Consider the following 117,708-nt stretch of genomic DNA (forward strand, 5'->3'; position numbering starts at 1 on the left):
GGAATACATTTTGCTATGGAAAAGGTTTTTTGGAAAACAGATTCCACTTTTTCTTCTGACAAGTTGCACACCAGTTTAAATGCCTATCCTAGAATTATATAAAGGTACTCATATTTCATATTTGTGCAGTAGATGCACTGGTTAGAAGAATACACATATTTATTTAATTATTTATTTCATTTTGTCATGATAACCACAAGCTTCAGTTTATTTTACTGTTTTTTGTGTGATAAATCAGCACAATGCATCACACAGTTTGTAAAATGGAAGGGAATGATGCATGGTTTTCAATGATAAATGATAATCTGAAAAGTGCGGCATGAATATATGTTCAGGTCCCTCAGTCGCATCTCGCTCAGAATTCAGGAAGAGCATCTCTTGTGGTGAACTGCTAAGAGCACTCACATGGATTTATTTCAACAGCAGCTCACATCTGGCCCACCACATCTGGAGCTCGGTGATCAACATGACTTGGTAGAGTCTGAATTGTGTCTCCGGGTGTTATTTTATTAAGCCAGTCTTGCTCAAAATGTCCCCTCATTTCTATTCCTGAGGTCTGCTGTGTGTTTCTTCTTTGTGATGCTGTTTGTTTCAGGTCTCTAATAAACTTCTGAGGTCTTCACAAAACAGCTTATTTATGCTGAAAACACACAGCACAATGGAATCTAAATTTACTACTTCTAAAACATCTAGTTGGACAGGAATATTTTAGGGGTGTTAGATTAGAGCAGTGCTTCTCAATTCCTGAATTGAGTGAAGCAAAGCACAGTTTCCAATTTTTATCTAGAAAGATGATGTAAGACCGTGTGTCACTTTCCTTTGACTTCAGAATTATACTTGACCTTTGTCCAAGTGATATTGAATGCTTTTGAGAGGTACTCTATTTGCTTCACATCTAACCAAAATATGAGTTTTATTAGAAAAGCTTCAAACATAAAACACAATCTGTTTTCAGACCTGCAGACTCAAGCATACAACTATAATAAATGTTAATCATAAAAAAATATCAGAGACAAATGAGGGAATGAGAGAGACAAGACACAATCCTTGATTTCTTTATAAGAAGTTTCATGTAAGAGTAATTTACAGAGACCAGGTAGTCTAACAATGATGATTTTTTTTAACTTTGGGAGGAAGCTGGAGTACCTGGAGAGAACCCACGCTTCCAGAGGGAGAACAAGGACATTCTAACTTGTCTCTTATCCAGCTGGTGTGTGCATGTGTTTTGAGAGGGGGCTCGGTGCAGAAGGTAAGTGGATAAATGAGACAGCTACATCAGTTCAGCATGCTCTCTGTTTGTGTTAAAGATAAACTCATGTGGAAATTCTGCTTAAACATTAACGCTGCGCTCAAGGCTGCACAGAACCTCATTTTTGCAGAGTCTGCATCTGATTCACTTTCATGTTCCATCTTCAGTTCTTTGTTTTCAAATATAAACCAAAGACATTTATCATATATGCTTGGATATATTATCTTTTTTTTTTTTTTTTTTGCCCGGTCCTCCCAAAAGAAAATTTTATTTGTTCATTAGGGTTTATTTCTTCTGATCCCTCCACCTCCAATATGACAAAAAAAGTATTTTGTTTATATTTTTGTTCAATGCAGTTAAATCAAAGCCAATGATCAAACTCATATATTTAGATGTTTCATATACAAATGTATGCTATCATTTATCACTATAAAAAGTAAATATACTGAAAACTGGCTCTAAGATTTCTCTCTCGATAAACAGAAGTTTGAAAAAAAATCTTTTAAAAAAGTTAAATCAAACTACGTACTGATTGAACATTACCAGTATGTAGTTTTTCAAATTTATCACAAAGAAAAAAATTTGAAATGTGTGGTGTGTGTTAGTTTTCTTCTTCCACTCCATTCTAAATGCTTTGTAGAACTTCATTTTGTGTAAATTGCAGTTGATTTTTTTTCTGAGATAACAATGATGTTTTTTGAACTTTTCTGATTTTCATATTTCCAGAATCTAAACTTTGGCCAATGTTCTCTATAAGACGCCCCAAAGCTTGGTGAGATTAGATAAAGTTTCTACAAGCATCAATTTTCAAGCCTTGCCACCAATTCTCAGCTGAATTTATAGATCTGGGCTTTGACTGCGTGAGTTCCTGATCCTCGTGATCCACTGTCATGCATGTTTTATGAGTTTTTCTACTGCTGAACACTTGCCTTAAATGAAAGAGTGAACAGCCTTTTCAGTGCTTGGTGCCATTGCCCTTTATTTGACTCCCTCTGCCGCCTTGTCACCTCTAAATAGGTTCAAAATCATTGCTGAAGAAAAGCCCCCCACAGCATGATGCTGTCACCTCCATGTTTAGCTCTGGGGATGATGTGTTCTAGGTAATGTTCAGCTTTAGTCGTCTTTTTTTCTTTTTGTCTGTGATGATGCCTGTTCAAATTTGGCTTTGTTTAAAGAAAAGCGCCTACTGCAGGACTTCATCTTCTAATAGTGGCTTTCTGTGCTATACTTTGTGTTGATCTGGCTCATGACTTCCCAATAAAATAAACTGAAGTTTGTGCTTTTAATTTTCCCTATAAAGGTGAAAAACTTAAAGAAAAACACACATTCACTTAACGAAGGATTATTAAGTCAAGCACAACTCAATAAAAATGATCCACTATTTCATAATATTTCAGGTCTTGGCAGTGATAAACAAATTTTGATGAAAACGATATAGAAGGGGTTTTGGTAAGCATTTAGGATTTTGCCTCAAAGAATGGACCGGAAACCCATCTCACCATTCTGATAGTTGCAACAGATGACCAGTCAGGACTCCTGCTCAGACGTGGATCATCAGCCCTATTGCGCAACAGAACAGTCGCGAGCAGCTGGTGATTGATGCTGAGCTAAAATTAAAATGGCCCTTATATATTGTGGAGGTGAAAATGACCCAGGCACAAGCTGACGTGGATAAATCATTTCCCCCCCTCAGCTCCTCAAGGAAAGAATAGAACATCCATCCAAACGGGACGAGGGACAAGCTCTTATTTCTCGCTCGGTGCCGTGGCCTCTGCCTGACACTGGACCGCGTAAAAAACCGCATTTCGAGCCAACAATAGTGGACTAGTGGGGGTTCTTCTGCGCCTCGCATTGATTCGTCTCTTCGAGCCGCCGCGGCGTTGAAGATTATAATGGAGAGGGTAATTAATGTCATCTATCACTTGTTTGATTCTGTCGCTGCTTCCACCTGACAGGCCTCACGTGCGCGAGCCGTCAGCCAATGGGAGTGCGAGGGGCTTTGCCACTGAACGCAGGGCGCGTGTCTCACACCTGCAGGCTGTTGCGTTTGAAGAACCAGAAGAAGAACCAGAGGAAAGTTTTTGTTGTTGTTTTGTTTTGTTTTAGTTTATAAAAAGTTTTCCCTCAAGAAGAGGGGAAAGGTGGAAAGAGGGCTTTTCTGCCCCTTGAAATAAAAATACAACTGGACATGACGTCAAAAGTAATAAACAGACACGTCACTATGATTGATTTTCTCAGGTTATGTTTTTGAAAAACAAATCCATAATTATTTTAGATTTCAAACTCACAAGACTCAAGGAAATACATTTGACATTCAATGTTATAATGTTATAATGATCAAAGTTACGTTTAAAATTTGAACATGTGATTTTGATTTTGAAATGAGTCAGTATGAGTTGAAGTGAGAATTTTTAAAGTAAAGGTCATAATTTGACTTCAAAAATTGCATATATAAGACTGGAACTTGGAATTGGGAGATGTCAAGTCACAAATATGAGATTCTGAGTCAAATTTCTGATGAAGTCACAATACGGGATTCTAATGAACTATTTGGCTCAGTTACAACATTCAACTCATCATTTCCATTCCAAACTCATGTGTAAACTTTTGGAAACTTTTTACATTTAATGTAACACTTTTGACTGCCACAATCATATTATGACGTGCAAATTCCTAATTGTAATTCCAGTCATATTTTGTCATTGCAAGCTGATCAGCTGTCATAACAAAGACATTTTGAATAATGTCAACTTTGTATATGATTTACCGAATGACACTTTATGACAACAGTCATAAATACTTATGAAGACTTACTCGTGTTCATGACAGGTGTTACGTCATGTGTATGACGGTGTCATGACAGTCTTATTCACAACCCGTCAAATAAAGTGTTGCCGTGTTTTTCATAATCATTAGATTCATTTTAACACTGAAAGTCATTCCACCAGTTCCACTGTAATTTCACTTTGAGACTAAGATATTCAGTCATAATTATAAGAAGTCACAAATATTACACTATCACAATTATGAGAAATTCAAATTTATCTCACTTATCACTTTCAAAGATAGTTGTCCCTATCCTTTTCCATACTATTTCTGCCGCCCTGAATTGAGCTTCGGGTGTTTGTTTACCACAGAAGATCTTCCATAATTCGCATAATGAGGCGCAAAAGCTACGCACAATGGCGCTCACAATGGGGCGTTGTGCTCCCCATTTTGGTAGGAGACGGGCTTCTTGATTGGCTTGTGTGCTCCGTGAAAAACACAGTCGGGGATACAAGCAGCCTTACAACCCCAGGTTTTATTTAGATTGATCTCAATCGTGCAATAAGAATTTTGACCCGCCTCATTGTCCCGCTGACTTTCCCCGAGCCATATTTCAAAGTGTCTATATGCCCTTTGAGTGAAATGAATTGCAGCCCCCACCTTCGCCTCTCCATCCTCTCCCTACGCCCCCGGGCACTCTGAGCTATTATTGGTGTATGCAAAAGAAAACAATGCGATGCATGAAACGTAATATTAATCTCCCCGCCTTGAATGCGGACAAAGCGCCGTGGAAGGTGCGCGTCAATAATGGTTATTGAGTGCTCACCCAGCTGCGCAATTTTCCCCCGTATGCACAACCAAGTCGGGAAAAGGTCACGCATGGGGCTTTGAATAGAGGAGAAGCTCCCTATAGTTTGCTCAATTACCGTCCAGCACACTTGTCTCCCCCTGTTTCTCTCTCTCTCCTTCACACACACACACACACCCACGCACACACACGCATACACACACCCAAAACTAAGTGAATAACCAGCACGCCGCAAAGACATAATATAAATAGGTTTAACTTTATTTATAAAAACAAAAACTTGTTTTACACAAAATATATCTGTTAAAATCGAATATTTACATTTTCGACTACGAGAAACAAGTGCATACATCAATAAAGGTTCTCTATCAAAAAGAAGAAGAAAAAAAAAAACACTACAATCGGTCACAGGTAGTCATACGCGTCACACATGCCGTACCTGACAGCTGCTTTCTCAGGGTAACAAGGCTGTCAGGGGAAAAAAGTGGCAGTAATAACATTTTTTGTTTGGCTCATTGTACAAAAATAACGTCTCCGAGTTAAAACATGTTTTTTTGTCCTATGTTACAGTGTTACGAAATGTAAGCTACTACGTCATAACTGATAAAAGTCCGTTGACGCGTCATCTTCCAGGAGGAAAAGAAAAAAAAAAGTGCAGCAGGTGAGGAAGGCAGTCCGTGTTTTCCTGCATGAATTTCAGCACCGTCTCTGCACTTGTCCTGCTCCGCCGCAGCTTAATTGCACTTAATCAAACAGAGCGTCAACATTTTTCACGCGTCGGTGTGAGTCCAGCTCCTCTCTTTCTTTCTTTCGGGGGAGGGAGGGAAAAGGAAGGTGGCCGCTATTTATCTGCGGCAGGATGCTCCCTCTCTCACTTTCTCACTATTGCTTTGCTCCCTCGGAAGCTTCCAGGGACACAAATCACCTGCAAGCGCAGCGCGCAGGACGAAGAAAGCTGTGTCAGCACTTCTTGCGAGAAGTCCGATTCATGCCAAAAGAGTTTGATTTGCGGCGCCGGCGGCGTCAGTATCTGTCAAACCAGGTTGTAAAGTCCAACAGTTCCTGCTCCTCTGAGCTCAGAGGCTCGTAGCCGCCTTCGTCGGATGAGTAGGTGGAGTGAGGCGACTCCGGGTCGGCGGAGTAGCTGTTGGAGAGCGTCGGGGACGGCAGCCCGCACTGGAACGCGGCTGAGACCGCGTCGTGCTCGTCGAGGAGCTGCTGCAGAGCCCTGATGTACTCCACCGCGGACCTGAGCGTCTCCACTTTGCTCATCTTCTTGTTCGCGGCGCCGTTCGGCACGTGCTGACGCAGCGTCTGGAAGCCCATGTTGACCTGCTTGACCCGGTTCCGCTCCCTCTCGTTCCGCCGGGCCACGGCCACGGGTTGCTGTTGTGGAATGGAGTAGCCGAGGCCGTTGAAGCTCAGGCGCCGCTTGCAGCGCAGCAGCTCCGGGGAGCTGGAGCGCTGTCTCTTCAGCACCTTGGTTTTGCTCTGGAAGGCGACTGCCGCGCTCGCGTTCGGGTGCGCCGCGGCTCCCGCTGCGTCCTGGGCCGGCGCGTGCAGACTGATGGTGGCACGTCCGAAGGTGAACGCCGTCTGCGTGGTGGTGATGGTCGCAGCTTCCATCTCGCTGACAGAGCTTCTAGCGTGATCAATTCAGAGAGTAAGTGAGTGGGTTTGGCAGTGTTCAGCTCTCGTGTCCTTCGCGTGGGGACCGTGTGGCCAACTCTCGTCCAACTCTCTCTTGACTGCTTACACTCCACGAGCCGATCTGACCCAAACTTTGGCAGCACTCCTCTTTTTCAACACGCGCCCCAGCACGCACCCCACCCACACCCCTCTTTTTGGGGAGACGCACGCTTTTCGTGGCGATGCCCCGCCCCCGCTGTGTGATTCTCCAGCAAGCCCGACTCCCCCTCGGGCCAGGCGCGTGGCTCAGGGAGCTCAATAAACAATCCCGAGCTTTCACTGCGCCGGGAGCACGCGCTGGGCTCATTTACATTCCAATGTCTCCAACTTGAAGGCCCATTGGTCGATTCAAACGGCCTGCAACCGTGCGAAAAGAAAGAAAGGCAGCAAAAAAAAAAAAAAAAAAAAAAAAAAAATACAGACAGAAAGAAGAAAAAGAGTGAGGAATAAAGGGAAAAAGTGCATAGTTCGGTTCTTTGAAATGCCTTTTGAATTCAACATTGTAACTCTGGCACGTCTTCAAATTATCAGAGCCTCCACCCCCAGCCTCGACCATCTTTCTCCTGAAGCTATTTACAATCGTAAATACCAAGGACGCTCACTGTCGTATCTAGGCGACAAAATGTGCAAAGAGAAAATGAGTTGCAAGCGTGTCTCAAAAACGCAAAAATAGATATAGCCTACAAATAATAGTAAGTTGACGAAGCTTGCATTGGAGAAGTTCATCAAAACATCAAATTGACTGTAGATCAAATAAAGCGGTGATCTCTCTACTCAGAGCAAGTCCAGAAATTCAAAAAAGCTGTGCAAACGTTTTCGAAAAAACCCAGTTCTAAGGTCCGGTTTCACGGATGTGGAATTTCAGCACCACATTTCACTGGACAGCCGAAGGGCAAAAAAATAATCTGCAAGTTTCCCTCGCTTGGCTTCAAAATGTGTCCATTTACTAATTATTTATTTTATTTATTGATTGATTTATTTTACTCTTCATGTGTTGTCATACAACATCCAAGAAACCTGTTGTTTATGCTTAAAAGTCTCTGGCGCAAAAAAAAAAAAAAAAAAACAGTGTAGGAAGTCAGCATGGAAGCGCATCATCTCCACACTCAAAAAATTAAAATGTCTCTGACACCCTCTGGTGGATTGAAAGAGACATTACACATTATAATCCAATTCCAAGTGAAATGAATTCGAGACCAATGAATTCAATTTACTAAAAGAACCAAATGGATAAAGTCGGACCAACATCTCAATATGATCATCAGAACCCAAACCAAAAAAGAAGAAATTATCTTAGAAAAATGCAAAAGACGCGTCTACAGAGAGCGCCGTGGTGGACAAGAACAGCAGCCACACACCGGCGATATGACGCGCTGCTTTATCTCAATTATTTTTATATCAAAGAACGTCAAGGTGGGTTTTTCACTGTCAGAGGCATTCTAGCATACTGTGGTCTCTGCCTGCGTGCAAACAGCCCGTAATGACGTGCTGCTGTTTGCACGCTAGAGACCATGCAGGCTTGGGTCCCCACAAGGAGCAGTGGGTCCCCACAACATGTCAGGAAAATGGTCCCCATGAGGTATTACAAACAAAGGCACATGTACACAGAGGTATTAAAAAGCATTTTCAATGTTTCTTATGAAAACATTAATAAATCTCTGTTCTTTCAACTCTTCCAAAGCCAATGTCATAAAATGCTTGTTTGCCATATCTGTGGTGCCTTGTATGTATCACGTGTTGAAGTAGTTTTCCCTCTCCTTGTCACCAGTAGGGGGCACTTAAGGAACTCTCTTGGTGTTGTTCTCTAAAGAACCTTGTTCTAACCTTGTTAGTGTTGTTCTCTAAAGAGAACCTGGTTAGAACAAGGTGAGATCTCTTCTGACATTTATTTGAATATTCTGATCACAAGAGAGCCAAATGAAACTGAATACTGTTATGCCTATGTAAGTTAAAATTTAAATATGACTATGACAAACCTTACAAATCTTATTAAGCTACCAGAAGGTGTGAATTTCTTAGTTAAAATGTGAGTTTTACTTGTAATTGAATGTTTGCTTTTCACACCTGTGATCTCCGCTGTGTCTTCTTGGAGCAACATTCAGGAAACGGTTGATCCTATCTGTTTAAACAGTAATATGACACTATGTGATGCATTTGTCATCACAATAAGTACAGCTTAGTTTCACTTCTGTACAAAAATAGACTCATTAAACCTGCCAGGCTTGTAGGTACAGGTAAAGATGTCTGTTTACAGGAATTAAGCAGGTTGTAAGAGGCAGCTATTGTTTCAGACTCAGGTCTTTCCAACAGTTTGTGAAGATTGTGTTCATGCAGTTTCATAGAATCACATGATCTGACTGAGACAGTCTGGCTGAGTGGGAAATATGCACATGATATATGAAGATAGAGCCAATATTAGAAGAGGAATGAATGAAGAAGAATGAGTGTTTTAAGAATTTTCTGCAAAAATCCCCTTAAACAGTTGCAAGTGAAACACTTACAACTGACTGCAGCTGCACAATGAAAGTTTGTCCTCCAAGGACTAACTTCCGTGTTTGGTTTTGGCATCATGTAAACCAGCTTAAATCAACATATCATTTAAAGGATTAGTTTATTTACATGGCTCTTTTTCACATCAAAGGTTATCTAAGGCTACAAGCAGTTTCAGTTCATATTCAGATACAAAATCAAATCCTGTCAATAAAATTCAAAATCATCAGCCCAACCCAAACATGGGCAGATTAAAATTGTGTTGCACAGATTACATTACAACCAAATTATAAATGTGATTCAATTGGATTCAGTTGATCATTTAACACCAGCTCACATAAATTGTCTAATGAAGCTCTGCTAACTGTTGTGGATGAACCCATCATCCTGCTCAAGGATGTGGCCAGAGTGAAACTGCTCTCACTGACTCGGATGAGACGTCCACAAAAACAAGGCTCAACATGAGGGACCGTCTACCATGACTGGGATTACAGAAAGGGAGACAGAAAACCCCTCACTAAAGAACTGCTCCAATTGTACTTTCTATAGCAAAAGACAAAACATATGGTGCAGAGTACATTGCAAAAAATAGCCTCAACCATCAAATGCACTCTAAACTCCCTAGTTTTAGAGCAAATTTGAAAATAAATGGCATCATAACGACCAAGGAACACAACAGGGTGATTGGGAATAAAGTTGTGGAGATGTTTGATGGTAATCTGGATTACGGCAGTAAAACTTGTAAAAGAATGTGCTCTGGTCAGATGAGCATAAAGTTAAACTTTTTGACCTCCATCCAAAGGCAATGATGGTGTGATTGTACACACCAAAAGATCTTTGTTTCTTAGGGACCTAAAGAAATAGCTGAATATATCCTTTTCTTACTGTCTTGTCAATGGAAGAAGAAAGAAGAGAAAGAAACCCTTGTTTTGATGAATTTATAGAGGGATAAAAAGCCTAACAGTGTTTATGAATTTGTATGCTTTTGTCAATTTTTATTTTTATTATTTTTATTGATGTGTGTACACCAATGATTGTGTACACACCAATGATTGTACACATCATTGGTGTGTACAATCACACCAATGATGGTGTGATTGCACATACCATCATTGCCACAGTAAAACATAGTGATGGCACCATTATACTCTGGGATTCCTTTAATTCACCAGCACAAGAGAAACTAGTCAAGCAATGGATGACGTCAAAGAAAGAAAATCTGTGAGAGTCGACAAAAGACTTGAGACTGGACAGACCTTAGACTTGAACATTAAAGTTTATAGTTTTCCAAATGGAGCCAGAGTTCCCTTTCAATAAAGTGAAACAAATATAATTTTCACCATTATGCTCAATCTGGCATTGGCATTTTTGGTTATAATGTGACAAAATGCAGAAAAATTGAATACATTTGTATTTCACTGCGTTAACATTGTGTATACATGATAAATTAGCATTATGTGGAAACTGGATCATATAACAATGCTCCACAACTCCATCTGGGGCTTTTCTCCGCTAAGAGGGGCTGTTTGAATAGCGTGCATATTATTTCCAGTGACCAGAAAAATGGAAGTGTTCCTTTATAGAGTCTGTATCGTTTCCCTATTCCTGACACATTTCTAGGCTATTTGTACGTCTGAGAGCTCTAGCGCTTACACAGTGAGGTGGAAGTATCTTCTCTAACTCGGCTTGTGGTCAGGACACTGTGATACAGAGAGGAAGGTGTTTCCCCTCGGATGCAAAATAATTAGATGAAGTGGAGTCGCACTGGCGACTTTCAAGACATAGGAACCTGACTTTTGACCTTTTCCTCATTTTTTGTGCTTGAGTTGTGGAATATAGAGCAAAAAAAGAATGCTGAGATGAAATTTTATTCTAGAAAGAGGAAGTGGTGTCCAATTTGGGATCAAGGAGCAAAACCAGTTGGTTTTTCATGCCGTTTGTCTAAAAACAACTCCCTCTCTCTGATTCAGTCTCACGACAAGTTCACACCTGCATGATTCAGACACTGAAAGTATCAGCACCACATGAATGTCTAAATGAGGCGTCTGGATTCTGTGGAACTGGGTGGTTTTGTGGCACACCATTTTAGCCAGGATCTAAAGGTCCACCTGGTCTACAAAAGTAAAGGTTCTTCTTAAAGCTTTCACCTAACTTTTTTTTTTTTTTTTTTTTTTTTTTTTGAGGTGTCACAATCCTGCATCAAGTGTGCCTTTAAATATTGTAACTTGGATTTTCACATGATTTTTATTTAAGAAATCCAGTCTTATAGTTGAAACTCAAAACAAACGCAACACTCGGACCTCCGATCTTACAAATGAAAACCCTGTAAATCAGTGGAACTCAAGATAAAGTCACTTCCAGCGGCGCGTTGATGGTTGGAAAAGATAAGACAAAGAGCATGTGGTGTGGTGTGTGGTGATGAAAAAACAGTCGATGACGTAAGGCAATCCCTCAACGTGATGAAACGACCAGCGAGAAGACTTTCAGTTTCCAGTGAAGCAGGGAGCTCAGGTCGCTCCACTTCCGTGTGGATGCCGCTCCCTTAAAAGGCGGAGGGTATGGCAGGCTGTTTTCACATAAAATCGATTTCACCGCACTCACGGTTCAAGATGTGTGAAATCGGTGACCATACATATTAGTAAATTACGATATCTCTAACTATATATTATAAATTGACGACAGTGTTGATTCAATTTAGTTTTAGCTTTTCAAATTCTTTTTTTTTAGTTCATTAGTTCATTGTGTTTTTGCCGCAAGTGACTAAACAAGAAAATCTTTGCACATTTCTGAAGCATGAAGGCGATTTATGACAAGTTCATATGTAAGGCACCCACAATTCTGCAGTGTATTTTGGAAGAAAAAAAAAAAAATATATATATATATATATATATATATATATATATATATATATATATATATATATATATATATATATTGTGTGTTGGAAATAAAATTGTAAATAAAGATGCGTGACCAAATGAGTGATGTCATTTGAGATATCTTGAAAGGAATTTTGACATGTTGAAATGCAGAGGAAAATATCGTTAATCATTATACTCACTAGTCATAATATTAATGTAAATATCTTATCTTACTATTTAGGATAATGCAGGGAAATGCAGTTTTAGACGTCTGGATTCTAGAATGTGATCATAGGCATACGAAGCCGATTTTATTTCAAAATGGCCTGCCATAGACAAACCCCTCCGGCCCCACGTCACGCACAGATGTGGGTGTATAAAACTTGCAAATTGACCGAGAGAAACTAGTGCAGCTGGTAGTACTGTACAGTAATATTAACATCTCTGCGGCACAATGCAAAGGTATGGTGAAACATCTGCTTCTGTGCTGCGGGCATTTGCTGCTTTATCTGTTTTTGCGCAGGTTTATTCACGGGGTTTATTGATGCTGTCGGTGGATCCGATTATTTCTTTCATGCAACGCCTTTTCCTGAGAAATGCACCTGCACACTGCTTTCACTGCCATGTGTTGGCCCCTCATTGTTAAGTTGCTCCTCTGAACAGTACGGATCTGTCGTGTTTCCTCACAGTCCGATCAAGCCTCAGTTTGCCAGTTGGCTCATCGAGCAAGTGGAGACGGGCCAGTACGTGGGGCTGTGCTACGTGGACCAAAACAAATTCAGAGTGCCGTGGAAGCACAACTCCAGGAAAGACTGCAACGATGAGGATAGTAAAATATTCCGGGTATGTTTCAACAGCTTAAGACGAATAGATAGATATAAGTAGTCCAAACTTAAAAAGCTGTTTTTATCTACAATGTCAAGAGAATTCCTTCTCCGTGTCTGATGCTTTGGATGTGTGTGTGTTGGTGTGTGTGTGTGTGGGTGTGGGTGTGTGTGTGTGTGTGTGTGTCCACAGGCGTGGGCAGTGGCGAGTGGGAAAATTAACGAGTTCCCCAACGACAAGGCCAGATGGAAAACCAACTTCCGCTGCGCTCTTAACAACCTGTCTCAGCGCTTCAAGATGGTCACAGATAATTCCAAGAATCAAGACGACCCTCATAAGATCTATGAGATTATGAACACTGACAGTGAGTAGCTATTGGACCTTACCTTTAGGATGCGGAGAACCTTTACAGACAAAATTCAGCAGGATTGTCTTTTTTTTTCCTTTAACTGCAGGCAACTATGAAGGTTTGCCAATACAAGAGTCCCAGGAGGAATCTGACATGACTCCAGACATATTCAGCCCAACCACTGACTATTTTCCCACAGGAAATGAGGTGCAGGATTACCTGAAGTTCACTTTCACTTCTGTTAACAAGTTCAATATTCACAGACAGACTGGTACTTAAATGGGAACATATTATTTTGTTCTAGCACAATCTGCATCAGGACTTCATGGCCCTGGCTCTTGGCAACCAATCAGCAGGTAAAACTTGTATGTAAAAGACAACATTACATTTGTCAGAGGTGCTTTATGTTGAAGATTAAGTAAACAATCTTAAATGATCTTTCATTCTAAACAGAAGAGCAGATGTGGACACGGCATAATAATCCTGATTTCAGTTATCCTACTGCAACTGAGAACCTTCCGCACTATTTGCCAGCCGATCAGATGGCCTACAATCAAGGTATGCTTGATAAAAGAGACTAAAAAATGCTTATAATAGCATAAAGATTTGCAGAGTGAACCCTTATTAATTTTCTCTCTTCATATTCCAAGCAGTAAATGCTTCTCAGGTCCTCAGTTCACCTCAGCCGCCGTCTCTGTACGACCTGGAGATCTCCATCCATTACAGGAAGAAGGAAATGCTGAAGACGACGCTACACACCAACCGTCTTCAGCTCCACTATCACAGTGAGGACCCCAAGTTCAACGCCTCTTATCTCTGCTTTCCTTCCACCGAGGGCCTGCTGGACCACAAACAGGTACCTCTTTACATTCACTGATATTGGATGGGCTCTGAGTCAATTTGCCATGGTTTTGCATCCACACATTACTACTCTTTTATACCTACAAGCAAATAAGATTAGTCCAATGTTCTTCAAACCATTGTATAAGAGTTTTGATCTAGTTCTGCTGAGCATTGGTTTGAAATGAAGGCAGACTTTTCTTTCAAACAATCAAAACAAACTGAAAAGGAAATCTGTTCATTTGTGATTGGATGCCTCATTTGATGAGATCAGTTAAACATTTTCCTTGGACAGCATCTGTAAATACTTTGTGTTGGAACTCATGTGTTTTAAAATGATAAAGGACAAAGAAATCAAGGAAATTTCAAATGCAAAAAAAGATTCCTGGATTTGAAGGAACTCACTGAAAGCTAAAACTGCTGAAAAACCACAAGAGCCAGGGTTTCGTTTGTATCTGTGTTATGTGCATGGTAAGCCAGGAGGGAAGGCTAGAACATGCAGTGAGGACAAACATAAGAATGTGTTGTTGTCTCTCCGTGCCCCAGATTGAATACACCAACCGCATACTGAGCAGCATCCAGCGTGGCCTGCTCTTGGAGGTACAGGAGTCCGGTATCTACGCCAGCCGGCATGACAACTGCCACGTGTATGCCAGCACCAGCGACCCCAATGTAGCTCATCCAAACCCCCAAAAATTGCCCAAAAACACAATGGTGGAGCTCCTCAGTTTTAACAAATATGTTAATGGTTGGTTTGAACTTTCCATCCTTTTTGAACTTTGTGACATTTCTCATTTCTCTTGGACTTCATTAAGTGAACACTGACTTAAACCCCATCTTCTTCCCGTGTGTTTTCAGAGCTGAAACATTTCAAGGAGAACAATGGCCGCTCTCCTGAATACACCATCAACATGTGCTTTGGAGAGAAGTTCCCAGAGGGGAAACCGCTGGAAAAGAAGCTCGTCGTTGTGAAAGTAAGACTCTACTGCTTATTCTGTTTGGTCCTTCTCTGGCCGGAAAAGTGATTTCACATCCATCCTCTATGCCTACAGGTGGTGCCTCTAATTTGTCGATATTTTCATGACGTGGCCCAGATGGAGGGGGCTTCATCTCTTCACAGCGCCAACATCAGCCTGCAGATTTCTCACAACAGCCTTTTTGACCTCATCAGCTCTGTGTTTTCTCTACCAGGAGCCGAAGAGCAACTCACCATTGGTGTGCCGTTCATCGATCAGACTGGGAACTTGATTTCTCACTGATCTCTAATCAAGGTGATAACTGCCGAATAAGTTAAAGTGCATAATGTTAACTAGCCATTTACAATCAATGGCAAGATTAAGCAAAGCTCATCTCCTTTTCATTTTTGTTTGCACTATTGACACTATTGACACCACTGACACTTAAATCACTACAAAAGCAGAAAGTCTCCTTATCTAGTGAACTGTTACAAAATAAACTTATGCACAATTATATCTAAGATTTTCTTTTTACATATATGCCAATTTGTTTTTCAGTGTCCAATTTCAGAAAAATGTTTTATTGGTTTTTAGATAAGCTATACTTGTCTTTTTTATTACCTATGTAATAAATGTTTGTATCTTGAGTGCTTGTAAATAGCTAATCATAAGCTTAACTCAATTCCAGTACAGTTCTTCTCCAAAGAGGTTATAAACTATGTAAATAGATAGTTGTTTTCTGCATTTCACTGAGAACATATTCAATTTTCAAATGGTAAAATAAAAAAACTGCCAAGAATCTGTGGTTTTATTTGCTCCTGTGCATAAAATTCAGTCAAACTTGACAATAACAAATTTCAACTCTAAATGTTAGTCTTGTCAATGCAACAAATTTTGAATCAAACATAATTGTTTGCATGTTTGAAATGATCAAATGTTGAAATGGGTGATCTTAAGAATTAACTTTCATGTCCAGAAAAAAACACTAGACAATGAAATGTGTACTTCACAAGCTTCCTTCAACACAACTTAAAAAAAAAGCACAAATTAAAATAAAAGAAATAAAAGAACCAGTTGCATGCATTAAAAACTATATAAAAAAAACCCTTAAAGCACAACGAGTTGACCAGCCTGACAGCTGAGGTAAAAGTTGATTTTCATTTCGTTACTTGTTGCTTTCACAGTTCTGTAATGCCTGCCAGAAGGCAGAAGTGAGAGCAAGGAGTAGTGAGTGTGAGTTCTGGTTCTGACAATGTTTTTAGCTCTCTGTGACCCAGGTGATATAGTGAGGGGAGAGAACTCCCAGAGATGAATTGTTCATTTATGACTAAATAGACAGAGGATATTTTTGGAACTTCAGAGGAGTCTCTCTAATGTCTTAAAAGGAGTGTATAAAACTAATCAAGAATCATTTGGGTGTCAAACATAATATCCCAGAATGACTCTTTTACAAGGAGCTGAGATTGTGGATATAAAAGAAAAAGTTTATAAAAACTAAAAAAACCATTGTGGCCATCATAGGCCCAAAAATGATGTTCACACTTTCAAAACTCAGTTCTGTGTTTTTTGTTTGCATCTACAATCTAATGTTAATCTATTGCAGTGTAAGGTTCCTGTAGGATTTTGTGCCTCTGCTGCTTTTGGCAGGCTGACAAACTTTTGTTTTAACCATCTGTGAAGTTGAGAGAGACTGAGGTGAGGAAAGCAGCAGAGGAACAAGAAGACCTGTATCTGACCTAGTGAGGTCACTTCATTTTGTTCAGTTGTGGTTCTGAATCTGATAAGATTAAAGGTGGCTCTGCATACCTGGTTCATATGCAATTTTTGATATTTTCCTTCATAGTTTAAAGTGATTTTTAAGCTATCAAACTATATATATCACAGTATATGAATCTACACTTTGCAAAGGTAGTTGTGCCAGTGAAAATGTGCAAACTGGATGAATACTAACCTTTATGAATTCATTTGCAAATGTAATTGTTTTTTAAGGGGCAGAAAGCCACTCTGCACCACAGAAGCATTTAGGATGCTCTTCCTGTCGCTCTAAGAACTAGGAGCAAAGTATGAAATGGGACAAAGTGTTAGCATCTTCCGACAGAACTGCTTCAGACCACAATAATATGACCTGCAGTATTAACATAGAATGCACTGTGAGCAAATCCTGGAACTTAAAATGACAAAAAAATTGGCAATTTTTAAAATTATAGTTTTATTTGTGTCCCGTTTGAAAATCACGCAGCCTTTTCAATCAAGTTAACTGAACATAAGTCAAAAACATTCAGATAAGGAGTAGCACCTTTGCTTTTAGCATCTTCTATATCCCAGGTCCCTGACTTTATGAAGCCTATATACACAGGTTGTAAAAACAAAGTCCAACAACCAAACCAGTAAATCTTTGCAGTAAGCAACTAATGAACAGTAGATGCAACAATTCAACATGTGTTTTGCTGTGAATATTTAAAAAAGAAAAAGCAAAGTTAAGACTGAGACAAACTAAGTTTAGAACAAATACACTAAGCCTTTCTCTGCTGCAGAAGGGTTAAAACGTCAATGTTGCTTGCAAAAGGCATGTTTATTTCAATTGCACCTCTAGTGACAAATATTTACAACATGTGCGAAGGTGTACAAGCTGACCTCACCAACAAATACATCAATCCCAATAAACGTAGTCAATAATTAGTGAACACAGAGCACGAACAGCTTCAACTGAAACAAAGATATTAAAGAAAATACAAGACATGAAAGCAGTAGGCTTAGATAAAAAGTGGACAAACATTTAGAAAGAAATGGAAGGTTGAAATAGTTAGTCATTCTAACTATTACATCCATTTTATGCCCTGTGAAAATGCTGCCAACTAGTTAAAAACTAAAATAGACAAATTAAGTATTGTTTATTCAAAGAAATTGTTCTTTTTATTACAACTGATGACAAAAAAAAAATAACACTGACTCTAAAAACTGATTTCCTATATTTCTGTTACGGACTGAAACAAACCGTAGACCTGGTGTAAGCCCTTATGGCCTCCAAACCCAGCAAAATAAAAATTGAACAAATGTTACAAACCTCGTATACAATTTTCCTTCATTCAACTACATTTAGTAGAGTTAGACATGGAAGACATGACACAGGCTGCCAACTACAAAACTTAAATATCCTGTTTTGTTGTTTTTTTTAAAAAAGAGCAAATATTCAAAGATGGCAATTATTCACAACAGGTAAAACGGATGAAAGAATCCCTTGGGTATTATATCAAAACTCAATTATTTACAACTGAATCTCAAATTCTTTTGAGATTCGGGTACTTTTTCTCTACAAAATTGCATATCAGTGTCTTTCCGTAATGTGACAAACGCCATGAATATGCATTCGCAGCATAATTTCACCAGGATAGACATTTAGTTTTGCCACTTATAAATAACTCATTTTCTGTATAGAAAAAAAATGAACATCCATAGACAACATGAAGCCAAAAAAGCTCTGTATCCTCAGAGTGAAATGGGAGATAAAGGAGAAGGCTACCTGATTTATATTTCCATGGGATGGTCTTGAAGTTTTGCCTCTAAGGCAAAACTGAAACATTTTACTGTTTCTCAGCTGGACAACACAAAACAATCACTTTCAGTCAGAGACGACCCAAGATGAAGACACAAATGGGTAATTCAAGTCACTTTTAAAGAACGTAATAAGCAAACATTTCTGAAACTACTCCATAACTGATCATTCATTTCAGTTTACTCTTTTGGGGTTGCTTAAGATATTGAACACAAAACTGGGGATGTGAGTGTCCATGAGTGTTTATGGTTCCTTATGGACTGTCAGATAGTTTTATTGGCTCACTCTGATCTTCAGGGACCTTTGCTGAATCGTCTCCTTTTTTATATTTCCTTGCATGTTTGTATTTTTCCACATACGCCTTGATCAGATTTCCCACTTTCACTGGGTTGATTTCCCCACTTTTGCTGTGGCACACCTTGTGACCAGAAATAAAAGATAATCGTATAAGAATCCCTTAAAAAAACTAGTTAATTTTATTGAATTACAAAGTATTTTTGCAAAAGGAGTTTTACATTTATTTTTGACTCACCTTTTGAACAGCTTTACGCAGAATCTCTTTGTACTCGTCCTTGTTGATGTCTCTCTTTTGGTAGAAAGGCTTGATGGCTAACTTCACTTCTTCAACTGCTCTCTCCTGCATGTGCAGCTTTTTCAGATACTGTTGGTAGGAATAAAACGTTGCTCATGTTACAACCTAATCCTCAGATGCTTTTATATTTATTTCAATTTACTATGCAGGTAATATCAACTCCTTAAACTACTGATCACAATCTAGATGATATCATTCAATACTTTTACTCATTGATGTGCCTGTTGCGCCAATTGGACACATCCAGGTCAGTAGTGATTCGCATCAGAAATAAGAAATGTCTTAACTTCTTTGTACAGTAAATTTTTTTTTAATTTGCACTGTGATTTCTCAATTTTGCTAGCTGAGTCAGGTGGGTTTTTGCATTTTTTCAATAGAAAACAAAACTTAATAAAATTATGTTGGAAAAAAAAAGTTACAAAGTAAACGTGCTTAACACGAACAAAAAATCAAAGTGAATAAAAAAATATGTCTTTCATAACTTAGTTTGATAGCTAAAATTAATACATGTCATTTTCACCTTGTCTTTCCGTGACAAATCCCCTTCTTCTGCTTCTCTCTGCTCAGTGGCTGATAACTCCACAGGGTTGAGGCCTCCCAAGCTGGAGTTAGCAGTCAGTAAACCAGCAACACTTTTCTTTGAGGAGTCACACACAGTGCTCTGTAAAAGTATGAATTATTAATTTAACTTAATATGCAAAATACAAAGGGAAAGAAGTCCTGCACAGTACCATTCAAAGTTATTCCCCCCTTATTCATTCCTTCTGGGTTGTTCTTTTTGAGGGTTTTTTTTTTAGCATATCTAAATGTCTCAGATCAAATTTGCGTCAATCAATAATAATAGGTAGAAAATACAAAATGTAATTTTATTTATACAGACAAACTTCTATCTAAACCCTCCTGCTTTAGAGTGAAAAAGGATTCCTGCCAAACTCAACACAGGAATTCCTTGAGTGTCTCAATTGCTTGGTGGAAATGAGTGCCATACAGGGTTTCTTGTAGTATTGCTTTGCCCCATTGTTCTTTACACAGCTGCTTGAATTCATCCAAAGAGGAGGATTTGATCATGAATGGCCTGTTTACAGTCATCCCACAGGATGGGAGTTTAATCACAAGAAGCACAAGGAAGACATGAATGAACTTTTGAAGGGGAATGACCGTGATGTCATATCTCTCTAAGATGCTCGTCTGTCTTGGGAACAGGCAGGAATGAGGAAGAGAGAAACGATTCAGCTCTAACTCAGTCAGAGTTGAAGCTTAGCGCTGGTTGGTTTACATCAGAGCTCCATAATATCAGTCTGGTGTGACATGCATTGTATTCTGTGATTATAATTTTCTTTTAAACAAAGTTCATAAGTGGACATTGGTTTACATCTGCAGTACTGAAATCAAAAGAGTTTCATGTTGAAAAAAATAAACTAATAAATAGACATATTTGTGTGAAATAATATTTGGGTTTATTTGAGATAATCAAAATCATAACTTGGAGATTTTCCATTGCTGTAGCCACAAACAACATCTTTGGAGCAACGACAGCAGTCCTGTCAATATTCACGCCTATAATAACAAGGAAACAGACAGTAATGGAGACATTATGGTCATAATTTGGCCCATTGCATTACTGCAATGGGCCAATTTACTTCCACAGCGCAGTAAAAGACTCACTGCAAGCTATTGCAAAGTCTGTTGTCACCACTAATGGTGGCTCAGCAAATTATTAGGTGTTGGTTGAAATCTCTCTCACACCGGACTATGTAGGTTTAGATTTTTTTTTCCACTTAAAAACTGCATCTGATCTTTACTTGTGTTGTCTTTGCCTTCTATTTAAATTGGTCTGATGGTCTGAAATACTGAAGTGTGACAAATGTGCAAATAATGGCAATTAGAAAAGAGGCAAACGCTTTTCACACCACTGTAGAAGTTCTATTATCCATTATGATATGATTGACACCCAAAGCTATTGAAATGGTTTTATGATCTTTTATAGACTGACAGATATTACTGACTTTGTTTCTTAAAGTTGCTTGAATCTATTTACACTGGTGACTTGACCTGTCAAGTCAGACAGGTTCTATTTAAGTGGTTTTTGATTCTAAAGTTCTGGCAGTAATTATGTCTGAGTTTGGCTTAAGAGCAAGAGTCAAACATGTAATTATTTACAGTTAATTCATGATTTAAGAAGGTTAATCATTTTATTATAATGGCCAGGAGTTTTGTAAGCAATTTCCACTTAATTGAACTTTACATTGACATTTGTTGTAAGGTATACAAATGTAAACAAATTTGTCTTAAGATTTGCAATGCAAATTACCTTTGCATTGCAGGATAATTTTTTGAACAGATGGTCTGAATTTGCCCTTTCTATTGTATTTTCATAGTGCAAAAACTTCACGTATTTATACAAATTAGTTATGCATGAAAACATAGTCTGACATACATTAACACACATCAAAACAAGATCATAACAGCAGTGATTTAAACGAGTGGTAAAAAGGTTTTGTGGAGACAAAGATCTAGTTTCGTTTCATCTGAAATTGCTTCAGTGTCAGTTTCGGTTTCAACCATGTGACTTTTTCCAGAGACAGCCTTGAGGTACACACTGCCACCTGCATCTCAGAACTAAAATTACGTTGGGCACACTTTAAGAAAACGCATGCTGAAAAGCAAGCAAACACTATGAAACAGCTTGTTCTCACCTGAGTGGAAGCCTGGACAGGCAAAGCGGGTTTGCGAGATCCTTCCTGCTTCAGCTTCAACTTATACAGCGCTAGCTCTGTGGAAGCAAAACGAACACAAGGCCAGAGATTGAAATAGAGAGCAAATCTCTAAACTGTCACTCACATTATGAGTGCAAGTTTCCATTCATATAAAAATATGAATGGAAATGAAGTGAAACAACCTGATGAGAGCACTTACTGCTTGGAGATTTCTCTGGCTGAGGCCCCTCTGGCTCCTGTATGTTCCAGGTGACACGCTTCACTTGAGTCTTGGACTTTGATCCTGCTGCAGCTGATGTCGGCTCCCCCTCTTCCTTCTCCTCCACAACTTCTTTCTCCTCTTCAGCGCGCGCACCGCTACCCTCTTCAGGCTCCGATTTGACGTGATCGAGATTGTCCAGCATTACATCCACATTAAAATCATCATCAGACTCTGAAGGTTCCGGTTTTGTAGGGTCCGCCTCCCCAGCTATGTTTTGTTGTTTGTCAGACTCTAATGAACTTAGCTGAAACTGACAAACTGAGTCATGGAGGGGGTCTTCAGTGGACAGGGTAGGAGGTGAGGAGACAGGCGGAGAAGGGTAGTCCAGTGTGGGGCTTGCCTCAGATTTGATTATGGTTGTTTCATACAACACCATCTTGTTCTGATCCTCCATCATCTCATCAAAGCTCTGGGACACTGACAAGGAAGGTTTATCTTTTTCTTCACTTTTAATTTCTTTACCAATGGGACAATCTTCAAACATATCCACAGATTGCAGTTTTTCTTTTTTGATTTCCTTTCTATTTTTTAATTCTACTGGGATTTCTTTTGCCTGAATATCTCTTCTTTCAAAGTTTTTGTCTTCATCTTTTATCTGAGAAACAAAAGAACAGGAAGGCAACTCTTGTTTTTTCACTCCAACACATTTGTTCTTCTCTACTCTTCTTTGTGTAATTTCTTTTTCCTCTTTTCTTTCCTGTTGGAGATTTGTTCCTTTTGTGGATGAAACATGTGACGCTGAAGTTTTGTCTGTACTTCTGGTGGATCCTTCCTCTTTCCTTCGCTGTCTTGAGCCGGTATTAGTCCTTTGTCTCCCATCTTTAGCTCTTGAATCCACTTTTTCTCTGGATGAGACTGTTGCATGTTGCCTGGCACAATCTTTCCTTCTCTCCCTAGATCTAGATCGAGATCTTGAACGAGAAAAGCGGCGCTTACGATCCTTAGACCTCGATCTGGATCTAGACCGTGACTTGGACCTTGACTTGGAACGTGATCGACCACGTCTTCTGTCCTTGGACGCTCTTCTTCTCTCTGTGCCTTCATTTCGCTCCTTAGCTTTATTCTTCTTCATCCTTGAGCGCTCTCTGCTGCTCGAGCTCGAACATGATCTACAGAACAAAATGACAAAATGTCTATGTGATCCATAACAGATTTAAAACAGAAAAAGTGATCAAACAAACTGTCACTAGTGGCTTTCAAATATGTACCTGTGCCCTGGTAAAATGCCAGATTTTTGTGATGTTAAAAATGAGAGCAAGATAAAGCATACCATCAAATAATTGAGCACATTTGTGTTTCTTATTTCAATAAGTGGTAATTATTTTTTGCAATCTCGATTTGATAATAATTAAAATCAACATGTCTTATTGCCGATGCAATATAATCAATAATAATCAGATGCTGATTATTTTTTGTATTCTTAGCTGAATATATATTTTTTCTCCTTCAAACAAATGTATTTTTACATTTATTTATAATAGCTGTCATATATTACATGTGGAAAGTTTTCAAATGATTTATCATGGTGTCCAATTTTTTGGACACACACTTTTGTTTGGACACCAAACAAAAGTTTGACATTTCAACAGCAATATCTTCACTTTTGACAGCCACTGTGCTCTACAGCTTGAACACCTTTCCACTCACCTGGATTGCCTCTTTGTCTTGTCTTTGGACCGTGATCGGGACCGCCGCCTCTGCCTGTAAACTCTGTCTGGTGAGTTGGGCTGGGAGCTGTCAGAGGTTGAGTGTGCCCTTCTTCTTTCTCTTGACCTTGATCGCCTTGAGCTCCTGTCTTTCTCCCTACATTTTTCCCTTTCCTTTGTTTTGCCTTCCTTATCCGAGGCGTGAAGGTCTTCTCTTCTGCCTCTGTTGGTCTCTGAGCTACTGGGATGTTGATCCTTTGACGATTTGGAGGTTTGTTTCCTATGGCCCAAATCTCCCGTCAGTGTACTGGAACAGGTTGGTGTATCATCTGATTTAGTCTCTTCCGTCTGTTTCTTTGAGATGGAACCAGAGCAGGAAGGTGATGAATCATTCCTGTAGTTGAGAAGAGATCTACTGGAAGTTTCAGCAGAAAGTCCACTGTTCTGTTGAGGATTTTCCTCTGCTTTTATGTGTTTAACATGCTGATCAGAAAGTGATATGGTGTCTGCACTCTCACTTTTTATCTCACTCTCACTTAGAACCCTGTCATCAGAACTTTCATATTCATCTGAACTTGGTTCTTTTTTAATTACAGTATCAAAGATTAACTTTTGCTTCTCCTGCTTAACTTCGGCTGAGTCGGATTTCTTTTCAACTTTGATACAATCTGCTGGAGAAATTATTTCTGGTGTTACAGTAAGCTGCGAACTCCTGGGTATTTCCTGCGAAAACTCTATCTCCTCTGATTCAGTTTTCACATGAACTGCATCCCAACGTCTCGGCAGTGAACCTTTGTTGCTTCCTAAAGTAGTGCGTTTCCCTCTGTTAGTGTCAAATTGAGAGCTGAAGTTCAGGCTTGTGGCCTCGGTTTCGTCACTCGAGCTACTTGAATCAGATAATGTAGGATTAAAAGGATCGTAAATATTGTCTTCTTCCTTGGTGGCTGTACAAGATGCCAGAAGTGTTTTCTTGTCTTTGTGCATTTGCTTCTTTTTTGCTTCCTCTTCTTTTTCCCTCCACTGTTCTTTTACATTGCTTCCAGGTGAAGAGGATGACGTTATGCTGAGCCGCCTGGCATGCCAGGAGTTCCCACTGGAATTAATGCGAAAACTTACAGCCGAAGATGAAGAAAATGACGTATGCCGAGTCTGGCTTGCAGGCGGGGCGGAGGAAGAGGAAGCAAAGGAATTTGAGAATGCTGATGATGAGCTGGCTCTTTCCATCCTGTTCTTGTGACCATCAGAGTGGCCTTTCTGCTTATCAACACTCTGCTGCCTTCCTTTATCCCCAGAAAGGCTGTTCATGCCACTTTTAGGTAACCCAGAACCATCGCCAGAATTAGTACTTCCTCTACTACTGTCAGAAATGCCCCCATGACCTGTACTTTCATTTGTGACACTACTATTCTCTCTTCTTATCTTCGGTATGCGAGGAAGCACGGACACATCTACCCAAGTGGGTTTAACGGGAGCTTTCTTAGGTTGGGACAGTGACAGAGTTGTCCCTTTGTCCCTGAAGTTGGAAACCTGGTTGGGGTGAGCAGATGAAGAAGGCATTTCTGTTAGGGCTCTCATGCCATTGGCTGCTACTGGTCTGTTCAGATGAGGAGGCAAACTTGGATTCACTCCAGAGGTTAAGTCAGATTGTGGTCTCGGTTGGAAGTGGTTGGCAGAGGAGGGCATGAAGGAGGGTAAATGAGATGAGCTTGGTGTCAACAGTCCATTCACAGAGGTAGGTGAGGATCCATTGTGGTGCAGAGATGCAGAGTTGTCTCCTAAATTGTACGAACACCCTGGACTGTTGAGGGCGCTGGTATCACTTGAACTACTGGTGTTCCTGCTGCTTGGAAGTGGTGTAGGTTGCATCACTGCAATAGAAAGTATGTAAAAAAAATCAAAACACATGGTTTATTTTAAGTCAAGACGGGGCTTCTTTGTGATGGTTAAAGACAAAAATCAAAATATTTTAGGCACATAATTAAACATTGTCATGTTTTAATAAAAGTGACTAACTCCTCACCAATTTTGTGCAACAGGTAATCACAAAGGCTGTGAAATCATTCATTTTTTGAATAATCTAAATAACAAATTTTTTCTCTTTCCTCTAACAACAAGAAATCAAAAGGTCAACAAAGAGTTAAAACACAACACAAAAAAAGCTGATTTTTATGTTTTGACTGTTTTAGATTGTCAAAAATAATAAAAGCGACCTGGAAATATAGGTAATTCCTCTAATTTTAGTCAAAAGTGACTTTCCACAGGAAAAAAAATCTGTTTCTGCTTTATGAACTAATCCAAGCAGCTCTCGTAAATACAGAACTGATGCCAGAAATCAATCAACTTTTATTGTCCACAGATCAATGATCTACTAAGTTCAGATAAAAAGTAACAAAATCTGTCAAATAGATAAATGCACACCTACAATCCAAAGATCTGAACAAGATGATGACACCCAAGAACATAATAAACCACTTGCAGAATTCAGGCTTCATCAACATGAACAAAAAAGTAGCAAGTAAAGCATAACATTTTAAAAATGACATGTCCAGTTCTTTGTCAATTTTAGATCCAGCATTGATATCTAATAGGATAATAATAGGATTGCTGCCGATGTTGAAGAATGCTGAGTGGCAAATTTATAACGGGGGTTTTATGAACTATTTTCAATGGTCAATGAAGAACACATAGCCTGGCAGCTGGTTAGGGAAATGGAGGCAAGTGTTTCAGGACGTTTTCAATCACTGTTTGTTTGATTCTGGTGGTACTTGGCTTTATGAAGACAGAGGATTCCATATAGAGCAGAAAAGGTTTAAAATTATGCCACTTTATTCTTCAATGATTTATGAAAACCTAATCTGCACTCTGAAAACAACACATTAGTACTAAAATGTTAGCTTGTGTGTAGGCCTGTCACAATAATCAATAAATCAATCAATTGCATGATTAAAACAAACTTAATAATTTCCATTATGTTGCCATTACCATTATATTACTTATAAATGGTCTCAAAACAACGATACTATCATTTATTGCAATAACTTCTAGAGCAATTTATCGTCCGGCAAAATTTGATATCATAACTGGCCAACTTGTGTAGACAACAAAAGCTGTGAAAACCATTTTCAAATATGTTTTGATGAACATAGTTTACAAATTAAACAGAGAGAGTGTATTTATATTTTGTTGTTTTTAGAAATTTGCAAGCCACACTTACCTGGCTTTGAAGCTTTAAGAGAACCATCTCGACTAATGACGACATCAGAACTGTCCATCAGGAGGATGCTCTGTCCAGACAGGATGCTTCCCAGTAGATCAGGGACAGGAGCAGCCTCCACTACACCGGCCGAATGAGGGACTTCCACACCTCTCCTAGTAGAGCGCCACACATAAGATTCAATTAGAAACTGAATCTTATGTGTGAATTTCAATATGGAAAAATCCATATTGAAATCACCAACAGCCAAAAAATGTTCATAGTCACACATATTTTTTTAAAACCTTATTTTGTGTATCTGGGGTCAACCTCCTCCCACTTTACAGTGTTTCTATCAATTTTCCCATTCAAAATTTTTACCAGAAATGTTCTTACAGAAGTTTGATTTTATCATCTGCATACTCAACAGTCATGAAATAACAAAACATTGAAGCTGGATTCTGATTTGATATCGTCTTATCAGCACAACGTACCTGAACCTAAATCAGTTCAAGACCAGGAAGCTTAGATTAGAAGAAGATGAATCATTCTAAAACTCTGGTTTAAACTTAGGTCATGGATTAAAGATTAAAGTTAACAAAATTTTTTTTAAATGTTTTTATTTTTAAATCAGTGCATATTCATTTGTGAATTTTGTCTTGTTAAGTTTGGTGTCCTACTGCCACCTACTGACGGGTTAAGCCAAAGGAGTAAACAAGCAAAAGAAAACACATCTCAAAAGGCATAGAAATGTGTTTTCTGAAGCTGGAACTGCAGATGCAGAGTTACTTCTAAAATTCAAAGTTGCTACAGACAAAAACTGTGTGCTACCTGGAGAGGCCTGCAGTGACGGGACGAGCCACAGGCTGATGAGACCGAAGAGCAGACCGAGAGATCCCTCGCCTTTTTGCCTCCAACAGCGAAGTAACCTGGGCTTGCTCCTCAATCTCTTCACTGGTCAAACAAAGATCATACATCAAAATTATTATGGTGTATGTATTAAACCAAAATGCCTCATCACATGTGTGCTGTGTAACAACAAATCCTAGCTCAAGCTAATATGCTGCTGTCTGCCAAGTAAAGTAAACAGAAAGCAGTTTACATGATCAAATATTACAATGTTTTCTTACTGGTCCACAAATGGATCCAGGTCAAATGGATCTCCATAGATGGAGAGTGATGCGGCTCCAATGTCGGCACGCATGCTACTCAAAGTGTTCTCTGACGGTCGGTATACTGTTGGAAGTGAGGAGCTCTTCTTATCCTTTACAATTCCCAGATTATTGGCGATACGGCTTCGTGGAGTGACTACCTTTCTTTCAATCTAATGAGGAAAACAAAAACATACATGACTTCAGAGAAAGACCTCAAACATTGGCAATTTGGCAAATAATTTTACTTATACGTTATAAATGTAAAGAAACAAACCAATACGGCTGTTGAAATACTTACAGCTTTTTTCCTAGATTTGCTCTTCCTTGCTCTTCGTTTTCTCTTTTTGACTCCTGATTTTTCTGCTTGACAATTTTTCCCCTTAGAAGATGTCTTCTTTCTTATCATCTTTCTACGTTTTCCTATAAAATCAAACAAGGTTCATCATTGCCTACGACCACTAACAACAACAAACTGTCCAGCACCTTTTCTTCTTCAAAGTTAGACATTTGGACTTAGACATTTAAAACTGACTTACTTACCAGTTTTGCGTCTCCGATTCGATGACCCCCGAGGAGTGATGTCCCGTACATACACAGCAGTGTTGAGTCCAGCAACCACAGCATTAATGGTTTCATCTAGCCAAGTCGACTGAATCAGATATGTTGGAGCCAACTGCAAAAGATATGTTTGCATTACTCTGATGCGATGCTTTCACAGCCTGATGTTGTGCAAAAATCAATTTCAGTACATGCACTAAACTTTAAATGCTTTAACTGAATCTTATCCAAACACAAAACTTAATAAACTGGAGTTACCAGTTAGTTTCAACCAGATGAGAGCAGAGGAAGTGCATTAAAGTTTAACACCACACAAATGCTTTGCCTGGGTTAGGATATTTGCCAAGACAAAAAGCGTCATGCCAAACCTGCGACGTGCGTGCCTGGGTTATGCGATGTCGGTTGACGTTGGCTCGAACTCTCTCACTCTGTTGCGTTCGGGCGATAGCCCTGGTGGGACCAGCGGTGTGAGTTCGAGATCTACTGGTGGCCGGACGGGGAGTGGAGAACAGGCTGTCTGTGTCACTGATCTCCTCAGCTGAACCTCCTAAAACACATTTTACAGACACTGGTTCACTCTCTTCACATTATTGTTTCTCCTTTTATTCCAAACGCTTTGTTATACTGTTAAACATACCAATGGAAAAACTACATGATGAAAAATTTGTTTCATTATAAATTATAATTATAATCAAATGTGGAAATTCTCTATATTTAGATATCTGCCTTAAAGTTATATAAATGTCCTCTCCCCCAAATTTACAGCATCTTTCACAATCAGGGAAGGAATAGTAAGTCTATTCCTACTTTGAATTGAAGTGTAAAATCAGAGAACATTAAAGAGGATCCAGATTTTAAGCCCAGACAAGAACAAGGCTCATGAAATCACATATTTTCTACCAATTTCCACATGTTGATCATTTGGCCCACTCATCTTTACGAAATTGTTCTAATTCAACCACATTGGTGGATTTTTTAGTATGAACATCCTTGTTAAGATTTTGCCACAGCATGACTTGACTAGGTCCGGATGTAGGTCAAAGTCCAGATCAGGCCTTATCTGTCAAAGTCAGGTAATTACCCCAATTGTCATTACTCCAATATCAATTGAGGAAATAACAGTTGGCTGTCTACTGCTGGGAAGGTTCACCACTGTTCTATGTTTCCACCGCTGGTGGATAATGACTCTCACTGTGGTTCTCTGAAGCACCAAAAGCCTTAGAAATGACCTTCTAACTATTCCCAGACTAATTGATAGGTATCACTTAGTTTATTCCTGATAAAGTAAAGAATTATGGAAGGTGTATGCATTTTCACAAACTGCTATAATTGCTTTTTGCAAAATAAGTGCCCTAGAAAGGTAACTTAAAGGCTTACTTGACTGGCGATTGTTGGCCTCACACTCAGGACAAAACCATTCCTCAACAGGAACAGCATCAAGAGGAGGCGTGAGGCACTCCATGTGATACCTGGGACACAAGTAAGGTTCAACTCTCGTAACAATTCATTTTTAAAAAGGGCAGATGAAAACCTGCTGAGAACACTCTATGCTTTAGTAAAACCTCATCTCACCCCGCATCACAGCCATCGCAGAGCAAGAGTCGGTCCTCGCGGTCACTGCCCCCACACACCTCACAGTTGGTCTGCTCCAGGTCCAAGTCTACCACTTCCTCCTGACCTGCCTTCACAGGCTTCTGAACCGTGACCTGATCACAGAATTATCCCACGTGATACTAAAGGAAAATCTCAGTCATTTAACTTTTCAAAGTTTGTGTACAAGGAACCATACTTACAATTTTCTTTACTTTTCCTCCATAAGATTTCCTCAGATATATGTTGTCAAAGACAATGCGGTCCACAGGACATGAGTTTGCATTCTGAAAGGGGGAGTAAATAAAATGTCATGTTTCCTAACATGTTTTATTTTTTTATATATATACGAGTTGAAACCAATTCAGACTCACCTTAGTCCATTCTAGGATGCAGTCAAAACAGAAGTAGTGCTCACAGTTCTCTGGTGTTGCAACAGGTTGGCTACTGAATGAGTTCAGGCAGATGGGACACTTTTCTCTGTCCTCATCTGAGCTCATCTCTGCAAAGTCAGCAAAACTTCCTCCAAGGGTTCCTTTCCCTGACTTAGCATCTTCCTCCTCTTCATTATCTACGAAAAAAACAACAACACCATTTTTTTTTTTATAGCATAGCAAAAACTATATTCACAGAGGATACAACAAAATAACTTCAGCAGAAAGAGAAATTCTCAAACTACACCATGGGTGTGTATCCCATCCATATCCACAGAGAAAATCAAGGACTGTGTCCATTACCATCTTCTTCCTCACTATCTTCCTCCTCATCGTCTTCTCCATTTGCAGTGTGTTCTTCTTCATCGTCACCACTATCAGAGTCTTCCTCTTCAGATTCCTCGTCGAGATTATCTGAATCATCTATAAAACATATAGCGATAATTCAATTAAAGAAGTAACAATAGATATAAAAGCTAAAAGAATCTGAAATAAATTGAAGGTAAACTAATTTAAAGAAATCACCTGAGATAGCCCATAATGCAGCTCTTTTTCCTTTGCTGTGAGATGAACTGCGGTTAATCAGCTCATCTTGGCTGTCGTCTTCATCCATGGCTGATCATCAAAACAACAGCACAGAAACTTCTCTAATGTCTAAAATTAAAGAAATTATGTAAATGAATGAATTTTTTCATTACTATGTTAATGCTAATTTGAGAAACTGACCCAATGCTACTTTGAAATTGGACAGTCAAGTGGTTTGAAGTGAGGTAGGTGGAGTTTCACTCCATTTCCAAAAGCACATACACTTGATAACTCGGTCACATTCAGCTCAGGAAGCGAATGTGAGCAGAGCCACATGGCTGAATTCATTAGCCATGTGGCTGATGAATTCATAGTGGGCTCATGTGGATGTTCAGATTAAAATGTTGTCTGTAGTTATTAAATTCATTCATGTAATGAATGAATTTAATAATTCATTCATTACATGAATGAATAGCGAAGTCTTGTACATTTCAAATATTGAACAGAACATGAGCTCTAGCAGTTTAAATAACAATTTTACACATCTTTCATACTTAAAGGGACCCCTACCAAGGCCTGTCACAATAAACAATAAATCAATTAATCTCACAGCAAGCTCAATTTCTATTTGAATGCTTTATCATTATCTCTTTCTACCAAAAACCGGAAAACAAATTTCTTCTGTCTGGTGTTGAGTTTAGTTGAGTTTTGGTCTCAACTATACCATGTGTATATTTTACATGTTCTGTTTTATTTTTATGATTATACTGGTAAAAATCTAAGAATACTCCTACTAAGGGTTAAATAAAAAATATCAATTCTTCTGTATTTACACAGGAAAGGTAACTAAAAGGAAAACAAAACGTAAAAAACGAAAGTTAAATTTTAATCTCAAATCGCCCTGCAAAAAAATCATGCCATTTTCTGTCTTTACTCTTTCATTTGAAGTCTTTCCACCTATTTATGACAGCTAAAAACAAAACTTCCATAATCTGATTCCTCAGCAGTATTTCCTCTCCATCAACTAGTCAAAGATTGGAACCATTTTCATTCTAAATATTATTACTGAAGGTCACTACTTCACGTTTAAGAGCTAACCAACAGTAGCATTATGCAAATGCTACATTTGTAAACAAAGAACAAAATTCATGACAAAATAGTATTTTTCAGCAGTTTTCAGATTAAGTAAATATACAACGGAAATGTGGATATTGCCGTTTCGTGTTTATCTCGTGACAAAAAATATGCCCAAATTTTATATGAGTCTTTTTTCAAGAAATGACGCTAGCTAGTAAAATTAGCTTCAGTGTAGCTTGTCAGCTAGCCTCGGAGAAGCTAAAATTAGCGAACATTAACCACTAGCCCGCTTACACTCTGAGCGAAAACCAGTCATTGTGTGGAGTTTTTTGCGTAACATTAAACCTGCTTTCATGCACCTATCATTGCACGCAGAATCATTTATTTATATTCTTAAACCTACCCTATTCAGTAGAGAAAGATATGTTCATATAGGTTTGAAGTCTCCACTGTTGGTGAGTGACACCACCGGCTGGCGAAAGACGGAAATTACCGAGTGAACTTCGACATATGGGATTCTTAAAGAGACCGCGCACGTTAAAAAAGCTCCTCAGTTTATGAATCAACACAAGAGATGCTGCATTCACGGTTATAAAACTGTTTGTTTAGTGTAACAGAGTTCAAAACAAATTATGTGTGATTTAGTGAAGCTAAACAAATCAAAGTACTGTAAAGGATACCCAGGGGAAAAAAAACAATATGGACGTTTACTATTCCCTGATCTACAAAAAGACTCAAAATGACATAAATATGAAATGCATGTGTGCTTTTAGTCATTTTTGTTAATGCAAGTGCACATATCTGCTAATAAAGTTCTAATAAGTTTTAAGGAAATCCAATTAAGGAAGGTCAGTACTACAGGGCAAACTTTTCTCTGAAAATAGACTTGTAACTGCACATTGTGATTGGTATTCACTGAAGTTCATTAAACAAGGGAGCAAAGAAAGCACAAATTCGGCAGCAGAAAACCCTACTCTTATCTTTCATAAGTAGTTTCTGAAAACGTTCAGAAGTTTGTTTTACCGTTATCTGGTAAAATAATTGCTGAATAGGCTCTTAAAAACCTGAGATTGCTGACAGCAAAATATCAATCCCAAAGTCAATATTTTGCTCCCAACCTAAACTTTTGTTAGTCAATGAGTCTTTGAACATACTTTTTTAAGAGAGCGGGATAAATCGCCCTCTAGTGGCTCGAAAAAAAAAGAGACAAAAATCAACTGTTACATAACAAAATGTCTATTCTTGGTTTGACCTTAGGTCAATATATCCTAACAGAGATGATTCTTCTTCTTGTTGTTATTATTATTATTATTATTATTATTATTACTCATTGATGATGATAATAATAATAATAATAATAATAATAATAATAATAATAATAATAATAATAATAATAATATGTTAAAGAAAGTTATTTAGAATAATTGCTTGAAGCTTGACTCAGTTTCAGACATCTTAACGTTGATCTTGTGACGTTCAGGTGTAAATGTCTGGAACGTTATTTCATTTGTACCTATCAAAACTATTATGATGTTGCACAATGTGTTAATAATGTCAGCTCTCGTTCCTTAAATAATTGAGCGCTCCCTGTCCTCCCTTCCTCTCCGTCATCATCATCATCATCAGATCAGACTGTCATGCAGCATCCTTGGTACGTGCACAGCCACACTCCGCTCATGGCAACACAGTACACAAAGTAAGCCGAGTTCAACCACTCCACACCGGAGGGGTCGGACCGCTCTCAATCTAAACGGGCTTTAAACCCACACTGACCGTCTCGAATGGCCGCTGCCTCCTAACGGGGTGTTTACTTAAGGCTAAAGGAACCTTTAGAGTAAAGAGCTGCTTCACTAATATGAAGCGAGGCACGGAACTGTTAACAGAATAATGGTTTATTCCTGAAGTACGACGTGCAGAACTGAACGCGCCGCACCCCAACTACAACTCGGACAATCGAGCGAACGTGCTGCTCTTGAACATCCCGCCCATCGAGCTCCAGATATGTCAATGATTAACAAGAGGCGGTGCGCGCGACTGCAGCGCGGCCTCCGATTGGCCGAGCGGGATGCCAGTTCGCTGTACATTTGCATAACCAGGTCGGGTTGCAGATGCATGGGAGTGGGCAGAGCGGGGGTAATGCAAGTGAACTGAACTTCTGCGGCGGTGTAGGCTTTAGAATGTGCCTAAATGCGGCCAACTTTAATCTCGCGCTGAGATTCCTTTAATAATGAAAGAAAAAAAAAATCATTTTGAAAATACGGATATTAAATATCACAACGATGGAGCAGGAATTCAACTTTTTTTTTTTAAATTTTTCCTAAAAATATCTTAAAAGAAAACTTGGGATTGGTGAGTACCGCTACATTTTTAATGAACATGCAGTCATAGATGTGATACATTAATCACCGTGTAATTTTGTTGGAAATGTCTTTATTTTGTGTTTTCTATAACAATGTGTGAGAATGAAACTTTCTTTTCACCGTTTAGAAACAGTGTGATGTGAACTATATGGTAATGTGCTGACTGATCCACAGATCATGAACAGGAAGTTGAATCTCATGTCACTCTGATGATATCACTATTACCTGGATAGAATATACATATATATATTTATAACAAATATAGACTTCTCTTGTTTTATTCAGTTGTATGACATTGCATGCTGAAATGATTGCTTTTGACCACCTGATTCATCAGTGAATGATGATACAGTATCTCTTTATGCTCTGCAGAGTGTGTGAGGCGAAACACTGTCACCATAACCTCTGAGATCTGAAAGCAGGTAAGCCACTGACTAACGCACATTGTGCCAGTTGCCAGTTCCACTGTGCGTGTGACAGCGGCTAACCTGGTTTTGGGAATGCCGCTCACTCCGCCTCGCCTTCAGCCAGACCAGCTTCAGCCAGAGGAGGCAGACACCTCTATGTACATGCTGTTCTTGATCATGTCCTGTGCGCTGCTGGGAAAGGCCCGAGCCACTCGAATGCCCTCCCAGTGGTTTCCACTTGCACTGAAGCCAACTTCCTCCTGTGTGGACATACCTTATTTAGGACCCAGGTGGTTATTGCTTTGCCTTCCCAGATTACCTTTTGCCACCACCACTGTTGGTGAGTTTCGTTTCAGTTTTTTTTTTTTTTCTCCATAATTGTGGGATTGATCAGTTTTCTTCTCAGCAGTGACAAGTTTGGGGTCTCTGGGTCTCCAGAAGGCGAGGTTATCGTTATGCCGAAGGTTTTGATACGAGCGATCTGGGTTTTTGTCCAGGGCAGGGACAATGTGAAGAGGGACAATGCTCAAAAATTAGATTGATGTCCAATTCTTGTTATGCGATTCTGTGGTAATGAAGGGGTTATGTCAATGTTTTCTTCTTTTGATGAATCAGGAATTTCTGGTATCATTTTTAGTACCAGAAATACAAAATATTTCTGGCGCAAAAGACAGTTTAGTCCAAAAATTTTTTCTTGCTCTGAACATTGATTCTGTCAGGCCCAATTTGAAATTTGTCAAAACCTCTTTTTTTTTTTTTTGGAAACATTTTAAAACATTGTTTTTAATACTTCCATGACATGACAAATTGCCTAATTTGAGACACAGTCTAAACTTTAGACTGTGTCTCAAATTAGGCGATTTAGACTCTAAAGGCACGAATCTGGACTGAATCTACGTACAGTTTCTTTAAAGCAGACTTTGTGGGGGCAACACGAGGTGCAGCGGTATGGCGGGCCCGTGTGAAGAAGCCGTCAGGCTTCGGCACAGCCGTGCGGGGTTCAACTCCTGACCTCAGGAGCTTCGCTGGAAGTTTTCCTCTTCTTTCGCTTCCCCATCTTGTCTGAATTCTCCAAATGAAGACCACTGATGACATTTATATTGATTTTTGTAAAAGAGTAGCGTTTTCACAAAATATATCTAAATCTCTTTAAAATGTATCAGTCGGGACCATCTGAGATCCAATCAATGTTCTTTGACTCTTGATGCTCTAAAGTATAATAGTATACATTTTTTGCGTGTGTTGGGGAAGTAGGAGCTTGCCCAAGGTGGCGTCCATGTTTGTTCCACAAAACTGCTGAAGTTGACTTCAGAATGTAGTGTTTTCTTTTCTTACTTTTGAATTTATGTAAGTAATAATCACCTAATTAAAGAGCAACGTGCATAAAATGTATTTGTATGTGTATGAAGCGAGAAGTAAAGTTGTGACTTAAATCCTTTGTTTGCCTAATCGCTGCTCGATTTGTCTTGTTATGTGGAGCATATCTTCACATGATTTTTAAAAAATAATTTTTTATTTCCACCTCATCTGTACATGATGAGTCATTGTGACACAGAGGAAAAAGACAAGAAGAGCGTGTCTCGCAGGCTCTTTAACTTGAGCTGCCTGTCAACGTCATCATTGATACGGGACGTGCAGACGCTCACCCTCGTCTTCATCGAGAAGATTGCTCTTCCAGATGCTCAGTTTGATCAGTTTTCAGTGAGAAAAAGATCACGCAAAATGCTACGTTAAACTCCCAACACACAGAACTCTGAAAAATCTTTAGAGTCCGGTTTTGGATCATCGTGGGAGTTTTAGCTGTCTGGGTTCAATTTAAATGAGAAATATTGAAAAGTTCCTCTTATTAATAAAGTAAAATTCTAATCTAAGCTTAAGGTCAAATAATGCATTTTGCTCTAGTATCCCTCAATATCAGTGGGGAATGATGAATTTAAGTTTTGTAGTGTAATATACTTGTGTAATATTCTCCATGTCCACTAGAGGGCGGTAGTGTACCACACGGCTTTGGGCTTGTCCAGACAGCGGGAACAAAACAAGGATTTGAAGCTTATCTAACCCTTACAAAGCCAGACAGTTCTAAATCTGCTCATTATAATCCAATTCTGCATAGTGGATCATTGTATCAAAATTTTTGGTGTCATGGTGTCAAGCTATAAACATTGAAATGCGCAGGGGTGTGGGGTGATTTTAAGACAAAGATGAGAAGAAAGAAAGCTTGAAAAATGATGTACCTGCCCCGGGATGGCAGAGGGTATTTTTAGAAGCCTACAGGGTATCAATCCGGGGTCAGCCAGAGCACATGGGGAGGCCTACGTCACTCAGACTGTGACAGACAGCAAATTTGGTCTCCAAGGTAAACAAACAGCAACTGGATGGAGGACTAAAGTGGAGAGCAGGACCTTAGTGGATGTGTGTTTACCATGAAGATTTATCTTCACTGGAGATAAGCTGTGTAGCGGGACGGATTTATTTCATTGTTGGTTTACTTAGGATTATTATACAAATACAAAAACTGAATAGCATATAGTTAGATAGGTTTTTTTTTAGGGTATTTCTTCAACTCTGCTGAAACTTGTGTCCATTTGTCCTTGCAAAACAACTCAAGCTGAGACAGATTCTCAACTCAATTCAGCTGTACTGCAGACATATTCTCACATATAACTAAATTGTTGTAGCTCTGGCTTTATATTGAGGGTCAATGTCCTCACGGACGGTGAAGCTCTGCCACAATGTCAAATCTTCTGCAGCTTCTAGCAGTTTTCCTTCCTGGATCGTCCTTAATATGCCTTAATCATATCTTGTGGGGGGAAAAAAAAGTTACCTGACCAGAGCTCCTCCTTTTTCCCTCATGTTTACTGTGAAGTCTTTGTGGCAAACCTTCAGTCAGACTTCCTATGGCTTTCATTCAACATGATTTCCACTGTACAATGCTTCTAGACAGGACAGATTTCTGCATCATTAACAGCAATCCTGTCTCCTACCTAAATCTCCACAGTTCCTCCAGCTACCGAGGCCTAGTGGCCTCATCTCATAGTAAGAGTAACTTGTTCAGGGTTTTCTTTGTTAAAAAAAAGAAAGAAAAAAAGAAAAAGAAATTACAAACTTGTGAGTCAACTGCTTACTGCAAGGATTTCAAATGCACAGTTTTCAAATAGAGCTTCCTATAATTTCATATAGAAGATTGTGTCTAAAAAAAATAAGCCGACAAAAAGATATCTAAAACATTATTCACATTTTATTATTTAAATAGTCATAGTAATAATCTCTATTGGTCAAAGGTTCCTAAATTACTTTACATTTCATACAGATACTTTGAAATGTTTACAGTAGCAAAATGTTGTAAATATATCTTTCTTATTTATATAAAGTACTTGTAAGGTAAATTAATAATGAATGGAAATGTTAGGAAGCAAAAGGGGTTAAACAGGAGGTGATGGAGACAGAAAAGTGAACAACTTTCCCTTGGCCCTGCTGTCCGTGTTTTATCTCCATGTCGACTCTCGGGATGTCAGGACTGCAAGACACAAAAACAGGTGGGGGATGATGATACCTTTATTTTTTTCTTCTTCTTTTTAAGGGGATGGAGGAGGGTTGGTGAAACATTTTCAGCTAGAAAACATCCTTCCCTGCAGGTACACACACACACACACCTCCAGGGAATACAGTCTGACACAGGATCGGTTTCTATTTCATTTGCCCACAGATCTTGGGTATTACTTGAGGTTCGTGGTCAAAAAAATGAATTTGAACACAAGTGAATATAAAAAAATGTCTAATAAAAAGGATATAGGCATGTATCTCTTCTCAAAGAAAAATAACACTGCATATGTGAAGGAAATGCACACAAGACACACAACAGTTTGACCAATCAGGATATTAGGAGGATTTGTCCTAAAGTCCTAAATGCTTTGAAACAGTTTATAAATCTGAATTATAGTGTATGAATTTCAATAGTATTGACTGAAACATTTTTATAATTGTTATTAGGGCACACGGTGCCTTGGAGAAGTATTCATACTCTTGGAACTTTTCCACTTTTTGTCAGAGTACAACCACAAACTCCACACTCAATGCAAAGTAGCACATAACTGCAGAGAGGAAGGAAAATGATTGTTATAAATACATAGCTGAAGATGTGGAGTGGATAGCATTCAGTCCTCTGTGTAAAATCATGTGCAGTTTGATAAGGTTTGGTCTTTCATTAGGCTTGTCAAACATGTGACTACGTGTATTCTATGTGCGTATGATTAAGACCGTTCCTGTGATGGACTGTTGACCTGTCCAGGGTGTACCCCGCCTCTCGCCCGTTGACAGCTGGAGATAAGCACCAGGACCCGTCCCCCCCCTAATGGGATACCTCATCTCATCAACTCAAACGCCTTGTTTCCACACAGCGGTGCATCCATGCCCTATTGTCTGTTTCCAAAATAAAGGTGTCCCACAACACACCATTCGTTGACCATCGGCAGTTGTTGGACCATCGGCATATTTAGGACAGAGACACAGGCTCCTAAATATGTTGGACTATAAAAAAGTGTTCAGAACTCAGTGGAAATGATCCATAAGTAATTTCCCTTTTCTTAATGAAAAAAAAGCCTCATCATTGAAGTTTGTGGTTGAAACCTTACAAAATATGAAAAATTCAGTGAGTACAAATCCATTTACAATGCACTGCACATTAATTAGCTTTATTCTACAGCACCATGCGGCACATTGCAAGTTCTGGAAGGTCAAACTGTGGGTGTGAAGACAGCACAAGAACCAGGCACATCGGGCCCAGAGCAAGGAACAGAAGAAGCATCTCAACAAACCCAGGCCTGTGGCTCTACATCGGAAATGTATTTTTTTTTTTAAACAAGGATCTTGGTAAAAATAGACAATCCTTAAAAAAGTCTTCAGTAAGGGGTCCAAAAAGATATCAATACATTTCTCTGTAAGCACACAAGGCCCAAAGCTTTACACAGGAGGGGAACTGTGAAAGGCTCTTGCTCTTTGAAAATCAAGCATCATCAAAGTACAAGGCATTGTGCAAATACATGCTCCCACATGTAAATGAATGGTACTCATAAATAAAAAGGTAAACTGAAACTGTTTTGGCCCAGATTTTTTTTCCACATCAAAGTTAAAAACAAATCCACAATCAGAACGTCTGGCACAGTAAAATGCAGTGTGATCTATAAGTTACATGGAGATACAGGGAAGAGCAGCTGCTGGGAGTTGATTTTTGATTTGAGAGGGGGGAAGGCCACTTGGAATTACAAAAGGAGAGGATTAGCAGCAAATCCCAAAATGCATTAAAGAAAAACTGAAGCGGTTATGGTTAGTCCAGAAGCAAATAGTGTGAGGCAAGGAGGACATGGAAGTGCAGAGAAGATAAACCCTGGAGAATCTAAGCATAAAAGGACGAGAGAAACATATAAAAAAGGAAGGTGGAGGACTGCAAAGAATGCAAAAGGCGAGGGACAGGACTAAGAGAAAGCTGTTAAACAGAAGCCTCTTATCCTGCAATGGTTGAGCAAAGGGAAGGTAAGAAGTGGAAGAGACCACCAGTGCACAGATGGTTTAAGAATCAAACACCATTATTGAAAGCAGCCGCTTTAAGCCCAAGAAAGCTGGAGTAGATATGAGGGTGAGGGGCTCTGGGACCAGGGGATGGAGACGTGGGAAGCAGCAGGGTCTCACACATACACACCCTCAGGGTTGAGACTGGACACTAGAGGGTTTTGCAGGTTCCGCGGATGTCCTAGAAACTGCTTGGCCGTCGGACGAGATGGAAATTCCACGGGAGTCGCACTGCGACCTGAAGGGAAAAAAAGAAAAGTCTTCAGTAAATGGCCAACTTGTCTTATATACAGAATGTGTGGCATCCATACTACCTGCTGCCAATTCCAGCTGTTCAAGCTGTTCCTGCAGCTCGGTGCGCGAGTGGCTATGAGCCGGCACGGTGCCTGTCTGCTGGATAAACTGCTGCAGATTACACTGCCTCAGCTCCTTATTCAGATCCTCCAGCTCATTCTGCTTAGCCTGATTGGTAAAGGTGGAGAAAAATCAAATGTGACTGGCCTGTCGTTGTGTTAAGCATGAAGATATATATATATATTTTTTTTTTTTTTCTGGGTCATTTTGATTTCTTAACCAGTATTAAAAAAGTAATGCTTCCAGCATTTACCACAAGAGGGCGGCAGACTCTACACATCTAAACGAGTCACCGATGCAGATTACTGCTTATCAGGTAATTATTAGTCCATTAAACGGAGCCATATAGCTGCCTGATTTCATCAGATCAACACAACATGACGCATATTTACACATCAATGCGATGTTTATCAACCAACATTACTGAAAATGTAAAGTTCTGAGCTTATTGTTGAATAACAGACAACTTCCTGCTTACAAAATGAACTTTAATGCACACAAGCAGAGTCTGCTTTAATTGAGTAAAACAAAGCATGCATCTGCAGGACATTCCTCCCTCTCACTTCGCTGGCCTATATGAGTGTGTGTATGTGTTTGGATAATTGATGTTGGACTGAGAGATCCTGCTGAGGCAGTTCACACCTGCAGGTCTGCCTCCATTAGCCCGATGATAGGAACGCTGTGCTCATCACCGGCAACATTTTAACGCTCTGCTGGCTGCCTCGGCCCATTCCGCTGACTGATGAGTGACACAAGATCTTTTTCATCAAAATGGACTCAGCCTTCTCCTACTAACATTTTAAGGAAGTGAAGGCTTCCTATTTTCTCTAGCAATTACTGTAGACATGGCAATATGTTGTTGTTGTTTTTGTCCTATACATGCAGTGCTGTTTGCTAGTACAATATCTGATGTTTTAACAACCTATATGAAATAAAAACTAATCTTTGTTAGTACCTGATTTACAGGTACCTTTGTAAATCAGGCGTAGAATACTGTGAAAGTCTATGACACACAGTTCCTCCTGGTCCTTTTAATTAAGCAGTAAATATGTCAGATTTTGCCTTGAAAGGCTCTCAGACTAAAAGTCAAATGAGTTTCCCATAACATAGTGGAAAAACTTCTGCTTCAAATTTCTGACAAAGACTCAATCTAACCATTCTCATTTCTGCTAAGCTATCATGAAGATGGAATTAATTTTTCCTTAATCCTTTGACCATCATACATTTTGGGAAAGCACATACAGTCAGGATAAAAAAAAAATAGGAATGAAATATCTCAAGAAGGGATGGCCAGTTATTGTATAGCTTATTGTTACCTAAAAAATTGTATTGAAGCAAGAAGAATGACTTATTGTAAAAACAATTAACTGTAATTGATGATGTTTAAGACTAAAAACTAACAGTAAGTTTGGGGTTGTTGTTTTTTCGGTGTTGGTTTCATGACAGCATCAACTGATGTCTTTATATTTTCAATTCAATTGAAAATATAAATAAGTAGCTTATTTGATAATATTTCTTGTAAGAGCAGTTTTTGTGAGGTTCTGATAAAATGAAAGCTATAATTAATCTATTTTTTAAACTATTACTTCACTATTACTATTACTTTTTAAATATCTTTTCACCATACCACACAAGGTTCATATTGTTTTTCCCAATGACTTTTTTCAGTAAATGTATTTCTGAGGTGGCCAATAATCTAAATAATATGAACATACAGTTAAATCTTAAAAAAGCAATAAATTAAACTATGTGTTAAAGGCAGGAATGTCACAGGGAGTAACTATAAAATGCACAAAAAAGGGAAGATGCAAAAAGACACAGAAAGCCAAGAATAACTGAGATCTGTCAATATTTACTAAGCAATTCTGCTCCATACCAGTGCAAATTGATGGCCTATTAAAAGGTTCGTCAATATTGAGGTGTTGCACAAAAAGTTTGTCATGAGAGGTTACAACAAAGAGCTCTCTCAAAGTATACAGAATTATCCAGTAAGAACCATTAAAGTCGCTATCTAATAGGGGAAGGAATATCATCCAAGCCTATACTAACCATGTTCCAATCTAGTTGACTTTGGCTCACTGCAAAGTTTCAAACAGGAGTAAAATAAAAAATAAAAACAATTAGATACGGACCACTGGCAGAAAAACCTGGAATTAACAGGTACAGTTTTTTAAATGATAACAAGAAATAATTCAGTCACTGCAGCGACTACACATAGAGAATGTATGCACATTGTGTAAGACTCCACTGGAGAAGCAAAATCACCTCAAAAATCGATGCAGAAAATTGAGACAGGCTGACAAACTCCTCAGAGAATTTAGGAATTTTTTTTTCCTGTGTGATTCCTCTTCGTTATTCATTAGTTCATTTAGAAACCCAAAAGATGTGTTGTTTCTGCTCTGAGGATTACATGGTTTATAAACAACATCTGGTGGTAATTTCATGAAAAGAGGCTCAAATATTGACATGTTCAATACATATTTTCTATGCTGCATGAGTACTGGGTTGGTTCTGGGTCTTGAGAAAGCTCAGTTTTGCCTTTAAGCCGGGTTAGGCTTTTATTAGGACACCTGTGCCAATGACTCAAAGTCAACAACTAAGACATTACTCAACAACATGTCAAGGTTAAGTAAATCCAATGAAAGGGGTTTTTCTAATCCAAATAAATTCTTTTTAATCCCATTTTCTATAGCCAGTACAACCTAAGGCACACACATGAAAATGTAGTGTAAACGACTTGAGTAATCATGAATTTGGAACCTGAATTTCATTCAATGTGATACCTGCCAAACCAGTTTAGCTTGAGTATAAATAAAACACGTCCATGAACAGGAAGATATGAGTATCTCATATTCGTGTCTGATATAACAATCAGCTTTTGTTCAGAATTCATATTTCTCTTTTTTGTCTATTCACTGCTATATGTCTGGAGCATTATGCAGGCAGGAGAGGGATACAGATTGATGTGAGGCAAAATGGGGAATATCTCAACCCCTTTGAATTTATAGTCCTTTTTCCAAAACCATGACCTCTCTCCTTACCTGCAGCACAGACTCTGCCTTCTCCAGGGCCTTGTCAGCTTCTGACACCTGCTCCTCAAAGTCAACCCCTTTCCTCTCCTGGATCCGTAGCTCTGCCTTCACAGCATCAAGTGACTCCTTGGCCCCGCTGGCTTTGCTTGCTGCCTGGCTCTCCCTCTGGATCTCCTGCTCCAGCTGGGCAGAGCGTACAGAGAAGTCATGCAGCCGTCGCCCACAGTCGTCCAGCTTGGCGTGCAGGTCCGTCAGCTTCCTTCTCATTTCTCGCTCTTTGTCCACCTCCACCTGAAGTTCCTCCTCCCAGTACTGCTCGTGGGTGAGCTCAGCATGGTTCCTTCGCATTGTTTGCTCCAAAGCATCAATCTCTTCTTGCAAGTGAGAGTCTGATACTGGTGAGGGGCTTGGAGAAGGACGTGGACGATACGGTGACTCCTTCTCTAGGACCTCAAGCTGGCCCTCTATGGCTCTCAGTCTCTCTTGTTGCTGAAGGATCTTTTTAAACACTTCCTCCTTAGATGATCCAATAGGAGTTGAGGGAGAATGTGGGGATACAGGGCTAGATGAGGGGGATGGTGAGACTCTTTGCTCTGATGAGTCCTTTGGAGACCTCTGAAATTGTTTGGGTTTGGTCTTTGGGGAAGTGGATGGCCCCAAGTTAAACGTTAGTGCTTTTTTAGGTTGGTTACGTTTCAGGGGCTCTGGCTCAGGATGTTTGGGCAGTTGAAGAGGAGACTGTCTTTCGTGTTTTGAACTAGGCCCATCACTGCTGCTAGGACCAGTACGCCGCAGGAAAAACTGAACCTCGTTGCCATGTTGGCCCAACTTGGCCAAAGACTCCAGGGGTCTCTCTGTAGCCAAAAGCTGCCTTTCAGTGTCCCTCAAACGTTGAATAAGAACATATCGACCAGTCTGACCTGGAAAAAAGACAAAAAGACAAGAGAGTTAAGCACAGCAGCATTATTATTTTACTAAACCCCTTCTGTATTAGAGGAAGATATACGATAACTTTTTATCTTGTAACAATTTTTGAGAAAGCCAAAAATTGCAAAGTTGAAGATCAGTCAGATTGGATGGAGTCTGTGAATGTGCAGTTCCAAAATGTTTTAAAATGTTTTCAGTTAGATTACATTTGGACTTTGAAAAGGCAATTTTATTGCGTTGATATGCTTTGATCAACATCCAACGTGACAAAGTATGTCCTCTGGTGTCAGTGTCTTGCATGTTTTAGATGTGTCTCAGATCCAACACAGATAGATCAAATGGTTGATTTACTTCTTCAATAAGCCATCAAGATCTACAGAAACCAGTTCAGTTAATGAATTACTTATTTGATTATGTTGTGTAAAGCGATGGAGATGCCTTAAGCATGCTGGACACAAGCACTTGAGAGTTGAAGTTGGTCACCTCTGATCTAATCCACTTTGTCGAAGTCCTGGTTGCACGTTTGGGTTGTTGTTCAGTAAGGTGAGTCTCTGCCCACAGTCACAAGTCTTTTGCAGTCCCTGAAAGATTTTCTTCCAGGATTTCTCTTGTATTTTTCTCCATCCACCAACTCTTACTAACCTGTCCCTAGTAGTCCATGGTAGTCATCTTACATGTTTTATCACAAGTAAGATGAGCTTAAGATAGTGAGTTGTACTAGTTTTCTGCAACACGTTGAGCATTATCTGATTCATACTGCATATAGTACACTGATAACAGTGCAGTTATATTTCTTTCAATGTGATTTGGAAAAACGAGTGTATACAACTTGCACAACAAGTGAAAAAAAAAATCAGATAAAGTAAAGTTTCCACAAGGATCTGGAAATTAGGGCAAACACTCCCCAATGACTTGGCAACAAGCTCACTCACAGAAGGAGGAGAGTCTAAATGCAGAGTGATGCTGTTTAATGCTGCTGCAGCGTGTGGCTAGCATTAAGCCGGAGGACACAGGGATGGACACCCTGCTGAAATCCAAGATCCAGTTAAGGACTTGATTCAGGTCAGTGAAGAGAGATAAAAAGCAAGAAAAACAGGATGTCTTCTCCCAGCATTATGAAATCACGATTTCATAATGCAGAAAAGGATTGTCTGATTGCAAAGGTTTTTAGATAAACTGTGAAAAAGGAGAAAAAAAATACACAAATGCAATATGCAACAAATTCTAGGAGGACAACAACTGTAGTGGCTGAAGTACTCACCAATGGCCTGTGCCAAAGCAATGACGACATCTTGGCAGGAAGTTTCTTGAGACAGCCCGCACACCACGCGCACCACTCCATCCACCCACACTTTGAGCTCCATCTTGGACCAAGCAGGACACGCTGAGCGGTTAGATGGTCCTCAAAGCAGATCAGCTCAGTTAGGCTTGTCACACTCTACCGAAGCATGACCCTCTGCAAAATAACACACAGCAGAGAGAGAGGTAAGTTAGCGTGACTGAATCAGTATCTTATGTCCTAAATGTAAGTGGCCAAAACAAACTAATATCACACTGTAATCTTGGTCCATCGTGTTACATAACTTGTTGACACCCTAAACAAACTGCACCAAAGGTCATCTATCACATACCGAACTACATCACAAATAGAATTTTATAGCAAGTTTATACACCAAACAGTACTGACGTCAAAATCCGACACGATGAATGAGATGAACAGACAGCGGCTTGCAAAATTCATCCCCCTTAAACAACTAAGTCATCCATAACTTGGAAACTATATATGGTAAAAATTTTTACAAACACAAAGTTGAAAGTGTGGTATGTATTTGTCCCATCAAGATTAAAAGTTTTCCAAACCACTTCACTGAAACTTTTGCTTCTTTTTGGAGCATAGCACAGGATGTGCCACTGTAGACACCAATTTTCTAATCCTGTTAATTTAGTTTAGGTCTGAACCACCCACACATAACTATGCTTTCATTTGCTTTATTGTTTTGGCTTTGGATACACATTGCCCTAGTCTCAAGCCTCCTCCAATCTGTAGCAGGTTTTCTATCAGAATTCCCCTCTATGTAGCTTCATTCACCAACTCTCACCACCACCATGTTTCACCTTGGGGCTGATGGGAATGTTCAAGATGATGCTTGTTTTCTGGCACACCGTGTTTAGTGCTGCTTCTTTAATTAATGCTTTCCTAGCTCTGTGTGTCACTTAACATTGAAGTTTATGTCTTCTATTTACTACATGACAGATTCAGCTGTGTTTTGTGGAAAGCTAAAAGCTTAGAATGTGGTTTTACACATCTAGACACCTCAGTGAACGTCCAAACAATCTGATCCCGTACATGTATACTGTGTTTACATGTATGGGAAGCTATCACAAGAGAGCTGTATGTATGCTGAGATTAAGTTACGCACAGGAGGACACTGTTTACTAAATAGGTGGCTTGGGAAAGCAGCTGGTTGGACAAAACTATGCAGGCAGACTGGTGTCGAAGTAAAGGGGGAATGCTTATCTTTTCATATTTTTCTTTCAAAACTCTCGAAAATTACAATTACTTTGTGTTGGTTCATGACATAAAATCACCACAACAGTCAAGGGAGATAAGTACTTTTGTGAGTTACTGTAGTTATAGGGTTGAAGACTATTGGCAAAGTAAACGTAGAGTGAGGCCAGATTGTGTTATATCTGAGTGCTTTGTTAATAGCCCTGACAGGAACTTGTAGACCTGTGAGCATAAATGCTGACCTGTAGCCACTTTAAATGCTTTGTTGCCTGCCTTCAAAGCTTTTATAATAGCTTGCTGCCAAGAGGAACTGACAGGAAGGGCACAGTCAGTCATGGCTGTTTTGGATGTGTGTGTTGAGAGTAGAAAACCACAGAAAGACAAGAATGTGTATGTGCACGCTGGATTCAACTAGCCTCAGCAGGACCAGAGCTGGATTCAAACTAACTTTCCAGACCTGAGCAGAAAAAAATATCATTATACCGCCTATATCCTGTCTGTGGGTACTTTAATAGCAATACTTCAAAACAAAACAATAAATCCTGTGAGCGCATTTAAAAAGTGAAGTGCTGCAGGCATTTTTCTCCTGAACTTGGCCTGGCATAGGATTTTTTTCTGTTCAGGTGGCTCAAAGAGAGCTCCTCAGCCAGTCAGACAGATGGTGTTCTCTTTCTGTCTCCCTGGTTCTCAATGGGAGGTGTTTTACTTTGAACGCCACCATTATCTTGCCCTTCATTCAAAGCGTGGCTCTGCTCCACTCGCTGCTCATTGGGAGCAGCTCCGGAGGAATGCACTGACTTCATCTTCCAGCCGGAAGAATTCCTGATTTCTTTAACAAAAGCCCTTAACCCCACCCCTGCTCCACTGCTGACCTGGTTACCCTGCACCACCATTGCTCTCCACTGTTTAGATGCCAAACAAAAAGTCTCCTGGGTAGCAATAAAGTACCTGATGTGGAAACTTTGCACGACACATCTCAATACGACGCCACGAACAGAACAAATAACAGTGTGACTCAAGAATTGAACCAGCAGAACGAGATCCTTGGGAAACAAGAAGGCGACATTAGTGGGTGATCACACACCAAAGGAATTTATTTGAGGGATGCAGGGGAAGGCACACTGTAAAAAAGGAACCTCAGGGGTTATCACATTAACAAAATATCATACTGTTAACTAAATAATTCCATGTTTGAGCCAAAAACATGATACAATCATGTTGCATAAACAAGATATTCCACAACTTCAACGTTTATAAAATTGAATCATGTTGAGAGAACATGATTCATTATAGTCAGACCGATCCTATGCTGAAGACCACGAGTGAGATCACGGGATATCACGCAAGTTCACGCAAGATTACGGGAAATCAGGGGATATCACGCGAGAATACGCGAGACAATTGGTTTCCTCTCGCAAATGGAATAAATGTATCAAGGTGAGATAACGTGATTGAATTACGTCAGCTAGATCTTCCGCCAAAAAAAAGAACGTCGGGGCGTATTACATTAACAAAAGAATATCATGTACCTTTCACTCAATAATGTTGGGTTTGAAGCGAAAACGTGATAAAATCATGTTGGATAAACAAGATATTCCACGACTTCACATTTATAAAATTGAATCATGTTGAGCTAACACGATTCATTATAGTCAGACTGATATTGTGCTGACGACAACGAGTGAGATCACGGGATATCACGCGAGAACACGCGAGACAATCGGTTTTTTTCTCTCAACTGGACTAATGTGATTGAATGACGTTATCTCAACTTGAATACATCTAATTAACATATATATACCCACCGCGGGTGTGTTCTTATCCTCTGAGCTCGGGTCCTCTACCAGAGGACCCGAGCTCTTGGTTGTGCCAAGATATATATATATAAGATATATATATATATATATATATATATATATATATATATATATATATATATATATATATATATATATATATATATATATATATATATATATATATATATATATATATATATATGTTTTTTTATTTTTTTATTCAATATTAATATTTGTCAAAGTTAATCTAATAAAAAAAACACAGTGACGTCAGTTCCAAAGCGCTATTGTGTCAGACTCATCTCCCGCTGAAGAGGATCCAGCGACATCAAGAGATTACGGAAAATCACGCGAGATAACTGGCTTGCACCTTGTTGGGTTTTTTCAAAGGCAGAGGGGAGATTCCTGGCGTGCATCTGCTTAATTTGAAGAAGGTAAGAGTCAAACTATTTTCATCTAAATCCATATAAAAATATGTAACTTAAAATTTCTCTACATTTGCACCATTTTCTACTTGTTCCATACTTGTGTCACATTATTTCATGTTCTGTAGATTAAGTCGGTTAGGTTAAGGCAGTTAGCTATATGTGATATCATTGGTAAGTTTACATTTATCGCCGCACCATGTTAGGTACATTCTGTGCGAAAAAACTCTGCAGAGCCATATGTAGTGTAAGGGTCACAAAGCTGCTGCCAGAGACACAAATGGACCCCAGAAATGTCACAGTTTTGCTCCTCCTGAGCTCCCTGGAGGTTTAGTGGATTTTTAACACACGGATCTAACATCAGTCTATTTCTAACTATTTTAATTCTATTTCAGTAATGTTACTATGGAGGTAAACGTAGATACACACTTTGGTACCTTTCTATCATCATCGAGATTCTTAATTAATTATGGTAATAAAAAGTCCTACATTTCAGTCGGTGAAACCTGCAGAAAGCATTGCTTTCTGAGCTTTGTTAAATGTTCCTAAAATACCTGTTAGTTATGGATTTCTAGTATATTTTGTCAGGCTAAAACTCTCAATGGATTATCCATTATTACAGACTTGAGCTTTCTATTTTTTTTCTTTAAAATACATATTCCTCTGCTGTAAAGATGTTGGTTTTTTTTTGGACTCTTCTTTGTTGTCCCCAAATAATTGTAGCTCAGAAACAATATTGAAGTTCATTGGTTTAATTTGAAATGTTGATGTTTTTTGTGTTGATTGTGCTCATTTTGACCTTTGTTACTATTGCTTTCTACCATGTTCAATTCACCATTGTTCTGCACATATGTGCTTGCATGTGTCCAGTGGTTATATTCATGAGGCATTCAAGGGTCTTGTACTAAAAGATACAACTCAGTTCAGTATGAATTGCATATTTTAATGGCTGAAAATATATCTGATCTCTTTCAGAACATCACCTGATCACCTATCTGTAATCCACCTGCTTAAGTTCTGGTCAAGGGGCTCATCGGCTATCAAGTTATAGATTTCAGTGGCTAATAGTAAGTTTTGCCAGATCTAAAGTGACTGAATGTAGTGTTAGAGAGCTTATAAAGCTAGGGTTCAGCTAAACATTTATTTGGCCAGTCTGTTTTATTTGTCTTTATTTGCGTGGGGATGTGGAAATGTAAGGAGTGTAGTCTCTCTCTGTCTCGTAGATATGACCTGTTAAAACATTTTACACTTAAACACCGGCATATGCGATGTTACCCATGCCCACACATAGACTGTCCATGTACTTGTAAGACATGGAATGCTTTGCATATTCATTTAAGTAGAAGGATATAGACTGTGTTGACCATTCTGTACTTTTCACATATTTCTTTGGTGATATATTCATGTCTTTATTTAAACCTCTAACAGCTTCAGTTAGATGTTTAAATAAAATGTTAAACTCCATTTTAGTCATGGCATAATGAAGGGATACTAACAATTTTAAATATCTTTCAAACAGACTGCAAGTCACTGATCACTTTTGTTGTGACTTCCTTTGAATGCAGCTATGTTTTCAAGTGTGTGAACCTATACTGCTGGAGTTTTGAGATTGTTCTCATTGTTTTTTAATCTGCATATTTAGGAAGACACTGCTGAGGTCAGATGAGAGTGCATCCTCAAAGGTCTGTGTGTACCTAAATGAAGATCCAGAGAAGCTGGTGAGGGAGTACATGGTATGTTAAATTCTCTTTGTGTTTATAATAGAAGTCCTAAGAGTTGTTAAAATACTTTCACCAACTAAGGTCCATGAGTGACTCAATCAATGTCAGTCTAATTTATTTATTTAATTACATGTGAATTGTCTCCCCCCCAATACCCTTCCCTAACTCCCTTAGGACGTTGATGAATGTGCAGAAATGGCCAAAGCCGAGGCTGTCCTCGGAATCGTCATTTGAGCAGAGGGTGCAGAGGCTGCCGATGCACATCTGGATGTTGGGATTGTCCTGGAGGAGGTGGAAGTTATGAACAGCTTGGGCAGTGTATCTTCTGCAATAGTGATGCTGCTGGGACTAATCTACGCACTAAACTTGAGCTACCCTCAAGTTTAGTGCGTTCAGCACTCAACTTGCTCAGTAACTCAAGCATACCTTTGAAGTAATACAGGAAATAATGAAATTGGATGGAAAGAACTTATCAAAGAAAGCACAAGTTCTCAATATGAAACTTGCCGCTAAGTTGAGTAAAGTTTCATATGGAAAATGAGTGTTTAAAGTCTGCAGTAAAAAGATTTATATTGTTACAGTTCTCTAAGTTGAGCAACTATAATGACATGTTTTATGTTGTAAAGAATTGGCTGGGAAATGAAACTGTAACCTTTTTGTAGTTGTTTTTTTTATTCAATGTCCAACTCAGCTGTTTTGTGCTGTGTAAAAAAACGATGTATAACAATTTTGAAAATACAATTGTGTTGTACCTTTTCTAATTGTTGAGTGTTCTTCCTACACTTTCACCTAGTGCTATCTTAAAATGCTTGATTAACGCTTGAAAAAATGTCTTTGAACTAACATCATGAAATAATGGAAAGGATTTCCACACGATTAACTAGCTGTCTTTTAGCATGAAGCATATTTGTTGAGCTAACTTACTTTTAGTGAGTTGTACCTACTGAATCAGGTAGTGTGAAGGTACCACTGTAAAATAAGGTGGTTTCAACTAGATTTACATTCATCTTAATGAAGTTACATCAATGATTTGGTCCTAAACATTGCAGATTAGTTGGACTGGCTGTATTGCATTACACTGGGTCACGCTATAGTAACTGAGTTAAAGGAACCTTTAAAACATATGTTGAGTCAACACATTTCATTTGAATTTGAATAACCTTAATGAATGGAATAGAGCCAACTCATTTGATTTACAATCATCCATTGCATTACCATAATTCTGGTTAAGCCAACACATTTGGTTTAAATTAGAAGAACCATAATGAATTATGTTTTGCCAACTCATTTAATTTATATAAGAATAACCACAATATATTACGTTGAGCCAACATGTTTGATTTAGAATCACCCATGAATCACCATTGTAACAAGTTGAGCCAACACATTTGCTTTACCTTGGAATAATCTTAATAAATTAGGTTGACCTAACACATTTGCTTTAAATAAGAGTAACACAAGTACATGGTGCTGAAATAAAGCAAAGTAATCAGGTGGAAATCCTTTCCATAATTTTTTTATGTTCATCCAATGACTTATTTTTTTCAGTGCAATTTTATCTGACAAGATATGTGCTTTGAAAGAGGAGCGCTTATCAGACATCAAAACGTTAAAATTTCAACAGCACACGTCCACCATTTTCTTTGAGAGAACAGAGTGCAAACTGCTGTAATATATAATTAACCCTATCTGGATGCCATAAAGTGGGTGTCGACAATCATTCACCTCAGTGATGAGGCTTCTTGTAAGTTCAAGAAAACAAAACAGCAGGAGGGAAACATTTTGTTTTTTTAAGCCATCTGCACTAGAATCCTCAAGTCAAACCACCGAGCTCATTTGTCATCAATTCATTTGTATCGCTTCCTTATATTTTTGCATGTTACAAAATAAACACACTTCAATGTAAATATCAGATCTGAATTTCATGTGACAGACCATCAAAGATTAATTCATAACATCAATTTTAAATCAATTTTCGAGCAATGTACTCTCACTTAGGTTAAGGTCTGGACTAGGTTAAGATCAAAACCATCTACTGTAGCAAAGATGTACCTGTACCCAGGTAAGTATTTTGCAGCCGGGATGCGGTACCAGGATTACCAGGCACTGATTATCGGTAAAGAAAGAAGTTTCAAATGTTCCTTGATTTGTTGCAATTTTAAGCAACAGTAATTAAGTAATTATAAATTGCAAAATAACCAACATTTCTGGACAATTAAATCATATTTGAAACAAGGGTATTATTTAAATATTTTGATACTATCGACCTAAGAAGCAGGTACTATCACTTTACAACAGATCTCCAAGCTCAAATTGTTATTTTCCCACAATCCTTAGCTCTTGTACCTCTGGCTACTGAAATGTAATAATCTGCACTAACAGGAAACAAACAGGTCTGTGGGTCTCAGGTTGCTGTCTGTTCCTTTGTCACAAGTAGAGCGATACTGAGAACAACACGTCTGCCTGGCTGACACAGCTAAGGAGTCTTGTGTCAGTTCCCAATGAGATATAGGCAGAAGGGGAAGCTCTTCTATGCAAAATCTGAAGAACAAATGTCCTACATTAACTACAATAGTGACAGTGGCAGGAGTAAAGTCTGGAATAATGCAGAATCCAACGTTCAATCAAAACCTCTTCTGGTATTCAATTGTGTTGTGTAATACTTGATGTCAAAGTTGACAAGAAGCTAAAAACGAACACATGCTGTAGGTAGTTTGCACATGGTGTGAGTCATAGCACACATGCTCACTCTTATCCAAACCATGAAAAGTTATTCAAAACTCACACTGTGGAGTGACTCACATAGCAACAGTCCACACCTCCCACAACCATGCCCTAACCACAAGTTGCCCTGACCCTACAATTTCCAACAACCCCCCTTAAGCACCCACCCTGACTTTCACCCATGCCCCACCCATCCACACAACTGCAGACAGTTTCAGCTGAAACTCTCAATGCTGACCTCCCATAAATCTTCTAAAAGGGGGCGAGAGGTGGGACTGGTAACCCACAACCATGAAACAATTTACAAGTCACACTCTCTTCAGGATCAGACAAAGCGAAGAGAGAAGAAAAATGACGTACTTGAGGAACTTGCCTGTTGAACCAACGAAGGAAAGCTGACAAGTTATGCTACTTGTGTGATGAAACGGAGAGGAAGACAAACTACGAACCTGCATAAAAATGCTGACAGATAAAAATAATTGGAATTTTTTTTTTAAAGGGAAAGAAAGCATGATTGGAGCCATACGCCTTTCTCTCTCATTATCACTCATCTATCTATCAAGCTCGCTTTGAGTCTTTCATCAACCTGACTGCGTTCAGTAAGAACTCCAGCAGCTGCTCTGTGATTCAGCTCAAAGCAGAGCTTTTTGTGGCCTTGCAGACACTTGAAGCATGACTCTGCTTGTCTCTGTGTCCCTCCAGGCACACCGAGGTGTTGAGCTATAAATTGGTGGCCCTCAAAATATCTAGTCCCTTTCTACTGGATAGGTGAGTTTTTAAAGCACACAGTTGTATTGGAATTCGGACAGAGTGAAGATGAATTAACATGATTTTATTTTATTTTTACCATTTTACTCACACATTTTATTGTCCACTTTGTGCTTGTTGATCACATAAAATATCCATAAACTTTGACGTGAGACAATCAATAGGAAAGGGATAAGAATCAATCAATGTGACAAAACATAACAAGAAAACATGAAGAAAATCAAATCGTATGAAAACATTTTCACACGACTATATAGGCCTATATAATTTGAAAAAAGTACTCCACATCTTCACTGATTCGATTATTACCATAGTTCATGTAAATATATCATAGCCTGAAAGTACAATACTGTTCATACTTAGCTGTCAGATTTATAGTAAGTGAATAGTTACCAGTTTCTTTAATCAGAGTTAATGTGGATTAAGATCATGATTATATCATCTAGCAAATATCTTCTGTCTTGATATGTAATTTTTTATCAAAGACTAACATCTAGCACAAACAAGAAGCCGTTAGAAAACAACAAATAAATCATTCTCACCAACAGCTGCACAGTCGAATACACGTCAGCGAATGTGTGTTAATCCTGCCTCTGGACATATCTTTATCTTCAACTTCCATTTCTAAGACAAACACTAAGAAAAATATGCCACATTTATATGTTGTGGCCAGTCAGTGCCCTGCGGCGACAATGAGAGTCTGCTTGCTGGGTGTGGAAAGTGGAAAAAAAAAAACACCCAGCACTGCGTCCTGCTTGTCCTAGTGAAATGGTCAAAGGTTGCTTGCATGTATTTAGGTTTGTATGTGCAAGTGCACATGTCCTTTAGACCTATCTTTACGAGAGGCTGTTCCAGCGCAGAGTGATTGTGGCGCTATCTCCGCAGCAACACAAGTGTGAGTAGAAATTGCAGGGAGTAAAGGGCAGAGTGTGCAACACACACACCCACAGAAGGACACAAAAACACAACAAATCAAGTGCAGGCAAACAGCTATCCTTATCAGGATCTGCAGAGAAAATAAAGCCCTGGCCCAGTCTGATTTCAATTTCTATAATAAGATAGATACTGATGTTAAGGAACAATGGGCAGTGCTTAGAGAAGCTGTTGCCTCTGTGCCACTCTGTTCCATATTGGCAAAGACAATCACTCAAAGAGCCAGTAGCACACTGGCACCAAGCAGCATGGGCTCATTTGTACTGCACAGACATTGTTGCTCTGGTTCTACACCAGGGAGTGAGCACTGCGTCTTTTGTGACTTCTGATATTGCTGAGTCGTCAGTCATGCCAACATTTACATCTATTCTAGTGAACTCTACCACTGATAAAACTGGTAAAAGGAAGAGCAGATATGTTTTTTATCCTGTCTGGCCTCCTGTTTTGCATTCTTTACAGCGCCTCTTTCTTTGGTCCACAAGCAAGCATATTTTCATGTTTCATGATTAGACCTCAGAAGAGCAAAAGTAAAATCACTCATATTATTTATCGGCAGTTTATGTAAAAAGGTGTTGTGCAGACTTTTGCAGGAACAGTAACTACATTTTTTTCAGAAACTGTGGTAGGCGTGGGTAAGCTAACTAGAACAAAAAGAAAAGTCCCAATTTGTAAATATTTCCTGTTGCAAAAAAAGCTAATAAAAGCATAGTCATGGTGTGCTACCCACCTTCCTTAATAAGGTATTTTACACTGTCCGATAAATAGATCAATACTTCAATATTTCAGCTTAGTATAAAATTCAAAATATCAATAAATAAATGGTAAAGATATCAAAACTGCAAAAATGAATATGCTATTTAATTTTAGAAGCAATAGGATGACTTACTGTTTTTAAGTCAGCAATGAAATCATGTTTCAGACTTTACTTTTAAACTCTACTTTTATGCCACGACACATTAATATTTTTAATCAAGGTTATCATAGCATAAGAATCTTAAACCGACCAAGGCCTCTACATCATATCTACAAGCTTAAGTGATTAAAAAAATTACAAATATTCAATTTAAAAACATCAGGTGTCCTCAGAAAAGTAAAACTTGCCTGCAGCTCTAAGCCGTACTAATCCCTGTACAAAACATACCGTTGTCCTTGGAACAGTCTGAAGGCGTCTGGGTTAAAACTCACTTTATATAACACTCTCAAACTTCACCTAACATTGTGTATTTACCTCTGATGATTTTGTCTTATTCCCAACATGTCAAATGAAACGTTTTCTATTCTCCAGGAGCCTCCTTTTCCTCTCAGCCACCTTAACTGCCAGACAGGAGGCCTCCACTGCAGTGATCTGGCACCTTCAGGTGGGGAGCAGGGAGCGGCCCATTGGGCATGTGAGGAAAGTAGACACAAGATCTGTGGACTTCTACTGGGTGGCATTAAAACTTAATAACTTTCCATGGTAGGGCCAGGCTGCGGCACGCTCTTCAGACATGCTGCTTGTTAATTCGACAGCACGGACGCTCTAATTACGTAACCTTCACTGAGCTTTCAATGCACCTGATGATTAAGGTGTTTTTCTTATTAGCACCTTTGTTTGGCAGTTACTTTTCAGAAGTAACTCCAATTGCTTGTTACTGGGAAGCTCTTTGAAAGTGTCCCCAGTGACCTTATGTCTCTCCTCTATTGACATGCTAATGACTCAGCATGAATGAATCTGAAATGGCTCTTGTCATCTAACATGCATACAGGGATCTTTTTCCATGTACTCAGGCTTTTACATTATAATAAATCCCTCTTCCAAGTGTGCAATCTCAATATAAGGATCAGAAGGGGTAAATGAATGCAGAGGGCACCTTCGCTGTTACACTAATATGAATGGGGCAGCTGGCAGTACCAGAGTCATATAGATCCAAATGTGCATTAAAATGATTTACCTTACATTAATAATCTGAGCAACTGCTGAGCAAATACCGGATGATTAGACTGATGACGAGAGCTTAAGGGTTAAAGGAAAATATTTCCACTGAGGTAGAGCATTAGAGCGTCTGCTAATCAAATCTAGCTGTCAGTGCCACTGCAGTCAGAAAGTGTACATATGCACTCTGTGTGAATTTCCACTCATTATGAATGAGTAGCATTACTTTCATGGCTGGTAAGACTTGCTAAGTCTTATTACCTTATCCTGAACCACAAGAAAAAAGGAAAGCAAGATTACCAATCTGACAACACTCTTCAGTTTAGAAGTAGCTACAGAGGGAAGAAGAAATGTAACTAGCTCATTCCAGAGGATATTTAAAAATTAAGTTAGAGAAAGCAAAAATAAAGTACAATAAACTATTTAAGATAAATTGCATTTCCTACAGAGGTAAGTCGATATTTATTTCAGGGTGAGAGCAAAATCTACATCATATAACAGGAAGGATAACAGTATGACAATAAGTTTGTTGGTTTCATTGTTTTAAATATTTAACTACTCTCTGTTACATAACATGTCTGTGCTAAACTGTAAAAACAAGTGTGACATTGCTCAAGCTTCTAATTCAATGTATTAGTTACTTCTTACTACAGGAAAGCAGAAAAAAAATTGACTCTTGTTTATTCAGTTACTCAAAAGAAATCAAAATCAGTCGGTCAAACTTAAAAAAAAAAATACAACAAAGTTTAAAAATCATCCACAGCGCTGTGATCACTACATCACGAGTGAAAATATCATACAGTTTTGCTTATTTATGAATGCTTTAAGTGGGGTGTGTTGCTACTGCTAATAGCAACTATTTTTAATTATAGATAAACTACTGTGAGCACGTAGCCACAAAAGTTTACACAGTCCTGTGAACAATGAAGTACTACTTTATTATTCATCCTGTCAGGTAAAAGACTTCTATCTGGTTTGGCAGTCAGCATTCATTTCACCCAGGAAACTAAGAGAAGGCGAGCACATTACAGATGAGGAATTTGTTTGCACTGACTCATGGATCCGCCCCCGGAGCCAGCGGCTAATGGTGAAAATGATAATAAAGGACTGCAAGTAGCCCAGAGAGATCCCGGCTCAGGAAAAGAGGTTTGCTTGTCCTGCAGGGTGAGCCGTGCTTGTGCAGGAGTTTACATTGATGGGTGCGCTGAGGAAGATGACTTTCAGACTGCTGATAGGCGCACATGCGTAATTATACACCCCTGGATCTGACTCAGCACTGCTTGCAAGGGAAGGAGGGTACCGCTAGTTTCCCAGCCAATCTGACACTCAGTAAAGTGCACACTTGTACATGCTGCACAGAGGCTATATACACACACGTTTGCACTGTGCAAACAAAGAGAGGAAGATATTCTATTAGTCATAGCCGAAATCATATGTTACAAGGGTTTAAGCATAGACCGCCAATGGTCTGACTCAAACTAAATAATGATGAATAGTTCTGGACTAGATCTGCTTGTAACTGATGAAGAAATCCCTCACGTTTTCAAAAGGGAGCAATTTACACAGCGCATCAGTCCAACATAGGAGTCTGAAATTCAACAGTGCATATTATACATAGGTCTGATTGCAAAGTGATAACGATTCACCTTGACCTCTTCACCCATGTGTTACTGAGCAGTCACGATTACCTCGGGCTCCAATGTCACATCTCTGAAGCGGAACTCATTAGCAATTTAGAAGCATTTTCCACATCTGCTTATTTCAATTATTCAATTTAGTTTTCTGTTTTCCTCTTTTTTTCATTTTTTTTCCTTTGGGAAGGAAACACATCCATAAATTATTAACAAGGCAAAAACTAGACTTGCCTCAAGGTTGACTTGCTAATGTACAATTAATGTTTTACTAACAACTAGTTCCCTCCATGTTATGCAGGTAGGGATTATTTTCTGTTATTCGTTCTGCCAACACGACTTCCCTTTTAAACTGTTTGCCAAAAAATGTTGTGCACTCTGTGAACTAAAAATATTGAGATCTGTGATAGATTCCTCAGTAATTCCTGACATGAACATCACATCTAATCCATTTGACTCAAACAATATAAAGTCATTTTTCAGCAATTAACTAACATATAAGAAGAACAAATCTTTCAAATAAATCCTCCCAAAAATCTACAAGCCAACAAATCCTAATGGAGCGTATTATTTTGAAATGTCAACATGTCATAGGTACAGATAACAAAATTAATTCCATGACTTGTCCAAAGCTTTTAAACCTTACTTAATCCTGTGTAATTGTTTTTCTTTTTTTATTATTATTATAAAAAAGCAATACAAGTGGTTGGTGGATATTTACATTTCTAGAACTTATTCCTGATAATTAAATCTATTTCATTCGTCACTTGTTTAGTATTAGTCTGAAACTCCATTCAACCAATAATATGATACAAAATTAAATGTCTAGATGATCACAGTAGAATGGTTCAGATCGAAATCATGTTAAAATACATAAAAGTTTGTCATTATAATTGAGAAAAAATATGAAAAAGTTTAAGGGCAGACGAAAGACCTTTTTCAACTTAAGGTCAGTTGGTTATAAATCCAGAGGGGAAAAACAGGTGCACATTCTTCTGTGAGCTTACAAAGGTAATATTACAACAAAAACAACCATGAAAAAGGAAAAACAGGACTCTTGACAGAATTTATGTTTTCATGGCTGAAAGTGTGGAATCCTGCTCAGTTTCCTCCCAAGACATCAATCTGCCATCAAAAACATTTCACGAGTTCTTCACAAACCACCACTATGACTAATCTAATCCATGCGCTGCTAGTTTTTGATGCCAGTCGATCTTTGAAATGGAAAATAAGGATCCACAAACAAGACAATCTTTGAGCAAGTGTCCAAAAGTTTGAGAGGCAGACATCAGCTGCACAGTTTGGTGCCTCTGGTATGCAAAACATCCCTTCTTGCACCTTCCTAGTGTTTACCAAGGGAGTTCCAACACACCTGGCCCTTGGAGAGTGGGATATGAGCAAACACAGCCATGTAGTTGAAGAGTTGGAATGTAGACCTTTCAGTAACTTGTCACAGCTGAGCCTTGTAAAAACAAATCTTGTCAAAAATTGATAAGATCTTCCATTTTGTTACCAAAATGAGCCTCATCCCATAAAAATGCTACTTGTGAATGCTTAGATAAGAGCTGGGGGAGGTTTGAACAGATAACCTCAATGGTATTTATAACACATCATAAAATAAGACCATACAGTCACATTCCAAATAAAAAGCTCACTGTGCTAAGCACTATTATGAGACGATAGTCACTCAGGAGATAAAATATTTTTGTGAAGCCCACATAAATATTTTGGAAGGTAGATGGATGTTATGGTAACAATGTCAAATGTAACTAGGATTTTAAATTTTTCCATAATGACGCACATACAGAGAAATCACAAAAAACACTACGTACCGTACATGGTTGACTAGTCGATATGGCCAAAAAACATATCACGACATAAGCCTCTCATATCTGTCGATATTGATAATTGTTGATTTGTTGTTTTGTTTTTTTTGTTTTAAATATCTGAAAAAGAACCAAACTATTTTTGTTAACTGTGTGTTAGCAGTGGATAAAACTGTGGGCAAAAACTTAAACTGCTGATGCGCAGCAACCAGCAACCAGCAACTTACCTACCAGCAAGTTGCTGGTAGGTAACCAACAAGTGAGTTAGTTAGTCGATGCCACCAATCGTTATTAGCTGGCAGTGAAAGGTCGAGGTGGCTAAAGCCTTTCCTCTGCCTAAATCTCCCAGAATGCTGTGTGGTTCTATCGAGTTTCCATAAGATGCATTGATTTATTGATATTGATCATGTGTCTATTACGATATATATTTTTATCATTGTTGATTTGTTGTCCAGCCTTAGGTTGACATAATTTTTAACTTCCTTTGTTCATTGTACATATTCTATTTAATTACTTTACTTCACCACTATTAGTTGTATTATTTTAAAACTAATACAAAACTGTCTTAAACATCCTTAGCTTCTTATATTAGCAGTTAGCATGATTGGCATTGGTAATAATGAACATCACATGGACACTTATTATAACTAGGGAGATTTCCAAATGGCGACCAACATTTACAAATTCAGTATGTTTGAGGGGAGTTTAAAGAGTTTAAAAGCAAAATAATGGAGAGAAGAACTTTGGTGAAGTCAGCTTCAGATCGGCTGATTAGACTACTTTGCTGATTCAACAAAGTGCCTAAATATCAAGCATGAACTGCCCAGTAAACTCCCATGATGAAAGAAATAAAAAATGAAATAGTGAAGAAGCAAAATCACCAGCACTCAACCACATCTGAACAGGCTGAAATGTTCCTCAGCTGACATACCTTCAGACAGTATACTGTTTCTTTTTAATTGTTTTAATAATTACTTTGTTATTAAACCCCACATTGATATTGAAATCGTTAACTTTGAGTCTTCATACAGTAACATTTTACACACAAAGGAGCATTGTGGCTAGCAATTGTTTTAAAGAATCTCTACAAACAATGTCTGGCCTAATATAAAATTTAAAACAATTAAAAAGAATCAGATTCAGAATCAGCTTTGTTGGCCAAGAATTTAGAGGGAACAAAATAAAGGAAAAAAAAAACAGTATGTATATGCATGTATAGCCACTGTAGGCAAAAAATGAAAACGATCATATACACAGTTGTAACTAAAAGAAATGAGGAAGCAGAACCAATATTTAATTAATACAACCTTCTCAACCAGTTTTAACTATACTCTCTTAAAACACAAAGTAAAGGGTGGGGTGTTTGTGTCTCATGCGGTTCACCAGGCTTGGGTGGGCCTCTCAATAGGGTCTGATTTATGGCTTGATGGGTGGGTGTCATGCACGTCTCTGTCTCCCTGTCATTACTCCAAAGAGTAACGATCACGGCTGTCAAAGCTGCAGGTTGGAGGATGTCCGGAGAGTTGAGTAAGGAGTAGGTGGGAGGGCACGGTGCAGATTTATGGCACCCTCTGAGCATCTTAGAAACTAAGATAGTATATCTGTGTGAGATGTGCCCTCAGCTCTATAAAGCTGCCTTCCGTAACCCTCACGTATAATCACCGAGGCAACTTGGGCAGGATACCAAGCGTCTACGTGCCGATGAGAATGCTGTTGCTGAGTTAACATGAGAGAGATAAGTTGGCTGCCCCCTGGGAATGACAATGAGGGATGAGGCAGGAGATGGGGGGAGGCTGGACGAGGCAGCATAAAGACAAGTGTTTGCTGAAGAGAGACTATTTAGCCAGCTACCAGACTGACTCTAAATGAGATATATCAAAAATAAACTGACCACTTTCCCCAGGGAACTCAGAAAACCTGCGTCCTGGGAAAGAGCCCAAGTGTGAATTACCACCCATTTAAAACCACAAAGATGAGGGTAATTTGACGCTGAGAAGAAGTCTTATCTGTGTTTTTACCTTTCTGGATGAAAAACTGTGTCTGATGTGCTCTATGTGTCTCAGACTATGTAGTCTAAACTGTACACATAAAAAAGATAAGTGTGTATGTTTACATAGAGGACTTGTAAAATATTTTTGAGAGGTTCATGTTTCTATCCTTTGTATAACATTTTTAATGTCACTGGAATATTTAGTTAATCTTTTATGTAATTTTTAAATCTGGCCTCTTGTCTATTTCTCCAGGCTTAAAGGAGCTAATTCATTTATTTTCTTTGGATTTTGAATTACAGGAACAACAAATCTGCCATTTTGGAAATATTTCAGGTAGCAAAAAAAACACAGTCCTTTATTTATGAAAAATAAAGGAGCATCTGAGTAAGTAATCTTATTCATATTACTATGAGTAAGATATGAGCCTGTTAGACTCTCAAAGGTAGTTCAGACAACTGAACTGCAATAATCAACTACCAAAGGTTGTTGTTCTGCTTCAGAGAAAAGCAAATAGAATATATTATACATTTCCCTGAAATTACTCCAAGATTGTGATATTTTACGTAAGTTTATTAAGCCATGAAGTACACTTATCTTAAGACTGGCTAGTCAAATTCAAATTCAGGATTTGACTATAAAGACAAACAGCAGCATCACTGAAGTCAGGTTGCCCTTACTGCTTTAAATCTAGTTTATTAAGCTAAATTGAAGAAAAAGTAAAAAAATAAAGCTGATGTCAGAACATAGAACAGCAATGTATAAAATGAGCCAGACAGATAATACCAAGTTCTCTCAGTTTTAACTTATGCTATCACAGTTTTGACAATCTAATATTATATTGTTTACATCTTGCACGATCAATTAAAATATGATGAACCCCTCAGATCCTGTCTTGGGTGTTAGTTAATTTTTTTACTGACTTTTTAAGAACATCACTTTCAGATGTCATTTATGTAGAGCTCTGCAGGGCTGAGTTTCCTTCTTTTAATGACTGTCGAAGCTGTCAAAGCTTTCAAATGTTACTGATGTCATGAATATGAAAATTTCAGAGGAAAAAAAAAACTTCTTTCTGCTTATTAATGTACATTTTTGTAACAGCAGCTATAAGATCAGAGAGCACTCGCTTTGTAAGCTACTTGATCAAACACATCTACTTTCACTGACAGTTTCGCCGTCAAGCATTTCAGCGTGAGTGATGGGTCTGTCAGATCCACCTGCCCGTTTCTTTACTACCAGCTGATTGAGTGTCTCTCCCCCCCGAGTCAGACCTTTCTTTTTTTTTTTGTCCGTCTTTCCTTCTGCTGTCTTGACCAACTCCCGCCCCTTCACGGTCCTGTTCGTGTCTTTTTGGCTGAGGTGTCACGTTATTTACAACCCAGCGAGCTCTGTGTGTTGAGAATCAACACAATATGGCTGCCCAGGCAAAGAAGCAACCTGCTGCTCACACACAGACACACACACACACACACACACACACACACACACACACACACACACACACACACACACACACACACACATTTCCTCTGAGACACCAACTCAGCGTCACATGAGCATCCTGGGAGGCTGAGATGTTTACCTTCGCAACAAAAACTGTACGTGAGCAATTAGGAGCCACGGAAAGAGGGACAAACAGAGAAAGGCGTTCAAAAGCCTGTGCTTGGAGCAAGTCAGTGGTCACAAAAAGTTAGAAAACAGCAGAATAAGTGAAGGGAAGGACTCTGATGTCAGGGAGAGTACTATTGAAGGCCAGGGGAAGTTCACACTGACAGAACATGACAGTATTCACTCAGGTGAACTTTACGGTTAGATGGGTTTGACTGGGAACATGGCTCCAGGTGGAAACACTCAACATGACAATTCCAACGGTAGCTGCTTTTTCCTGTGACCTTTGACTTGAATATGCAGAAAAAATGAGGGAAGATTCAAGCTCTGGCTATAGTGCCTTGTAAATGTATTCCTATCCCTTAAGAATGTTATAAACACAAACTTCAGGGGACTTTTATTTGGGAATGTTTGTTGAAATTAGAAAACAGATCCGTAAAAGTTTCTGAGAAGCCGAAATGAATAAAAATCCATGCCAAAATGGCTGAAAACAAGTTATCGTTTTTCTTAATTATTCAGTACTTTGTCTTGATCTATCACATAAATTCTCACCAAAATCCATTTGCGGTTGCAACATGACAAAATGTGAAAAAGATTGAGATGTACGAATACTTTTGCAATGCACCAGAATTGTGGCACTCTATGACCTTTAATTATCATAATATTACTCCTCAAAACAGCATGAAAGCAAACAAAAACACAAGAACAAAGCCAAACACTACACCAAAAAATTAAGAAGAAAAAAAGCACAGCTGGGTTCATAAGTCTAATGCACTAGTTCGCTTACTTTTACAAATTTCAGTGCATACACAGGAAAAGTTTTCAGGTGTGCATGTCTGAAGATCTGAAAACCTAACTGCAGTGAAATGCCTTCACTAAATCCCCTCCTTCCTCACAGTAATTACAGACTCCCTGGTGACAAACTACAGGTCTGCTGTGTTTGTTTTCGCCTTCTTGGATAAAACAGGTGAAGAAAGGCCTGATTGTGCTGGGCTGAATGCCAGTCTTTTACTGGTTCTGCTAGCTACCCAATTTTTATCTTGACGCAATAAAAACTCTGAGGGAAATGCCCCAAAGAATTGTCCCAATTTTAAAAGAATTGCAGTCCTGAAATAATTTCATAATCTTTGTATCCCTGAGCATTTGTAACCCTGCAAAGTATAAAATCACACCCAAGAATAAGTGTTCTGCTGTTTTCAAATCTACAAGGCTAAAGTTTACAATTGTACACTTGGTTAGGATGATTTATTTAAAGAAGTGCCAACGATTTGATGTATTGGAAATTGGGTTGACTTTGGGTTGAAAGAGGAGGCAGGGTGAGAGGGATGAGAATGTGATGCAAGGAGGACTGGATCAATCTTTTATCACTGCAGTGTGCTTTCATCCCTAATGGATCCGGCATGAGCAGAGCACAGCGCTGCTTTCCATCACATTGCACAGGCAGGGGAAGGACACGGGGAAAGTAGGAGAGCCAGAAGGTAAAGACGGCAAAGGAGAAAAGCGGTGCCAGGCACCTTCCAAAAACGATGGCAAACTTCTTCTCCTGCGGTCTGGCTGTACTGTCCTCAAATTATACTTGCACCAGAGACCGTCTGCCGGAGGAGGGAAACGCGGCTGATAAGAACGCAAAAATGAAGCCACTTCTCTGAAGAGTAATTCAGAAAGTTTCTATCAAGACTCCCAAAAGATAACTTGCTGAGATCAGGCAGACCTGCTTTCTCTGCCATCTGAGCTGAGTGACAGACAGAGCCACTGACAGAGATAGAGACTGCTTTAGACAAGCAGGGAGTCCATCTGTGCATTCAAGCATTAAAGGAGCATTAAAAATAACACAGCAAAGAACAAGGTATGAGCTCTTTCAGAGGACATTCTGCTCTCTCCATGCTAAACAGCCTCATTCATGCAACGGGAAATAAGTATCAAACCAGTGAGGGGGACATAAATGGATGGAAGCAGAGAGAAGACACATGCAAACTAAACAAGACTTGGGGGGGAGTTTAAAAGTTTTATGATGTATTCCAGCTGCTGACAACTTCACAGTTATCATCCTGCTGGTTTACCGCTTTAGGTGAAGTGTTTGTGGTGATGCTAAAAAAGGAGAGGGTGATACATAATAATGTTTCTGCTTTTTAAAAGAAGCAGGAACACATTATGAGGATAGTGTTGCCTAATAAAATTAATTTGTGTGGTACTCTGTGGAAATCAAGAAAATTTCAGTGATCAATGGCCAGGAATAGTACATTTGGACAAGTGACTAAAAAAAAACAAACAATGCTCCGGAAAAGGTATCTGGTAATGAAATCCGGTTGGTTTGACCTTAATCAGTCCTGACTAAAAACAGAAGAAAAACTAAAACTAACTCCAAAACTAAAGTCAAATGAGATCATTTCTACAGGCTATTCAGGCTACGAAAGAAGACTTACAGTAGATAACAGGAAGGCTGAACACATGACTGAAAAGTTTCTGTTTAATCTTTTTGAGCTTTCAGCCTCTCTCTTGGAACAGGCTGGATGTGGAAATGTTGGAAGACTTTTTGAAATCTCTAATGCTAAATGATGTAATTACACTAGTAACAATTAAAAGCTGCCAATGAAAGCTGAACAGCTCAACTCTATTATAATGTGGCTTTTGCTTTTAAAATAATTGTAAAACTTGTCTGACAAGTAACATCACTTTGACTCCTAATGTACATTAATATTCAACAAATTAGAATATGTGCTTTGTTGACTCATTTGTTAGATTACCCTTTAAAAAAAAAAGCTTTAAGAAGGTTTTAAACTTGTCATTAAGCCCAAATTTCTGTGTAAAAATGTTTTATCACTCTAATCTTAAATCTTTATTTGTAATGAATCTATACAATGTGGTTAATTTGCTGACCCAAGTTACTAAAATGAAAGAAACATTTCAATATTACAGATTTTGGACATTTGTTTCTTTTTGGTTCTTATTGGTGGATCTCTGTTGTAAAAGAAAAAAGGCTCAAACTTAAACTTGTTTTGTATTCATAAAATTTGTAACAAGTGATTCCATTTTGTAAATTGAAATGTACTTATTAATGTTAAATGAATAAAAAAAACCTGAACTGTAAAACCATTTCATGTTTTAGTTATTTCACTTCTTACCAACAAATCTTGGCATTATCTCTTTGAAAACAAGTTAATAGCAAGAACCACACTGTGATAGCTTGTGGTACATTCATTAAGTTTCTACTGTTGGTCAGGAAAAAAAATAATCACCCCCTTGTGGGGATGGTAGCACTCGCTGGGGTTTCAATCGATGGCCTTGATTGGATAACAAGTGCAGCCTGCTAATGAGCTCCACTGACTGACATATAGCATGCTAGGAATTTATAAACAAGATCTTAAGCCATGCATAAAGACAAGCCAATGTTTAAACAGGCTGCATTGGAGTGATTTGGTGCATAGGATTAGCTTGTTGGCATTTAGGATGTGTTGCCTAAAACAGCACGGGCCTGCCAGTGCACTCTCTCTATCTCTTCAATAAATTCATCTTTAAGCCTTTATCTCTTTTCGTGTACTGTAGTTCTGGCTTAGTTTTTGTTAGCAGAAAATAAGACTTAAGAGCGGTCCATGTACACAGAGTAAATTCAGAAATGGGCAAAAATAATAACAAAACAAAATTTACAAAGAGTGAAGATTCAACCCAAACAGGTTTGAGTTCTTTTGTCGCACACAAGAGTACTTGGGTGGCGGGTCTAGCTTCTTCAACAGGTGCGTACATGCAAAGACACAGTTCAACTCGGCGAACATACAACACAAACCCAATTTTGTTTCTCTGCTCATCACAAAAATACTAAGTTAGATTTATGAATTTTAATAACACCTCTGCCTCTGCATTTCATATGCTGAGTTCAGAGAAAGTTCTTGACATAAAGATTCACACAGCTCAAGCCCAGAAACGGTCAAACAATCTCTCGAGAAACCCTTACACTCACCTTCTTGTCCTTGCTTTTTGGTGTTTTAAACTTCCAGTCTTTTTTATTATTATTTTCTCCTTTCTTCCAGCTCTGTCAGGGAAATCCTAACCTTCTCACCAGGCAGCGGTGCCAGCTGTTCAGCTGGTGCGCGAGGAACCCTGCGAGTGAGTCTACGAGGAAGTATGTGAGTCCAGCAGAGGTCAGTTAAATGTGAATTTAAAGAGCGTCACCACTTCTTCGCTCTGTCCTCCTTGCCTTTTTATTGCAGGCTGCCTCAGGAATGCAATTCTGCTGGATGTCCTCACCACAGGCGAGATCTGAGTGTGTGCTCCAGTTCTCTCTGTCTGCACTGCTCCTCCTCCCTCTGTCTCTCTCACCCACACAGAAACACACCCTCCCCGTCACTCTTCTCTTTCTCTCCACCCTCTTTCTATGTGCTCCGACAGATCAGATGCTTCCACCTCTTCCAGGTATCCGAAAGAAGAGTTTCTTCCTCACCAAAACCAATTACCAAACCTATCCTTTTTTCCCCTAGTCAACGTTTTCTATTCAGATGGAGATCTGCCCATAGAAAAATACCTGCAGAAACTGAAAACTCCTCGCACATATTTACATATTTGCCTCTAATGTTTGTACGGTCAATAACCTGAGGCATCTGACATCGAAGTTCTGCCCTCCAGTTACACAATCAGCTGATAATACAAATGAGCCTGTCAGGTGATTCTCTCTTCCTTTTCCTGGAATGAGGTCATAGTACGACAGACCAGGTGGAACAGGAGAGAGAGTGTGCAATTATTAGCATTTGAGCTGGACAACGCCCTGAGAACAAAAAGGACAGTTAAGCTGCTGCTCTTAAACCTGACCACTCAAGGGCAGGGAGCAGAACATTAAAATACGGCTAATGCAAGACAAAAAAAAAAAAAAAAAAAAAACAAGTAGAAAGTGTTCAACAATAAATTCTAAGAAACTCCTGAACTGTGACCCTGTGATGGCTGCCCCATCCTGTACACAAACAGAGCTGAGAAATGCGTGACCAATGTTCCAGGCAGATTGTGCAGGAAGCCCTGCATGGAGAGATAGACCCTGCTATTTATTAGCAACTCTCATTTTCCAAGGCAAGTTTATTTTTGCTGCTTTATTCATAAACGATGTAATTCAATTTCCTTAATAAGAGATTTAAAAAAAAAAAAAAGCACAAAGTTTCTTCCAATTTTACAATCAAATGTGTACTTTTAGTCACTTTAGTTAAATTACTCCTAAACTTGTAACTAAAACTATTTAACATGGGAGCTGGCAAAGGAGTGAGAACCTTCAAATAAAATCTTCAAAAACTCTGACCTAGAAATTTAGCTGATTTTAGCCAACATCAGCTATTGTTGTTGAGACAAACTGTAAGAGAAGGTTTAATAGATATTGCATGCTTTATTAAACAGTTCCAGCTCAACAAATAGAGATTTTTCAAAAGCAACCCTGATGAATAAATTATTTCAGTGTAGTTAATAAATAATAAGCAGTTAGATAACAAGTAAAGTGATGTATGTATTCTGCCTTAACAAAAACCTGTGATAAAGGAATAACACTTTGTTCATGCTAATCATTTTGTTCCTTCACAATTTTTCACATTTGGAGCTTTCGACTTTTTATATCCAGCTTTCATATATAGGTAAAGAGCCATCTATCTGTAAGATGATTTTAGCAACCATGCATCAGTTCACTTCATTGGAATGTTTTGGACAACCTTTGAAACCTATAATTTAAAGGACAGGTCTATAATCTACTTATCATCTAACTTGATGCATGAATATATTTAAATCATGCTGGTATTAACGTTTTGGACAACTCTTAGGGATGTGGCTTGGTACACGATAAACAAAAAGTTAACTTCTTTATGCAGAAAAGAGCGATGACATTTACACTTCAAGGCAAATGCTTGGACTCTGCTTAAATATTATGAGGTCTTCATTTCTGTTCCGTCAAAGGGAACTTTATTTTCTTCTCCAGAAACGTATCTCTTTGTAAAATTACACATAACTATAGGACTGAGTTTATTTTTGTGTCAATAAAGATTTGACTTATGACCAAAAAAAAAAAACAAGAAAAACAAATGGAGAATCTTGTATGAGTTCTGCAACATCAGTTAAATTGAGATAAATGAATTTGCTCTGAGGTTAACATCAAACTGTTTCTTTTATACGTTTACTCTGTTTCCATGATGAAGTAAACCAAATAAGAGAAGACAATAGGAACAGCCTGTCACATATTAACATATTCACAATACAATAATTAAGCACCAGAGGGCCATTAAGACTAATTAGTCATTCTCCCTTTTCTTCACCTCTATCACATGTCAGATTTTATTTTCAGCAAACTAATGAGCCCAAGCAGTCACAGCACCTGATAACCAGTGTGCACACTGCACAAAGAAGAAGTTTTCCAAAAATAGATAGCTGGCATTAATTGCATTAATTAGACAAGCTAAATCATCCAAACAAAAGACCACACCAAAGACTGCAGCAGCTTTTAGCAAGGCTGAGTCAGAGGTCCATTGAGACCTCTGTGAACTGTTTCACTCTTCTGTCGATAAAGCAAAGCTTTTGGCACGTATAAGAGCTGTGTTGTCAGACAAATCCCTCAAACAACTCTCTCAAATCATATGGGAAGGAAGAACCTCCTGGGGCAGGGTTTAAGTACCGAAAGCCATTGTGAGAAAACTCTAAGGTGCCAAGCAGAAGTGACATTTTAACAGCAGGTATTGGGGAAGTAACTACACTTTTTTTGTCCTCCATCACATTCAGTTCATTTTAAGTTGAGGCATGCGTATCATGATCCAGTGGATTATCAGTCCAAAGCCTCCCAGATTTTGCTGACACCTTCCAGGCATTCCTCAGGGAACCTCCCACTGATGAGCCCCCCACTCACCAAAGCCTCCCTTGTAAAACTCCACATATCTTCTCTCTTTTCTGTGGGACTGAAACAGAACCCTTTTGCTTCCCCTCCTCCAACACTCCCTCTGCATTCAGGATAGAAGTTAAAGAGAACAATGAAAATAATTTATTCAATTTCTCATTAATGAAATCTGTCTTTTTTTTTTTTTTTAACCAAAAACAGCTTAAAGTTCTGTTTTAATTTGAATACAAAGTAAATATGTCAGAAGTACCTAAAACTGAGCCAAGGTAAACTGAGTTCAGATTGATGAAATCCATGGCTCTGAGACAGATAAACAGCCTCTTTGAGAATGGGAGTGCTGAGTGAAACAAAGATGATTCAATTCTTAATTGTTGTAGGCTTTAACTAAGAGCAATCTTTAGCAGGTGGGTTAACAGTGACTAAAAGGCTAGAACAAGGACAGTGAACAAAACATACATTTGAAACAGCAGCACTACTCAGAAAAGCATTTCAAAATCGTAAACTTTTGTTGACACTGGTTTTCAAGCGGCAAAAGGTCGTGCCAAACAAGCCTAAATAAAGCACTGATGTCTCATTATGGTCAGACCAGGGCTGTTGCTTCAGAAGTTTAGATGTGTTGTGTATCATGATGATAGGATGGTGTTTACCAGCTAAGGTAATTGCCGTGTTAGGATGTAATTATAGCAAAACATAAATTAAGACCTAACTGAGTTCTGCTTTCCTCTCAGAAACTTGGCTCAAGAGAAAATTCATGGTTTGACAGCAAACCATTATTTTTAGTGGAAATGGTGGAGTGACTATGCATAGTTCTAAGAAATTCTGGATATTTCTTGAACTTTTTTGCATTTTGAGCATTAGAAAACATGTGTGACGTCACTCGTTCCATTTCTTTATCTAAACCCATGCTTTTTCCATCCGCCTTGTGGATTTTAAAGTCACTTTCTGTAAGAACTCAGTCTCTTGAGAAAACGGGGCACCATTAGAGTCACACTGTGCTGTTGCTATCTGTAAATGGAAATAGGATAAAAAGAGCTTAAACAGAAAGCTGGGACTGTGAGGGAGAGCTAAACTTTTGGGTCAATGATGGGATGCTGATGACAGGTCAAAGAGTCTCGTTCACTTCTTCAACTCCTCTTTTTTGTGAAAGAGGTGTCATTTCTCCAAGAACAAAAGGAAGTAGTCATCAAGACTGCCCTGAGCGTCTTGGGACATGTCCCGTGTCCAAGCACAGGCTTTCTTAGAACAAGGAGGAGGATAAATATACAATCTTTGTCTGAACAAACTAGTGTATGTCCACTGAGAGACAAATGAAACAAAGACATAAAAATGGCTTAGGACCTGCCAGATGGGTAAGAACCATTAAATAAATGACAATCTCAAAAACAAAAGCTAGAGAAGTGGGGCTGTGTATGGAAAGAAAATCCTGCTTTATTAAGAGAAGAGCAATCATGTGGGTGGGGGTCAAAGGTGAGAGGTAAAAAAAAGATCTATACAAGCCCACCCTGGACACACAGTCACTGACACCTTGCCGATCCAAAATTAACCAGTTCTTCTTGGTTGCTCAACATATTTCCTTAGAGACTTCCAAGTATCCTCCATGTTTACTGTTGTCCTTCCGCTTTATAATGCAGTTTGCTGTACTAATCTGTTCCTCGTCTGTGCTGAATGTCTATGGGACAGAACAATCTATCCAATGTAAACACCTGCAGGAACAACCTTTAAAAGCTTTCACTGCAGCAGGCCTGTCATCTCTTCCTTCAGTGGCTTTACTGGATCAAAGCAAAGCTGCCTTTTGTACTTACAATCATGCACTCTAAGCACACACACAAAAACAGGAAAAATGAGTGCTTGCTAACACAAACGCATGGTGATGCTGGCACATAATAGAGATGGATCTCTTTAATCATGGCATTCTAATAACAGACATTTTACTTGAAAGTGCTGGATGAATGCATAACCGATTTGCCAAAGTTTCAAGTAAAGGCACTTGAAGATGGGTTGAATTTTAACTAGGCCGGTGAGACTGCCATTACCGTCTCTATTCAGGTTCAAGTGTGCTTGAGTGTGCGCTTGAGGGGGTATGCACATGAGACTGAATTAATGACGTGTGTGTTTGTCGACGGATATGCCGGATTATTAATCAGCGCTTAGACAAAGGCCATATGTGTGCAAGTCAGTGCATCTCTCCCACATGTCTCTTGCATATTCTGCTCCACGCTGGTATAAAACACAGCCAGCAAGAATGTTAGGATTGTCGGGTCAGCAGCACTGACATCATGGCAGCCAGTCAGATGCAAGGCCCCAGCGCCAGTTTCCACCTGGTTGCATCAGTAATACAATACTAAGCTGTAGATCAATGACACAAGCTCCAACCCAACTTCCTGCTCACCCTAACTTTTTAAGCATTTAATATAAAGTTAAAGCAAACTGAAAATGCATATAATTAAGTCATATGTTTGTCCTCTTCAAAGCCTACATCTTAACTGAAACTATATTAAAATATAAAACCAGAGCTGCACTTCATGTTTCAATAATTTCTTGTACAATTGTTATATAAAGTAGGGACGGTTCAAAAAAATTACATTTTAAAGCAGAACTTTGCTAAGATGCAAAGCCTTAAAATGTGCACAAAACATACCCCAACCTTTTTGTATGGTAAGTATCCAAGCCACCTAATGGTAAAGTAGGTTGTAAGGGTAGACAGTGTGGCCAGTATACCGACAAACAACGAAAGCTGACAAGATCTGAGTTTTAGAGTCATTTACTGACATAGTGAACGCTACCCTGGATTAGCAAGATTCTGGTCTGTCGTCACATAGATACAGAAAAGCAGAATAGACTTTCTGTCCAAATATAAAATTAGTGTTGTAAAGTAAAAGGTAGAAAACAAATTATTCATGATCTTCCATTAATCTCTCAACGTTATTGCAGGTTGTTATGTTTGATAAAAATCAACTACCTGTTCCTGACTTTTATTAGTGGAGGATTGCCTATTTACTTCTCAGTCTTGTCGGTGGAGTAAAGCCCCAAGCGACTGATGAGAGCTTGCGTCCAGCATCTAAGTTCAAAGAGGTCTGCAGGTCATCTGATAAAGTGCACCTGAAGGTGGTGTAGGGAGTCAGTTTCCAAAGTTGCCAAGACAACCAAACATAGTAACAGCCACCTGGTTGGTTGGAGCGAGACTGGGAGCTCAAAGAATACCACTTCAGGAGGGCAACTGTGCCAGAAAATCCTCTTAAAGCAATAGAGTTCCCAAACAGAAGCCTCATTGTGTCCATGTCATGATGAGTGGAGCAGGGATCATGGCCAGCTGTTGAATCTTTCATAAATAAATAAATAAATACACTCTTCAGATCTCATGTAAGACAAAATTACTTCAGCCAATTTTATCTCTGGATTTCTTAGTGTAGATTTAATGATTGGTCTGACATTTTTTAATAAGTGCTGAAAGCTAACCAAAGCGAACTCGTTTGCTGGAAACTTTATGTTTGACAACAGACTGAAAATTATATGAAAAGCATCAACATATCTGTAAAAAAAAAAAAAATCAATCAAATCAACCGCAGAGTCAAATTTATTACATTTAGTCAAGAAGCTGTCAGAAATTATGAAAATATGTGTAATTAAATTTGAGGGGTTTGCTGCTGCCCTTTTCAGCAGCTGAATTCAACTTGTCACAGATAACTTGTTTAAAAATACAAAATAAAAATTACAGACAAGAAACTTAGTTAATGACATAAAATGATAAAACCTTGACATGTTGTTGACTAAGATTCATTTTATTTGTACAGAGAGGACAAACGTAACAAAACATAAATTTATTGTATACGCCCTGGACCAGTCACCAGTACAAGAGAGGACATCTCAGAGACTCAAAGTAAAAACAACCATGTATGAACCTGTTCACTCCCAAGAGCAATTTAGAAACCATCTCAGTTAGCACGCATGTTTTCAGACTGTGGGAGAAAGACAAGCACAGATAGAAAACCTATAAGTGCATTGAGAGAAAAAAAGTCTTGGTCAGAACTTGAACCCAGGAACTTCTTGCTGCAAGGCAACACCATGCATCCTCTTTCAGAGTTTCAAGTTGGAAAGATTACTTGTAAGCCAGTTTGAGGACGGAATTCCAAATTGGAAATTTGTAGCTCAACCCCAGGTCAAATTCAATATGGATAACAAACACTGAACGTTGCAAAAGTCCACTTTTTATTTGCACCTCTGCTCACATATTCTTCGAGTCTTAATGTGTAAAAATGATTCCTAACACTTTAAATGAAAACTGTACGTTGTTTTTGGCTTTCATTGCTATTATGATCAAAATGGAAGCGAGTGCAATGGGGGTTAAGGTTAATATAAATATGTAATATTTACATTAATTACAGTAATCCGGGCAGTTCCACGTAATATTGATATTGAGATAACATCGACTATGCTATAAATGGTTCAGCCCTAAGGCCCATCATAAAAATATATATATTAGGTTGGATATGCTCACTGTTGCTCAGTGTGTTGTGCACACATTGAATCCTATTTCACAATTTCCCCAGTATGATGGTCCTATCTGCATTTTGCACTCATGCAAGGACATTTCCATTTCTCAATCTTTCTTTATTCAAGAATAGTGAAGAATCCTATTTTTTAATTTCTTTCTTGTCTACATATTTTAAAAGAAAGGCATCAGATGAGGGTATTTTCTACAAAAGAAGGGCTGACTTTGCCTGTAATAACTCCTTTGACATAATTGGATGTTTCAAAATCGAAATCACTACTGGTTCCCCTTAAACAGCACTTGAATCAGCATTGTATTGCAGTATGCCAACAGCAACCACAGGTATGTTAATGGAAAGTTTTCTGTAATGTGCATTCTTTATTTATTTTTGGTGTTTGTCAACTTCCCATTAACAAATTACATTAAAGGTGTGCCTTATAAAAAATGCTTTGATTGCAACAACACTTTGTAATGCTTAGTTTTGTGTATTCTAATTTATTATGTTTGATGGGATCGCTTTAAATAAAAAAAATAAGTAATCAATAACAGCGAGGATGTTAAAGCTTCTTGAAATGGTGTCTTTGACATTTTGTCTACTCTCTGTCACTTTGAATACATGCCACCACATTAATGTCTACTAATTAAACCACCGTGGAAGAACAGTGAGACAAACAAAACTCAGGAAACACATTGAAAGACAATTTGACGATTTTCTAAATTAAATTATAGCTCTATTAAAAATAAATAACTGTATATGCCTGTTCTAATTAAACCGCCTGATGTTAAATTGGCGTTTATTTTTATCTAGAGAGGCCTATGGGAAATAGCAAAGCAGGGACATTTCAGAACAACAAAACAACAACAACACGCAAAACTTATTCCACAACAATCAGAACGTATCAATTCTTTGTAAATTATCTTCTCGAGTGTCAAACTATAGAAAATCTCCTCCAAATATTCTGCCACGAGAAAACAATCTACGTTTTCACAAAACAAGGTCCGAGTTGTGACAGTTTAACGACGTGGTAACAATGACACGATGAAGGAAAGACGGTTTAACTATTTTAACTATTACAGGTTGAAATTGCTGTTCTGTTTAAAAAACAAACAAAACGTTAACTCTAATATCTACCTGTTGTAGTTTTGACACAATGAAAATAACTTCAGACACATGTTCAGCAAGAGAAGTAAAAAAAAAAAAAAAAAAACAAACAAAAGTTCAAGACACATTTTGTTTAACTTACCTCCTGCAGGCTAACAGTCTTTCTAAGCGCCTGTCCGGTGAGACACGGGAAGAGGAAGAGGAGAAAGAGCGAGCCAGGCAACTCTGTGACTGTCGGTGTTGTTCTCACGAGCTACCTGATCCCTCCGCGGCGGGCAGGCTGCGGTGTCAGGGCGACCGGCTCACAGCAATGCGGAGGGGAGGGGGGGGAGGAGGGGGGAGAGGAGAGAGGGGAGGGGCGGTGGGGGACGCGGTGCCGCCATTCCCTCCCGTCGCCCTGGAAACCAACGCTCTTTCAAAGAAAACCGGCCAATGGCAAACACCGGCGATTGTGTTTTCGGACAAAAAGTCACGTGACTGCCCGAATATCGCTCTCTTCATGCTCTTATTAAGGCAGACAGAAAAATAAAAATAAAAAATTAAAAATTAAAAAAATGAGTGAAGAACAAAAACATTTAAATTTGTCATTCCTTTATAAAACTAATGTAAAACTTTTTTTTTAACTTTTTTTTTTTGTTTTACTATTTTGTCGTAAGTCCCCGCACTTATTTGAATCGGAAGGCTTGGTGTTTCTAAAGATTGTCAGATTTAAAAGCACAAATTATTTAAGCACATCGAAGTGAAATCATTTCATGTGTTAAAGAATAAACATTACTATTTAAACAGTGATACTGACTAAACACGGGTGTGTGTGTTTCCTAATAAAAATGCAATCTTCATCTGGTGGACAGACATGTGATATGATTCTTATTGTATGACGATCTTGTGAGAAAATACTAAAAAGTCATTATTTGATTATAATCTTATCTACTTGATCTACTTTTTTTTACTTACAGCAAAGGTAAAACTGTCTTTCTTTGGCGTAAAATGAATGGATAACTACACAAAATGAAACCCTTTGTTGTTCTCTTCCTGTAGGTTAAAATAACCAAAATGAGCTGTTGGACAATCTGCTCATAAACGCAGCTCTCTCTTGAAACAACATTTATTTGTGAAATAAGCAAACTGCCTTTTTGAATAAAGCACAACTCGGGTGGCTTTGAACTGCCTTTCGATGTTACCATTGCTTGAAAAAGCAATGCTTTCAGAGTGAGTCGGGTTGTGTTTCCTGTGACTTGTCAATTACATTTAATCCCTCGGAACGGCACCCTGAGATCCAGTGTGAACAAATAAGGGGTAGAAAAAGGCACATTCTTTGCTGAAAAGCTGATGCTGACGCTGACCTTAGATCCAAAAGCTTCACGTCTGACAACCCTCAAGCAAAGCAGATGCCAGGGCCACAAAAAGGCCAATGGACACAAATCACCTGGAAAAGGCAGTGATGCAGAAATACAATCTCAGCAGAAAACTAAAGACAGAGAATACATTAATTTCTGATCTTCTTTTCTCCCTCAAGCTTCACCTTCTAAAATGTTTGTTTTTAGCTTGGTGTTAAATTTTATCTTCAAAGTTAACACATTTGGTTTTACTTGCATTCTGACCAAAAAAAAAGAATAACTTATGTTTCCACCATAGTGGAGAAGGAGCTCGCTACTGCTACTATTTTAATGTCTTTGTAAGTTTGTTGAATAGACAGATATATAAACATATACTGGACAATGAAATCCTTGCAAAGTACAGTTGCTTGAGCTTCACAGTTGAGTCTGACGAGTGCCTGGGGGGTACCTATATAGTAAAACCTTCTCATGTAAATTCCCATCATAACTAAGAGACAGTGCTGTCTTCAAGCTTTTGGGGCAGGCTTTATTGCTCAGGCTGAAATCACACGTGTCACTTTCTTGGCAATATATTCAGCACTTGAACACAATGATTTTTCTTGTAATACATTGCCTCAGAGCTAGTAAATTACCCTCCCTCACCAGTGGCAGCCAGTTCTACTTTTCAGAAAAAAAGCAATTAGAAGAAAGACGGGTCCAATTGCCAGTAAATGTAACAACAACAATACAAAACGTGCTACCAGTAGATGAAGCTCTAACCTCTGCCATTTTCCTTTGCCTTTTTTAAAGGTGATTCAGAAAAACAAAGATTAACGATCCTACATGCGCCTGCCACTGGACAAAAGGTATGTTTTGGCTCCAGGCTTACAGATAATTCTTGAGATGCACTTCAACCTGGAGATTGGGTCTGCTTCGAAGACGAGACCAAAGTTTCATAACTAACTATGTGCTTGCTCACAAAAAACATGGCCTGTCAATTTATTTCTCTTAAAACAGCAAGGCACTAATACATGAAAAGGGAAACTCAACAGTGATAGCGTGGTATACTTGCACTTCAATGAAGCCAAGTCAGAACACAGCATTTAAATTTAATCACAAGGCAAGATGTGCTGCATAAGTATAGTTCCCTTTTATGACAGTCTGGCACATTTGCGAGACGCAAAGAAACCAGATATTTACAAACACTGTAAGAAACATATAATCAGTTTTCTTTTTTCACTTTCTCATTTTGTTGTTGTTTTAGGCTGATAAAGAATACTGAAATTATTTCCTTTTCCGAAGTGCCATCATTTTAAATTTATTTTATTGAAATAAAGACGTTTATAGCATACGCACCTTCAAAAAGTTTGTGATGTGATGTATTGTGATGATGCACCACAATCCATTCTTTTACACAGAGTTTTTTCAAAATTTCATACTTATAATTTCAACCACTCTTTACTGCGTCTGGCTTCTTCTGGCGCAGAATTATGATGCATGTCTCACAACAATGGCGTAAAAGTCAGATAAGTCTGACTTTTACGAGGACACTTGTGAAAGAGGACACTGAGAAACAACAGATACATATCTGATTTAGTACCACACATGGAAAGGTACTCAGAAGGTAAAAGATATTTAACATATACCAGATAGAAAATTTGTTTTCCAACCGATACAGCAAAAATCTTTATTTTCAAGTGGCCGAATAAAAAGGTCAAAACAAAAGGTATTTGTTCTGTGGATGGTACAATGATGCAGTCGAACTCTTTGTGGCTTTTCTCTTTTGATTCCAGTCTTATGACGAAAGCTCTGCTGCTTTCTCAAAGGACACATTGTAGTTTTCATGCTGTGTAAGTACTAAATCTATTTCAAACTTCAGTATCACTTATTCAGTCAATCCTACCAAGACTGTCTAAAAGAAAAAAAAAAACATTTTTAACTTTGTTAAGAGGTGTAAATGCAAAATAAATAAATAATGTTATGGAGGAGAACAACAATACTTTGTTATGATGTCAAGAAAAATAAAAAAAAGGAACTTATGGGGTGAAATATAGGAAGTTGGAATGGAAAAGGTAAAAACCGACAGAAGAAGTTCAGTAAAATATGAATAGGAGGAAACAAATAAGTTCCGCCAACAGATAAGACATGCTATAAAGATCTTTTGTTGATGTTTACAGTAACAATTAAAAAAAGAGATACAAAGGCTTGAAGTATGTATTCTAACATTACTTTCACAGTACAAGTAACTATTTTATGTTTTTAACACGTTCTTGGGGTTTAGAGGAATTATTTATTTTCAAAAACTTACTTTTGGTTCGGTAAATGACAGAGTGGAATCAGTGATGATAAAACATGTCGCCTTGTGTGTTTATCTCAAAATTTGATCTTTAGGACTTCCCCTGGGAGCACCCTGTTTCCATGGCAAACAGCAAATACTCTACTGCCTTTGTATTGACAATGTTTTGATCTACTTTATGATTAAAATGCTTGTCCAGCAGATTACTTGATGCAAGTAGCCGAATGATGTTTTGCCGTTCTGACGTAATCTCATTCCAAAAAATGAAAACAACCAACCTGGCTGGAAGGTTTTGTTAGATGACAGTAGATTGCGCAGCAGTTTGCGTTCCACTTGGATCGCGTTTGAAATTCCCCTGTCCTGACTAAATTTGATTTTATCTGAGGTTGTGCCAGCTGACATTTCTCCCACAAGCCATGAGGCAGCAAACATTGCACGTGTTTAAAGCAGTGGAAAGTTACACTTACCTGATTAACTCAAAAAGTACTTTTAGAAGTTTTGTTGAGTTGAACTTTTCTTTAACTTGTGCTTTATGAAGTATTGTGCTTACTTGAGTACAATTTTCTTGTTTTTGCTTTCATTCTGCCTGGGTTATTAAAACGCGTCTGAGAAAAGTAACCCTGAAAGAGAATCTTTTTTTCCAATATCTTGATTAGCTATAATAAAAGAATCATTCAGATTTTTTTTTTCACATTTTTTATGATCTGTTGGTTTCCAGAATGAGATTTACATCTTCATCTCATATTTTACTGCATTGAAACGTTGCGCGATTGCATGAAGACGTTGGCATTTGACCTTAAATATGACTGTACTCTGAATTGGAAGTGGATAATTAACATCACCACAAGAGTAATTCCTAAGAATTTGTGTAGCAATAGCTGTACAAAAATATTGGTTTGGCATGGAGATGGATAATGTGATCAGACAAGAAAAAGAATTCAAGTGAGTGTACAGCAGTAAATTACACTGTATTTATACCTTTCATTTGCTATTAAATGCTCCATGTCTCCACTTGATTGTAAAGGTGTCAACAGAAAAAGAGTTACAAGGCTTAAATTCTTCACGGAGAATGGAATGTTTCTTCCGGCAGAATCTTGTAGTAATGCACAAACACCTTTTCCCGGGCCTGTCTGAACTCACACTAAAAGTATTTTCAGTGGTAACGCTCGAGTGAAAAAAAAAAGGAATCATTGCAAGTCAAAACAAAACAATGATAATATAATTGGACTCGGATGAGTTCGTCTCTCCTAATTGTTCACACCCATCCCCTTGGCTGCAGTTACAAGAATGTGTAGCATTATTATTGTTTTGAGGAACACAACTAGACCTTCACTGAACATGAACATAATTGATTCCACTTAATGTCATTTGCTACTTACAGTACAGTAAGTACATGCTGACATCTTGTCTTTCTTTGAAAATAATAGTTGCCAGAAGGGGAGCTTTGTTTCTGTTGTACAAATCATTATCTATCCATTCCTCCATCTTTTCCACTTGTCCAAGATTAGGTTGTAGGGCAAAAAGGTCAAGAAAGGAATCCCAAAGATTCCTCTCCACAGTGACACTCTGTAACTCATCCTCAGAGATTCCAGCCCAAAACACATATAAAGTCCCTCCAGCGGGTTCTGGGTCTTCCCCTTCATCTCTTATAAGATGACCAGGCCATCTAAACTTGTGCCTTTTGATGCAGTTGTCTTTAACTTCCCTTAAGATGATGGAGCTCCTTGCCCTGTCTCTTAAAACTGAGTCCTGTCACTGTTCTGTGGAATCCAATTTCACCCACTTGTACCCAGGATCTTGTTTTATTAATCATGATCTGAAATGTATGACCATAATTGCAGCTGGGTCAGACTGAGAGCAGTTCTAAAGTCTCAATGATGGTAGACCTTTCCGCTAAGATCTAACTCTGTGGATTGGAGTTTTGCCTTAGGGGAGAAAACTGAGATTCCCACTGGCTGAGCCTTGGCTGCTGGGGATCTGCCAAAAGAAGCATAAGGAGACTCAGTCAACATGGACCCACAACCTGCAGAAACATTGAGCTTGGGTGTACAAGCTCCCACTCGTGTAACCTCCCAGTCCCACTAAGAGAGATGAAAAGTGCATGCTGTTAAGATTTCTTTAAAGACCTTATCTTTCACAGTTACCAAATAAAAGTAGCCACTCACTTCAGTGCCACCTTTATTTTTCTTTGTATCAGATAAATGAGGAAATCATTTTTTTAAATCACCTTTTATTCAGCCAGAAAACAACCATTTCTGGTTTGTCTCATTGTCTCTGATAACTGGAGTTTTGCAAAGCTTCTCTGGGGCCAGATGTGTGAATAATAGCTGTCAGAGAAATTAGAAGCTTACTTGAACTGGGCAAGGTGAAAAGCACCGCTATTTTCATTCCATTCTTCTCTATTTACGTGTTAAGATGTGATCCGAAGACTTAAAACACCTGGCAGGATCCAAGGGAATGCCGTAATCCTCATTTTTTAAAAGGTTTTCTTGTGGCCTTTATTTCATAGTTAGTTAACAGGAAAGAGGATAATGAGAGAAAGGGAAGACATGTGGCAAAGGTTTCCAGGCCGGGAATTGAACCTGCGACAGCCACGTCGAGGACTGAGGCCTCCATATGTGGGTCGTGCTTAACCCCTGTGCCACCACAGCATTATGAAGAAACTGGATGACCCAATCATGGGAGATGGTACAGTTATGGAAATTCTTTGAAGATAAGAAATGAAAAACAGATTACATAACCACCATGTACCAGTTCTGTACCCACAGGCATGTTTGCACAGTTAATGCATTCCTATAAGCATGTCATTACTTCTCAACCCAAAATGAAAACTTATGCATGAAAGACCATAATATGCTTAGTGCTTATGATGTCTGTGTCTTGGTTGGCAAATGCTCATGTCAGATACTCTGGGGAAACTTAGTAATATCATCTTCTGGTTAAAAAAGTTCCCCTGAAACATTATTATTAGGCATAATAATGTTTGCGACATCTTCAAAAACAATCTTGTCTCAACATTATATACCCTCGGGTAAAGCAGAGATATCGAATGTGTCTTGTCCTCATCAAGCCGGTGGTTTTCAGTGAGTTCTTGCGATACATTAGCCTCAGATTGTCCTTCACAGTTGAGCAGAGAGGTGATTTCCAATTACTGTAGGAAAACAGTGTGCAATAAGTCACAATAACAACATCTGAACTTCAGTTGAATTTCATTTGTTCCACTCCAATGCTTGTCATGATTCAGTACATTTCTTTGTCCCTTTAAACTTTGTCCCACTAAAATAATTAGTGTGTGTTTAAAATAATTCCTCACAAACATTTATGATACATTACACTCATTTTGACTAATCTGATGGGGTGAAAAGATAGAGAAAAGGACTTGAGCGTACCGTTTATTTCATGGATTATCAAAAGGTTGTGAAAGCAGTGTTGTTTTTAAAAAGGTGCACAGCTTGTGCCCTCTAGAGGCTGCATCAGATTCTTACATCAGTTAGATTAGCCACAATCGCTCCTATCATTCCAGAAGACATTTGGGAAAAATCCTTTCTTCAAGTTTTGCTTTGTTGTTACACTTTCATATGTACCTGAAAAGATTAATTTACTACTTTAACTGAGTAAAATATGTCAGTTTTGAGAAAAAAACAAACAAAACAAAAACAGTTCTTAAAGTTGAAGTTTATAACAAACCTTTAATTGTGCTTATTTCCCAACAACAATAACTTCCCTCAACATGGGTATCCTGCAAGTACTCAAAACTGTTTTATAAATAAATTATTTCGAACAAATCAAGGGTACACGTCTGAAAATATGAAGATTCCCTGATTTCTCAAAACATGATGTAAAATATTATAATTACAGACTGATGGATCAAATAGAGGGATACGTCCCATTCTGGAATATTTCACATGAGGGTTACCTTTTTGGGGGGTTTGTGTGTGTATCTTTAGGTCCTCTTTCCCCAGTTCCTCTCACTGTGACCCAAAACCCAGTGTCCACACCACCTCCAAACTTATGTCTGAATTCCTACAATACTCCCCAAAGGAAGAGTGGAAAAAAGAGAGAACTGCTGGATAAGTATGAAGGTCTATTGATGAAATTCATGCCTGTATTTAGTGTTAAACTCCAATTAAATGTCTATAATGGCTCTGAATGTGGTTTTATGGAGATACTAAACACAAAATGGAAGCAACTGTAACAACATTGGGCATCTGTATAAGTTATTCTCCGACATTGGATTACACTTAGACGCAAGGTTGTGTCATATTTTTCAGTCTGTTTCCTCTCCACCTCCATTCTGTGGTTTTTGTTTTCTGCTTTGCTCCCATCTGCAGTGTGAGCAACTAGAAATTAACCAGAGCTGAACAAAGATTGTACAAACTGAACAAAACTGACATGTCCTGATGCCTAGAAGGCAGGCCAGCATGGTGTCAGTCCAGGTCTGAGCTCCCTCTGGACGGTTGAAGTAGATGGTGCTGGGGATGTTTCTGCAGAACTGCTCTGGCAGTGTGAGGACGGAATATCACTGGTCTCTGGAGGACTTTTGACGTCTTTTGATTGGAGGTCAAAGGTAGACTGGTCCTGTCCATAACCACACTGAAAGATAATACAAGTAAAATTTCTAATAATAAGAAAAAGAATTCTGGTCTATAAAATATGTATACATGTAAAATTGAAACGTTTATGATTCACAATTTTTTTGTCTTGTTAAATATACTGACAATTTATTTGCTATAGAAACATACTTAAAATGTGCTTTTTAACTCGCACTTGTAATTTGACTTTTTTTTTTAAATGTGTAAGTAAAACACACTAAAATCTAATAATATGATTAAGATGAATTTAAAATTAATGGAATTCCTAAAACCGAAGAAAAATTTAATGCACAAAACTATGAATCATACAAAAATAAATTTTTTTTAAAAAAAGTCAGAATTTTTGGACTCTGAATAGTAATTTCAAAGAAATTTGAGCTGATGACCAATGGCAGTGATTTATGTAACAATTAATAAAGTTGATGCCAACTGACAATTCTCATTTGGAATAGTGTCTGGATGTTCACAATTAATGAAGTTTTCAACAAACAAAAATCTAATAAATGGCATTCTTGTTTAAATTGGAGTTTAACAATTTAAACAAAACAAAATAATAAAAATCAGCCTAAAAAGCAACTGCTATTATTACCATACCTTGAAATCACTGGTCCTTCACATGGATAACTTTTCGGAGGTGGATGGGGTGAGTAAGTGGCCCTTGCCAAATGTTTCTTGGACATCAGTTCTGTTTCTGTTGCAGCTGATGTTGTCTGAGGGGCCAAGTCTTTTCTGCTGAGCTGCTCTGGATGGGACAGAGAGAAACGAAGCTTACGGGCACGAACGCCTGGCAGCTTGATGTTCGTAGGAGCTGCAGTGACATGAGCAGGAGGAGAAGGACAAGGTGTGGTGTCTGTAGACAGGGATAGTGGGACCATGTTGGGGTAAGATGTTTCTTGTTGATTCAGGTCTGACAACAATAAGAAAGAAAAATACTTCTTAACTGCGATAGTTTGAGTAATCACATATGGAAATGTAAAACGTAGTTACTTTATGCATTCAATATTTCACCTGGGGAAAGAGACTGAAATGATGAGTCTGGTGAGCCAGTAGCTAAGCTGTCACAGAGTTCGTCTTCTTCTTGGTCTTCGTCACTACTGTCGCTCTTCATACCAACAAAGCCTTCTTCTTCCTCCTCTTCACTTTTGGGCTCTTCTTCATCAGAATGGTGAATAACCAGGACCTGTGGCAATCGCTCCTTCTCTATAATTGCTAGATGCCTGGAAAACAAATTAGAAAAAATACAGCAGTAGTTCCCAAACTTTTCATGATCTCTTCCACAAAATGACATGATCAGTGAGCACAGCTACAATTAGTTGAGGCATACAATGGGGATGCATGATATAATAAGAAAGAATGTAATTGTAATATGATATAACATTTCAACGACAAATAAATCCACATTTCACACCTCTTTCAACTTGCCTTTTACAGAAACCATTTACAGACACAGCTAGTGTCCATTTTAATGTGCATAACCTCAACAGATTTGTTTTGATGAGCCCCATTGTTTTGTTCTACGTCATTCACACAGTCACACATTGATGGTGGCAAGCTGCTACACCATAGTCTGGGGCAGTCTGACAGAAGTAAAACTGCCATGCACTGGTGCCACCAGGCCTTCTGACTGCCATCACCAGGCAAGGCAGGTGAAATACCACAATCAATCCAAAATATAAGATAAATAACATATTTTGAGGCAAGTAAGAAAATATTTACATCTCAGTGTATTTACAAGCACATGCAGTTCCTACCCCTGGGTTTGCAAGTGTAGCCTTGCAAACCCAGGGGTAGGAACTGCCTGTTTTCTGTTTTCTTCTTCTTTAGCGCTTTCTCTACCTCATGGATAAAACACCCTGCCCCTTGTAAAGATATGGTTAAAGGCTAAAAATGTGATTCAACCACATCTGAAATGAGACGTGAGCCAAAGACAGACAAAAAAAAAAGGCTTTTACAATATTGAGCTAAGAGCATAAATAAAAGTGAGGTTTGCAATCAATTTTTACTTGCTGTGTTGTTCCCTCCAGGCCCGCAGCTCTGCAAACACACTGACACGCTCTTCAGGATCAGGCTCCTTTAGGTCATACGTGTGTTCTGGCACATGGATGGGAAGGTCGCGAGGGATCAAAGATCTGGTTGGTGCGGTCTAAGAGAGAGCAGAGCGCGATAACAGTTTTTTGGGTTTTTGTTTGAATTGTAAGCTGACTTTTTGTACTGCATCAGACCAGTAGTGATTTTCATCTGTATTTTTTTGATCAGTGATTGAGTGTATTGATTTGGGGAGTCAGATAGAAGGATTGTTTCTCACGTTCAACTTTTCTCTCCTAGCTCGAACAGCCTTCACAGGATTCCCACAAAACAGGATCTTGCCAGCTCCTCCATGACCGATCAGATGAGAGAGAGACAGCAGTAAATTACAGACGTCTTGCAAGGTGATACAACTAGAGCCTCTTGGTGGCACTGTTAGGCCAGGTTGGCTGCTATTTGCATTGTTTTACTGTTTATGGGTTTCGACGTAAACAGAACAGCAGATATCACTAAAACTTAATGCATGTCAAGAATAACCAATGCTGAGCCACACCGTGCGTAAGGGTACTGGTTTCTGCTTCTATTGATGCTACATCAGAGTCTGAAGACGTTGGTCTTGGTCCCAGAGGGGAAGAAACTTTGTGCCCAGTCGCCACTATGGGCCTCATGTTTGCAGACGATGTAGGTCTGGCACCTGAAGGACCAGTAATGTGTCCACAATAACGTAGATGGCTTGCTATCTTTTCTACAAATTGAGAAGTTAGATGTCAATTAAATAGACATTTGCAATCAAATATATTGCATAAGGATATGCATTGAAACATTTATTTTATTTTATTTTATTTTTACCAGCGGTCTCGAAGGAGTTGGACTCTTGAAAAGGCATTCTGAGAATGTCCCAGTCTTCCTGCGTGATGCTACAGCAGGTCAACTTGTCCTCCTCCACCTTCACATCATCTAGGTAACGCAACTGAGGGACCAACTCCCTCACTGCTGCTCTGTAATTATACTCTTCAGCCTAAGCAAAAGAGAGAAAACAATGACAAGGAGAGGCGATGTAAATGTAGGGAATACATCTGTGTTTCAACTCAAAATTTATTAAAAGGAAAATATTTAAAGAACGACACATTTTCATGTTTCCAAAGGGTCCAGTCAAAGTTTAAATCTATGTCCAGTATCATTTCCTTTCTGGCTCACAATTTTCAATGACATTGTGTTGGTCTGACACATAAAATCCCCAAATAGGCAGACAGATCAATGGCTATTATTTATGTGCAGTCATAGTTAATTAATTAGTATATGAGTTCCAATGAGGCTCCTTAGTCAGACTAGAAGTACCTGTTGTAAATAACAAACTTTAAGCAGGTATCAAATATAGTTTTAACTAGGAACATTTTTCTGTATTAAAACTGTTTCTGTTTTTTGGTCTGATGAATATTTTCGAACATTTCCTGTGTTTAGTCTAAAAGTCTCTGAATCTAATGTCTGGAACAGATGAAAATGACGCACTGCACTTCATGTTGATCTGCAAAGGCACAGCAGTGAATTTCTTAGCTACCAAGAAATCAAACTAGGGTCCATCACTCCTGGCTTTCACTAAATCCCACAGATGCTGTGAATAAAAAAAAAAAAGAAAAAAGATAAAGAGACTGGCAAGGATAAAACCAAAAAGAAAGAGGGAAGAAAAAGATCGTCTAACAGAGAGGAAGTGAGCGGATGTGTGCATTTGTGTGTGATGGAAAGAGAGACAGAGAGAAAAGTGTTGGTTTGGGGGGAGAGAGCAAACCCAAGAATCCCACAATTACTACAAAGCACATGCCTAATGCATATTCAGCTCAGCATCTCCACTCATTGCCCTAGTTTCCTAATTAATGCTCCACTGGTGGGTGTAAATAAACACATTCACAGAGGTCCAAAAAACTCACAGCTAAATGCAGCTTGGTGTCGTGCATCCAGGAAAATAACAGAGGCACAGAGAGTCGATTTATCTACTTGACATTAACAGTGTACTGCCCTGTTTACAGTGAGATTTTGTTCTTCAACATCACAACGAACCTGTTATTTGCTATGTTGCATAGCTGTAAAACCGTGTCAGCTATTCTGCTGTTACGTTTTGGGGTTTGATAGCTTTTGTGTGGCCAGAGCAGATCGCCACAAATACTTTCATGTGCCAGCACACCGACAGCCTGCGAGCACAGGAGACACTGGTGGATGATCACAGGCACGAGCTGCATTTGCAAGCAGGCTTTTACAACACCAACTGAATACAACACTTCCTGTTTAGGAGCTCTGCCCAGCTCCTTGCACAAGACTTATTCAACTCCAACCGTTCACAGGCTTCTTTTAGATTTTGCCAGACTACTGCCACTTTGATAGCTTCACCCTCTTGGGGGAAATGTACCTTGAGAAATCCTAAAATACAGTAGACATATGCAGAGTGTATTTTCAAATGTATATTATCAAGTTGTTGATGCACAAAACAAAGCATTTGGACTTTTGGTCCTTTACATGTTACTGATTCTATCGACAAAAAACGAACATTGCAATGTACATGACAAGTCAGGGCAATTCTTGTCATATGAAAAATGTAAAGTTAAATATATACAGCCTGATTTAGTTGCATGCTAAAAAATACCAAAAGAAATTCCCTACCTGAGGGGAAGAAGGATTAGGACGTTTGCTCACAGGGTTCCCCTCCAGGGTGAGAGTTTGGAGTTTGGGACACAAACCCAGATACTGAATCTGGATAAGATCGTCCACAAGGTTCCCTTCCAAATCTAAAAGCTGCAGGTTCTCCAGCATGGCTACCTGACTTAGGTCGGACACATTGTTATAGGGTAGATAGAGCTCCTGAAGCAGGGACCAGGATCACAGAAAGTGAACACACAGAAAGAAACACATTGAGCAAGTGTAAATATAGGACCTTGGAAATATGTGGAAAGAATACATTCACGCCTCTTAAACTTTATTACATTTGTGCCACATTACAACAATTTCAATGTATTTTATTTGAATTTTATGTGATAGACCAACACAAAGTAGAGCAAAATCCTGAAGTCAAGCAAAAAAAGGTGGAATAGTAGTTAATGCTTTCTGCAAATTTTAATTTGAAAACTGTGCCATTTATTCAACACTCCTGAGTTAACGCTTTGCAAAACCACCAGTCATTGCAATTTACTGCAACTACAAGTGAAAGTCTTTTGGGCGGTCTCTCTCCACCAGTTCTGCATATCTAGAGAATTTCCTCATTCTTCTCTTCAAAACAGCTGAAGCTCAGTCAGAGTTGATGGAGAGCATCTGGGAACTTCCATCTTCAAGTCTTTTCAGAGGTTTTCAACAGGATTTAGACCAGGAATCCTCAAACCCAGGCCTCGAGGACCAGTGTCCTGCAGAATTTAGATGTGTCTCTGCCTCATCATACCTGAGTCACATACAGTTGGTTATCTCTCACAAACCTCTGCTGTTTTCTGCAAATTTTACTTTGAGTTGTTCTATCACATTGAAGGTTTCTTTTTGTGTTGTTGCAACAGGACAAACTGAAAAGAAGTTTCCGAGGTACAGATACGTTTGCAAGGATCTTTACTAACAAGGATAAACGCTGACCATAGTATGAGTTTTTAAGCAATCTTCTAAGACTATTACAGTCTACCTTAAGAGAATCAAAAGTAGAAATGCCGCTTAAGTCTTGAAGGCAGCAGTGAGACATCCACAGCACCTGCAGGTGGGACAGGGTGGTTCCCAAGTCTCTAGAGAGACAGAGAAGCACAAAGTAGAGGGACAGGCAGCGTACAGAGATGATACTGCTGTTGTTAATGAGAAAGGCCAGCTAAGTTTCATTTTAGAAATTAAAACAATTTATTTTCCTTTGGAAATTCTATTTGGCTTCTCTTCTGCAAATCTACCCCTATTGTACATTTTAAAATAAGTCAGCTTTGAAATATATCTAACCCTGGATCGTGCTCTCTACTAAAGCTCCCTTAACTGTGAGCAGGAAGCGCTTTCAGAGGCAGCACGTGTCCAACTGGCTCTGCTCCACTGGTCTCAGGGTGGAGCAGACAAATCTAACATTTTGTTTGCTCTTTTTCATCTTCCAGATATTTTTGAAATTATTACCAGAGATTTCAATGGCCCAGATGTGGCCTTCTGATGTAGCAGGACAATCTAAAAAAACAAAAGGGGGTTGATATTTTCCATCCTTTTCTTGTGAAATGAATACATTTGAAATGTGATACGAAACAAAACCCCCTCTATTGTGTCATTGTGAAACAGGTGGTGAAGCTTAAACAAGTGTATTGGTAGTATCTCCAAGATTGCAGGAAACATCACACCTCTGGTAGTCTAGTTTACAAGCTGCAAACTCTACATCCTGTGTTGTGGGAGAAAGTGGAAATGTCGGAGTATAGTACAACAGATTATAACAGCTGCACAACAGCGCAGCATTCCAGTGAACACTAACCTTCTTGATGCATTGTCTAACTCAGAGGACCATTTCTCATAGCGCAATAAGTGAAGCTTAGCAGTAAATTTCCCCCTTTCTCTTGATTAAGACATGTACTGTATGTTTTAAGAGAAAGATGTAAAGGTAAAAAAAAATCAAGCAGTGGATTTGACTTTTGCTTAAAGGATGAAATCCTTCTTGAATAGCATGGAAGCTTTAATGATGATTTACTGTAATTAATATCCTTTAATTACCATGCAAAAAAAGAAGATGACATCAGTGTTTTAGTACCTACCTCAATGACATAATGAAGCTGTTGTTCAGTTTCAGCTGCTCTAATCTGGGCAAGTAAGCACCTGCAAGAAAAACTGATAAGCAAAGCCATATTTCTATCACTTTTAATGACAGACGTATGTTGTATTTCAATACAGAAATTTCCCTCATTTTCAATTCATATCTTCAAACGTTTAGTCCTCCCCAACCCCTATGTCAAAGGAAACATGACTAAAACATGAAACTTGTGAACTGTACAGACAGTTTCCATTAATCATGAACTCCTGATGAAATCTAGGACTTCTGAGAGAACAATGCTGAATGCAGTAAACATTTTCCTTTTCAGTCATCACTGATGTAACGTCTTTTTCTAAAGCAAACAGCTGAAGCAACAACGGGCATTTTTGTTTCCAAGAAGGTTTGAATGAAAGACCTACAATACGGCTTGAATGTATGTTATTTCTCACCAAAGTCACCCAGTGTATTTTCTTGGGTGTCTACGCAGATCTCCAGATGGTTCACCAGAGAGAGGTCATGAGTACCGGACAACAGTTCCTGTAGAGGGACAAAAATAGATGACATGCCATACCATAATAATGCAGCTAAATTATATGTCTCCAAAATCTTAATTCTCTAAATGATACCATAAATGTGGTGTGAAGGTTTTTTTTTTTTTTTTGTCTGGCCGCACCAACAGTTCTCTCATAATAGTACCTTGCAATAACTATTCACACCCCTTGAACTTTCTCACATTTGTCAGATTAAAGCCACAAACTGAACTGTCTGTGGGAAGATTTTATGTGATAAACCAGCATATAAAAGTGACGTTCCAGAAAATTACACATGGTTTTCAAAAACATTTTTAACAAGAAACAAAAAAGAAATGAGCATCTCAGCAACTTGTCAGCGATTCAGTTTCAGAATTGTACTTTGTATTGGTCTATCTATGACATGAAAACTTTGTAATGTATGTGACAAAATATGGACAAGTTCAATGGGTATCAATATCTTTACAAGGCTGTAGTTCTATGCAGCAAATCCTTAGAAGAGGATGTGTTTCATAGACTCCACACTAGTAACATGAATGTTTGTCCATGAAGATGGAAAAGGATTGATTTCAAGGTGTTTTTGACAGACAAGCATACCAGTCTTTTTGGAGAAAGGTATGGTTCCACTGCTTTGTCTGGGTCTTGATTTGGTTTCCGGGCAGGAGTTGGGTTGATGCTCCCTGAACCGCTGAGCTCAGTCACCTGAACCCGTGCTGTACCGGGCCGCCCCACAGAGTCATGACACACGCTCATTTCTCACGACAATCTGAAGAAAGACGCATATGAACAATAATTATGAAGGTTTGTGAAAGGGTTCTAGTATCTCGCATTTCGCTGTAAACAAAGAAACAGTGCGCTGTACGTAAATTACACAAAGTTAAATATTTTACCTGACGCAAGAAATAGTCTTGTCAATACATTTTACAGATCATCTGAACATACAAAAGTTTACTTGGCAACCAGGGTCAACTTCCTGGATACGGACCCGTGGCTCATTGGGATATGTAGTTCTCGACAGTCATACGAAGTGTTCAGGCTACCGGTGGGGGTAGCAGAAAATAACCCATTATTAAGTTAAATATTTCTTTAAAATGTATCGTATTTTAAAATGTGAGCATAGCAAACGTTATGCATTCTGAAAATGTGACAGTTTTTAATTACCATAAATATTTGACTGCGCTTTCCAGTTATAAAGGTATATGTTTGCGAGTTTGAGTTGCAGATCATTCTATGGTGGCCTTGAGAGGACAAAAATGCAACCTTCATCACTCAGTTCGGATCAAAATAGACATTTTTGTCTTTAAAACTCAAATACCTATTCGTGAAAATTGAATTTATGTTTGTAGCGCTTGGGCGTTTTCATGGAGTGGGCATATTTCTCACAGTCCCTGAACGCATCTGTAACAGACCAGCAACCGGGGCGGATCTATGTTTGATAGAGCTGGGCGTGGGCTCTGTACTCCTCATCTCCTTCGCTCGGCTCTCACTGTGGAAGCACATTGTTCTACGCGGGCTCATCATACTGGAAACCAGTGATTCTTTTTTCCTGCGTATCACCGACTGAAAAATAAACCAACTCCCAGATTAGCAAATAAAGGACATTGGTAACCCAAAGAGACGTTTGGACAGATCTCAGGAACATTTTGTTTTTTTTTTTTTGTTTTTTTCATCTAACTGTGGCAACGGAATTGAAAGATTTCTTTCTTCCTCTGCGACTGACGAAACATCGCTTTTGTCGGTAATTAGACCTCTGCTCGTTGTGAGTATATACTTCACATTCCTGGGTTAGAAATAAGCTCAAAGGGTTTTTCTCTCCCCCTCTCCGGTATGTATCGCCTTTTTTACACGCTTTCGGTGTTTTGCGCACCGCATAAGATAGCGGTCCACAGTTAAAAAACGTGTTAGCTAGCTATCATAACATATATATATATTTTACTTGCCCACGGTGTGCCTAAACCCTTTCCTACCTTTTGTAACGGATATTTTTCTTTTATTTGTGCCTGAATGACTGAACGCCGGGTTGTGTCGAGTTTTGCTAAACAGTCTCAAAATAGTTGCGGTGTTAGAACTTGGAAATGAAGTGCTATGCTGGCCACTGGGTCTCCCCCCTTTTTTTTATCCGGCTCTGAAAGAGAAAGTGGAGGCTGTTTACGTATGGAAAAAAAAAAAAGGTGAACGTTCTTTTTGTGAACGCTCAGTAATGTTGGGAGAATCTTTAGTATTCGCTGATATTGGCAGCGCAGACAAATAGGGTGACGCCCCATCTCACTCCGTAAGAATTGAACGTATCAGTGCGGAAGTCAAAGTGTTTCTACAAGGAATTCACAGACACGGCGTGCAACCATCTATTCAATGAAAATGTTGGAGCTAAAGTTGGAAAGAAAAGGCAAATGGATCGATCAGTAATGTCTTTTCCGCAGTCGTAATCAGTATGTTTTTTTAATGCACTTGAACTACTTTTTTTTTCCAAATCACACAAAGATAGGTGGATAAAATAAAAATGTAAACTTAGTGTTTTAAAAGATTCCATTTTGCGATTGATCTATATATTTTAATATCTATTGTATCCTGTCGAGAGGTATGACTCAAAAATTGCTTAATTAAAAAAATCAAAGCTCATTGATGTTCTGAAACATTCAACTCCTTGTGAATGATCATAATAATTTGAATAAATGACAGCTAACTGACTTGAAACAGTGTCTGAAGGTCATATTGCATAATATAGAATACAGTTTCACCATTTAAAAACAGTGATGGAGTATCCCAACACGTTCAGTTTCTGGACCAGACTTATGGCGATAGTCTGTTGCCCTAGGAAAGCCTATTAGTCCATCTAAGATGAAGTATAATTGTGTGGACAATCAATGCACAACTATTTAGGGGTAAAATATAGACTGGCCTCTACTATGTTTGGAGTGATTTACTGTTGATTTACTGTTTCGAGGGGTTACTCTTACTTTTTTTGTTTCTTTTTTCTTTTCATTTGACTTGTCTCAAGGCAAATCAAACTTTGATATTCAGCAACAAGTCACTGCAGAAAATGTAAAAAAAAAAAAAATTAGGGACATCAGAAAAATGGCATCCCCATGACGAAACATGACGATGGCAGCATCCTGATCGTTGTTCTTTTCTTTATCTGTTCTGCCTGGAAACATGAACCAATTCAGTTCACATACTTCTTCAAATAAAACAACATATTTCAAATTATGATATTGATTGGTTCAAAAAAAATTGCAAGTGATTTGCGAATGTTCTCTCTCATAAATCGGTCATGATAGAAAATTCTCAAAACTGCAACTCAAAACAACAAACAAAGGTTTTTTTTTTCAGGTTCTTAGCCAGTAATTGAATCTTTACTCAAGTGACTGGAGCAAAATTTACAATCTCTCCAGAAGTAAGATATCCAAAACTATTAAAACTACTTTTAGCTACCACAATAAACACAAAGCTGAAGTACAAAATGTATTCAATTACAGTAATTATGGCAGAATCAGCATGAACACTACAGCCGTTGCAATGGACTGTTTGAGTGCATTGTTTGCTACGGTATTATATTTCAAGTGTTATGCATCCAAGCTCTGTAACCAAGTGATATATTTGGATAGCTGGACTGACTTTCTCTGCCCTTGATGCGCCTGACATCTGAGATACTAAAGCTTTTGATGGAGAAAATACCAAAAGAGTGACAAAGACGAGATGTGGTTTACTCCAAATTATTGCCCTCATTGCCATATTCAGCAACAATAACACAATTATGAGTTTTCCTAACATTGTGCTGCCTTAATGTGAACATCAGGTAGCCATAAAGTCGTTGATATTGGGTTGCTTCTTAATTTCTACAGTTTTTCTCAAAAGCCAAGGAAGGAGCCAACTGGAAAAAGTCCAGATAAAGGTGTGAATTTAATTTGCCGTCCTGTTCTGGGAACAGATGTGGCCTTGATATTAACCAAACTGCGTTCCAAAAGAAGTGAGAGTTTTCCGAGTTATAATTTTTTAACAAAAAAAGTAAGCTTACAAACAATGTAAGCTTACTTCCCCTTACAAATGTGCAGATTTGAAGCTCGAGTTATTTTAACCCCATACATATCACAGATTTTTATATATATTGTCTGCCTCCTACTGTAGATTAGTAATCCTGAAAAAGTGCAATTCTTCTGAAATATGACTGATAATTAATGAAACCCTGTGTAGGTTTCTGTTTCTCTAAAACATCTGGGTTCATGATTCACCAAGTCCTCCAGCTGCAAGAAGAAGAAGAAGAAAAAAGAAAACAACAACATAACTTCAAAGTTTTGGGATGTTTGGGGTACGATAAGCCTTGAACTGGCTGGGTTTTGTGTCTGTGTGTGATATGAGGAGGGGGTCAGCTAGCCTTTTCATCTCTAGCCTGCCGCCTGTCCTCCCACCCTGCCCGACAGGCTGAAAGGATGACCCAGTAGGAAAAAGGTCAAGAGCAGAGCGTTTTGGCCTGTATACACTCGCACATGAAGGTGCGATCTCGTATAAGAAAATGGAAATTCAGCTTATCTGCTCATCTCTTTAAATGAGCAGATACAAGTTCTGCTTTCTCTTTCTAACATGCTCCTTAAACTCGCATCCTCGTGTGCTATTGTTCTGTTTTGCTCAGAAAGGCGACGTATCATTTCTTTTTTGCTGGTCAGCACTTGTTTCAGTCCTGTTTTGGATGATGATGATGTCATTGGAGAACAGCGGGAGGGTGTGGCGGACTGTTGAGGTTTTAGTCCGGCTCTCTGAGGCTCACGATCTGACTGATACTTCCCAGGAGAGGGTCTCCTTACCATCATTGCGCCATTAAAGATCTATTATCTCTGCAGTGATTCTGCTTGTATGGATTCTATAACCAATTAAGCACTTTAATGGAGGGAATGTATGTTTATAGAGGACATAACAGATTCAGTTGTCTTGTTTCTTGTGCATTGGATAGATCGTGATGATATTGAGGTTTGTGTAAACAGTTTTTTGTTTATTTTTTTTTCTGACCTACTAGATGATATTTTCACTTTTTCATACTGCTGGTGCTATCTACACATTTTCTCTTTTCCGTGTTGACCCTTCTTGTGTGTGGTAGTTGTGCTCTTGGCATGCAGTGAGAGCGGATCTCCTCCCTCCCGCCGACCTGTTGCTTCTCCATGCTTGCGCCCTCCGTAAGCTGTCATGTAAGGTTATCCTCTTGGTCCAGGCGATGCTCTAGGGTTTCAAAACAAAATGTTAATTTCCCATCCTGGAGGTGATGTGCTATAAATACCTTTAAACTCATAGATGCTAGGGTAGTGTTCCCTCGTCTCTGCGAAGGTTTTTGGGACTTTGGAACAGAAATGGACGCCACTTGGCATGTTTGGTAGCTGCAGCGACATAGTTACTCTTTGTCAGCATAATCTTGCTATATCAGTGTTGCACCTGAGCTGCACGGCTGTGTCAACTACATCACTTTATCTTATTGTTGTCTTTTAGGGCTGTAACTAATGATTATTTTAGTTATTGTTTATTCTGATAATTGATCAATTGGATAGAAAAAATATCGTGACTACTGTACTAATGATGCTGAAAGTAGCAAAGACAATGATGAAATTGAAGGTTTGAAAACTTTCTAATTCCCGGCATCTCTAATAAAGAGCTCGACTGCTTTCTCCTTCTGTGTGCTAGAAAAGTGGACGAGGTTTCTGCAAACACAGACGACTGTGTTTTCATGCCTCCTTTCTATCTGCACAAAGACCAGCTCGGTTTAAGCCCCCAGTGACAACAAGTGGCTTCAAGAACCAGACAGCATCCATCAATGATTCATTTTGCTCTTCATCTCCATATGTATGTGTGGATTATTAATCAGATGCTCCCATGGCCTAGTTTGTGGGAAGATGGCATGAGTGTCTGCTTTGCTTCCTCTAGTCTGTCAGAAGCAGACGCAGGCAGGTTGAATCAGCATCTTAAGGCTATGCAATGCCACAAACTAGTCTTGCTGTGTGAAATTTTAGCTTTCTCTGTACTAATTGTGTTCTGTTGGCTGTTTTGAAATAGAAAATAAAAATATTTATAATTTTATATTCTATTATAAAGATGAACAATTGAGGGGAAAAAATGTATGTTTTAATTCATGAGATGGGAAAATAAACAACCACTTTGGTCACAGTAGCAGTCTGTGTTCGTTAAACCAGATGCCCCCTCCCTATTGGTCAGACGTTTGGTGGACTGGGTTTGGTCATAACTGGACAAGGCCACAGGATTGCACATTTTAGAGCTTTGGAAATATTCCAACACTTAAACGTTTGGTTTGAGATTTGCCACATATGAGCAGTTCCATAGCAACAAAATACAAATATATTTGAATTTCTCAATTCAGAGAGTGCTTATTAGTAATAAGCTATATGTTTAAGATACAGAGTTAATTAAGAGTCGTTTGCTTTGTAGGGATGTTCTGGGTCTTGATCACCCAGAAAACCTCCATCTGAACTCAAATTCTTGTATTTCTGCGTGTATGTACAAATGGACTTGCACAAATATGACCTTTATGGAAAATGGATGGACTAATGCTGACATTACAAATAACTGAGCACAATAAACAAATATGTGTCTCAAGAAAAAGAGTGAAATATTTTGTTTAAAAAATTCAGGCTTATATAACAGGAGTGCATCTGCCATGCAATGGGCTTGAAGAAAGAAGAGTGAAACAAGAGAAACTCTGCTTAAATGAAAAAAGGAAAAAATATATATATACAGTATCTTCTATTCTTCAACACATCTCAATTTCCACTTAAATCAATTGATGGTGCAAGCTGAAGATTTGTCAGTGGTGTTGCCTTCAAACCAGTTAGTGAAAAATCATAACATACAACTTGCATCAGATTTTTTTTTGTGTCATTTATTCATTAAAATTAATGACACTAAAATGTATGAAAATTGAAGTCATAGTTTAGTAATGTAGTTTTTGCTTAAAGGCACTTGGTCAATTGGCTGGACTTTCATCGTCCTTTATGACCAATCTTGATCTTTGTGACTAAGATGCCAGGGAAAGTTGCGTGGGCATGATCAGGAAAAAATACCGAATGTCGGTCCATCTTTGAATATTGGAATATCATTGAAAATGACATTGGTTGCAAGAATTCTATTCAAAAAGTGAAACTGAAATGGTTTAAGTACACAGCGATATATTTGAGCTGTTTGTATTTGTTAAATTGAAAACCAAAAACTCTGTTTTTCAGGTAGTTTGATTATTACATGTGACTAGTAACATAGGTATCCCATAACTCAAAAGAAATGTTGTGTGACTGCTGTCATAACAGTTGTCCGGTAGACGCTTTCCACACAGAGGCAAAACCACAAGAGCTTTAGGCCAAAGAAGCGGGCCTTTTTGTGAGGTTCTGTGGATTTGGGAAAAGTTAGTGGTTAGATAAAAGTATGGTATGAAAAAAATGCATGAGCATAAATAACCACAGTGTTGAGAGCATTGTGAAGCCAAACTCATTCAAAAGTTTAGGTGAGGATCACATAAATTAGGCTACAGCTTTAGTCTGTGCTTCAACAGCTCTTATACACAGATGTATGTAGAATAGGACTGACAACTTGGCCATCACAATATGTCACTAATGTATTATTATTGCATTATCGCTCTAAACATCATGTGTATTGTGAAGAAGTGCCTGAACTGCAGTAAGTGTGAGCTAATTTTTAAAGTGCCATGCATTCAGGCTCTCTGTGTCTGCAATATATTTGGTGACACTTGTTATTTAATGCAGCATAAAAAATGTAAGTGGACGAGTCATTAAGATGCTGCAACTCAGCTGTTTTATTGCCAAAACAGCAATGTCAGCCAGAAAAAACTTTTTAAATAAAATGTTGTTGAGATGGAAACATTTAATGTTTGTTTTTTTTCTCAGTAGCTGCATAGACTTCACAATGTCGTATGTTTGTTATAAAGCCTAAGCGGGAACACATTAGTGCTGTTTATTTACCACATATCATTATCACACCGTTCATCAGATTTGCCACATTTGCTAATATTGGGCAGCCTTAGCCACAGCTGTCACATTCATCGTTTTTAGAATTTCATACTTCTTCCTGGGTTTCAATTCTTATTGACAATGCAGGATTCTGAGCTACCTTTTCTCTTTCTACTAATTTTTTTTATATATTTAATTATTATGCAACTTCTTGCACATCCTTAGCACAATAAATAAATGTTTATTAAATAAATATTTTTGCCTAGAAGGGGAAAACATTAAAGACGACATTATATACAGTATTATGAGTTTTGGACTTCACAAGGAAGTGGGGTTGTGGATATTTGTTGTTTTTTTTTTTACTTATACCGAAAGCCATATATTTCAAAATGGTGTGTGGTCCAATTCTACAGGTTCTATCTGCCACTCAGTATTGCAAAACAAATCAAGTTACACGAACCTAAAAGTGACGCAATATAAAAATCCACAGTGGAGTTTTCCTTTGAATGACTGACTGTTTAAGTTGTTTAGGTTTTAAGATGTTAAAGTTGTCATAAAAATGTGATTGTATCAAGCAGCCATGCCAAACTTTGGTGAACTTGGTTTGCTCATTGTATATACTGAGTAATTCAGTTCTCCACACACAAAAAACAACAACTGATTTATAGTTGAGATATATAGTCCGTGTAAATAATCTACTAACAGGAGCTGAATCATTGAGCATGCTGGTTAGGTAAAAAATACTGAAGAGGTCAGTATTTTTTAAATAAGTTTGATACAAGTATTTTTTTTTCAAATACATAAAGTAGAAGAACAAAATACCCTAAGCACAGGAAAGGGTTAGTATTCCTACAAACAGCAGTGCATAGCTGATGTGGTGAAGGAACAGTACTAAATAAATAGCATAATAGAAAAATGTAGCTTTTTTATTGGCTTTTTTTTTCATACTTTTTTTAACTTTGATATACCTTGATGACAAGATTGTACTTCTGATACTTGCTCATCAACTTGCAATCAACTCAGAAGGAGCTACTTTAGTTGATTTTACAGTTCACAATGAAATTAAAAGGTTTCTCGGTGTTTCTACAAAAAGAGCATTACGTGCTGCATGTTGCACCCAGGTTCATATACTGAGGATGTTATGCCGGAACATAAAGCGTATCGTTGTGATTAAATGAGAGCCGCTAATGCCCGTTTTTAGTATGGAGCCCTGCTTTCCTGTCAATCATTAACATCATTCTGGTCGTTCTGTTGGCTAATATTAGTCTGCCCACACAGCACAGCGGCACAGTTTATATGCAAATAATGCAGCCTTTTTGCTCTGAGATTCTAATAATACACCACACCCAACGATGCCACCAAATGTGACAAGTTGTCTGTTGTTTTTCACTTTCCACTTGATTTGCCACATGAAGGCAGTTTTTTGTAATTATCTGCTTTCTTTTTGTTTCTCTGACATGTTGCTCTGTTTCAGAGAATTGCTGCGCTTCTTTGCGAAACTACTCTCCAGGGACGACGTTGGAGTATTTCTGCTCTTACTAAAGAACTGAATTTTAGCTAAAATCATTGGTGAGCAGAGAGTTTGTCTCATGAACAGAACAATGAATTTTAAATGGCAGAAGACTTTTCTTTGCCCACACAAGGTTCAATGGCTTATGTGACCCTTGCCTGTAATAGTACCTTAATGCACTGGATACACACTGTAACAGGTGGTGTGGGTTAATGATTTTCTTTTTCAAACCTTTCACAAAACATTAGGCATGGAAACCTTATATGCATGTTAGTCCCAGCTAGCTTTTCAATTTTTATTTCTTTGAGTGTTTCATCAGAACAGCTAGAAATGAGAGACACACACCCTTAGGATGAAGGATTACGTTGCGACAGGTATTGATATTTTGTAGAATATGTGTTAAAAAGTAATATATTTACAAATGTCACACATTTAAAACTATAATTAAATGCCAATGTCAAATTTGCCAAACAGGAAACCTGACAAACACACAGTGAATATAAATATAACATGATTAACATAAGATTTGTGTTTTATTACGAAATTGAAGTTTGAATGTGCCACATCGAAAATGTAAATATGAAGTTCTTCAGAACCATAATGTCTTGACGTCAATAGAAATCCCCGTTATTTTCCTAATTGACGTAATGAGAGGTGACATCATGATGGCGTCACCTGGCCAATTAGTGTCTGTCTGATGTTAAGCTGGTGCCACAGGCATTAGACAGGAACCTGTTTCTGACAAAATCCTCATCTGAGGTTAGGCACGTTTTCTTTTTTTTTAATCAGCCCATGAATCAGTTAGGGATTTTTTTATTTTATTTTTTTCCTTTTTGGGGAGGTGGGTAAAAGTGGGGTTGAGATTGGGTCATTCTCAGGCCATGGGTTTAGAAACCTTTTTGTAATTTTTCCATAAACTGAGTCACACTCTACTTCAGAACATTGTGTAAAACATCCACTTATCTACTCTTTCCACTTGCTAACACCTGGAATTTTACAGGTGAGCAGTGCTGCAGTTTGTTGATGTCATTGGATCTGTGTGACTATCTCTTCTTTCTATTACCTTTTGTTGTCTATAAAGTGAAATACACCAATGGTATGATTTAAACTATAGGTAAACAAACTGTAGGTTTGTTAATATATTTCCTTCTTTATGCCATTCAACCAGAAGCAAGGAAATTCTTAAACCCTTAAACTATCAGTCAGTGGATACATGTGAACAGCATTGTCCTTATGTCAGTTAAGGTTTTTTTTAAGCTCTTATCTTTTTAAATAAAACCAGGATTTTTTTGGTTTGAGTTTAAAATTTTCCCAGTTATTGAAGAAGTGTTTCAAATTTGATTTGATTTTGAAATCCATCCAGCTATTTTGGCGCAAAGTGACAGTTTGTCATGATTTATTTTTTTCTCATTTCTTTTTTTATTGTACTGGGCAGACTTACAACTTTATTTAATTTGATCAAACTGAAGAATCTAGATGTGGTCCTTTTATGGTTTTTGTATACATCGGCCAATCTTAAATGCACCATCTAGCAGAGGAACAGACCCTCAACTTGATGTGTCACCACCATTCAAAGATCATTACTTACAATGATCTTGTATCTGAAAGTCACACATTTACTCCTCCAAACATTCTTCTTGTAATTGCGGTCAAATACCTTGACCCTTGACTTCTAAAGTTTTCTGCAGAAGGCATTTGGCTTCTCGTTGTGGAGAGGAGCAAATTTCAGTGGCATCCATTTTTAGAGCAGGTGCTTTTCTTGTCAGTTACCTCTGAGTCCATGGTTATGTTGAGGCTTTTTCTGGTTCTTCATGTCAAAGCCGACTTTTGAATTGATAAAGTGGGCTAACTCTCAGCGTCTGGAATGTCCACTGACCTCAAGTCTTTAAAAATGTCTGAACTATGCTTAAAAGCCAGGTTTGTGCCAGAAAACCAATTAATCAAATAAACTTTTCCTTTTCTGATGGAATAAAAAAAACAAAGCGGTCAAAGATCGAGAACAGATTCTGTCTGAATAATATCGGTTTTTGCAACTCTTCAACTAGGTATGGAGCATTTAGCCAAATATTAGTGACAGGTGTGTGTTTATTCAAGAGTATGCATTATTCCAACCATGCACGGAAAAAAATTTAAACCACACTCCCCATTAAAATCCCATAATTTTCATTCCTGCTGATGTTGACTATGGAGAAACTTTGAGGCAAGAACAAGTAAAGATTCTGTTCTATTGAATTTGTGTCTTACTGGATCCCTGGTATTTGTCTGTGGCCTCTGTCTATCAAGGTTAACAGGCAAATCTTAGTAATCTGAAGCCTGAGTGATGAGGATCCGTCTGCCAATGTCATTGTGTTCTTCCTTCTCGTCTCCTTCCTTCGCTGCTCCCACTCTCGTGCTCTCTCTTTACTGTGGTCAAGGATGGGAACACTGAGTACCGTCAGCACATTTTTCGCATTCCCCTTTTGAGGGGTTCGACATCAAGCCCCCACTGAAAACCGACTGAAACACATGTAAAATGCTACTTTTTCTTGCCAAAGGGCATTAAGGCTCTCATCGGATGTTTTATCTGTACCTCATGTCATGAATGACCTTCTGGCTAGAAAACTTTTCACAGCTTGGTTCTTAATTTAAACACTCTTTTTACTTGTCGTCTTTTCCTGACATGTTCGTTTTTAACGCCCTCTTTCTTCTCTCTGCCAGCGTCGTGTTGTGGACGGCAGCGGCAAACATGACGGAGTATAAGCTGGTGGTGGTGGGAGCTGGAGGCGTGGGCAAGAGTGCGCTCACCATCCAGCTCATCCAGAACCACTTTGTGGATGAATATGACCCGACTATAGAGGTATGACTGCGTATTCTATTATGCCTGTGGATGTCACCCAGAGATTGAAGTGGCACTGAGTAGCTCATAATGCGAAAAAAATATTAATTATTCCCTCTTGAACTGTTGTGTTTTTGTATTAGTTCTGGTTTTATTCAACAGTGGATGATTTATCTCTAGTTTTAGAAACTATCTTTATACCTTGAATATTAGGCATAGAGCCTCGAATCAGATTTTCACAGTGTGGTCTCCTAATGTTTATACTAACAAAATAATTAGACAGAAAAATGTCTAAAATATCTATTTTTATGTAATTGCCTTTATTTGATTACAATAAGATTACAGCAGCAAATTGCATTAATCTTTGGTTCTTACTGCCTGAAAAAACTCAGGATCTTTGTCTGGTGTGTCATTAAATGCACTCTGAGCTGTAGAAATGCTTTGACATGACATTTCAGCGGCTTAGACGGCAGAAGCGTAGAGTATACTGTGAACCTCACTGACATGAAGGCTTGATCTGAGCCATGTTTCTCTCACTGGATGCATTGGAAGTTCTGTCGACTCCAAAATGTTCAGACTTTGAAGAAGTTTGCTCGACCCTCATATTTTATATCATCATGGATCTCGTATGAGGAAAAAATGTGCAATGCTTGTATCAAGAAGGCAGCCAGGGAGAATATTTTCCCTCCTCTCTTTTCTCCCTTTTTCTATCAGTCTCCCCTCTCTCCCTCACTTTCTCACCACGCCTGCCTCTGGCCAGACAATGTCCTTTTTGTGTATTTGCATTCCTGGCCCCTATGCTCGAACAAACAAAGGGAGAGCACTCCATGTTTTTTTGTGTGACTGCATGTTGGAAGGCTAAACATTGGCTCTGATACTCTGCTCCTCTGATCCCCTCATTTTTCATGTGATCTGAAAATGGGCCAAGATTTACTGGGAAGTAGAGATTGATTCTCGATGACCGAAATCTAACCGGGTCCATCTTTCTACTGGACATCCTTCCTCACCCTCAGTGACCCAACAGCAAGACATGTCACCTGGAAAACGCAGCAGCCTACATCAGATCCCCCTTGAACTATTTGTTTGTAATTCACATACTTAGACAGTGCTTCTATTTATGATCATTTAATTTTTGTCCACTTGCTATACAGTGTATAATAGATAAGTATAAAATGACTTTAATATGGACTTCTGCAGGGAAGGAGCTAACAGGTTAGGCAGGTGTACGCTGTATAAATCTCCCTCATCAGCTGATTTGGTGAATCAGCCAAACATGATTCCTTAGGGTTCATTTTCAGCAACAACTAGAAGCCCTGGAAGGCAAAGTGGATCAGAAAACATTCTCTGATGCAGTGGCACAGATGACAGAATCTAAAGGTTTACTCGTGTTTTTTGCAAACACTGAAACACTGGAATATAACACTGCCTGGACCATGGAGTTTATGTAACTCCATGGTCATTGTTTGGCTGAAAAAAAGAGGTACCAAGTGTTTGTTGTGAAATTGCAGATTCGTTGAGGCTTGTAGCCCTTTGATACAAACACTTTCATTTTGAGTTGACTTAAGTTGCTATAGTCATCAAGTGTCTGAATAGCTTGCTAGCCATTCACTACCACACTTATCTATTTTTTTAAAATCTCACATAATTATGAGTTTAGTCATTTCTCAAAAGTCAAAATAAAAAGGATTTTATGGCCTAAGCTGATAAATAAACTTTACCAACACTACTGCAGATAGAAGCTTTAGTAAAACATGGAACGCCTTACTCGAGGGCCGACTGATTACTTTTTAAACTTGGCCTGGGTCTCCGGTGATCCAGTTCCAGTATCCATCTCTCCGGGTTGGATGAGTCCAATGTCAACACAACAGGTGATTAATCACTCTGGGGAAACTCCCAAGGCTGGCTGGTGGTTCTGTTCCTTCCAGCATAGATACTGGATGTTTGGATTGTCAAAATGTTGGGTTACATCAGAACTGGTTTGCTAATAGAGGGAATAAACAGAAACTTGTAATCTTACAGCAATTTCAATCTGACTTCACGCAGGTTAATTACTAAGTCTATGTGCAATATGGACAAGCAACATTTGACACAGCCGTACCAAAGGAATAGACGATCAGCTATTTTCCTTATTTTGTGGTAGTGGAACTTTTTGTTTTTTAACAGACAAAATAAAATGAACCTTTATAAAACTCTTTATTCAATGTCTTCAAAGATTAACCTTCACATCCTGTTAGGCACTCTGATAACAATACTAAATCATCCTCATGTTTTGAACATCCCAGTCTGCCACCTGAGTTTTTAAATTTGACTAAATCTGTAACAGTGGTCTGAAAAAAGACGTTTCTGTTTAAAAGCACACATTCGATGTGTGTCTTCTCAATCATAAGAGCAGTTAAGCATTTTAAGGTATGTGCTGCAGAAAGGTAAAGGTCTGATGGTTCTGCTTTTGATGTTGCAGTTCCTAAACTCCAAAGACTCTCTAATGTTAACTGTTCAGTTTCTGCAACAGCTCAGAGATGACTCCCCTCACCATCCTCTTCAGGGCCCTCTTGTCTGCCAAATTTCTGTTGGAATACAAAAAGATTTGCATAAATTAAAACATTTGAGTGTCTCCTTTTTCTGAAGGACTCCTACCGGAAGCAAGTGGTGATCGACGGGGAGACGTGCTTGCTGGATATCCTGGACACTGCAGGTCAGGAGGAGTACAGTGCCATGAGGGATCAGTATATGAGAACAGGAGAGGGCTTCCTCTGCGTTTTTGCAATCAACAACACCAAATCATTTGAGGACATTCACCAGTACAGGTGTGTAGGAAGACATCCGGATATATATACATATATATACCATTGTTAGAATATCTGATACACGAAAGATTGTTTAGTCTTCTTCTTAGCCCTCCTATGTGTGTCTAAATGTATATCTGAATATGTTACAAGGGCTCCTATGGGGTCTGGATTCAGAGGGCTTTGTGTCAATGTGTGAGTGTGCCAGCTCTCTGCAGTAGTAGGGTGATGTCATGCTGTAGCGTTTAACACAAGCTAAAGAAAGCTTAGCCCCCAACTGGAGGCTTACAGTGTGATGCCAATGAAATTGATCCTGACTCAATTAGAGGAGCAGGCAGAGGTAACGCTCCCAAGGACAGGGAAGGAGAAAGCCGGCGGGAAGTGGGGAATTTCTGCTGGAGATGACAGGGCTCTTTATCTTTGTCAAATTGTGTCTTTCTCATCACATTAGACTGTAATTTCAGAGCTCTGTTGAAAGTAGAGTGCGTCAGAGAACGCATAGAATTGGTGCTAGAATAGACTTAGGAAGATTTTGAGCTATTAAAATAGCCCTTGTCTGTTTTTATAGGCAACAGTCGAGTTTTTACTTGAGTCCTACTTGTAGCACATGACGGTGCATTAAAATAGCAGTGCTGACTGTCTGCTGGAGAGGATCATATATGCGGGGTTATAGTGTTGCATTAGGATGAAAATGGACTGAGCTGACAGTGGCAGAAGCTTCCTGCTGTACATGAGTTGATCTGATGTGACCCACTGCTCTCACTCAGTCGCCCCCCCCCTCAACCCCCAGGCTGCGCAACGTTTGGCACTTGCTGCTGTAGTGATGAGGTAATGCTGTTTGCCGCCTGCCTGTTGTCTATCCCTCCACCTCCCCCCTCCTCTGTTTCTCCCCACCGTCCTCCTTCAGCAGTGCAGCACAGCCCAGCATAGACCTGCCATGGCTCTACCTCTGGGTCCTAAAGTTCCCTGGGTGATAGTAGGTTGCTTCTCCTGATGGAATCGGGAGGATCCCATAGACGTAGACATGTTATTGTGGATTACTACTACAAGGACTGCACAATATGTCACAAGTGTATCCTTAGCATTTATTGTGTGCAATATTAACATCACCACAGACTGTTTTGAATGTAATAATTGGTGGCATTTTGTATTCAAAGTTTTAGGAATTCATGCTTTGCATATCAACAATGCTTTCGTTTTCACCATAACAGATGCAACACAATGCAGGGTACAGAAAATGTTTGTTTTTTTTCACACCTGATATTGTAATCATGTGATTTCCCAGCATTGTTCGTCCTTAATTAATCCTTAGATTACCTGTACAAAGGGATGGGGAGAGACGATTTTTTTGGGGGGGGGTTTTGTAAATTGTAGTCTCAAATTCTGCAATCTTTCAATTCACAGAGAACAGATCAAGCGTGTGAAAGACTCTGATGATGTACCCATGGTGCTTGTGGGAAACAAATGTGACCTCCCAGCACGCACAGTGGACACAAGGCAAGCCCAGGAGCTTGCTCGCTCCTACGGCATCCCTTACATTGAGACCTCAGCTAAGACACGACAAGTAGGTGTTCAAAATCTGTTTTCTATTTTTCTGTTTTGCTAAAGTAATTCAAGCTTTCAATGACATGTATTTTTTCCCATCTCTTCAAACCTTAGTCATATTTTGTATTATGCAGTAATTGGACAAATATCCATTTGCATTATGCATTAAAATCAAATCCATTACAGCCTGCAGCACTCTAATTCGGTCTCAGTATTTTACTTTTCACATTTTCAAGCACACAAAACGGTGCATGGCCTGTGGTGTGAAGTAATTTTTGCAGCCGAGAACATTTTTATTATGCTGCAGGCAGTGAGTCATGGCGAGCTTACGTTGGCCTAGAGTAGAGCTACATCATTTATAAAGCCTTCTTAGGAACAGTTGCAGCAAAGCTCCCACTGTCTGTGACTCACTGTCACACATTCATTTGTTGGTACTTACACACTCCCATTCCGACTAGAACCTGTTGATTCTTTGTCACTCACATTTTCTACCCAAAGATTTAGCATAGATCAAGGTTGTGCTATAAACTGGTGAAGGGGTTGCCATGGTAGTTTCATCATGTGATGTGCACACCTGCTGCTAGTTATAAAAGATACATATGTGGTCCTTTGGTTTTCTCCTGGTAAGAGCCTCCATTTTTCTGTAACCCTGTTTGTGTGTGCTTGCAGGGAGTGGAGGATGCCTTCTACACACTGGTGAGGGAAATAAGACAGCACAAGCTGAGGAAGCTGAATCCACCTGATGAGAGCGGCCAGGACTGTATGAGTTGCAGATGTGTGGTATCGTGATGCAGGTGAAACATTATGAACTCAGTAACTGTCCCTCCATTGATCTGGTCAAAGGTCTGCATACACCATGGGCATGAATGTCATGGAAATTGTGTGTTTTTCTTTGTTTTTAATGATTCATATTAGCATATCCATCCATTAATCTTGTGCAGAGTTGTGGGGGTTAGTGTCTATCTCCAGCAGTCAGTGAGCAAGAGCCAGATTCCTCCTGGGTTAGTTTACCCAATACTCAAACTCCATATAATCAAGGTCTCATGCAGGATTCAGCACATAATTGTGGCATTACATTAATTCTCTTATAATACAACAGACTTGTTTTTTTAGAGCAGAGCTTGACTTCTCCAGTTTATCTGTAATTTTCTCTCTAATCCAAGTGTGGTCAGAATTACACACACCCAATTTGGTTCAGTGTCCTTTGACAAGTTTCAGAGAATCTATGCTAAATATGAAATCCAGCACAAAATGCTGGGAGAGTATGTTGCTTTTTTGTTATTCACGAGTGAATAGCAAAAAAGAAATTTTCAATGGCATCATTTAAATTCCCAAAATGACCATAACATTCATACCCATGTTGCAAGTATATAAACCGTTCAGCGTCCCTGCATATGACTGCTGGAAGTCATTTTAATACTAAATTCTGATAGTTTTTCCAGAAATGATAACATTTCAGTGCTGTCTTCTGTTGTTTTATGTTTCAGCTCTCCATTACACGTTGAGGAGAAATGCTGCAGCGTAAAGTCGAAAAGTGATGGATAAAATAACCTAAAGATGACACATGAACTTTAACTAAAGGATGATGACTGAAGTGAAAGCTCATAAAGGAAACCAACACGGCTGACTGAACCATAGACTCTTACGAAAAAGAGGATTTTTTTGGACTGTTGCCTGAGTGGCTAGCTGAACTGGATTGGTCCCATCTCCTAATTTCTTACCATTTTTATGTTTTGTTTTGGTCTGCATTGGCCTGCGAGCAACACCACTAACGACTTGGAACAAGCTGTGTTGCTCTACGTTTCTCTTGCTAACTTATTGTTTTCAGTCTCGACACTGGTTGTGAAGAGGGGGTGTTTCCTACTCCCTCCCTCTTGCCTTGAAACCTAATCCCCCTCTCCCTACAGAGCCTCTGGAAGTACTGACTGACTCTCATTTGGGAAAACAACTGGAAAGAACTTTTACTTTTTATTGTCACACTGCATAAATAATCAGCCTCAACGCACTCACTCTACCTGTGCTGGGTTTAGTTGGGCGGCTCCTGTTATTGGACTGTTCTACTGGAGAAGAAAAAAAAAACAAAAAACGTTTTTTTCATACTAATTAGTGTAAACTGTAAAGGAAAAGTGTGGATTTTTGTTGTGATTGGTAGATTTGAAAGCCACTGAAACAGTGCTTATTTCACACGCCACCTGCTTTGGTATTTTTATTGACCTGTCTTTGAAATGACAGAAGGTTCTTTTGGGATAGATGTGTTGAAGGGAGATTACTGAAATGGGTTGATTTCAAGGATGCAGCTGCATTCACTAATTACAAATGTCTCATTGTGAAATGTCTTTGCAAAATAATAATTGTGACGACTGGCGTACGTATGTTCTGGTGCAATAGAACTCCACCCTCCCAACTGCAAGTGTTGGAAATACACTTCCTTAGACTTCTCTATTTCAGTTTAGTTTCACAAGGAAATTTGCAAATTAATGTTGTTGGGTTTTTGTTTTTTTGGGTTTTTTTTTCACATTTCTTTTCAGTAACTAGTGTTTACAGCTCTTACTTGTGAATGATTCCTATTCTCAGACTGAAAGATTTGCTTCTTTAAATCATAAAGGCTCAGGAACCAAGGTCCAGGAAGGGCTCATCTAACTTGTCCTGGCAGCCAAAGTAAGGTGTGTCAGAAGTTGGTGTTGCAGACTGTTGTAGCGCACAAGTCCTGCCTCAGAGTCCAATGTCTTTTTTTTTTTTTTTTTTGCCACAGACATACACACACCGATCTATCCTCAAGTTCCTCCTTCTCTGCCACCTACAGCTCTTCTAAAGGAGCGACAGCAAGTCAGGTGCTTATTTTATGAAACCATATTTACTGTACATGTGGGACTAATGTGTGAAACAGATGATGGATGGTGGACTACAGGAGTGTGTTGCTTGGACTTTTTTTTTTAATGCTTCTAGGCTTGTGCTCTCCGAAACTAATTTGTTTGCTGCCTAAAAGAGACTTATGTGTTTATTTTGCCTTATCTTTTATTTAGTATTTACCTTAGCAGCAAACTCTACCAGAGGTGATGTTTGCTATTTTTTTTTGATGATTGATCTGAAAATATATGATTGTGTTAAACAAAATCATGAAAAAAAAACACTACAGGTTATTATTATGTTTTGCTCTTCTGTAATAGCATCTTTCTGGATTGGATATTTACTTGTTAAAACACATGACATATATGTCAAATGAGAAATGAGCTGGTATACAACCTGTTGCCAAAATGGAACCAGTTAAAAAAAATTACATTCAATGTAAATGTACCAGATTGATTTATCAAATGTGGAAATGACTTGAGCACTAGCAGGTTTTGAAATTTGCTTCATTTGTGGATCTCGGGCATATTTTCAGGTTTCAGTGAATGATTTCAAATTTTACTTGGCTGCATTTTGTATTACATCTGGTCTTAGCTGATTGTTGTACAGTTAAAACGCCGAAATCTATCGCGTGGATTCTGGTGGCCAGTTTGTTTTTTAATTACTTGTTCATTTCTCCTCCAGAGAAAAGTCACAAACTGTGAATGTGCTTGGGTCTTTTACATTTGGTTTGAAAGACACTTTGTGTTAAGATTATGGAACTGATGTAGGGGGTTATCATTGACCCCACCTTGGGCCGTGTTGTTTAATTGGGGGGTGGAAAAACTGGAGTTTGTAACATGGAGTTACAGTTGTGGTGAAGCCCCCCACCAACTTTATTTTTATTTATTTTTTATTTTTACAACAGTTCACTGATAGTATAATCATAGACTCACAAATCTATGCACACAACCCCTTCTACTCCCCATCGCATTAGAAAAAGCAGCAGCATGTTGTTGCAAAACTCGGCCACCAAATCACCTACATCATACGGTCTTGTTTAAAACCTTGGCAAGCATGACAAAGACCGTATGAACCATTGAGGTGGGGCAGGTGGATGGTTTGCACAAATGTAATGAGCTCAAAGGCTCATTTCTCCCCTTGCAAACCGTGGAATAGAGGCGTGAAAGAATTTTGTGAAAATGTCAGCTGTGTAGCTATTTAAAATGTATTTACTCTTTAAAAAAATGTGGCAAATGTATTGCAGGACAAGAATAAAGATGTCAAGATGAATCTTTTCCACTTTTCATTTTCTTTTTTCCGGCTGCCATCTACAGGCCGATGTGTGTATTGCGTAAAATGGTGGCCTATTTTCATCCCACCAAACTATAAATGGCTTATATACATATAGATCTGTTTACTGGTCATAGCATTGTAAAACATTGATGTGAAGAACACTACAAATCCATTCAATAGATTAGAATATTATTGAAAGGTCCATTATTTTAAGAATTTTATCACTATGTGATGGCTGGCAATTGTGAGGATTTTCTGCTTACAGTTAATGAAAGCATGACATTTAAAATTAGAATATTGTTAGAAAAAAGTGCCCTTCATAACAAGTACATGTAATATCTGCTTAAATGTAAATTCTTAAAAGATACTTTTAAAAGAATGACGAATGGACCAAACTAGAAACTAGGTTTTCTAGTTCTGACTCAAGCATTTACTCTAAATCCGCATTCATCTAGTTACACTTACACAAGTACAAACATTCATTTATAGATACACAGATTGTTAGGCAACTTAGCTTAAGTTGCTTTAGTTATTCACAACCTGATCTCTAAAGTTCCTGCATGATTATTTTATTTGCCTTGGCCTGCCTGTGGTTGAGATGATACATCTTATTTAGCAATACTATTGTTTCACAGTTCTGTTCTGGATTCTAAAGAGAGGAACCACAACAACGCCTGGACCACAGCATCTTTAGTATGCAAGACAAGTTACCTGTGGGAGCCAAAGCTAATGGAACAAAGAGATGAGATCCAACTGGATTCAGAGAAAGCATAAATAGGCTTTCTGTGATCACATAGATTCTGTATCGAACTCAGACAGAAAGTTTGACAGAAAGTAGAAATCTAGGTCAGAGCATCTCTAACTGCTGGTTTCCTTCGCATCAAACGTATCGAAGGACGGTGATCCAATGACGGAGGGCAATGGCTGCGGGCTCTTTCAGCGATATAAAGAGTCCTGATAAAAAGGCACAAAAAAAAAAAAGATTCAAGACCGGTTTGAGAACCAAAATAACAATGTCATACGCAGGATGTGCTAAACAAACGCATCCAATCAATGAAAGGTCAACTTGGAACTAACAAAAATACATGACATTAGGACAGTTTCCAGCTAAGATTAGGCTACTCACGACTCGTGTTTTTCAGATATATTGTTTAAACTAGAACACCTGTGAATTTATTTGAAAATATAGAATTATAGCTGTGTGGATGCTAAATAAACTAAACATGACTTAAAAAGCTTTGGTGCTAACATCATGGTAACAGATAAGAATGCACACCCTCAGAGTTTTAATACGTCTATTAACTGCTTAATGCTGTTTTTGGAACATGAAGAGAATCAGCACAGCATTAGGTAGGTCATCATACTGTTGTGCCTGATTATGACTGCAAAATGTGATAATGTAGTGACGCACAGTGGCTAAAGAACATAGAAACGCAGTTAAAACAAAGTTTTAGTCGCATGTACAGTCTACAAAAAGGTTCTTAAATGCTCACACCATACATCTTGTTATTAATATAAACTTGAAACATAAAGAAAGAGATCATTTCAAGTGCATATTCCCTTATCAGCAAATCTTAAAGGAAGCTATGCTGTTGACCTCAAAATAGGTCATCTTTGTTATTGTGCTTTATTTTATTGCTCAACCTCAACTGGAGACAATGTTGATACAACAATATTGCTCTTGTAAAATTATTGGAAAAGATCATCTTAGTTGGGAGTGAAATTCGTTGTAAGCTTATAATTGGACATTTTGCTCGGGTTGCAGCATTTTATTGCTATCTCTAGTTACATCTGACAGTTATGTTGCAACCTTAATGGTAGCGCTGGATAACTTATTTGTTTCCTTTAAAAAGTGTTGAAAAACAAGCAAAATCATTCATGACTGCTGCATTGCAGAATTGATCTAAAAAGAAAAGCTAATTTTTTCTGTTTGTTTTTCAAAGCCATGAGGTATTGCTCTTTGTACATCAAGTCATTTGCATAATTGTGGGTCTGTTCACTTCCTGGCTGTCCAAGGTTATAAAAGACAGGAGGTTGTCTTCAAGGCAGTTGGGTTGAAAGTTGATTGCAAAGAGAAGGCCTTTCTCATTCTTTTGCTCTTTTTAAGCATTTTCAAAGAGAAATCTAATTTTATCATGAAATTCACTGTGCAAACGATAAGGAAAATGCTTCCTAAGGTAAGTTCTTTTTCAATTCAACTAATAGCCCCGAGCATTTATTTTTTTCAGTTTTGAAACCATTTCTTTGCTCTGTTGTATATATTTTAAAGGAATATTTGCGAAAATATGTAGCCCATCAAATTTTCGACTCCATGTATTACTTCAAAAACCTGGTGCCTAAGATGGATGAGTACGGTATGCGACAAAATAACGACTCAAATTTTTTGTCAGTCTTAACACTGTGAATCTATACAACAGAAGAAATTATAATTTGAGATATCTGATATTTGGTCTACTTTGTACAGTGTACAAAGACGGAACTACAAAAAGTTTAATGAACCTTACAGGAACCCTTCCAGTGGTGTATTCAGGTAACTGAGTTTGTACTTTGACCCATGTAAAACAGATAGCCTCATTATTGTTGCTTGACGAACAATAAAAAACCATAAAGCAGTGCTCTTTTCTCTTGCCTGAGATATATATATATATAATCTTTTCTCTGTTTTAATTAAAGGCGAAACATACAATATCCCCATATGTGTTTGGATTGAGCCAAACTACCCCAATTCTCCACCGATGTGTTACGTGAAGCCAACACCTGAAATGATTATTATCAAAGGACAGTACATATCCAGTGATGGTGAGGTCACAGTACCTTACTTGAAAGCTTGGAAGAAGGTAAAAAAAAAAAAAAAGCTATTTTAATTAACTGAAACATGACTTTGATTCAACAAATTTGTATTTTTAGGTTATTGTTTCTGGGTAGTGACATTCACACTTCACCAAGAAGTTTTTCTTTCCTCTGTAGAGTGACTGTGACTTATCTAGCCTGCTGCAGTTGATGGCCATCATGTTTGGAGAGTTTCCTCCATTAGCAATGCGTTCCCATCAAGAACCTGAGCAAGCCTCATGTAAGTAACAGGTGTCAAAACAATAGCTTTGAGTTAAATATCAACTATCTTTCCGATGATCTTTCCTCTTTGAAATTATAACTGAGGGTTTGAGATGTCATTTATTGTAAACTGTTATTTTATTTAGGTTGGCTGCAGTTCAACAAAGAAGCAGATGGGAGATATTGCGTGTCTTTACCCAAAGGAGATGGCCAACCTTTCCAGCATGAAAATGAAACCAGTTGTTAGTCTTTTTGTATATATCTGTACAATTTGTGTAAATAAATAAAAATAATTAATAGTGTTTTACTCAATGAAAAAACAGACTTAAAACACATCACCCTCTAACTGAAAATCAAAACCAAAACAGCACAATGTACAATGTTATCTGCTAAAAGTTCACATATAAACATTAGGACAGTCTTTTAGGTCTTGTGGAAATGACTTTTCTGACAGTATTCTTGTTTCTTATGTCCACCATTTTCACACTGCCCTGAATTACTTTACAACTTGCTGATAAAAAACCTTGTTTGCACTGACTGGTGATTTTACATGGAACTTTGAACAGAGAAGTCACATACAACCAAATACAGCTCATGCATGTAAATATTCTTATTTTAATTTCAAAAACGTTTTGAGAGAATGAAAAAATAGAACTGCTCAAGCTGATCGGCACAAAGTCTAATGAAATGGTTGCCTTAAGTTGTTTTTGTTTTGTTTTGTTGCTTTTTCATCTTTAATATCCAAGTTACTTTGCTTGAAATGTTTGGAACTTTTAACCACAACTTTTCAAAGACATAATAAGGAATATTTCTTTTATTGGCGTAAATAAAATGCTCTAACAAAGAAATCACTGTTGTTTTGGATATATGTGTTTCAGATAAGAAGGGGCATGGTTCAATGAAGAATTGTTACTTGAGACAAAATATTAAAAACAGAAAAAAAGAAGCTTAGTTTAAAAAAACAGTCAAAAAGAATTTATGGAACAGTTTCATTTTTCATTATTTCAGAGATAAATAACTAAATATACTGTGAAAATGTCTGAAAAAAAATCTGGTATGATTTCAACATGAAATACAAATACTTCATTTCCTGGTCTTTTAATTTTTGATCAGGTTGGTATATCAACAACAAAACAAATCCAGAGGAGAAATATCCAAAGAAAAGTTGTGTTAGCTTGGTTGTCTATGTAACCTCAGACTAATAGCTTGACTAATTTTGATTTTTAAACTTGAAAAAAAGTTTTTAATGGAAGAGTGGTTAAATATTGCCAAGTTAAAATATGGGTTCTACCAAGGAAGGTACATTGGTTTAAGAATATGTATCCTCAACTCAGTTATCACAGTTTTCTTTTATTTTCCAAGACTAAACTGAATAGTTTTCACG

At 38.5% G+C, this 117,708-nt stretch overlaps 7 protein-coding genes and 2 long non-coding RNA genes across 15 annotated transcripts; 5 read left to right on the forward strand and 4 right to left on the reverse strand.

Moving 5' to 3' along the window:
* Positions 1 to 5,059: 5,059 nt before the first annotated feature.
* Positions 5,060 to 6,647, reverse strand: ascl1b (achaete-scute family bHLH transcription factor 1b). The gene has a single exon (XM_055031697.1). It carries the CDS (start codon positions 6,447 to 6,449, stop codon positions 5,847 to 5,849), a length of 603 nt encoding a protein of 200 aa, XP_054887672.1. The 5' UTR covers positions 6,450 to 6,647; the 3' UTR covers positions 5,060 to 5,846.
* A 5,594-nt stretch (positions 6,648 to 12,241) lies between these two features.
* On the forward strand, positions 12,242 to 15,623 carry irf7 (interferon regulatory factor 7). Of its 2 annotated transcripts, none has more exons than XM_055031622.1 (10): positions 12,242 to 12,325; positions 12,553 to 12,706; positions 12,881 to 13,052; positions 13,144 to 13,244; positions 13,342 to 13,393; positions 13,491 to 13,595; positions 13,688 to 13,893; positions 14,424 to 14,625; positions 14,736 to 14,851; positions 14,930 to 15,623. In XM_055031622.1, the coding sequence occupies exons 1-10, from the start codon at positions 12,318 to 12,320 to the stop codon at positions 15,134 to 15,136; spliced, it is 1,323 nt and encodes a 440-aa protein (XP_054887597.1). In that variant the 5' UTR covers positions 12,242 to 12,317; the 3' UTR covers positions 15,137 to 15,623. The 2 variants fall into 2 exon arrangements, with proteins under 2 accessions (XP_054887597.1, XP_054887604.1); XM_055031629.1 differs by having other exon boundaries at positions 13,691 to 13,893.
* A 1,400-nt stretch (positions 15,624 to 17,023) lies between these two features.
* phrf1 (PHD and ring finger domains 1) lies at positions 17,024 to 32,615 on the reverse strand. Of its 2 annotated transcripts, none has more exons than XM_055031588.1 (19): positions 32,538 to 32,615; positions 31,058 to 31,186; positions 30,836 to 30,955; positions 30,473 to 30,669; positions 30,302 to 30,385; positions 30,081 to 30,214; positions 29,886 to 29,977; positions 28,892 to 29,055; positions 28,491 to 28,623; positions 28,249 to 28,370; positions 27,927 to 28,120; positions 27,628 to 27,750; positions 26,818 to 26,972; positions 23,605 to 25,471; positions 21,895 to 23,066; positions 21,675 to 21,751; positions 19,499 to 19,639; positions 18,919 to 19,047; positions 17,024 to 18,804 (listed from the first exon to the last, which is right to left on the reverse strand). In XM_055031588.1, exons 2-19 carry the CDS (start codon positions 31,143 to 31,145, stop codon positions 18,640 to 18,642), a joined length of 5,157 nt encoding a protein of 1,718 aa, XP_054887563.1. In that variant the 5' UTR covers positions 31,146 to 31,186; positions 32,538 to 32,615; the 3' UTR covers positions 17,024 to 18,639. The 2 variants fall into 2 exon arrangements, with proteins under 2 accessions (XP_054887563.1, XP_054887555.1); XM_055031580.1 differs by having other exon boundaries at positions 28,877 to 29,055.
* A 2,379-nt stretch (positions 32,616 to 34,994) lies between these two features.
* LOC129361082 (uncharacterized) lies at positions 34,995 to 39,992 on the forward strand. The gene is made up of 2 exons (XR_008606127.1): positions 34,995 to 35,241; positions 38,482 to 39,992. It is a non-coding gene; the product is annotated as an uncharacterized LOC129361082 (long non-coding RNA).
* LOC129361032 (ras association domain-containing protein 7-like) lies at positions 37,806 to 77,346 on the reverse strand. Of its 3 annotated transcripts, none has more exons than XM_055031642.1 (6): positions 77,201 to 77,346; positions 46,041 to 46,235; positions 43,862 to 44,772; positions 40,781 to 40,928; positions 40,597 to 40,704; positions 37,806 to 38,418 (listed from the first exon to the last, which is right to left on the reverse strand). In XM_055031642.1, exons 2-6 carry the CDS (start codon positions 46,141 to 46,143, stop codon positions 38,387 to 38,389), a joined length of 1,302 nt encoding a protein of 433 aa, XP_054887617.1. In that variant the 5' UTR covers positions 46,144 to 46,235; positions 77,201 to 77,346; the 3' UTR covers positions 37,806 to 38,386. The 3 variants fall into 3 exon arrangements, with proteins under 3 accessions (XP_054887617.1, XP_054887626.1, XP_054887634.1); XM_055031651.1 differs by lacking the exon at positions 77,201 to 77,346 and adding an exon at positions 68,579 to 69,141; XM_055031659.1 differs by lacking the exon at positions 77,201 to 77,346 and adding an exon at positions 55,268 to 55,418.
* LOC129361086 (uncharacterized) lies at positions 49,363 to 51,705 on the forward strand. Of its 2 annotated transcripts, XR_008606129.1 has the most exons (4): positions 49,363 to 49,521; positions 50,488 to 50,579; positions 51,155 to 51,245; positions 51,408 to 51,705. It is a non-coding gene; the product is annotated as an uncharacterized LOC129361086 (long non-coding RNA). The 2 variants fall into 2 exon arrangements; XR_008606128.1 differs by having other exon boundaries at positions 50,488 to 51,245.
* Positions 77,347 to 83,206: 5,860 nt separating the features above from the next.
* On the reverse strand, positions 83,207 to 93,503 carry lrrc56 (leucine rich repeat containing 56). 2 transcript variants are annotated; one of them, XM_055031609.1, is made up of 16 exons: positions 93,437 to 93,503; positions 93,144 to 93,312; positions 92,466 to 92,553; positions 92,021 to 92,081; positions 90,937 to 91,033; positions 89,940 to 90,137; positions 88,137 to 88,305; positions 87,841 to 88,032; positions 87,568 to 87,635; positions 87,266 to 87,405; positions 86,271 to 86,479; positions 85,857 to 86,169; positions 84,358 to 85,263; positions 84,060 to 84,254; positions 83,696 to 83,821; positions 83,207 to 83,375 (listed from the first exon to the last, which is right to left on the reverse strand). In XM_055031609.1, exons 2-13 carry the CDS (start codon positions 93,297 to 93,299, stop codon positions 85,098 to 85,100), a joined length of 1,857 nt encoding a protein of 618 aa, XP_054887584.1. In that variant the 5' UTR covers positions 93,300 to 93,312; positions 93,437 to 93,503; the 3' UTR covers positions 83,207 to 83,375; positions 83,696 to 83,821; positions 84,060 to 84,254; positions 84,358 to 85,097. The 2 variants fall into 2 exon arrangements, with proteins under 2 accessions (XP_054887584.1, XP_054887574.1); XM_055031599.1 differs by lacking the exons at positions 83,207 to 83,375; positions 83,696 to 83,821; positions 84,060 to 84,254 and having other exon boundaries at positions 84,351 to 85,263; positions 92,021 to 92,093.
* A 501-nt stretch (positions 93,504 to 94,004) lies between these two features.
* LOC129361070 (GTPase HRas) lies at positions 94,005 to 113,270 on the forward strand. Its single transcript, XM_055031710.1, has 6 exons — positions 94,005 to 94,305; positions 104,706 to 104,844; positions 107,449 to 107,627; positions 109,011 to 109,170; positions 109,821 to 109,945; positions 110,639 to 113,270. Exons 2-5 carry the CDS (start codon positions 104,734 to 104,736, stop codon positions 109,938 to 109,940), a joined length of 570 nt encoding a protein of 189 aa, XP_054887685.1. The 5' UTR covers positions 94,005 to 94,305; positions 104,706 to 104,733; the 3' UTR covers positions 109,941 to 109,945; positions 110,639 to 113,270.
* A 2,060-nt stretch (positions 113,271 to 115,330) lies between these two features.
* On the forward strand, positions 115,331 to 117,172 carry zgc:123278 (uncharacterized protein LOC641569 homolog). The gene is made up of 6 exons (XM_055031724.1): positions 115,331 to 115,450; positions 115,543 to 115,627; positions 115,738 to 115,803; positions 115,947 to 116,110; positions 116,241 to 116,343; positions 116,471 to 117,172. The coding sequence occupies exons 1-6, from the start codon at positions 115,409 to 115,411 to the stop codon at positions 116,569 to 116,571; spliced, it is 561 nt and encodes a 186-aa protein (XP_054887699.1). The 5' UTR covers positions 115,331 to 115,408; the 3' UTR covers positions 116,572 to 117,172.
* The last annotated feature ends 536 nt before the right edge of the window (positions 117,173 to 117,708 follow it).

This window comes from Poeciliopsis prolifica, unplaced genomic scaffold (assembly GCF_027474105.1).
Source record: "Poeciliopsis prolifica strain line A6 unplaced genomic scaffold, Auburn_PproV2 SCAFFOLD001, whole genome shotgun sequence".
Lineage (NCBI taxonomy): Eukaryota > Metazoa > Chordata > Actinopteri > Cyprinodontiformes > Poeciliidae > Poeciliopsis > Poeciliopsis prolifica.

What these genes read in the sequence shown, in the direction of transcription:
- zgc:123278 (XM_055031724.1), top strand. Translation starts at nt 115,409, where the DNA reads ATGAAATTCACTGTGCAAACGATAAGGAAAATGCTTCCTAAG. An exon ending in CCTTCCAGTGGTGTATTCAG is followed by an intron (nt 115,804 to 115,946) that starts GTAACTGAGTTT and finishes TTTTAATTAAAG; the next exon opens with GCGAAACATACAATATCCCC. An exon ending in ACTTGAAAGCTTGGAAGAAG is followed by an intron (nt 116,111 to 116,240) that starts GTAAAAAAAAAA and finishes TTTCCTCTGTAG; the next exon opens with AGTGACTGTGACTTATCTAG.
- LOC129361032 (XM_055031642.1), bottom strand. Translation starts at nt 46,143, where the DNA reads ATGGAGCTCAAAGTGTGGGTGGATGGAGTGGTGCGCGTGGTGTGCGGG. An exon ending in TGCTTTGGCACAGGCCATTG is followed by an intron (nt 44,773 to 46,040) that starts GTGAGTACTTCA and finishes TCTTTTTTCCAG; the next exon opens with GTCAGACTGGTCGATATGTT. An exon ending in ACAGCTGGAATTGGCAGCAG is followed by an intron (nt 40,705 to 40,780) that starts GTAGTATGGATG and finishes TTTTCCCTTCAG; the next exon opens with GTCGCAGTGCGACTCCCGTG.
- lrrc56 (XM_055031599.1), bottom strand. Translation starts at nt 93,299, where the DNA reads ATGAGCGTGTGTCATGACTCTGTGGGGCGGCCCGGTACAGCACGGGTT. An exon ending in CTACTTTTGATTCTCTTAAG is followed by an intron (nt 90,138 to 90,936) that starts GTAGACTGTAAT and finishes TCCCTGCTTCAG; the next exon opens with GAGCTCTATCTACCCTATAA. An exon ending in GAAGGACCAGTGATTTCAAG is followed by an intron (nt 85,264 to 85,856) that starts GTATGGTAATAA and finishes ATTATCTTTCAG; the next exon opens with TGTGGTTATGGACAGGACCA.
- LOC129361070 (XM_055031710.1), top strand. Translation starts at nt 104,734, where the DNA reads ATGACGGAGTATAAGCTGGTGGTGGTGGGAGCTGGAGGCGTGGGCAAG. An exon ending in AATATGACCCGACTATAGAG is followed by an intron (nt 104,845 to 107,448) that starts GTATGACTGCGT and finishes CTTTTTCTGAAG; the next exon opens with GACTCCTACCGGAAGCAAGT. An exon ending in CCTCAGCTAAGACACGACAA is followed by an intron (nt 109,171 to 109,820) that starts GTAGGTGTTCAA and finishes GTGTGCTTGCAG; the next exon opens with GGAGTGGAGGATGCCTTCTA.
- irf7 (XM_055031622.1), top strand. An exon ending in AGGATAGTAAAATATTCCGG is followed by an intron (nt 12,707 to 12,880) that starts GTATGTTTCAAC and finishes GTGTGTCCACAG; the next exon opens with GCGTGGGCAGTGGCGAGTGG. An exon ending in ATTTTCCCACAGGAAATGAG is followed by an intron (nt 13,245 to 13,341) that starts GTGCAGGATTAC and finishes ATTTTGTTCTAG; the next exon opens with CACAATCTGCATCAGGACTT.
- phrf1 (XM_055031580.1), bottom strand. Translation starts at nt 31,145, where the DNA reads ATGGATGAAGACGACAGCCAAGATGAGCTGATTAACCGCAGTTCATCT. An exon ending in GCATCCTAGAATGGACTAAG is followed by an intron (nt 30,386 to 30,472) that starts GTGAGTCTGAAT and finishes TCCCCCTTTCAG; the next exon opens with AATGCAAACTCATGTCCTGT. An exon ending in GCCAGAGAAATCTCCAAGCA is followed by an intron (nt 21,752 to 21,894) that starts GTAAGTGCTCTC and finishes TTGCTTCCACAG; the next exon opens with AGCTAGCGCTGTATAAGTTG.
- ascl1b (XM_055031697.1), bottom strand. Translation starts at nt 6,449, where the DNA reads ATGGAAGCTGCGACCATCACCACCACGCAGACGGCGTTCACCTTCGGA.